General features: G+C 41.3%; 2 protein-coding genes across 4 annotated transcripts; both read right to left on the reverse strand.

Annotated features, from left to right (window-relative positions):
- Positions 1–1,362: 1,362 nt before the first annotated feature.
- On the reverse strand, positions 1,363–23,463 carry LOC132590899 (2-aminomuconic semialdehyde dehydrogenase-like). Of its 2 annotated transcripts, none has more exons than XM_060263824.1 (7): positions 23,298–23,463; positions 17,684–17,831; positions 16,820–16,975; positions 7,570–7,719; positions 5,698–5,954; positions 2,929–3,090; positions 1,363–1,917 (listed from the first exon to the last, which is right to left on the reverse strand). In XM_060263824.1, exons 1-7 carry the CDS (start codon positions 23,433–23,435, stop codon positions 1,465–1,467), a joined length of 1,464 nt encoding a protein of 487 aa, XP_060119807.1. In that variant the 5' UTR covers positions 23,436–23,463; the 3' UTR covers positions 1,363–1,464. The 2 variants fall into 2 exon arrangements, with proteins under 2 accessions (XP_060119807.1, XP_060119806.1); XM_060263823.1 differs by having other exon boundaries at positions 5,698–5,942; positions 23,298–23,439.
- Positions 23,464–26,052: 2,589 nt separating this feature from the next.
- Positions 26,053–117,899, reverse strand: LOC132590900 (HBS1-like protein). 2 transcript variants are annotated; one of them, XM_060263826.1, is made up of 19 exons: positions 117,564–117,899; positions 114,467–114,532; positions 113,530–113,658; positions 108,551–108,745; positions 107,391–107,898; positions 70,167–70,280; positions 57,381–57,640; positions 57,106–57,271; positions 52,531–52,648; positions 46,033–46,179; positions 43,467–43,541; positions 42,424–42,541; positions 42,217–42,285; positions 40,712–40,816; positions 37,505–37,595; positions 31,519–31,627; positions 30,978–31,078; positions 29,239–29,383; positions 26,053–26,675 (listed from the first exon to the last, which is right to left on the reverse strand). In XM_060263826.1, the coding sequence occupies exons 1-19, from the start codon at positions 117,604–117,606 to the stop codon at positions 26,664–26,666; spliced, it is 2,571 nt and encodes an 856-aa protein (XP_060119809.1). In that variant the 5' UTR covers positions 117,607–117,899; the 3' UTR covers positions 26,053–26,663. The 2 variants fall into 2 exon arrangements, with proteins under 2 accessions (XP_060119809.1, XP_060119808.1); XM_060263825.1 differs by lacking the exon at positions 107,391–107,898 and having other exon boundaries at positions 70,167–70,275.
- Positions 117,900–128,558: the final 10,659 nt, after the last annotated feature.

The following is a 128,558-nucleotide window of genomic DNA, read 5'->3' on the forward strand; positions in this document are numbered from 1 at the left end:
TGTGGAGTCAGTTTATTTTCTTCCATGGGTGCCTTCAACAATAAAGATATTCAAGGGAGGGTGCTGTTATCATTGGTGGCATCACAGCACCTATTCTTTTATTTTTTTGTGCATGCTTATATTCATAGATTGATATACTGATGGAAATGATAGGTCAAGCAGTTTCTCTGAATCCCCAGCTTCTCTAAAAAGTAACTATCCTTCTCCATCATGAAGATAAATCTTTTCCTTATAGCTCTGTGAGGGAAAGAACTAAAGACTTGTTTGTTTGCTTTTAAAATGAAATTTGGGGATTCACAGAACCTGTTCGACTTATCCGGGGGAGGGGGTTGGTAGAAAAAGCACAGCAGGAATTTATTAACATATTAGGCCACACACCCTGATGTCACCATTGTTCCACATAGGGCTTTTTAATAGAAAAAGCCCAGCAGGGATTCATTTGCATATTAGGCCATACCCCTTAACACCAAGCCAGCTGAAACTGTGTTCCTGTGCGTTCCTGCTCAAAAAAAGCCCTGGATGTATCATTATTGATATTTTGGCACTGTTTAAAAAATAGTAAAAGTAACTACTTTTCTTCAGTGGGGACTGATTTGAAGATGATGACAAAAAGTGGGCTGGAGGCACATGGCAGTGGGTGGGACAAAGAAATGAGTGAAACATTATGCACAAGGAAAAAGACATATCAAAAGTGGCTTTCAGGGGGGGAAGATCAGGTAAAAGAGGTCTCAAAAGAAACAGGGGAGTGGGGGGACAAAATACTGAAGTGAAAACTAAAGGCACAAAAATGTATGCAGAAATCAGGGAATAAACTGAAGCAGTATGGGGCCACAACCGACCCCCCCCCCCAAAAAAAACACACACACACACACACACAAGAAAAAGTTATATGGTAAGATGCTTTCATCCTAATATACAGAACAAGTAGACTTGGGCACCCCTTGTTTTCTGTGTTGTGTTTCTCATGCTCTTAACTTTCAAACACATTTCAAGGAGCAGACCAGCTATATGCACAATTCAGGGGAATAGAAGCTGAGAGGGAGAGCACAGTGGTGTGGGGAAGCAATTGAAATTGTCATTCACATCCCTGAGCATTAGGGATAGGATCCACTGCTGTTATCATGCAAGTTTCTCTTTTTCACAGGAAGGAAGACAGGCAACTAACTGGCCAAGACTCAGACAAGGGAATACCAGCTGCCATCAAGAGCTGAGCAAGATCCAGCTCCTCAGCCTCTCTCTCTCTTATGTGTGCAATTAAACTATCTGCTTGATTTGCAATGTAGCCACTTTTGTTAGTCACATTGAGGAGGGCTCTGACCACGAAAAGTGAAATATAAATTCTCCAAACAAATAAGCAATGTATTCCAAAAAACAAGGGCATTTAATAATGTCATATCTACAGATATGTTGCAGCACATCTAAATGCTTATCTGTGATGAGATAAAATGTTTCCATTGGTACATTTCAGTGTTTTATAGTAATTGTTTTTGATTCTGTGAAAAATTCATAGGAGTCCTTTGCCCCCTCTCTACCTATACCTGAGTCTTTTGTGCCACCAAAGGGCAAATTTAAATCCCTGATAAGCCAACAGTTGGTCCACACCAATCCACACTGGAGTCTCTTAGCAACACGATGTACGCGCCCCACGTTACTTGACCAGACAGTGGCTGCCAGGCCATATTTGACCCCATTAGCTCTCATAATTACTTCCTCTTCAGAGTCAAACACAGTGACACAGGTCACAGGACCAAAGATCTCATCTTGCATGCAACATGAGTTATCTTCAATTTCAGCAATGACTGTTGGAAGCATGAAATAACCATTCTGATTTCTAGGATGAAGAACCAAGAGATCCTTTCCCTCACCACACAGGATCTTAGCTCCTTCTTCCTGAGCTTTTTTGATATAATTCTTTACCTAAAAGGAACAAAAAGGTATTCTTTAGAAAGGCCCATTTCTGATTGTCATACCAGATATATAGGCATACATGGAACTATTGTCCAGTTACAGTATTTCTAGAGATTACAGATACTTAAAAAATCTTGAGAATGAATATTAATCACTGCAAGAAAAATCTTAGGCCCCTAAAAATGTGATGCTAGTAGTTGAGAACTTGAAATCTTTTTTCCTACTCAACTGACAATATATTTGAAAGGCAAGGTGAAAAACCAGCATTTCTAATTTAAGCTTCTTGTCACTTGTGCCAAATGTACATTGCAGTGCCCAGTTTTAACAGATACCACAGGGTTCAAATATGTTAAAGCATACTAGCATAGGATGCAATGTGAGGAAAATGCCTTGGCCCCTGTGTCCTACTTGTTTGGCCCAGGAAAACTGCTTGTTTACTGTGTGATCCAAGATGCTGGACTAGATGAACCACTGGTATGATCTAGCAGGTTCTACTTATGTTCTAATATTTCTGTTCTAACTTATGAAGTCCTATCCCTTATACCAGGCAAACTATGGCTGTAATTTGAAAAAACCTTCTGCCTATGTTCTAGGGGGTTTTTTTAACCTGCTGGCAAAGAGGCCCAATGATTAACAGCTCCGCATGATTTTTTAAAAGAGTTTTATGGCAGCATAATTATTAATAGATTTATTATGGCACAAGCTTTCAAGGAATTATTATGGCACATCATTTATTATAGCATGGCCAACTTCAGCACATTGCTGTACGGGCCCTATTTTTTTTAAAAAAAAAATTGTCACTCCCATGTATATATATTTCATGAATTGAGCATACATTGCATGTACCTGATGAAGTGGGTACTCTGTGGCATAAGAGTATACACCATAATAAATTCACTAGTCTTTAAGAAGTCAAAATACCTTTTTCATTAATTTTCAGCTGTTATAGACTAACAGAGCTACCGGTTTAGAATTGCTGTCCCATGTAATGGTATTTGAGCGCAAGTGGTTTGTTTTTACCTTTGCTAAATGTTCTTTACTTATCAGTGCTCCAACATCAGTTGTAGGATCCAAAGGGCTTCCAACCTTCCACTTTTTGACAGCCTCCACAAACCTTTTCAAAAACTCTGAGTAAATGGTCCGCTGAACAAAGATTCTGCTTGTGCACAGACATATTTCACCCTGAGAGAGTGAAAAAAAGAAGCAGAGATCACAGTGTTATGGATGATTATTACTGAAAATTGCCAGAACTATTCCTACCAACTCATGGAACACAGTAGTGTGAAAGCATAACTTGATTGAAAACTTTATTGATTCTCACAGAGAGAAGTATTTCTCTCAGATCTCACGAGCAGAAAGAAAGCAAGGGCAAGAACTAAGAGTTGGGGGAAAGTGAGCAAGTAATAGAGTTGGGATAAGGTAAGACATGGCTTTTTTATCAGGAATGTACAGAAACGATGTTCCAGCTGGCTTGGCATCAGGGGTGTGGCCTAATATGCAAATGAGTTCCTGCTGGGCTTTTTCTACGAAAAATCCCTTTGTGAAACAATGGTTATATCAGGAGGTGTGGCCTAATATGCAAATGAGTTCCTGCTGGGCTTCTTCTACTAAAAAAGCCCTGAGGTAAAATGTAAAATTACTCCATCAGATTCACATCTCAAATGCCTTACTGCCTGGTGCCAAACAAGGCTCTCCTTTTCTTTAAGTCATGTATAACCAATCTTTGTCGTTGACTCAAGGCAGATTACAGTATGTAGAAAAATAATTCAGGTAAGTGTGAATTCTCAATTCCCTTATTTGCTAAAGGAATGAGAAATCTGAGAAGGCATTTATGAGAAGAAGGGTAAGGAAGCAGAAGCACTTCACACTGCAAATACCCCTCCAGCATCCAAAGTAACAGTATGCACATGGCTTGGAAAATCCTAACAATTTCCTCATAAGATCTTAGGTTTTGCCTTAGTCTCCTCATTTATCTTACAAAGTTTCCTCTTCATCCCCCATCAACTGCTCCACACAAAGAAGTCCATCATGTGATGACTGCCATCTCACATGAAACAGGCACCACAGACCAAACATCCCATCACCATGAACAACGTTTTCAACAAGAACAGTTGAGGCAGTTGCTTGCAAGGCAATGAATGGGAAGTAATGGTGTATGAAGTGATGCAACACATGTTTGAAACATAACCCAAAGACAGAAAAGGTGTAACCCTACAGTGATGAGAAGGGACATTATTGGAGCGTGACAAATTGAAAGCTGTTGTGCTGGAACTCCAAAACAATGGCTGAATACTGAAGAGTTGTGACAATTGTTGTTCTTCAGAAACTGGGTATGATCACCCACTTGAGAATTGCATTTGCTGCATAACCAACTGAAGAGAGATGTCACCATTAGTCCGTTTGAAACTAGCACATAAAATTTGGCCAGTGAACTAATGAGTGCCATTACTACCCTTTAAGTTCTCTAAAGACTCATAATGCCTAACTTCTGCATATGCATGGCCTATATATCAGGAGGCCAGGTGGCTACAGGGAGCTGCTAGGCACAAGTAAAGAAGGGGTATCTACTCTTGTTGAAGGTTTCATAAAACATGAGCTGCACGAAATCACAATGTCATTTACAGAACACCTTGGTGACGTTTCCTGATCCAAAAATTGGATGACTGCTGCTTTCAGACAATTTACAAAAGCTTGCTCATGCAACTGAAATGAAGTAATCAGTTCTTCAGCCATGACAAATTCTAAAGCTTGTAACTTTGGATCCTTAATTACACATTCTAAAGCTTGTGTAACTTTGAGACCTTAATTTGGATCCTATGCCTTATTTTCATTTGTATTCTTCATGCATTACAGAGACAGTCCTCAGCTGCTAAAGTGCTTCCCTTGTTTGCACTTCTACTTATGGGCTTTTTTTGAGCAGGAACGCATGACCAATGTGCTCCAAGGAGCTGTTAAATGCCTAGCACTGGAGGAAATGTGCTCCAAAGAAGAGGACTGCTCCACCCTGGATAAAAAAGAACACAAACAGAAACAAAATTCAGGATCCAAGGCCCTATTTCATTTGCAGTTCAGAGTGCTTCTTCACTCATAGAGTAATTAAGTTGTGAGATTCAATATCTCTGGATGTAGTGATGGCCACTAGCATAGACTAGCTTGAAATGGGATATTAAGATGAATTAATGGAGGATAGCCAAGTTGTCTAAAGGGAATCTCTAGACACAGAGACAGTAAACCTCTAAATACCAGAGCAAGGAGACAAGATATGGGGAAGGGCTTTTATTTATTAAAATATTTCTGTCTCACCTTTCGTCACAGCAGGTCACAAAACACAATTTAAAATATGTAGAATAAATTAAACTCAAAATAACTCCCCCCTCCCTGCAAAAGATACCTGTGGTCTATATTACATTAAAAGCTCTGACAAATAAAATGGACTCCCAGTGCCTCATAAAAGTTACTAGAGGACTCAACAAGTATTTCAGATGCACAGTGCTAATATAGCAACTGAATCACAATATAGAAGATGTTGTATAACCATGCATAAGGCAATACTGGCACATATATAAGAGAGGTTGCCAGCACGCATATATTATGGACTGAGGAGAATTCTCTGAACACTGAGAAATCTCAGAAAGAACCAAACACCAAATCACTTACTAAACAGTATCCACATTAAGTCGACACCATGTTGGATGGACTTTGAGCCAATCCTGCCTTATAAAACTACCTTTCACATACTTCAGCTTCACAATCAAAGTCTTAAACTGGGAGTTGCCCATTGCCACATACCTGATTAGCAAAGCTAGATCTTACAGTGTCAAGAATGCATTCATCCAAACTGGCATCCTCAAATATGATGGCTGGATTCTTGCCTCCAAGCTCCAATGAGAGCTTCTTGCAAAATGGAGCACTCCTTTCAATGATGCGCTGACCAGTAAGTGTGCTTCCAGTGAAGGAAATCAGTGGCACCTTAGGATGGGAGACTAGAGCATCCCCAGCTTTGGAGCCATGCCCAAATATAATGTTCACAACACCTGGAGGGAATCCTTATAATCACAAATATAGAAAATGTTAAGGAAACAGCATCTGGTCCTAGGAAAGAAGGAGCAGTTTCATTCCCTGGCAGAGTAACCCGAAGGAAGAAGGCCCACCTCCTCAGAGTCTGACACCATTCCATTGTTGAGTGTTAAAGTCAATGTCCTAGATCTGGGGTAGGAAAGATTTATCTCATTACTGTCATGGAGTGATGAGGCAAATGGGGCAATCATGTTGGGAACTGATCAAGGATGACAGAAGCAGGTGGTGATGGGGGAAAGGTGTGATACAGACAGCTTTAAAGTAGAAAGATGTAAGCACTCTTAAGGTAACCTCTGCAATCTCTAAATAAGGCAACGTCTTCCTGTAAAGTAATACCAACTAACTAATAAGCACAGTTTGAGCTTTTGTGTGCAAGCACACTTTGTCAGATACATGAAAGCTTATATTGTGAATAAAACATTGTTGGTCTTAAAGGTGCCACTGGACTCAAACTTTGTTCTTCTGCTTTAGATCAACATGGCTACCCCACCTTAATAAACATTGGTTACATCTATATACTATTAGCCACCTGTGGCTGTCATCAGCAGATAGCTAAATATGCAGACTGGGGCTGTGTGGAGGCTATACAGATATTTCTGCAATCCAGGGAGTTCCTAGGCTTGCAGAAAAATCTGATTTAAAAAAAAAATACAAGGGAGTTTATAAGTAAAGTAGAAGTAACATGCTTACTTCTATTGCACGCATTGTCATCAGTAACAGGAAAAGAAATGTTGCCACCATAGTTGCTAATGGGGGGTGGGGGTGAGGTGGGATCCTTTAGGGGCCAGAAGCAGTGCAGGGTTCACCAGCATCATTACTGTGGGGAAGAAGCAACTGTGAACCTGGTGGCTGGGAGCCACATAGGCCTCACTGCCACCATTGACAGCAGGGAGGAAAAGCCTTAGCAAGCCTAGCAGATGGAAGCCACACGGGGCTCACTGCCATTGATTGGGAGGAACCTTATTAGTCTCAGTGAGCCAGAGCCATGCAGGGCTTCCCACCCTTTAAGGGGGAAAGAGCCTTAGAAGACCTGGGAGTTGTGCAACACTCTCCAGCATGGTCATTGGGGGGTGGGGACCTGGGCCCAGCAGCAACAATGGAGGGGAATAAAAGTTGGAGGCGTCAAGGATCTTCTTCCCTTGATTGTGATTGCACACAGCAGCAGTAGTGCTGGGGGGAGGAGAGAGGAAGCCAGGTCTATAAGCAAGAGTAGTTGTGTAGATGGGGGGAAGCCGCAGCAAGCTTGCAGTAGCTGCATTGATTGGTGGGGAAACTGACCCAGCAGCAGGTGCTAAAAGCTGTGATGGGGAAGTGGTGATGGGGGAGAGAAGCTGTGGTGGGGCAAAGCTGGGGGCTGCACTGGGCTGCCGGAGATCTTGGCAACAGTGGGGTGCCTTAATGGCCCTGGAGATGACAGCAGCTCCATTACTGGAGGCTGGGAGACACTCAGGGCCCAAGAAGGGTTGTGGTAATTTGCCAGCAGTTTAAATATTGTTCCATTGTCACATTTTAACAGATTGTTTTGCATTAAAATATACAATATCCCCATGCAAAGATTTGTCCGCCTTTTCATTTCAGGGTTACCTGCTTTGTCTAGAAGCTTGCACATCATCCAAGCAGTGACCGATGTCATTTCACTGGGCTTGGCGATGACAGTGTTTCCACACATGAGAGCTGGGGCAATTTTCCATGTCAGCAAGTAAAGTGGCAGATTCCAAGGACTAATTAAGCCAGCTGAAGAAGGAAGGAAATGAAGCAGGCCCAAAACGTTCAGCAAGTTTGTTCAGACAAGGAGTATTGGCCCAAAGTTCAGATTCCCCTGACATCCAGCCAAAAGAGATTCACACTTTCTGGAAGAAACACTTCTGTTGCTTTTCTTTACTCTGTATCCCAATGATAGCTACAGACAAGGAACCATACTAAACTGCTACCCTACCTCGGAAATATTCATTTATATAGACTTTCCATGCATATATACTTTTGTGAAATGGGCATAATTTATTTCCTTAATCACTTACAGCGTGGTTTATTATGATTAGCATTAAGATATTTCGTGTGAAAAAATCACTCTCAAAGGAGGAAGGAATTTTCTCTCTGGAGAGCTGCAACTTAGATGAAAGAATAAAATACATGTGCACTCCCCAAGACAATGTTCTACCAAAAAATTGGAGCCACCTGTGCCTCTAATTTTTAAAAGGGAAACAAAATAATCACAGACCTGTCTTACTGCATGAGGTTTGATCCTAACTGGGGGATCTGAACCCAATTCCAAGCCCAGCACTTTACCCTACAGATCCCACTATAACTGCCTTTTTTTGTTTTTTTTGCCATAAAGGCTCAGTTGATTCACAGGAATCAGATAGGGTTTTCAAGGCACAAGGCATTCAGAGGTGGTTTCCCATTGCCTTCCTCCATGCCAAGACCCTGGTATTCCTTGGAGGTCTCTCAACCAAATACCAGCCTTAGCTTCTGAGATCTGACGAGATTGGGCTAGCCTGGGCTATCCAGAAATAAGGCATTCCTTTACTCCACTTCTCCTCCCACCCCAATTCATTTTGTTAACAATGCAGGCAATAGTGATTGATTTAAAGTTTGCTTACAGACTTCTGGATCTTCTCTGCTGGGAATGTGGGACAACTGCAATTAAGAGGGCTTATAGCTGATTTTTGCTTGTAAAGCTTTACTCTAGTTTTGAACTTGTGTTGGAGGGTGTATATTCTGGATAAATTTCAGCTAGTACATTAGTAAAAACAACATGTCAAAAACTGGATTTTGCTTCCAATATTTGCATTATTAGAAATATAAACATGAAAATAATGAAACTGAGTCATTGTACATTATATTTTTCTGAATAAAACTGAAACAATATTTTTAAAAACCTATGAAAGTGCTAACTGGCTTCTCTTATGTTTTTATAAATATGGAGCAGAGGTCCATCAGTGGCTATTAGCCACAGTATTTGTGTGTGTGTGTGTGTGTGTATTTTGGCCACTGTGTGATACAGTGTTGGATGGGCCATTGGCCTGATCCAATATGGCTTCTCTTATGTTCTTAACTTCCTTGCTGATAGCCTGAAAGTCAAAGCGGCAAATGATATGGAAAAACAATGTATCTTCCAGAGGAGCAAGCTCTTCCCCTTGTGCCATTTGCCCGATAGATATGTCTTCCCCTCTAGAACAAATTTTGAGTCCAGTGGCACCTTTAAGATCAACAAAAGTTTATTCAAGGTATGAGCTTTCACGTGCAGGCACACTTCCTCGATTACATCCATTTTTCTGAGGTATGTATCTGAGGAAGTGGGCATGCACAAAAAAGCTCATACTTTAAACAAACTTTTGTTGGTCTTAAAGGTGCCACTGGACTCAAAATTTGTTCCGGCTGCCCACCTAGATCTATCTCCTCCCACAACAATTACCATTAGCAGCAGCAGGAAGCAAATGAAAATGCATGTAATGTACCCAGCTTCTTTCCCTTCTGTGGTTAACAAGAGGTTGCAGCCTCTAATTTCTAACAAGAAAATGGAAGGGAAGATAAAGGGTTATCCTTCCTCCCAGTGCCCCAGTCGAAGTGACTCTTCCTGTAGCTGTGTGTTCACATTAAAGGAAAAGTCAGACAATTCAGTAATGAATAATGTCACATATATTTTCCTCTTCTTTGATACTTCGACACGGATTTTTCTGAATCCTTAGGATTAAACTATGCAAGACCTTCTTAAAAAACAAGTTAGGTCCAGACCTGGCTCGCATGTCCACTGTGAGGAACATTACTTTAAAGTCTGTAGGGGCACAGTTCAACTAGGGCCTGTGGCACTTGAGAGAATTCGTGCCCCACCCATGCACTATTTACCCAAAAAAACTTGGAAAACAAGACCCAACTTGTTAAAAATGAACTTCTGCAGTTTGGCCTCTAGACAAGGTAAATTAGACTGAGAGTGAGTGGCCCCACATCATCTAGTATCCATCATGGCTAAGTGGGGATGTGAACCCTGATATCCCCAGTGCCAGTCCAACACTAACCACTACATCACTAATTGCTCTAACAATTATGTGAAAGATTGTTCTTTAGAGAGAAAAGTGGGGAAAATGGTGATTCTTGTAATAACCTCCTAGGATTAGTGGAACATTTAATTCTGTTTGGGAATAGTATATGAATTTTATATATAAAAGTCTATCAACTAAAATATTGTATTTATTTACTTCATTTAAACACAACTCTTTCCCCAATGGGAACCCAAAGCAATTTATATTGTTCTTCTCTCCTCCTCCATTTTATCCACACAGCAACCCTGTAAGAGACTTGTCCAAGGTCACCCAGCAAGTTTTCTTGGCAAGAGGGGAATTCGAACCTGATCATCCAGATCCTACTTTGAAGCAAACCACCACACCGTAGTGGCTTTCAAGTGGCACTAGAATGAATTCATAGCAATTTTACCTGAGGAAGTGAGATCAATAATACGCAGAGGCAGGCAATGACAAACCATCTCTGACCATCTCTTGCTTTGATAACCTTATGGGGTCACCATAAACAGGGATTGTTTTGTAGAAAAATAGGTGGTAGAGCTCATCCAGGAATTGTTATGCAGCTGTACCTACTATTCAAGGGATTGTTATGCAGCTGTACCTACTATTCAATGGACAAGGTGGGAAGAAGGAGGTAGAACTGTCAGAAAGATTCAGGAGCTGTGCTCCTGTGAGCTCCCGCTCAATCTGAGGTAGGGTTGCCAATCCCCAGGTGGGGGCAGGGGATTTCCCAGTTTAGAGGCCCTCCCCCCACTTCAGGGTTGTCAGAAAGCGGGGGGAAGGGAGGGAAATGTCTGCTGGGAACTCTTTTATTCCCTAGGGAGATTTATTCCCATAGAAAATAATGGAGAATTGATCTGCGGGTATCTGGGGCTCTGGGGGGGGGCTGTTTTTTGAGGTAGAGGCACCAAATTTTCAGTATAGCATCTAGTGCCTCTCCCCAAAATATCCCCCAAGTTTCAAAAAGATTGGACCAGGGGGTCCAATTCTATGAACCCCGAAAGAAGGTGCCCCTATCCTTCATTATTTCCTATGGAAGAAAGGCATTGAAAAGGTGTGCCCTCCCTTTAAATGTGATGGCCAGAACTCCCTTTGGAGTTCAATTATGCTTGTCACAGCCTTGCTCTTGGCTCCACCCCTAATGTCTCCTGGCTCCACCCCCAAAATCCCCAGATATTTCTTAAATTGGACTTGGCAACCCTAATCTGAGGCCTGACCATAAGTCAACTGTGACTTGATGGCGGGAAATAAATAATAAAATAAATCAACTCATGCTGTGCTTTGGTTCTGCAGATAACTTGAAAAGAAGAAGAAGAAGAAGAAGAAGAAGAAGAAGAAGAAGAAGAAGAAGAAGAAGAAGAAGAAGAAGAAGAAGAAGAAGAAGAAGAAGAAGAAGATGATGATGATGATGATGATATTGGATTTATATCCCGCCCTCCACTCCGAAGAGTCTCAGAGCGGCTCACAATCTCCTTTACCTTCGTCCCCCACAACAAACACCCTGTGAGGTGGGTGGGGCTGGAGAGGGCTCTCACAGCAGCTGCCCTTTCAAGGACAACGTCTGCCAGAGCTATGGCTGACCCAAGGCCATGCTAGCAGGTGCAAGTGGAGGAGTGGGGAATCAAACCCGGTTCTCCCAGATAAGAGTCCGCACACTTAACCACTACACCAAACTGGCTCATGTGGGATCTCTTCTTGATAGTTTTGTATTTTTGAAGATGATTTGTATTTTTGAAGATGTATCACAGCTTTTAAAGTTTTTCTCAATGATAATTGTATTGTTGGTAAATCATGAACAAGAAATGTGCAACTGCTTGTTAAGCAAAAGATCATAACAATGCATAGGAATACTCTAAAAATGGTAATTCAGTGTGGTTGAAGCAATCTCCTTAATACTATGATAGATCCTATCCTACCACTCCACTCAGCAAAGTTCATTTATTTATATATTCCTCGCCTTTTCTTTTGGCTCAAATTTAAAGCCTTTCTCAAGTTGAAGTAACTCTTCCATTGCAGGAAGCCTACTCAGGATTCACCCCCAAAACAGTTTGTGTATTTGCTATGGTATAGTGTTCAGCTAGAAATAGACAAATAATATGTTGGGGCCAAATAACAGATCTGACCTTTTGCTCTGTTTTCACTGAAATTCAGCTGCAGAGGAGAGGCTATCAAAGTCTTCAGAGCAACAGAGCCAGGACAAGCTGTTAACAGTTTTTTTCTGTGCCATTTTCCTGATCAGTTACCCACCTACCCACCTCTGCCATTGCTGTTTGCCCCAGGCCAGGGGAATAGAGAGAATGCAAAAACCTACATGAACTGCCAGGAGAGGTTCGACTGAAAACTATGAAGAAATAATAAAGAGAAAGCAGAAAAGATGCTGTGATGAAAAATCATGTGAAGCAGCAAGTAATGCTATCTGTAGAAGGTAAGTTCTGAGATGACTTTTTTCACTTGGACAGACAACCTTGTCAGTATATTGAATTACCATTTTAATTTGCTTTCAACAGTGGTAATTTTAGAAACCATGAGTGAGCAGAACATTTTCAAAAACATGTTAACTTTTCTTGCATGTACCAAATGATTGCAATATTACAGAATTTTAAAACATTTTATGAATTTTGTATGTCCAGAGGAAAAGAAGATATTTAGAGGCATTAAATATTGTGAACATAATTACCAAATATAATCAAACCCCTGCATCAGTGTCTCCTGTTAGTCAAATTCTAATAAGCTGCAATAAATAACATCTGTAAGGAGATCATATCATCTGGCTACCCTTGTCAATTGACAGTAGACTAAGGAAAAGTATTACTGGTGAATTTGCTGCTAAATCAGTCTGGAAAATTATCATAATATGAAAGTCTCTCCATGCATTCCAATGAACTCACATAGGGTGAGGAAAGAACTTGCCACCTTCACCCCTCTGCATAATCAGTGGGTGTACCTAGAATGCACTCTGAAAGGAACTCGACTATTACTGGATTCATTTTTGCTTATGAAAACTTTCAATACTTGACCTGTTTCTCAGTAAACTTACACATTGCTACTGACACCCCCCTTACTGGTTGTTCTAACTGGAGGGTGGGGGGGAGATCCAGTTGGATAGGTAGCTGGTAGTCTGAAGCAGCAAAATAAAACAGAATCAAGATTTGAAAAGAGCCAGTACAACTGGACCCAGGCAGGGAGTGTTCATGTAGAGAGGTCAAGTGCTTTATTGCTGGAATAAAACAGGGTTGCACTTACTGATGTTCATTTAGGGGTCTTTTGTGCAAGCATACATGGGATTGCATGATTGCAGGCCAACCATGGAGAGGACCTTCCAAGCTTTGCTGAAGAAGCTTCTAGGATCTGGAGTACTCCCCCCTCCCTTCTGGCTGTAGAGATCCCTTTTTCTGCCCAAAGAGTCACATGACAGATGCAGAGCAAGCACTCCCTCAGTTCACTTCACTGCCCACAGCAGGGAAAGGAGAGAGGGGTGTGTGCCTGCACAAAAGACCACTCAATGAACAGCAGTCACAGGTAAGTGAACCCTGTTTTCATCTTTGTGGCTTCTGTGTAGTCCTACATGGGAGAATAGCAAGCTCACCTGCCCTAGGAGGAGAGTGTGGGCTGATCACCAGAAAATTGCTTGCAACACTGCTTTTCCCACTGCAGTTTCACCTCTGGAGTCCATATCCATTGAATAGTGTTTGGTGAACACAGAAGGAATGGACCACATCACTGCCTTGCAGACATCCTCCAGGGCGAGTTTAGGACAGAAGGTTGCCAAAGATGCCTGGGCCTTTGTCAAGTGAGCTTTCAGGAGTACAGGACAAAGAGTCTTAGGGCGTTTTCGCACTGACCTTAATCGGCAGCGACGTCCCTCTTCACCGCGCAGGATCTGCGCGGATTTCGCACCAATTGCTGCGGAGCACCCGGAAGAGCCGCAAAGTCCCGTGGCTTTTGCGGCACAAATGGAAACTGGGTTTTGGCGGTTTCCATTTGCGCTGCAAAAGCCGCGGGACTTTGCCGCTCTTCTGCGCAGATCCTGCACGGTGAAGAGGGACGTCGCTACCGATTAAGGTCAGTGCGAAAACGCCCTCAGCCTACAAGAATATGCTGTTCTTATTGCAGAGACCACCCAGTGAGAGAGACTGTGATGATGCAGCTCTCCCTTTATTTGGTCCTCTGAAGCATATGAATATGTTTCTGTCTCTCCTGAACTCTTGTGTTTTGTTTTGTTTTTTAAAGAATGTCCTCCATGCATCTAGTGTGTATAGTGTTTGTTGTCATAATGACATTGGGGGTGGAAGTGTAATATCCTGATTGAGGTGGAATTGCAAGACCACTTTGAGAAAAAATGCTGCACTAGGTCTGAGAACTACCTTGACTAAGTGGAATTTAATAAAAGGAGGGTTGCAGAGCGGAACCTGTAGTTCACTCACCCTCCTAGCAGAAGTGATCACTACCAGAAAGGCAGTTTTGCACAAGACAAAAGACAAGTCAGCAACGGCCATGGGTTCAAAAGATTTATACATCACTTTTGCAAGGACTAAAATCTAAAGAAAAACTCCATTGTAGAACTGGAAGTATAATAGGTGGGAAAATATTAAATATCCCTTTGAGACATTTTTTGGACTCTGGGGCAGAGAAAAATTGAATACCCCTTGACCCCAGTCGCATGTGTACCTGCACAGAAGCCACAAAGATTAAACTACTGTTGTTAAAGATCATGAAGGTACCTTCTCAAACCTTGCATGACAAAGACTTGACTTTGTATTTTAAAGCACACCATGACACCTAGTGGTGCATTGTGGAATTCCCTAAACAGCAATTGAGTTTTATAGGTAAAGTATGTGATTGTTTATGGTGTGTCTAATTGACAGTAATTAAAAAAATAAGAAGGAAATTATATTCATTTCTGTGAGATGACCTGGATAACCCAGGCTAGCCTGATCTCTTCAGATTTTGGAAGCTAAGCAGGGTCTCTCTTGGATGGGAGACCACCAAGGAAGTCTAGGGTCACTACACAGAGGGAGGTGATTGCAAACCATCTCTGAATGTCTCTTGCCTTGAAAACTCTATGGCAGAGATGTCACTCATTTGTTATGAGGGCCGGATCTGACATAAATGAGACCTGGTCAGGCTGGGCCATGTTGGGTCCGGCCATGTGTGTACCTATTTAAGATTAGGTAGCAGAGACATAAACTTTATAAGGGACACAGACAAACGCAATTAAATACTTCTGTAAAAATGTAAAATAAAACATGCTTAAAACATTAGCAGTCATTGGTCTTAAAAGGTACTTTCTTTGTATTTCTCCTGTGGGATCCAGGGAACTGGCCAAAGGAAGCTCTAGCTCTTTCCCTCCCTCTCCAGGGGACCAGGAGGGAGGGAGCCTCAGCCAGAAGAAGGAAGAGAGGCTTGGCTCAGTAGCTCTTCTGTGTGATTGAGAGAGCCTGGCAAAGCAAGGTCTGCCCCCCCTTCCTCCCCAAGGGAGCAACCTCAGCCAATGGAGAAAATAGAGGCTTTTCTCTGTAGCTCCTGTGCAATTGAGCAAGCCTGGCCAAGCAAGCAGTTATGCAGAAGGAAGAGCAGAGACAGAAAAGAAAGCAGATGACAACCAGTTGCTTGGGGGCCTGATAGGAGCCCTCTGGGGGCCTAATTCAGCCCCCGGGTCACATGTTTGACATCCCTGTTCTATGGAGTCACCATAATTCAGCTATGACTTGTCAGCACTTTCTATCACTATTCTGTGAGATGACCAGCTATTAGGGTGGCCATAATGTCTGAAGGCCAGCCAGGGACACCTTTGGCCAGCCAGGGACACCTTTGGGAGGGGGAAGGCAGGCGCCGCCGGAAACAGGAAGTGACGTCACTTCCGCGGGCCTCTGGAAACAGGGAGCCTCTGGAAACAGCCGCGGGCCTCTGGAAACAGGCAAGGTCCCACAAGGCCCTAACCTCTTTTCTGGCAGTTGATTCCACCAGGATGGAGCTGCCACTGAAAAGACCTGATATGTATCGGAACGCTGTCTACTTGTTATTTTGTGAGCTTATCTGAAATATTTAGTGATGACTGGAATTGATGTTATTATAGTCATAGGCAAATTCTTCCTTAGGCAAAGGGAGTCTACTACTCTAGGGAGCAATTTGAGGGCATTATTGAAAGACTGCAAATGGACAGCTATTTAATTAAACACTTTAATAGCAGCTGAAGCATCATTGGATGTTGCATCTCAGATGCTGATATGTGGCTTGGCACCAGAACATAAACTAGTCACCAGTGCATAAACTTTCTGGACAGACAATGGAAATTTTGAATTGTGGCCTAGACAACAGTGATTTGAAAAACGATGAGATCTTGCAGCAATGGCCAAATTAAACATTTTCAATATTAGAAAGAAATCAAGGTCAATGAAAATTTTAGGCAAGCTTTTTAGTAACTTACAGCCATCACTGTAGGGTTATTGCTATTTTTCACTTCTCTAGCCTGGATAGCCCAGGCTAGCCTGATCTTGTCAGATCTCAGAAGCTAAGCAGGGTTGGCCTTGGCAAGTACTTGGATGGGAGACCTCCAAGGAATACCAGGAATGTGACACAGAGGCAGTGGCAAACCATCTCTGAACATCTCTTGCCTTGAAAACCCCATGGCTGCAACTTGATGGCAAAATAGTAGTAGTAGTCATAGTTCTGGAGTGCCTTACAATGCTAAACTGAAATTCAATTCAACTCAATAGCAATAAAAAGGAAACTTCAGTCTATCTAAATAAAATATCCTCCCAAGTAGATATTAATTCTGTCCCCTAATAAACTAAATGATCTTGGAAAGACCTTACCAATTCCCACTGGTGTTCTTGCAGTGTAATGCATGCAATCCATATAGTCCATCTGTGTACTCTCTGTTGTCTGGTGAAGAATGGAAGATGAAAAAAAACGGAAGTTGTATATTGCTCGGGGGATGTCCACCATTCTAGCAAATGTAATCGTTTTCCCTGAAACAGACATTTGGCAAGCATCACTGAACTCTTACAATGATTATTACAATACTTTGGGTAGGTACAAGTTATCAAAAATTCTAACTCTTGAATGACATTTTAAAGTTTTCTTACAAATGAACAAAGATAATGGCACAGTTCTTGCAGATATTACACAGAAAAGGGGGAGGGGGTGGTCTAAAATATTCAATAACTAGGTCAAAGAACAAACAGAAAGTAATAGCTGCCCAAGGTTATGGGTGTAGGAACTAGGGGCGCTGGGCACAAACATTTTAGTGCACTGGCATAAATCATTGCATGGTTTGTGCTTTGGTTACTGGCAACTGCTTACCTCTGTAACTTCCCATTCTTTAAAGCATCTCTAAGAAACACTTTAGACCCCTTAAAAAAACTTTGCCTGCCATTCCCTTCACTCACTTTGCCTGCCATTCCCTTCACTTACTTCATTCTATACTCCATCTACCCCCTCCAATCTACCTTAATGGCTGCCATACCAAGCCACATTTGTCTCCAGAGACATTGGTAGACCTCTAATCAGCTCTTAATCTGAGAAATCAAGATGAGCAATTGTTGTACTGAGCTTCAGTACTTCAACAATTTAGTCTGATTTCCTCACTTATTATGCATCCTAGGTCACACGGCCAATATCCAAGCCAAAGTGTTTAGTTCTGTTCACCACTGCCCAAGACAGTCTTTTGCCTTTACCTTGATCTTTTGATTCTGCTTGTGCAAAGGACTCCAGATCTTCTTCAATGAGGTCTGCCAACTTGCTCATTATTTTTGACCTGTCTTGAGGACTTTTGGCAGACCACCCTGGGAAGGCATTTTGGGCAGCTCTGACTGCAGCCTCCACCTTGAAAAGACAATTAACTAATACAGTTAATGTGGTGTTAAAGCACCACTTATTTAATTTATATGTAGAGTACATCACATGGAATGCTGGCCTGGATAAAGCACAAACTGGAATTAAGATTGCCGGGAAAAACATCAACAACCTCAGATATACAGATGACACCACTCTAATGGCAGAAAGTGAAGAAGACCTAAAGAATCTCTTGTTGAGGGTGAAAGAGGAGAGCACAAAAGTAGGCTTGAAACGCAACATCAAAAAAACTAAGATCATGGCATATGGCCCCATCACTCCTTGGCAAATAGAAGGGGAAGACATGGAAGTAGTGACAGACATCACATTCCTGCAGATGGTGACTGTAGCCATGAAATTAAAAGACGTTTGCTCATTGGGAGGACAGCTATGGCAAACCTAGGCAGTATAATAAAAAGAACATAAGAGAGGCCATGTTGGATCAGGGCAATGGCCCATCCAGTCCAACACTCTGTGTCACACAGTGGCCCCCCCCAAAAAAAGGAGGTTCACAAGTGGGGCTAGAAGCCCTTCCACTTTGCCCCCCCCCCCCAAACACCAAGAATACAGAGCATCACTGCCCCAGACAGTTCCAATAATATGCTGTGGCTAATAGCCACTGATGGACCTCTGCTCCATATTTTTATCCGAACCCCTCTTGAAGCTGGCTGTGCTTGTAGCCTCCACCATGTCCTGTGGCAGTGAATTCCACATGTTAATCACCCTTTGAGTGAAGAAGTACTTCCTTTTATCCATTCTAACCCTACTGCTCAGCAATTTCATTGAATGCCCACAAGTTCTTGTATTGTGAGAAAGGGAGAAAAGTACTTCTTTCTCTACTTTCTCCATCCCATGCATAATCTTGTAAACCTCTATCATGTCACCCCGCAGCCGATGTTTCTCCAAGCTAAAGAGCCCTGAGTGTCTTAACATTTCTTCATAGAGAAAGTGTTCCAAACCTTTAATCATCCCAGTTGCCCTTTTCTGGACTCTTTCCAATGCTATAATATCCTTTTTGAGGTGCGGTGACCAGAATTGTACACTGTATTCCAAATGAGACCACACCATCAATTTATACAGGGGTATTATGATACTGGCTGATTTGTTTTCAATTCCCTTCCTAATAATTCCCAGCATGACGTTGGCCTTTTTTATTGCAATCACACACTGTCTTGACATTTTCAGTGAGTTATCTACAACGACCCCAAGATCTCTCTCTTGGTCAGTCACTGCCAGTTCACGCCCCATCAACTTGTATTTGTGGCTAGGATTTTTGGCCCCAATGTGCATTACTTTGCACTTGGCCACATTGAACCTCATCTGCCACGTTGATGCCCACTCACTCAGCCTCAACAGATCCCTTTGGAGTGCCTCACAATCCTTTCTGGTTCTCACCAACACTAGATGGCAGTGTTGAGTTGCTATTCCCTCTTCCCCGCACAGGACTGTCAACTTTATTTTAATTATGACACCTTCAGAAGGATATTAAAAGGCATTTCTTTATTGCAGAATGTTAGGTTAAACATCAAGAAATAACTGGGCAAACCCTTTGGCAGTAAGACAACCAAAATATCATACAACATCTTAAGAGACTTCCGTTTTTCACATTCTGCTCAGGACAAGCTTCATTTCAGCACAAGTTTTATAATAATTTATAAGAATAGTTCAAAAGCCATCCTGAAAGGGAAATAACAAGATTCTTACTGGAGAGAAGCTTGTATGCCAGGACCAGCCTTATGTCAGGCACTAGTTAACACTTTGCAGAGGTCGCCACTTTACCACAGTAGGAAGTCAACGAGAAAGAAGCCCTGCCTTGGGGTGAGGCAACTGTTCCCCCTGTTAACATCCAAGACAAGACAAGAGACACTGATGCTAGAAAGCAGCAAAAAAATGATGGGAAAGAGGAGGCGGACCAATTAGATGTCCAGTGGCCTCAGATACAAGCCTATGAGAATGGAGAGCAAGAAACATTGGGAGAATGGAAGAAACCTGCTCAGAACCAGTACCGAGACCAGGGAGGCCTACTGATTTACAGACCATAGAGCAGTGGGGGGGGGGGGGGGAGTGCATGCACTGTCACTAGAAATACCTGGAATACAAATATCTAAGGGAAATAGCCTCATTTACATATTTCATTTTGCAGGATTAGTCCTCACTTCCAGACAGTGTTCCCGCTCAGCTGAGTTTGAGTGAGTTTGCTCACAGATTTTTAGCCTTCAGCTCACACATTTTTGTCTTAGCTCAGGAAGGATGATCCCAGAGCGCAATCATTTATGTAGTAGCTCATAGCTTTCATGCCAGTAGCTCACAGCTTTAATCCCAGTAGCTCACAAAGTAGAATTTTTGCTCAGAAAACTGCAGTTTAGAGGGAACATGGCTTCCAGAGGAAATTTTGTCTCTCCCTGTGGCAATGGCAGGTGAGTTACCCAGAGCAGGAATGAGCAAGAAACAAAGACATGGGTAGGATACTAAGTCCGGTTAGGGGTAAGGAACACAACTCTTTAGAAAGAGCAATCGCTCCCAAATGCCAGAATTTTTAAAAAGAAGTAGGCATATGTTACCAGTCACCTATAAAGCCTTTCCCCCCATGAAATAATTAGTCCTTCACTGCTGTAGGCAGGGGCTCTTCATGGCTTGTGATCCAGGAGCAGAGTGCTCAAGTGTTTCAATAGGAGGAGACTCTCCACCGGGACTTTTTTTGAGCAGGAATGCACAGGAACATGGTTCTGGCTGGCTTGGTGTCAGGGGGTGTGGCCTAACATGTAAATGAGTTCCTGCTTTTAAAAAAGCCCTGTGTGAAACAATGGTGATATCAGGGTGTGGCCTAATATGCAAATGAGTTCCTGCTGGGCTTTTTCTACAAAAAAAGCCCTGCTCTCCACATTAGGGTTACACATTCTTGCAACCAAACTTATTCAGCAAATAGACATACAACCAGAGGATAGGGCGGGGGGACTAGTCACTCTTTGTCTAGAAAAGATGTCCTTGATGTTTGTGAAAGTAAATCTTGTAGCAAATAACAAAAAGCACAGCTTCAAAAATCAGAAGCTGGCAGTCTCTGGGAAGCAACTCACAGATTCCCTGAAAACCTGAGAGATGTTTCTGGTAGCTCTGGAAAGCAACGGATAATGGGCTGCATAGACCTTGTTTAATTTTAACAGAAGTTGCAACAATGCACTTAGAACAACAATGATATAACTGATACATATACCAAAACAAAAATTTCTTTTTTCCCTGCAACTTAATATTTTCAATTGTAAGCTGCTTTGGACCAGAATCTTTTGAGAAAGCATGAATAGCTATAAATGGCATAGGGCTGGATCTAGATTTCCACTAGGGGAAGGGGAAGCAATTTAATTGACCCCCCCCCTTACACTGCAGACCTCCAGAGTCTCCTCATGCTTTCCTGAAGGGCCCTCATACCCCAGGGGCAGCATTTCTGGGACTCTCTCAGGCTACAGCAGGACAGGGGAGGTGAGAAAGCCCTGTTCTACTACCACAAATCCTTTCAGTCAGTGGAAATTACCAATGGATTCAACATATGATCATATTGACAAAAATCTTTGCAATTATACATTTAGCAACGATCATAGGAACCTACTGCTTATTGGGAAAGACCTGACAGACAAAAGTCAGCAAGTGTTGTGTGTGTGTGTGTGTTTGGCCTTTATGTTCTATTTGAAAAACAGTAGGTCAGGAGTGTCAAACTCATTTCTTTTAAGGGCCAAATCTGACATAAATGAGACCTTGTCGGGCCGGGCCTTATTGGACCGGGCCGTATGTGTACCTGTTTTAAGATTTGCTGTTCAGCTGCACAGTCGAGTCCAACTCTTTGCAACCCTGTGGACAAAGGCATGCTAGGCCCTCCTGTCTTCCACCATCCTCTGAAGTCTGCTCAAATTCGTGTTAGTTATATATTTAAGATTAGGTTTTAAAAAACCCTTAATACATGATTAAAACATTAGCACTCATTGGTCTTAAAGGTGCTTTCTTTGTATCTCTCCCATGGGATCCAGGGAACTGGGCAAAGAAAGCTCTTTCCTTTCTTCCCCAGGGGCCCAGGAAGCGGAGGAGCCTCAGCCAATAGAAGGAAGAGAGGCTTGGTTCAGTAGCTGTGCTGTGCGACTGAGAGAGCCTGGCAAAGCAAGCTCTCCCTCCCTCCTTACTGCCAAGGAAGGAGTCTCAGCCAATGGAGAAAATAGAGGTTTTGCTCTGTAGCTGCTGTGTGATTGAGCAAGCCTTGCAAAGCAAGCTGTTATGCAGAAGGAAGCAGATGACAGCCAATTTTGGGGGGGCCTGATAGGAGCCCTCTGAGGGCCTGATTCAGCCCCCGGGCCACATGTTTGACACCCCTGCAGTAGGTGGAGTAAAAGAAACTGCTATGCAATCTTAGTGATTTTTGTCCACCTGTCTCAATATTGTATAGTTATATACAGAATAACCTGTTTGCATTCATATCTGAGGAGGAGCAGGATCCTTTTCCTATGAAAACTTGCTATGGCTAGACTAATCATATGGCTCAATTGAATTGTAGTTAGACATCTTTCATTTTAAATATCTTTCACTTTCTCTACAAAAGGGAGGCCTTTGCACTTGTTTTTCTTGCGACGGATTCTGGACCTCTCAGGCTTCTCCTTCATCAAGTAGCTCAAAGACCTTTGTGCCTGTTGTTCCTCTGAAATGCAGGTTTCCCTAAAGATGTATGTATGTAGCGGCTAACCTTCAGGCAACAAGCACAACTTCAGTAGCACTAGTTATACTTCAACTATCACTTATCTATGCCTGGTAAATATTTGATCAACTAATGCTAAAGGTTACTGAGGAAGTTCCAAAAATTACGTGGCTAGTTTTTGAAACATCCTCACTTACGTTCAGATGATTTTAAATAGAAATTACTCTTGAATAGATGTTTTTTAAATAAAGAAATTAGGCACAAAATTGCCTCCAGTATATATGGAAATGCATGCCTTCTCATCTTGCTTTGATATGGGATTAAATACTAAATACTCTACTAGAATAGTAGATGCAGCTGCGATGCCCCTCTTGGGAACATATCGCTTGCCACCAATTCAGCTGGATGTTTCTAAAGATAATAAATACCTTGAATATCAAGAGCACGTCTATCCGGGGACTAGAGATCTCGGACATTACTGCAGATCCAGGGCTTTCCTTCACAAAGTTACAGGTAACTTTGGTTTCAGTATTTTAAGGCTTTAGACCAGGAGCCACAACAATTGCCACTATTTGCCATAAGAATTTTTCCAGACTAATACAAAACATAAAACCATTGAAATATTGTTTTTTAAAAAAAAAATGGTTAAAACATTTTAAGAGGAAACAGAATGCTAATCTTAGGTTTTCAAACAATAATTAACATGCTTTATGGCTATTTCCAAAACATTGTTGCCTTGTAATCGTGTTAACAGGCAGTAAAATTTAATCAGTGCAGCAACTCACCTCTTCTTTGCCACTATCTGGTACCTTACAATACACTTCTCCTATGGAGGGGTCATAGGAATCTAAAAAAGAAGCACAAGGAACAAACTGGCCATCTATATAGTTCTCCAAAACCAGATGAGCTTTTGAGCTGGCCATTGGAAGCAGTGTTACCCAAATGCTCTCGTGGAACCTTCTTGCAGACCTGTCTATTGACATGGGTAAGCTTGAACTCCTCCCTCCTCGTAAAACTTCATTAACTGGATCCAAGTGTGGGAGGTTTTCTAGTATTTGTGGCAAACAGGCTATGTAAAGGACCTTCAGTGAAGCTGATCATAGGAATTTTTATCTGCAATAAAAATGACAATTAGGACTGGCCTTTTTTATTGGAAAATATGTTGGTGCAAACTTCAGGTCTCCCAGGGGCTTCATTCCATGATTACGTCTGTTCTGTAACCCGCCCCCCCCTCCCCCTCCATGCCTTTTGGCAAAATGCTCTTGATTACACCAGATGGTATGTAGGGTAGCCATATTTTGTTGGGGGCTATATTGGATACAAGTTAGAAGCAGCTAAAAGACAATCAAATAAATGAAGCACCTGTACATTTGTGTATTCTAACACTACGTCTCATTATTTTACCAAAGTCACAAAATAATGGTTTTCAGTTTCTTGTCCAGAATTATTTCATAATTCCTATCCAGATAAAGTAGTTGGAATTTTTTTTTCATGTGCATCCCTAATGGATCACTTCTTGCACTCATTAACAGAAGGGACTATAAGATTTTCAAAAATGATCCAATACAATCTAAATTGGTGCAAAGTCCCTACGCCACATTTTTGTCATTTGAGCTCTCACAGCTGAATGCCTCTCTCCAACAAGCTATATAGAATTATTTCATTCACAAAGCAGTGTGTATACCAACAGAAAAATCTCTTAGAGTTTTACTATAGTCTCCAAAATTTGTCAGAGCTTTTAAGGGACAAATACCCTGCTTAAGGTCACACTGCAACTTACCAGCAAATAACTTGCTCAGACTACTTAATTCTAAAAAAGAAATTGATGGCTTGTAATGCAAAGCAGGACAGTCAGCACAGTGTAGTGGTTATAGCACTGAAGCAGGTTCTGGGAAACTCAGGTTCAAACCCCCTGTCAACGGTGACTTTGGGCCAGTCACACACACTCAGCCTAACCTACTTTGCAGGGTCGTTGTGAGGATAAAACAGGAAGGGAGAATATTATAAGACTTTTGAGTCTCCACTGGGGACAAAAGTAATGTGTAAATGTAAAAAATGGACTGTTTCAAGTAACTGAAAGATTTAGCAATAGGATATTTGGGAGCTCCAGTATATTGGACCATTAAATCTTAAAAATTCTTATTATACTTCTTGTCATTTGCTACACAGATATTTTACTGAGTGCATAATTGGCTATTTACTACTCCAAACACTATAAATGCCATCTGCAGAGTTACTGTTGCTGGCTGAAACACACTTGGGATCTTTTAAGGTCCAGCTCTCATAATCTACCACTGAGTGGTACTTGCATAACATGTCTGTATTTCCTTACACTGCAACTCTGAATGCTGCCACGCTTCTGCCATTTTTGTGGTGGTCTTGCTGGATTTCCAGGTATGCACATTGTCTTGTCAGTACAAGTATATGGATGTAGGCACTCAGGCTCCTAAGTGTCATCTCACCTTTTCTGTGGTTTCCTATCACTGTTAACAAGTACATGCAGATCTCCCAATGTTGCAGTGCGCTTTGCATTATATACTGCACCAAACCAACCACACATTACACAAATACTGCATAAAAACAAGAGGCTAACACTCAAAACTATACCAAAGGAACAAATCTTGATATCAATACCATGCAAAAACTATGCCCCATAGTGACAGGGGTTACATGTAATTCACAGTGTGCTTACCAAATGGAAGTAGCAAGCTAGAATTCTATCTTTGTAGAATATAGTACAAGAACATGAAGAAAACTGAATTAATCAACTAAAAAAAGTTGGGTATAAAAAACTCACACATAATTCTCTGAAAAATGTAAGGTCTATTATCCTGTATCTCCTCTCATGTTTCAAAATGAGGCATTAATGTCCCTTGTTGGTGAAGCATACATATAATTTTGCTCAAGTCCTTTGTTTAGAGGAACATAAAGGAAAAACTGAGTAACTGTCATTCTGTGGCAATAAGAATAAGCATGTGTTTCACAGGAAAAATGATCTTGAACAAGTTTTTGGAAAAGTATAGCCCTGTCCCCAGTTATGTATATTTTTAATTGGAGGGAGGGGCTACATTAACTCATCTAACAACTGCAAAATTTCAATAACATCCATGAAATGCAAGTGCTTGTTACCTAGCAAGGAATGCTCCACTTCCATATTTGACTTGAAAAGGTTTTTAAATTTCACTGGATAGTGACTATGGCTTCAATTGACAGGTCTACAATGGTTATATTTTTAAGGCTGTGAACTCCCTAAGAAATACCTGTATCTGAAGACAGGCATGTACATAAAGATATATACTTAACCTTTCAGAGATTATGCATATGTTATCTATAAGTAGCTCTAGAGTTCACAAGACTTCCACAACATGAAAAGTACAATAATTGCTTACAAATCTCCAGACACTGATGTTATATGCTGGTATGCACCTGAATATTTAAAGTTGGAAAAGTATCCTATGGTACACAACTCTTCTGAAGATGCCTGTTTAACTATTCTGATCATGGCTTTTTATTTATAAAATAATCACACAGAAACCAGTATTATGCTCAGACCAAGTAGTTTATTAGTCCTCTACAATTTAAAAAATAAGATTAGCCATTATTGGACAAACTACATCTACACAAATAAGTTTTTAAATAAAATTAGGAAAGGAATAAATTTATTTCTGGGTGCAGCATTATGTTCCATTTTCTGAAACAGAAGGAAACAAGATTCTTGGAAAGTGTTTTGTATAAAAACCCAAAATGTTTAGCCCAATTGAAGTAATTTATGAAAAAGTGTGCAGCAAATAAGCAGCTCAAAAAAATTGTAAACAAAATTTAAGGCCAGAAGTAACAAGCTTTTTTCATGATGAGTCACCATCCTCTAATACATTATTCTGATCAGCTTTTCATAAACAGTCCACCTGATGAGGTGAGGTTTCAGACTGGGAATATACTGGAAACCTGTGCAATGAAGTAGTGCAATTTTCATATCTCCCCTGTTGACATATTGTTTTGCAGCAATGACAGTCCCCAAATGCTTGCAGAATTCCCAATACTGTCTTCCCTCCTCTCAACAATGTTCCTTCAACTGGTAGAAGATTCTTCAAACACGGGTATTCAGTCAGATTCTTCCATTTGGTTGGATTACAGAAGTCCTGGTGCCACAATCATTCTTTAATCTAAACAAACCCAAGAATATTAAGTGAAAACTTCTGAAAAAAATATTAAAGACACTGCAAATGTATGATTTCATGTGTCAAAGTTTCAAGTGAAAATTTACCAATTTGAATCCAAAACTTCTGATTAGTGATGTACCATATACAGGAACAATCCTGAACTTTCTAAAAGGTATAAAGGCCATAATTTAAGTAGGAAAGCATCTGCTTTACATGAAGATCTCAAGAAAATTAATGGCTTCTCACTTAAAAAACCTTATGTAGCAGGCACGAAACCCTGGGGAGTGGCTGCCCATCAAAGTAGACTATATAGAACTGAATGAACCAGTACAGACTTGGTACAAAGCAACATTTCAGAACACATGTTAAGAACAACTCACATACAGATCAGTACATAGACTGTAACCTTGCGCTTACTCATGTTAGTTATGCACTTAATCACATCAGTGAGACTGAGTACAGAACTGCAAACAAAGTCCTTTGGAAATGACCTAGCCATTTCTTCCATCAGCTGGAATGAAAGTACAAAGTGGCAGAAATGTGATACTAAGATGCAGAAACTACATCTTAATTATTTTCATTCAAACCATTTTCTGCAAAAAGTTGACAATCATGACAGAAATTGGTGTACAATGACTAAGCTTCTTCTACACATTCAAGTCACTATCAAAGCATGTGCAATGCTAGCCAAGCAGTCTCCATCAAGGAAGAACTAGTGAATTACAGATTACCATAGGAAAATATAAATTCATGCAAACCAGATACGAAGCATGGTTTGCAGGACAAACTAAAACTACATCAAGTTTACCAGCTTGATGTAGCAGCAAAACTACCATTTGTTGCAAAACAGGAACTATGGCAGAAGAGGGTAGTGGTAGTGCATGAGCCCATAACTTTCCCCAGGCTCATTCTACGCAGAACAAGATGACTTAACTTCTACACAAAACCAGTGTGACCCAAGATTATAATTAAAAACTGTTTTAACATAATGTCCTTACACAAAGTAAAGTATATTTGCAGAGCAAATTGGTAGCATATAGGAATGGGCAAGGAATGCAAAAATGGTGATTCGTTTCATTTTGTGTTTCATTGGGTTGCCAGATCTTGTGGTTTTGGTTCATGTGGATTTTTTGTGAACTGAATTATTTTGGTTCATTCAGTTTGGGAAGGCACAGAACGGCCCCCTAGTGGGTAAGAGAGGTGAAACTTGTGGAAAACTTCAGTGGATTCTCTTCTACCTGCTCTCTGGTGCAAATTGGATTTTGGGTGGCCAAGCCACAGCTCCCTAAAGCAGGTACCCCAGTTATCTGCTCTCCAATGAATATGTCAAGCTGGGGAAAGAAAGGAAAGCTGGCCTGCAACTTCTGGTCCATTTCACCCCAGGAAGCTTGGAGGGGAGTGAAACGGATTAGAAACAGCAGATCCACCCTCCCCAGCTTTCTGCCTTCACTTTTCAGTGAAACTGACTAGAAGCTGCAAGGAGCTGGCAAAAGCAGAGCTGCAACTTCTAGTCAGTTTCACTGGAAACCGACGAGAAGACAGGGAGCTGGGGAAAGCAGAGCAGTAGCGTCTAGTCAGGGCTAGCCCTAGGGTGCACCATGCCCCAGGTCAACTCACCGCCTGCCACGGCGCTGCGCCCCGCTGTCCCCCTTCACGGTGCCTCCCTATCTTCCCCCCATTTCAATGTCCAGGAAGGGTGCTTCCCAGGCTATTTAAAGCCCCCCCCCCCCCCAGATCAGCAGGTAAAATGGCGCTGGAGGCTCATGATTCCCATGCCAGCCCTCCGGCACAATCACTATCAGTGCGGGGTTGGGGGGGCAGAAGCGGTGGGAAGGAGCCGCCGAAAGAGCAGCCACCGCTACTGCCTCCTCCCCTCTTCCTTCCTGAATCCCATGGGAAATACTGGGGAGGACCAAATTTGGTGCCAGCGCCCTGCCGGTGCCCTAGACAAATGCCTAATTTGCCTAGTGGGCAATCTAGTCCTGCATCTAGTTAGTTTAACCGGAAACTGACTAGAAGCCACAGGGGGTGGGGGAAAGCAGAGCTGTAATGTCAAGTTTCACTGGAAACTGACCAGAAGCACAGGGAGCTGGAGAATCATGCCAGGCTGTCCGGAAAAACAAACCAAATGACATGCCAAGAAAAAAGGCAGGCTCGTTTTTGTGTTCAGGTGCAGTGAGATCAGATGAACCAGTTTGGAACAAACTATGAATCAGCCATTTTTAGCACAAATTACAATTCATGGTTTGGTTCATGCCCATCCGTATTCTCAAGTATTCACATATACCAGAAGCCAGGCTTCAGATTCAGTGGGAGCTCACAGAAGCGCAGTTCTTGCACCTTTCTGAGAGTTCCACCTCCTTCTGAGAGTTCCACCTCCTTGTCCATTGAACAGTCCAGCTGCATAATAATCCCTGGATGAGTCCCACCACCTATTTTTCTACAAAACGATCCCTGCAGTAGCCTGTGTCTTTTAAAAATAGTGGTTAGAACACCACTAATTTTATAATTACCACTAATAAAATAATTGATAAACTGATAAAATAATTTATAAATTGTACTATACCTCTGTGACAACTCCTGCTGCTATGGTAGATCCACTGTATCGTAACATAAATCTTCCAAGTTCTTTAAAGTCTTTATAAAGTTCTAAAGCTACAGGTCTTTGTGTCTGCAATTCTATTAGAGCATTCTGTCCTTTAGCCAGACACCTACAAAGAAAAATATAATTTTCTCTTCAGTTGTATTACTGCAGAAAAGAGTGCATTTCCAGCTTCTTGGCTGAAGTTAACTTTAAATTAATTCAATTTCCAGCTCAAATGCAGAGAAATTTTCTTTTCTAAAACAATGTAATGTCAAGGAAACTGCTCTCTTAACAGCCATACATTTTTTGCATGAATGCAATGAAATTTAGTTTTAAATGTTCCTTTCTACTTTCCATGTACTTCTGCCAGGAAAAGGAATTCATCAAAGCAGCATTGGCAGCGTCTTTTTGCATGCCATAAAATAATCTGGTACATAATATTAAAGAAATGGAAGGAACCAAAGGACTGTTACATCCAAACTGCATCAAATGTCATTTGGATGTTTATGCCACAAGCAAACACCACACACAGCCCCATAAGGCACTTATACAGTGGACACTTTCCAACTCTGCTTGAATAATATCTACACTGTATGTTGAAGAGGAAGAAAACAACTTCTTGCCTCCAAATCTGGGGCAAGCCTCCAGTGCAACAGACAGTCATTATCTGATCATGAACAAAATTCATTCTCTAAAACTTCCCAAAGAGAACTATATTGAAGTACAGTTAGTTACTCGAACTATATTGAAGTACAGTTAGTCACTCTAAAACTTCCCAAAGAGAACTATATTGAAGTACAGTTAGTCATGCGAAATCTCAGCCCTAACTGAAGTAGTCTCTTATCCCTGCAAGATGAGTCCTATGATCTTAGGGAGGTGAACATCTGGGACAGTGATTTTTTTTTTCTATAAATACCCTAATCACTCTCAATTTCATTAGGTAAGATCAGGGCTTTTTTTTTAGTAGGAATGCACAGGAACACAGTTCCGGCTGGTTTGGTGTCAGGGAGTGTGGCCTCATATGCAAATTAATTCCTGCTTGGCTTTTTCTACAAAAAGCCCTATGTGAAACGATGGTGACATCAGGGGGTGTGGCCTAATATGCAAATGAGTTCCTGCTAGACTTGTGTGTTTTTTTTAACCAAAAAAGCTCTGGGTAAGATATTCCAAAATTCTGTTCACACAATAGTTAAAAGTCTCCTATTTTCTGTTTTCCCGAGGCAAACAAATAACCTCCCCCCCCCCCGCCCTGAAATGGATTCCTGGATATATAGATAGAAATGCGCTAGATTTCCCTCCTCTTTTGAGAATACACTGTCCTTCCCTATTCTCAGCTTCTTTAGTTCTAGACTGCTCCAGAGAAGGGGAGGAAATTCTTGGTAACTTATTGACAGGTCATTCCTGCCTCACCCTATCTAGCATTCAATCATATGCGTATCTTCTCAGAAGTTAAGTGTCAAGGAGGCTTGCTCTCAATCAAGTGAATACAGGACTGCAGCCATAAAAGATCAAGTTATATGACTGTATACATGCTGCTGAAACTCACTGTACTTCAACAGGATAAGAACATCTGTTTCACAGTATTTTAGGAACTACACAGAAGATCATTTGCATCACAATATACTTATTATAATGTGAATCGGTCTCTAACTATACACATTCAAGCAAGACTTATATTACACAACATTCAGAATTAACAAATTACCTCATAAAATACTTACTTAGGGTTTTTCTTTGTGACTTCACCTGTATTCTTGTGAAGCACACTCAATAACCTTCTAATAGTGGCAGGCTCACTTACAGTTTGATAATATAAAAGCACCTAAAACAATAGTTTTGTTTTAATTGATAATGCTCCTGAAGCTTATTCAGCAGCTGAAACATAAATCCAGAAAAATCACCCCTCTTGATGCATTTCCCAAAATACAAGATGAGATTTTGCTTTCTGCAGGAAACCCACCCATTATTACATTGCTCAATGCTCTCATTTCATCATACAACCCATCTGACACGACAACAGCTTCTCTTGTCTGAAGTGTTTGTCTACTCTCTTGTCCAATACCTTGATCCAAGACTGAGACTTCCAAGGATTACTGAATAAAGTCATCTTGTCAAGCACAATATCAAAATGTAGACTGTACATTATACTCAGGATGATAAGCATCAGTGTGCAATACTGCACTGATAGGATGAGCATGATTTAGTTTTTAGTGTTTTAAAAACTTGTAAGACCTTCTGAAACAACTCAGTGCTCAGACTCACAGGGAATCCTTTGGTGATGGGGATCTCAATATTGAAGATGAGAAGTCGCGCTCTGAAGCGTGTACAGACTTTAATAGGTTCCTTTGGACAACAAAATATACAGCCAACCCTGCAAAAGAGGTAATGTGGAAATCAATCAGACTGTATACAGACAATAGTTTTTCTCATTTTTTAATTCAATTAGATGTAACAATAAAATGTAGCTTATTTAAATCACAATTGTTGAACAAACTCTGGTTAGTCTACCGAATATACATAGGAAATAGCAAGCCTTTATTGGAATAAAACAGATTTAGCAGTAAAATAGCAATGTAAATAATATAAATTCCTAGATTATAAAGTACATAGGGAGCTAAAATATATACAATAAGTAAAATATATATGAGTCGAGTTTAGCCAAATTAAATAATTAAAAGATAAAATGTGGTCATTCTAGAACCATTCTCTGTCGTATTTCCATGGCCTGTTGGAGAAATCTAGCCACCATTAAAGTTACCTCAGCGCAAGTGTCATTTAAAAGTTTGTGGACTTTGCCTGAATCAGCACAGCCCAGCATATCTGCTAAGATATCTTTCAAGTATATACAACGAATATCTTCATAAAGAGGACAGTTCAGTAGTACATGGGAAATAGTTTCAATACACTTGGAATTACAAAGACAGTGTCGGCTGCGTTTGACACGGTCGACCATCAGCTACTGACGTGCCGCCTCGCCGACGCGGGGATTCAGGGGTTGGCCTTACAGTGGCTTTCCTCTTTCCTGGAAGGTCGGGGACAAAGAGTCGCAATTGGGGGGGAGCTATCCCGGAGGTGCACACTCGATTGTGGTGTGCCCCAAGGGGCGGTTCTCTCCCCGATGTTATTTAACATCTACATGCGGCCTCCTGCCCAGATTGCCCGAAGGTACGGGCTAGGGTGTCACCAGTACGCTGATGACACCCAGCTCTATCTACTGATGGACGGCCAGCCGGTCTGCGCCCCGGAAAATCTTGATTGGGCACTACAGGCCGTGGCTGAGTGGCTCAGACTGAGTGGGCTGAGGCTAAATCCTGCGAAGACAGAGGTCCTTTGCTTGGGTCGCCGCAGGCCGGGAAGGGGAATCCCCCTACCAGTTTTTGACGGTGCGCCGCTGACAGCGGCGGACAGGGTCAGGAGTTTGGGGGTGGTATTGGAGCCTTCCCTAAAGATGGAGGCTCAGATAGCAGCTGCTGCCAAGTCTGCGTTTTTTCACCTTAGGCAGGCAAGGCAGTTGGCCCCCTTCCTGGAGCGCGACGACCTAGCAACAGTGATCCATGCTACGGTCACCTCGAGGTTGGACTACTGCAATGCCCTCTACATGGGGCTGCCCCTGTCCCGAACTCGGAAATTGCAGCTGGTGCCGAATGCCGCGGCCCGGCTGTTATTGGGTCTCCCAAAGTGGGGACACATTCGGCCGGGTCTTCGGACCCTGCACTGGCTTCCAGTGATATACCGAGTCCGGTACAAGGTGCTGGTTATTACCTTTAAAGCACTATATGGCCTGGGACCTGCCTACCTGAAGGACCGTCTCTCCCCACATGTTCCCCAGAGAGTACTGAGGTCGGGAACACAAAATCTCCTCACTATCCCTGGGCCAAAAGAAGTCCGCTTGAAATCCACCAGAGAAAGGGCTTTCTCCATTATGGCCCCTACATGGTGGAATCAGCTGCCAGAGGAGGTGAGGGCCCTGCGGGACCTTGTCCAGTTCCGCAGGGCCTGTAAGACAACCCTCTTCCGGCCAGCCTACACCTAGCTAAGATGAGAACTCAATGTAGCTTGCCAGGCTTCTGTTTTATATGTTTTATATGTATTTGGAACGTTTACTGGTTTTTAAGGTTTTAACGGTTTTAAATGTTTAATGGTTTATATATTTAAATATTGTTTAATTTTTATGTTGATCAATTGGTGGAAGCCGCCCTGAGCCACTTGTGGGAAGGGCGGGATATAAGTCATAGATAAATATTAGAGTACTCAATGCTGTTAAATCTACCAAATAGGATAGCAGATGGTAATGCATTACATCTCATTAACAAGAATGCACGCCGTTGCTGTGGAGCTTGCAGAGAGGAGAAATACGACACTAATTTCCCTACTGAAAGAAGAAGTTCAAAATTCAGCGGGGAGCAGGACTTGTCGGCCAGGCTATATAACGTTTGCACTTCAATATCTAGAATTCTGAGCTTAAGTTTCAAAAAAGCTTCTTTTAAGGATAGCATAAGTAGTGAATCTAAATCAATGCCCATAGATTTTATTTTCCTCTCAATAAATACTAGCCAATTTGACAAATTAGATTCTGAGAGCAGTTGATATAAAAGGCTCTCTGAGTCAGAGTGGAAATGTAGCCGAAGCCAGTATTTAAGTGACATTAGCCATGCTTGTGTTTCCACAAGATTCGTCCCTGTTTCTAAACACAAAACTGCATATGGTACGCACTTTGGGAATCCCAGAATTTTCCGTAGGAATTTTGATTGGACACCTTCTTAGTTCACTAAATATTAAACCGAATATACATAAAAAGGCCACAATTTGTATATCCAAGTTAGTCTGTTGCTTGCTTCCTTTCCTTCTTCCAAGCACAATCCCCACCAATAACCTGAGCTGCTTGCTGGTAAAGCTGCACTATTTACAAAGCCTGGTTGTTATTGGTCAGCTGCAATAAATGGAAAAGGAAAGCCTCCTCCTAAGTTTTGGCTAAGGAGTGCTAGTTCTCTGCCTCATTCCTATCCAGCTGGTATTGTTGGCTCTTCCAGACTCAAAAGACAGGAAGGAACACTGCACTGGAAATCGTTCCATTATATATCTTGGGACACCCACTACTGACCAAACTTGCTTAATGTAAGAGCCACATAGAAGAAATGTCAGATGTTTGAGACCTGCAAGACAGGAATGTCAGATGTTAAAGGGAGGGAGGGATTAAGGAAAGAAAATAGATAGGGGAGGGAGGACAAAGAGAGAGGTGGAAAGAAAACAACTTTAAGTGCATTCTCCAAGCTGCTATCTGGCTTGGCTAGAAGAAGTGATTAAAAGAGAGAAATGCCTTCTCTAAGCTGGCCAATGGGGTGGTGGGGGCTTTGTCACTAGAATGTAAGACCAAATTTTCTTGTATAAAATCACACTCCAGATACATTGAGCAACAAGACAAATGATGTCAGCAAGACTCTTTGCACAATGCTTGGTATCCACGACTTGTGTTTCACAGGCAACTTCCAAATCATATCACCACCATCCCATTACAGGAGTATACCTAATTTATGGCTCTGTTCAGACATAAAGCAAAAACATGGTTTTAACTGATTAAATTTGTGAAACCAGCTGACAGCTCACAGACAAGAACTGAAATCATAGTTTGCTATGACAGAAAATGATTTCACTTCCCTCTTCTGCTTGGGAGGCCACTTCCAGAAGACAAGCCAGGATTTAACCAAGATATCTACATTCAGATATCACACAAAATCATAGTTCAGACTAGCTGTGGTTAATAAAGCAACTTCAGATTCTTGCTTGAATGATCATACTTACCCACTTAGTGTTACAGCTTGCATTCAGACCACCACACTAACCATGGTTTAACTGATGTATAGCTTTTGTATGATGTCCAAATAGAGCCGGTGACAGATTTTCCAGTTTTTGTTTTTCATGCAGCTCAGTTAACCAAAGACAGAATTATATATGGATGACAAACTTATCCCCGTTCCATTAACACATCACCTACTGTATTATTACTCATTTTTATATTTTGTAGAATTTCAATGAGAATCTTCAAAAGCTGTTCTACATGTGAAGCACAAACACTGTTTTTCCCCCTCACACACACACAGACAATTCACGCAGAAGGGAATCCCAGTGCTCTGATGTGATCCTGGCAAGTCAACTGAGGCAGTGGCCAAAAAAAGCTGCCTCCACATTTAAATACAGACATAGTGAAACCAAGCACACCAGTAAATGGGGTGCAAATTACAGGCAGAAAGCTCTTCACAAATCTAAAACTGGCTCCTGTTAGAAACTCTTCTTCTATTGTGTCCTTCTGAGCTCCTGTTAGAAACTCGAGAGGCTAATCCTGAACAGAATCAGTGACAGAAGTAACAAATGTGCCCCTATAGGATTTAGACTCTGTTGTGGTTGGGAAGACCGGGTTCTCAGCTTATCGACTTTCACTAAGGCAGGGTATCACAAGTGTCTTAAGACATAAGCAGTTTTCATTAATCTGACTGCAGTTTATGACACAGTCTGAATGGCCTACTGTACAAGTTTTTTCAGGTTGTCCCCTGCAGAACATTATTTCAACTGCTAAATAACTTGCCGAGTGATAGAACTTTCAAAGTAATCATGGGTCAAGTCAATCAGCAAAGCAGAAGAACTGAATAATGGTCTATCCCAGAGCTCAGCCTCTCACAGTTCTTTTCAATCTATACGTTGCTAATGTTCTCAAGATGAAATCCAGGAAGTTTGGTTATGTCAATGACATGACCATTGCAATAAGGCACAAATCCATTGAAAGGAATGAGGAAATACTGACTAAAGAGTACTACTATTGTAAATGGCACCTTATCCCAAGTTCACACAAAACAGAATGCTCCTTTTTCCATATCAATAACAATCTTGTCCACCGTGAACTGAATATCTACCTTAATGGCACCCAACTTACAAACAACCATACACCTAAGTACCTTGGTATTATTCAGGACTGGACCATAAGCTATAAACACCATCTTGTATGTAGCACTGAAAATACACATGCAAAACAACATTCTCCAAAAATTATGGGGTACAACTTGGGGTGCATCTACTACAACACATAGATGTGCAGCTTTGGGGTTGGTGTACAGTACTGAGGAATATAGTGCTTCAGAGTGACTTAACAGCCCCCATGTCCACAAACTTCATGTCCAGTTCAACACAACAAGAACTATCAGAGGAATGTATTAAACCCACTCTGACCTACTACCTGAGCCACCCTGAGCCTGCTTCGGCAGGGAGGGCAGGATATAAATGTGAAGAATACATAAATATATAAATAAATAAATACCCACATTGTGCCACATTGCTCCCCTGCATCTCCAAAGAAAAGATACTCTTCTTTGTGAATATAGAAAGATCATCAAAAACAGAGCGTTGCCCATCTACAAAGCCATGGCTGAGCAGGCCTATCCAGACTAAGATCCTGACACCCAGCAACAAGAGCTGCACAAATCCAGCAATTACAAAATTTCAATCTAGGGAATGAATGGTTGCATTCTCCAAGAGCCAATCCTCCAAGAGCTTACAGGGCTCTTAGTACAGGGCCTACTGTAAACTCCAGGAGGATTGGCTACAGTGTAGCCTAATATGCAAAGGAGTTCCTGCTACAAAAAAAAGCTCTGCTCCTTCCCTCTTAACACTACCCTAAAGTAGGAGTAAAGCTCAGAGTGTCATGTGCATGGAAAAACAAGGATCCCTTGTAAACCAGAAATGAGTTTTGAAGTGGGTTCGTAACCCAAGGATACAAGCAAACTTGCTCTCTATGAGTAACACAAAACTACAGTTAAGTTGAGAGAGAGATGGGGAAGATATCCATTTCAGCAAGGGGAGTACAGAACTACATATTCCCAAGGCTGCAAATTGTTCCAGTGGGTCTTTGTGAAACAAACCTCAGTGGCTAGAACTGGGTCTTTACCAAATGAGTGCTCATTTGGGCTTTAGTGTAACTTTCAAAAAACAGAACTATGCATGTCAGAGACTATACTTTGCAAGCAACTCAATGTAGCATCTAAATTTTGACAAAACTGCTTGATTAAGGTCAAAATACTGAGCTTTTCATTGCCTATGGCCTGCTTCACTCTTGCTTGAAAGTTTCAGGTGGCCAAGTTCTCTCCCACCCCCATCCCCCCCCCAAAAAAAACTGGTAAACCACTGGTTATCCAGCACAACGGTTACAAAGTTTCTTGGTAAACAAACCGTTGCTTAGAATACAACCCTTTTCTGCACTCACTTGATTTTGATGATATCCATGCCAGTCAAAGTGAGACTAACGTGATCTCCTGCTGCAGCCCAATCCACTGGTTCATCATGAAGAGCAATTCCTAGAAATGAGTAAAATCAGAACTGAACAGTAAACTACCTTGGTTTAACAGCTACAAGCATTTGTTTGTGCCAATTCTGCTGCACAAATCATTGCTCATCAGTTTTCAGTATGAATTAGTTGATAGTAAAAGCTGTTGACTAAAACCTCAGAGAAACGTTTTTGTTTTCTGGAACCACCATTATCTCAGGTTACTTTGGATATTCAGAAAGTTCTCAGCAAGTCACAACTTTGAGCTGTAAGTACGTCACCCTGTACAGATATCACAATTGTGAAAGTATGAGTGCACAAGAATTTGACAAGCCTCTCATCTTCCGCTCTTTATGTACAGGCACACTGCCCACAGCATTTTAGCTGTTTTAAATATTTTGGTGGTACCTGCTTTCATTTTTCACCAAATGAGTTTATGCTTGTTTTCTACGTAATGGTGAAACAAACGAATGTGCTATGCGGCATACTAAAATCTGTACTAGAAATCATCAATATCTTATACAAAGTTTACAGAAGAAATCCTATAATAAATGTAACTGTATACATACACAAAGACTCTAAAGCATTTATGCTTGCTGGAATCAATAACAGGAGATGATATATAGAAAAAATTAGCAAGTATTAAATCTAAAAAATACTAATACTGCTTGACTGTAGAATAATTTTATGTGTTATAGTGCAACACTGACAAGTGAATATAATTTCAAGTTTTTATATTTATATTATATTAAATTTCAAGTCAATATAAGTTTCAAGTCTTTCTTCCTGTTTGGAATATAAACAAAGCGTATTTCAAACTCAAGACTGTCATGTCAGAATGACAAGCCTTGTTCATTAAAACAGTACTGGTATTACAGTCATGTATAAAGTAAACTATTCAGTTATTAATTAGAATAATGACGTAGAAGAATGAAATGCTGTCTGCAAAGCCATCCAGTTGATTTTAATGGAGATTAAACATGTTTAGTTTGCTTTGTAATATCAAAATTGTCAAGAACAGTTCTCCTGTAAAATGAAAAAAAAGAGAAAAAAACCCACCACTATTTGGTATCCTTGAATCCAAATTCCAAGGTGTTGCCTTCTTGAGAATTTCAAATCATCCCCTCCCCTAATATGGATGTTTTTAAAAAAAAAAAACTTCTGAGATCTTTTTTCCTTTAGTTAAGTCTTCAAGGCTCAACAGGGTCTTTTGATTTGTAGAAGCACACATAAAAATTTATGCATGTAACTAATCAGTTACAGCCCTCCACTGAGCCTGTCTACTTTAGTTCACAATGGTCCTGCTTCGAGAGCATTTTGGTATCCAACAACTGTACCAAAGAGTCAGATGGTTCTCAAATTGAAAGGACCACCTCACTATGAAAAGTGAAATGCTTGTCCTTCCATAGCCAAGGTTCTATATGTCCTTTGAAGTGGATCAGAAGAATGACACAGATGACTATACTTCTCTCCTCTAATCATCTTTATCATTTTTATTTGTGTGTATCTTAAAATTCCCTCCCAATATAAGGGATGCCTAGCAAATCTGTCAATAAGCTTGATAATGATACAATAACACAGAGACATAAACGAATCCTTCATCAGCAAGCTCTTCCCCTGTCAACATTAAACTCTGCACATGCAGATCAGTAACATTAGAATGAAGGGGACTGGAACCAGTTACAGTCACTGAGGGGATCAAAGGATGTGAGTACTACTAGTCTTAATGCAGGAGCTCCTTTGCTCACATAGCAGTCCTGAAGTGCACATGGAACTTTTGCACACAAATCGTATGAGCAGCATTTTCTCATTTACTTCAGTGTTCCAAGACACTGTATGCACAAAGATTATCTTTATTAGCTTGGGTCTATAATAGTTTTCTCTTAATTATTATACTGAGATGTCTTTAAGCATTTGTTGATTATGTTGATTATGATTTTCACCAAAGTGAATCCCTTAGCAAGGCAATCTGCACTATCCTCTTCTCCTCCTGCAATTACCAGGAAGAACTCCAGATTGCTGCCAGTTTCAAGAAGTATTTAGTATAAATCAAAACAAATCTACTATATTGAAATAAGTTTTTTTTTTCCTTCTGTAAGCTACATTAGTTCCCTCATATTTCTGGTGAAGTATTTGGCCAACAAATTTTACTACTGCTTCTGTCAGAAATGCTCTTATGGGCAATAATTATCTACCTATAAAAACTGTTAAAAACTCTAGATGGGGGGGGGGGGGTGTTACACTGTTCTAAAGCTTTGGTTTTCTTGTTAAACTAACTCAGGGTTGTCAAACACTCAGTTTAGGGGCCAAGTCAGGCCCCCGGAGGGCTCCTATCAGGCCCCCAAATAACTGGTTGTCATCTGCTTCCTTCTCCCTATATCTTGCTTTCTTCTGCATCACAGCTTGCTTTGCAAGGTTTACTCAATTGCACAGGATCTACAGAGCAAAGCCTATATTTTCTACATTGACTGAGACTCCTCCCTTGGGGAGGAAGGGGGGAGGGATAGCTTCATTTGCCAGGCTCTCTCAATTGCACAGCAGAGCTACTGAGCCAAGCCTCTCTTCCTTCTATTGGCTGAGGATCCTCCCTCCAGTCCCCTGGGGAAGGAAGGAAAGAGCCAGAGCTACCTTTGCCCAGTTCCCTGGATCCCATGGGAGAAATGCAAATAAATAATCTTTAAGACCAATGAGTGGTAACGTTTTAAGCATGTTTTGTTTTTTTAAAATATATATATATATATATATATATATATATATATATATATATATATATATATTTGTGTTGTCTGTGTTATTTATAAATTTTGTATCTTTGCTATCTAATCTTAAATAGGTACACACATGCCCCAGCCCAACATTGCTCGGCCGAACTCAACATGGTCCAGCCCAACAAGGTCCCATTTATGTCAGATCCGGCCCTCATAGCAAATGAGTTCAACACCCCTAAATTAACTATTAATGAATACTGAACACCATAATAATTCCTATTTTACAATTATTCAATCATTCTAATAAAGCATATATATGAAGTAATGTCAGCTCAATGCAGAGGCTGAAGGTTCATTTCATATCTCACATATAGTTAGATTGAAACTCATTCCAGTATACACACTCAAGACTACTGAATACACTGCACACTGTCTGTACCTTTGACGGTGCATGTTTCATTAGGAGGCATTGCTAGCAGTCGATCTCCAATCTGGACATAGCCTGCTTCTATTTTACCAGTCACACAAAATCCTGTTCCTTGATCTAGAATAAACAGGATGAGTTTGAGAGAGTGCCATCATTTATGCAGATATTTATCAAGATAAAGGTCAACAGTTGTGAAAGTCACAATGAAAACTGAACACAGATTTCAAAACTTTGCAGCATGATTTTTACTAGGAAATGAGATGTAGATAAATCAAAATCCAAGCAGCAAGTGAGAGATCGCTATACTGTATGCAGTGTCCCTACACATACTTGTATAATTTCTGTCTCCTAATATGTGTACATAATATGTGTTGGATATTTTAACTGTCCTCCACCCCCACAAGCAGGTTGTCAATGAATTCAAAACAGTGACTACTGACTGGACATGATGGTCACTTAATCTAGGAGATGGGAACAGAGGAGAGAGGGGCTGAGGTCAATGGAAGAGCATCTGCTTGGTATGTAGAATGTTCTCAGATTCAGTCCCAGGCATCTCTAGCTAAGGATCAGGTAGCAGCCATTATGAAAGACCTCCACCTGAAACCCTGGAGAGCTGATAACGAGTGTGAGTAGACAGTACTGATTCTGATGGACCAGTGGTTGGATTCAGTATAAGACAGCTTCATTTATGCTATACCTTTGCTGTAACTACAATTTCCAAGACACCCAGAGATGCATATACGGAAGACTGCTTCCTTATGTACACAGCCCTTGTTGGATTGAGGCTCTTGGAAGCAAGTTTACTAGGATTCTTTTGTTTTTCTCCTTTGGCAAACACTGAAAGTATCTAGCAAAAAACCTCCTGGAATCAAAATTCAGGTGGCTGGATTTCAAAGACTATAGGAGAAAGCACTGAGACACGCTGGCACACATTTAGCAACATGCTGATACACATAGCATATATTAAATGCTGCACCAAGGCAACATCACAAACTATGGAATGTCCCAGTCATATCACTTCTATATGCAGAGTCAGTGCCAGGAAACAGACTAATTGTAATGGTTTCCGTAAAACCAACTGCCAGTAGAAGGCACTAGTGGACATGAATTTGCTCTGCACTCTCCTCCCCTCTGGGGCAGTTCCTGAAAGATTATTCCACCAGGGGCTGAGAGGCTGAAAAGCCAAAGGGCCATGGATAAAGTCTGTCACTTTCCTCTGTCCCCTTTCCCTCATAACTATTTGTCCAGGCAGGTCTTTCCACTCCAAGTACAGTCTTCCTTCTGGTTGAAAAGAATTTGAGAAAAACTGTATTTCTAAGCCCCTCCGCCCAGCAGTTGGCTGAATCTCAGCCATTATCATTGGATGTTGAACATTTTTAATAACAAGGATGCATTAAAAATTTTTAATATAACCCTTAACCCAAATCATTCATATTTTAATTTTTAAATTTCATGAATATGAATTGAAATATGAAACAAATTTCATTTTAAAATATTTAACAGACTTTACTACTAACCTTTAAAAACATCTGATACACATAATCTGAACGGTTTATCCACTGATCTTTGAGGTGGCTTGAAAGAATCTGCAAATAACCCAACACAGCTTGTTAAGAGTCCTGTATTTAACGGAAAGCAATTATAAGATTTCACTTATTTACCTCTGCTGTGATCCCTGGCTATAATTTTAAATTACTAATAAATCTTAGCAGTGTGATACTCACCAATCTGTTCTAGCAGGCATCTTCCTTCATACCATTTGGTCAGCTCACCTGACTGACTTCTTGTGACTAGATTTTCACCACCAAGCCCACTGGTTGGGATGTAAGCTACATCTGACTCCTAGTTGACAGAGAAGTTCGATTTATGGGGAAAAATGGCACACAACGTTTTAATAGCATAATACATTTCTCAGCTTTTGAAAATGCAAGTCAAGATCCCCTGCCTTCTTAAGTAAGAAAAGACTAAAGCTATTGAAGCAGTTACTGGAGATTACTGGTGAGTTCTGTCATGAATGAGATGAAGCTTTGGAAAAATTCTATAAATAAGTACTTGCAGTTCTCCTATCATTTTCCCTCACTGCTCAGAGCATTCTACACACATTATTTATTTATTTTGTATTTTTGTGTGTGTACGTACACACCTGAAGTCATAGGACTTCTGGTGACTGACCCCTACTGGGGGCCTGGAGGATATTCAGAGAGATGGCTGAATAAAGCCCCCTCCCCAACTTCTGGTATTCCAAGGAGGTCTCCCATACTTGGCCCTGCTTAGCTTCCAAGAACTGATGAACTTGGGCTTGCCTGGGCTATCCAAGTCAGGGCCTACACACATTTTTTTTAAAGGGCAAAGCTGTCTACCACTATCTCCCTCCAGACTCTTTTAATGTTGCTAAAAATATTTACAGATAATGGATAAGATAAATGCTCTTCAAAGAAACAACTCGCATATGTTGAAGAGCATGTTAATGCCACTGTATGAATGCAGATCAGAAAATATTTGAGAGTTTTGGTGATCACTGGGCCTTGATCCTGTGCAGAGGTGGAAGCAATCTTCATAACTGCTAGATGACTTCATATTTTTTAGAGTCACCAAACTTCTAGATTTTGTTCTGCTGAGGGGTGGGGAGATGCTCAGATATCCATTGCAGTTTCAGAACACAATTAAAATGAAGTACATGCAAAAACTCCTGAACTTTAAGCAGAGAATATTGTCATGGCATCCAAAGCCAGTTAAATCAATCATATGAATTTTATATTATTTGTACCTTAAAGCCAGCTTGCTTAAGGAACTGCCCGAGTTTAACAACAATTTCCAGAAATCTCTCGTGTTTCCAGTTCACCTGTAATAACATATTTCAGTAAAAAAAGAATTATTTGGACATTACTCTCAATAAACACTTCACTCATGTAAAACAAATACTAGCATCAGCACTACATTCTATTGTTATGAATTGTAGACAGAAGTCACAGATTGATTATATTTTTTGCTGAATATCCTGAGCTCCTATGCCCTGTCCACAATTAGGTGACCTTCCTAGACAACTGGAACAAGCTCTCTTGCCGTCTGACTCCCAGCCATGTGTTAATCTCTGCCAATCAGGATTAAGTACTAATTCTTCTCTTCCTAACTGAAATCCCCCAGGTAAAATTTAAGCCTCAATATTGACTCCTTACCAACCAGATGCACATATTTCATGCATATTTCTGTAAATGGTTCAGGAGCAATGGACCGCTGGCCACAGAAATCATGCCCTCGTGGAAAATATGAGCCAAATTGGCTGAATAGAACAAGTGAAGCAGGAATCAATACTTGACCCAGAGCCTTCTCTAGCTAAAAGATAAAAGGAAGTACTTCTTCACCCGAAGAGTGATTAACACATGGAATTCACTGCCACAGGAGGTGGTGGCAGCTGTAAGCATAGATGGCTTCAAGAGGAGACTGGATAAACATATGGAGCAGACGTCCATCAGTGGCTATTAGCCACAAGGTATATATGGAACTCTCTGTCTAGGGCAGGGGTGTCAAACATCTGGTCTGGGGGCCAAATCAGGCCCCCGAGCAACTGGCTGTCATCTGCTTCCTTCTCCCTCTCTCTTGCTTCCTTCTGCATAACAGCTTGCTTTGCCAGGCTTGCTCAATCACACAGGAGCTACAGAGCAAAACCCCTATTTTCTCCATTGGCTGAGGCTCCTCCTCTTTAATTGTGATTGTCTGTGTCCTTTATAAAGTTTCTATCTCTGCTGCCTAATGGGAACACACACAGCCTGGCCCGATCTAACATGGCCCGGCCCTCCAAGGTCTCATTTATGTCAGATCCGACCCTCATAACAAATGAGTTTGACACCCCTGGTCTAGGGCAAGTGATGCTCTGTATTCTTGGTACTGGGGGGGGGGGGGGGCAACAGTGGGAGGGCTACCCAATTTTTTGGCCACTGTGTGACAGAGTGTTGGGCTAGATGGGCCACTGGCCTGATCCAACATGGCTTCTCTTATGTTATTATTTTATTATTATTATTAGTTTATTTATATTCCACCCATCCCCCCCATAGGGGCTCAGAGCAGAGTACATCATAAATAATAAAATCACAAAAACATCACAACAGCATCACAATAAAAACCAATTACAATATTCAGTACAACAGGATGGTCCAGCAACATGGTGTAATAAGATGGTATAGCAGGGCAGTACAGCAGATCAGCGCAGTAGGATAGTACAGTAGGGGAGGCCAACCAATCTTATCGTTACATCTGAATGCATCTTATGTTGAGACTTAATGCTGCTCTGGTTCCAAGGAAGAAAGGTAGATCACCCCCAGCCTGAAGGATATCCAGCTTGCCTTGACCAGGGCCAGGGTTTTTTGGTCCTGGCCCCGACCTGGTGGAATCAGCTCCATATGGAAATCCAGGCCCTACCAGATTTACTACATTTTGTAGGGCCTGTACAGGCTTTTGGTTGAGGCAAACGGGTGTCCTTACATCATTGCATATTCCATCTGTTTGGTCTCCCCTACAGTTTCTCTTACAGTAATTTATTATTTTACCATCTGATTGTTACATCTCGGGCTGACGCATATGTTTTAATCTGTAAAATGTGCCTGCATTGCCTATGTTATATTTTACTATTGCTTCCAATTTTGATTGTTCTATTATTATTTTATTGTTGTCTTTTAATTGCTATTTATTTTTGCTTGTAATCCGCCCTGAGCCCACCTATGGGAAAGGGCAGAATATAAATCTGCGAGCTAATTAAATAAATAAATAAATAAAATATGCAATAAACTTACAAGAACAACAGTACAATCCTAAATATATCCATAGGACAAAAACACTGTGAAAACAGTCAATCTTGCTTCTGAATAGGAGCAAGATGTGATATTTTTATATTCCATTTTTGTAGAGTACAACTTGCTTGAGTGCCAAGGACTTTTATGAAGAATGCTCTGTCTCAAAAAATTGTACAGAAATACAGGTGTTCTAAGAGAACATGTGCAGCAACAGAACATATACTGTATAGAACTTCAGATTGTAAATTAATAAAAAACACTCCTGTGTTTATTAAGACAGAAGAAAAACCCTAAAGAAGTTTCTGTGGAACTTAAATGGTTCAGAAAGTACTGCATTGTGCTGAATTAATAAAACTGATAAAATGAATAAAAATACCTGAAGGAAGAGTAAAGAATCATTTCCAGAAGGAATGTACTTTAATAAGTTTTAAAATATCCATTCAGCTCAAGACACCAAAGTTAAACATTTGCTTTCAAGTTGATAACGTTCATAAACTGTGTTATATTCTCTGTAAGAGGAAATACTTAATGCAAAAAATAAAATACCTGATCCATTTTATTGACTGCAACTGCCAGCTGTGTTACCCCAAGTGATCGAACTAATAGCCCATGTTCTCGTGTCTGTCCACCAGTTTCAAACCCTGCTTCAAACTCTCCTCTACTGGCATCCACAACTAGTACAGCCACATCAGCCTAAGAAAATAAAAGAGTCACAAAGTCAATGTGGCATCAGAGGTTCATGAGCAGGTGCAAGATTCCAATTATCTCAGAGTTGCTAGGGGGATAAAGATAAGGGAAGTCATGTATGCAACCCTAAGCTCAGTTGGAAAAGGGTGGGATTGAAAAAATAGATATTGTAGTTACTAGTATCAGGAGTGGTTTGAAGCTGCTTATCTTCATCTTAAAATGTATCTAATTTTAGTGGTTAAACAATTTTATTTGGTAATATATGGTAATTATATCCAATACGAATAAAATGTTAATAAACACTTACTACCTTCCCCATACATTACACTTTCCCCTCCTCCCCTCCCCCCAAATCTTGACTTCCGCCAGTGCAAATTACCTAAAATTCTGATATCAAAAGGTATCTTTAACTTTAAAAGAATCTTAATTAAAAAAATATATACATATATCATTTTGCAGAGAAATAAAAAAACACATTTCTTATACTTTATAAAGTCCCACCCAGTTATTATAGTTCATCTTCTTTCTTCTACTAAAAACCTAAGTGGTATTCTCAAAAATTACCCAATGTCCTTTTACTTTCCATTCTTTTTCTATATATCTTCTGAATTTATCCCAATCCATTTTAAATCCCTCTAAATCATAGTCTTTCAAGATTCTTGTAACTTTATCCATTTCACTCCATGACATAACTTTTACAATCCAATCCCATTTTTCTGGTATTTTATCTTGCTTCCATAACTACGCCTATAATGTCCTAGCAGCTGAAAGCAAGTACCAAATTACAGTTCTATCTTTTGGAAATTTCTCCATTTGTAATCCCAATAGAAAAGTCTCTGGAGTTCTCTTAAGTTCATATCCCAAGATTCTAGAAATTTCTTGTTGAATCATTTGCCAAAACCGTTTCACTTTTTCACAAGTCCACCACATATGGTAGAAAGAACCTTCATGCTTTTTACATTTCCAACATTTATCTGGCATCTTATTGTTCATTTTTGCTAACTTTTTAGGAGTCATATACCACCTGTACATCATTGTATAACAGTTTTCTTTGATACTATAACATGTCGAAATTTTCATAGAGTTCTTCCACACGTATTCCCATGTTTCCATCTGTATTTCTTTATTAACATTAATTGCCCATTTTATCATTTGAGATTTTACTACTTCATCTTCAGTAGACCATTTCAGTAATAGTTTATATAGTTTTGAAATCAACTTTTCATTATTTCCAAGCAGAACATTTTCTAGTTCAAAGATTTCAAATTTTCACGGCTGGTAACATCATTAGGGTTTGTAGAGTTGTAGAGTCTTTCCTTATCACTACCCTTCCAGGAAGCCCCACCAAACAATGGGCACATCCACAAACCAATTGTCCTTTTATCACACCCCCTCCAGCCTAGAAATAGCAGCTCTCCAGCAGCCCTGGCCCCACTCAATGCACAGCAGCCAAGAAGGTCTGAGCGCCTGCTCCGGCTGCAACGCCACTGAGGATGTTCTCCGCAGCTGAGAACGAAACGTCTGGAAGGAAAACTTTCTCCAGTAGAACACGGCACTTGATCCCGAAAGACTCTACAAACCCTAATTTTCTAGTTCAGTTTGCACTTTCCTTATTCCTTCATTTTTAACTCATTTTCCACCAAGCTCATTATTTGTTGCATTTGGAACCAATCATACTTATTATTCAATTCTTCAGCTGTTTTCAACTCTAACTTGCCACCTTGTATTTTTAATAATTGATTACATGACAACCATCTTGCTTCACCCATCTCCGCTGATATTTTAATTACTTCTGCTGGCACTATCCACAATGGCTTCCTTTCATCTTCCTTTCATTTCCTTTCTGTATTTCATCCACGTATTCAACAAATTATTTCTTATATAGTAATGAGAGAAAAAACCATCCATCTTTTTCTTCCCATAGGACATATAAGCGTGCCAACCAAATTTATTTCCATGACCTTCCAATACTAAAAGTTTTCTATTCAACAACGTCACCCACTCTTTTATCCATACTAGACATACTGCTTCGTAGTATAACTTTAAATCTGGTAGTTGAAATCTTCCTCTTTCTTTTGCATCTGTTAAAATTTTCATTTTAATTCTTGGTTTCTTTCCCGCCCATACAAACTCTGAAATTTTTCTTTGCCATTTATTGAATTGTTTACTGTCTTTCACTATCGGAATAGTTTGGAACAAATACATGATTCTTGGTAACATATTCATTTTTATTGCAGCTATTCTTCCAAGCAATGACAAGTTAAGTTTATTCCATTTTACCATATCTTCATTCATTTTATGCCATAGCTTTTCATAGTTGTTTTTATATAAATCAATATTTTTCATTGTAATCTCCATACCCAGATATTTTACTTTAGAGGTAACTTCGCATCCCGTCAGCTCCTGCAATTCTTTTTGTTTACTCCTTGCATATTTTTGCATAAAATTTTTGACTTCTCTTTATTGATGTAAAATCCTGCCATTTCTCCATATTCTTGTATCTTACCTAGTAATAATGGTGTATAGGATTTTCATTTATAAATATTACAGCATCTGCAAATGCTCTGTATTTATAAGTAAAGCCTTTTAGTTTCAAACCTTCTATTTCTTTATCTTCTTGAATTTGCGTCAACAAAACTTCAAGAGTCATTATAAACAACAATGGAGAAAGAGGGCAACCTTGTCTTGTTCCCTTACTAATTTTCATATCCTCTGTAAGATCCGCATTTATGCAAAGTTTTGCATACTGTTCAGTATATATTACTTTCACCATTCGTATAAAGCTTTCTCCCAATCCCATTTTTTCCATCACTGCAAACATAAAGTCCCAGTTTAAATTATCAAAAGCTTTCTCTGCGTCCACAAAAAATAAAGCAACTTCTTTTTCTGGATGTCTTTCATAATATTCTACAATATTTACAACAGTCCTTAAATTGTCCCTAATTTTTCTATTGGGAAGAAATCCTGCTTGTTCCTCCTTAATAAAGTTCATCAAATATTGTTTAAATCATTCTGCTAAGATTCTTGTATATATTTTACAGTCATTATTTAACAATGGAATTGGTCTGTAGTTTTTTACATTCATGACATCTCTATCCTCTTTTGGAATCAGCGAAATTACTGCTTCCTTCCATGTATTTGGTATTTCCCCTGAAGTCTTATATCAGTTTTTGAAGCTTCGGTGTTAACTCCTCTTTAAGGGTTTTAATTTTTTTTTTTTGCTGTATATCCATCTGGACCAGGTGCTTTTCCCGTTTTCATTGAATTAATTGCCGCTTCAATTTCTATTTTTTCAATTGGTTCATTCAAAACTTTTTTCCATATTTTCTATTAAGGGAGCTATTTTAATTTTTGCAAATATATTTCCATCTTCTTTTATAATATTCTACAATATTTACTGCAGTCCTTCATTTAACCTCCATCTTCTCACCTTTTTGGTCGACTTAGTTGACCACAATAATGGATTATGATCTGCTCCTACTTTAGGTAAGATCTCTATTTTTTTTGTAATAAGACCTAAGTCTTTTGTACCCCAAAACATGTCAATTCTTGAAAAGGTATTATGTCTTGCTGAAAAAAAGGTATCATCCCGCACTTCAGGGTTGAACTTCCTCCATATATCTTCCAGATTTTCTTGTTTAACTAATTAAAAAAAAAAAGACTTTGGCAATTTCCCTTCTTTATTTTTTTTCCCCAGATCTATCCAATGCAGTCTTAATTGTTCTATTAAAGTCCCCCATTATCATAATTTGTTCATATGTCACATTATCCAATTGTTGTGTAATGTCTTTAAAAAATATATCTTTTGCTCCATTTGGTGCATACAGTCCCAAGAGCAACTTTTTTCCCATTTATTATTATTTCCACCGCTACATATCTCCCATTACTGTCCTTAAAAATCAGTTTTGAGTCCAATTCTTGTTTAATATAGAAAATCACTCCTCTTTTCTTCTGCTCAGCCAGTGAAAAAAATTCAAGCTCCAATTGTTAATTCCATAAAAATGTATAATCCTTTTGTTTAATGTGTATTTCTTGCAAACAAATTATATTATAATTTTGCTTTTTAATCCAATGAAACGTTGTCTTTCTTTTTTGTGGTGAATTTAGTCCATTTATATTCCAAGATAATAATTTGTAATCAATCATGGTTCAAATTCTTTATGTTCTTCATAAAACCTACGCAGTTCTTGTGTATTTGTGATTGTGATCCTTTTCCCTTGAAGTTTAAAACTCACACCTTCTGGTAGTATCCACCTATACCTTATTTCATTGTCTCATAATTTTTCTGTCAGTTTCTTGCATATCCGTCTGTCAGTTAACACTTGTCTTGGCAACTCCTTCATGATTCTTACTCTGCTGCCTTCAACTGTTAGTGTTTTCCCGAAATTTTTATTTATGATCTTTCCCACCATTTCTTTTGCCATAAATTTTATAACCACATCTCTTGGTAGATTATTCTTTTTGGCATAGTATGAGTTAACTCTGTACACATAGCCATATATGTTCCAAGTACTTTCTAGATCTTCCTCCAGGAATTCCGCAATAATTTTTATTATATATTCCTTCAAGTCAGTTTGTTCGTCTTCAGATACTCCTCTCAGACACATCTGAGTTTCCATCAGTTTGCAGTCATGTATTACCACTTTTTCTTGTATTTTTTCCAAGGTGGAATCATGTGCTTTCACTTTCCCCTCCACTTCTTGCACTTTCTTAGATGTTACCACAGTTTCATTTCTGAGATCCTCTATATCTTTTTTCCAATCTTCAATGTCCTTTCTAATTTCCTTTCTGGAGGCAGTTATTAATTCTTTCATCCCTTTCATCATCCTTGCATCCAATTGCTCCTGTATCTTCTCCAGTGAAGCAGCCCTTGTGCATATTGGCTTATAGTCTGACATGTAAAAATGCTGAAAAAGTTGACCTCATCAAATTAAAATCCAACTACCAGGTTTTAAAGAATAAATTTTGCTGTTTTCAATAAGCCCAAAATCGCCATCCCTGGAGCCTCCTAAGCTCAGATATAAATTTTTAAAGTTTATATTTTTTCCAAAATGGTGGTCGCGACTTTTATGTCCCTTTTAAATTTTTTTCCACTTTTTTCTGGAGGCTTCCAAAATAGTTTTAACAATAATGTCCAATAACATTTACCTTACAATGTTCAAATTCACCGGTCCCACTAATTTTCGATGTCTCAAATCCTTTTAAATAACTTTTAAATTTTGACCTTCTTGTAATGGCCGCTGAAGTTTTTCTATCGATTTCTCAGTCCTAGAGTAGGCTGGCTGATTCCCAATTTTCCCTTCTTCACTGAATACTTCCTGCTTTACTTGCCACCAAATCCCGTTCTCGCTGGTAGAAAGATCTCGCGATGCTTGTAATGTACTTCCTGCTTTTCTTGCCACCAAATCCCGTTCTCGCTGGTAGAGAGATCTCGCGATGCTTGTGACGTACTTCCTGTGTCGTCTGTTAAAACTGCAGCTCTATGACGATGGGGCTTTCCAACCGCAACCGCAAGTATTCAAAACAATTATTTTCTTTTCTCTTTTTGACACTGTCTTTTAGTATTTTACAGTCCCAATTTCGCCCCTTCTCCCCTTCTTCTTCAATAGCTTCTATATTCAATCTTCCACCTTTTAAATTTTAATTTTTACAGTTCTTTTTAGTCCCGGAATGAAAGATAACGATTTGTACCTTTTGCTGTGGTTATCCAAAACGGCTCTGGTCTTGCATAAATTTAGATGTTCAGTAGAATCAAAGAAGGTTTGGATCTTGATGAGCTTAAGTCAATTGAATGACTCTGGAAACTTCTGTAGATGCTGGAATGCAACTCGTCTCCGGAGACCCTTCAAAGCCTCAAAGGAGCACCCCCCGGGACTCCCTTTAAGCCAAAGTAAATCTCCTCAGAATTTTCTGAGCATGTCTTGGACTAATCTCTGACTGAGAAAAGTAGGCAGTAGGCATTGGATTGCCTTTTTCTACCCCAAACAGAAGTTCCAGTCTGCTCCCCTACAGAGAAGCAGTTCAGCTCACCATTCTCCAACCCCTGGAAGTCCAAAATGTATCTAATTTTACATCATTCCAAACAAATGTTTTTTATAAAAATCTATGTCCAGAGAACACGCTGGAGAAAGCATTAACTCCACTCCATCAATCATACTGGAAGAAGTTTCCGAATAAAAGGCTCAGCTGCAGTCCCAAAAAAGGGGTCACAGTAGCATTTTTTTCTCAGGATAACAAAAAATTATACCTGACTGTACTCGAAGACAGAAGAAAAAACATTAACAGCTGAAATACTCCAAAACTCAATTTAGTATTGCACCACATATTCAAAAGGTGCCAAGAACAGAGTCTGTTTACCTGTGCAGCTCCTGTGATCATATTTGGAATGAAGTCTTTATGGCCAGGAGCATCCATCAGTGTGATTACTTTTGTTTGTGTCTCAAATTTGGTCATACCAACATCCATTGTCACCCCCCTTGAAATAAAATGAAATGAATAATTTTCAGCAGTTTCTAAAATTTATCATGATTACATGCAATTGTTAATTATACTATTTTTATATCAATGCTAAAAATCATCAGCAAATTCTTTGGGATAAGCAGGAGATTGGACAAAAAATAGTTTTTCTTCTATGCCTGTTGTAGGTGCATGTTGGTTGAGTTACTTTGAATTAAAAGTGGGATACAGATACCTTAATACAGGTATACAGTAATATTCTCCTCCTAAAATGTCATGACCATTTTTTATTTATTTATTTATTTATATTAAGATTTATACCCCGCCCTTCTCACCTAAGTGTCTCAGGGCGGCTTACAACATAATAATTAAAACAACTTCAGTTTAAAACATTTAAAAATACAATTAAACCATAAATTAGTAAAAAACAAGATAGAATAAAACCGGCGGCCTATAGATACATTTTGTTCCATCCAAGATGTTTTACATTGTCAGCTAATGTCATAGGCCTGCCGGAAGAGGACTGTCTTGCAGGCCCTGCGGAATTGCCCTAGATCCCGCAGGGCCCGCACCTCTTCCGGCAGCTGGTTCCACCAATAAGGTGCCGTTATTGAGTAGGCCCGATCCCTGGTGGATTTTAGACGGGCCTCCTTTGGCCCGGGGACTACCAACAGGTTTTGTGAACCTGAGCGTAGTACTCTCTGGGGAACGTGTGGGGAGAGACGGTCCCTAAGGTAGGCAGGTCCTAGGCCATATACTGGCAGCCAGTGCAGACCCTGGAGCCCCGGCTGAATGTGCTCCCATCTTGGGAGCCCTAATAACAGCCGGGCAGCAGCGTTCTGCACTAACTGCAGTTTCCGGGTCCGGCACAAGGGTAGCCCCATGTAGAGGGCATTACAGTAGTCCAGCCTCGAGGTGACCGTAGCATGAATCACTGTTGCCAGGTCGTCACGTTCCAGGAAGGGGGCCAACTGCCTCGCCCGCCTAAGATGAAAAAAAGCGGACTTGGCAGTGGCTGCTATCTGAGCCTCCATCGTCAATGAAGGCTCCAACAGCACCCCCAGGCTCTTAACCCTGCCCGACGCTGTTAATGGAGCGCCGTCAAAAACTGGCAGGGGGAGTTCCCTTCCCGGGCCGCAGCGACCCAAGCAAAGGACCTTTGTCTTCGCCGGGTTCAGCTTCAGCCCACTCAGCCTAAGCCACCTAGCCACTGCCTGTAACGCCCGGTCCAGATTTTCTGGGGCGCAGGCGGGCCGGCCGTCCATAAGCAGATAGAGCTGGGTGTCATCAGCATATTGATGGCAACCCAGCCCATACCCTCGGGCCATCTGGGCAAGGGGGCGCATATAGATGTTAAATAACATCGGGGAAAGCACCGCCCCTTGAGGCACCCCACAATCAAGCGTGTGTCTCCGGGACAGTTCCTCCCCAATCGCCACCCTTTGTCCCCGACCGTCAAGGAAAGAGGAAAGCCATTGCAAGGCCAACCCCTGAATCCCTGCGTCGGCAAGGCAGCACGCCAGAAGCCGATGGTCGACCATATCGAACGCTGCCGATAGGTCCAGCAACATCAGCACCGCCGAGCCGCCTTGATCCAGATGTCGCCGAAGGTCATCTACCAGGGCGACCAGCACCGTCTCTGTCCCGTGGCCCGGGCGGAAACCAGACTGGTAGGGGTCAAGGACAGAAGCATCCTCCAGGAAGCTCTGTAGCTGCAACGCCGCTACCCTCTCTATAAGTTTGCCCAAAAAGGGCAAATTCGATACCGGCCGATAGTGTGCCAATTCGGTCGGATCTAACGTTGTTTTCTTCAAGAGGGGACGGACCACCGCCTCTTTAAGCGCTGATGGAAAATGTCCCTCCAATAGGGATCTATTTATGATATCCCGTATAGGATATCTTAGCTCCCTCTGGCAGGTCTTAATAAGCCAGGAGGGGCATGGGTCCAATTTACAAGTTGTTGGGCGTGCAGATAGGAGGATCCTGTCAACTTCTTCCAGGCTGAGCGCGCCGAAGCCGTCCAGAACACAATCCGAAGACAGGCACGAAGCCTCAGGTTCACTAGCTGTATCTAATGTGGCAGGGAAGTCGGAACGGAGCGATGCGATTTTATCCACAAAAAAATCCGCAAAAGCCTCACAGCCAATTTCCAATTCATTAAAATTTGGTCTGCCCTGTGGCAGCGTTGTAAGGGTCCGAATTGTATTGAACAGTTGTGCCGGGCGCGAAATTGCGGACGCAATCTCTGCCGCAAAGTAAGTTTTCTTTGCGGCCTTGACTGCCATCTCATAGGACTTCATAACCTCTCTATAAGATGTTCGAGTCGCTTCATCTCGGGTACGCCGCCATTGCCTCTCTAGTCGTCTGAGTCCTCGTTTCAACCGCCGCAACCCCTGGTTATACCAGGGTGTCGGCCTTGAACGAGGGCGCAGAGGACGCCTAGGCGCGATCTCATCGATGGCCCCGGTGAGCCTACTATTCCAAGACTCCACCAGGTCATCGAGGGAATCGCCAGGGGGCCAGGGATCCCGCAGAGCCGTCAGAAACCGTTCCGGGTCCATCAGGCTCCGCGGGCGAGCTAAAATAAGCTCGCTGCCCAAACGGGGTTGGGGTGGGACGTCCACACGAGCCTTGAGGGCATAGTGATCCGACCATGGCACTGCTATGGAAGCAAGATCGTTCACTAAAACTCCCGACGCGAAGATCAAGTCTAACATGTGACCGGCCTGGTGAGTGGGTGTCGTAACTACTTGGGAGAGTCCTAGTGTCGCCATGGAAGACACTAGGTCCATTGCCTGATTGGAGGTCACGTCATCGGCATGAACATTGAAGTCACCCAGAATTAAAAGCCTCGGGTGCTCCAATGCCCATCCTGCTGCGGCCTCCATCAGTGATAGTAAGGCGCTGGCCGGTGCGTTAGGCGGTCGGTACACCAGCCAGATCGCCAACCCCTCCCCAACATCCCACGCCAGGCCGGCACATTCAATGCCCTTGATCTCCGGAGCCGGGAGGGCCCGGAAGGAGTAAACCTCTCGAATGAACAGGGCCACCCCTCCCCCCCGCCCGCTAGTCCGTGACTGGTGAAAGACCGAGTATCCCGGGGGCGCCATCTGGGAGAGAGCTACGGTCTCCCCATCGCGGACCCAGGTCTCGGTCACGCATGCCAGGTCCATATCCTGCTCAAGCAGGAATTCCCGGAGGATAGAGGTCTTATTATTAATGGACCTGGCATTACATAACACCAGTGACGGAGGCGAGTAATTTCGCCTTGCCCCACTACCTGTCACCATCGGGATGGGACGCAGGCTGGAAGGTGGTCGAGCACTATCTTGTCTCGATCTCCTTCCCTTCCATTTCTGCCTGTTCCCACCGTCATACCTTCCCCTCCCCAGGAGTACCGGAATTTTACATCAGTCACATCACAAACATACCATAATTCTGGTGCATTAACTGTCCTGGGTAAGATCTGGCTTACTTTGATAAGCCCTTACTATATTTAAGTGTTACATCATAGCACGTTAGAGCAATTTCAAGACTGTTCATCCATCATCCACCAAACAACTATTCTCACAACAGCTTAATTAAGTAGAACTAGGTATATAATTTAGTCTTCATTTTGATACGTATAGCAGAATATACACTCATCTGAAACACAATTACTAGCACACTTCTGGTATTGATGCCAACAGCCTACAACAGGATTTTGTTAAACTATGTCCAGAACACCCTGAAGTTTCTAAGAAGCTTTTCAGGGAGTTTCTCAGTGAGTTCAGCTATCACTGAAAGGAAGCTTCCCAACTACAGTCAGTCTTCTCCTGCACTATGCTACAGGACAGTGATGATTATCTGCTAGAACAGTGGTCCTCGGCATACCTGTATCTTCCCACAAATCACTCTTTTAAAGAACCGGGATCCCACTGTGATAGAAATAAAGAGTCCACCTATTTCAAGGAGGATATGTATAAGTTCACAGACATTCTGTTACTACTATTAGCATGCCAACAGGGTCAGCAACAGACAACATGTCACTCTGGCAAGTAGACACGGGGACAGAGGGAGAGCAAATTCTAAGTAATCGTTATGAAAATCCTGTATCATACCTAGACTATTTCTGCATCCCACCAGTGAGAACGACTGTTATAGAACACTCTTAACTCGCAGTGAGCTGAAGAAGCCCAACAAGTTATCAGTTCACATGAGGTAATCAGTGTGAATCCTACATAAACAAAATGAAACTGCATGGATATAACATTTCTTAGTCCTATAACATTTCTTAGTCTGCCACCTGAAATATCAAGTTCTATAGCAAAGGCAGTCAAGACAGAGAAAACTGCCCTACAATGACTTAGATCACTACTAAGTATAGAAATCATTAGAAATTGTTGTCTTATTTACCACAATGAAGAAATAAGTCACACATAGCTATCCTAACTTTATATTTCAAAAAACTCAAAATAAAATGGGAATATTGCTCACCTCTCTCTTTCTTCCCCTGTCTCATCTAAAACCCAAGCATAAGCAAATGATGCCTTTCCAGCTTTCTTGGATTCCTGCTCATATTTGTGCATAGTTCGCTTGTTGATGTTGCCCAGAAGATAGAGTAAGTGACCCATTAAAGTACTTTTTCCTGCATCAACATGTCCTGAGAAGAGGAAAACTGTGAATTATCACTGATGCATGCATGTCTGAAGCCATATTACATTTGAGAAACCTATATGTATTAATTTCCCTTTTGCCCCTAAAGACAGTACCTATTACCACCAGGTTAAGCAGCTGCTTTCCTCCTTGTCTCTTTTCCAACTCGGCTTTCACATCTATTTGTTGCTTTGCTTTTCCAGACTTTTTCATTGGAGTCGGAGCTGCAGTCTGTTCTTCTAATGCTTGAACAGTTTGAGATGAAAGTGCTGGTTTGGACGGAACCTCAGTTATCCCCAAACTGACATTGCCATCTCCAGCTGAGATTCCTTTTTGTGGAGTAAGAGCATTATGCCCATTCTCCTCAGCATTCACACTACAAAAGTCAGAAATAGGATTTAAGAGAACAAAGTTAATAGAACAAATGAAATGTGCTACTGACACATTCCTTGTACTTCATCCTCTATTTTGAAGTTACAAACTAAGGGACAGCCAAAGAATTCAGCTGAATACATTTATTTATTTTCAGTTTAAAACCCACCCTTCCCTTAACGGACTCAGGGCAAGTAACAACAATCAACTGAACCTGAACTGTACAGAAAACACATGCATTTATAAGACCTATATTGTACTGTGGAAGAGCATTCAAACTGGCCTTTTAGTTCACTGACTTTTGTTTATCTGAACTGGTTTCTAATCCAAAACTACTTCATAATCTGACTGCTTATTGCACTTTCAAGTAGCTCTCACTTTGTGTATTTAAGCACACATAAATAGTATGTGTCTACATATACATACATATACTCAAATGGGCCAATACAAAATGATAACTTATCTCAGAGTTACATTGTCTACATAACATTTGAGAAACCTATATGTATTAATTTCCCTTTTGCCCCTAAAGACAGTCCCAAGAAAATAGAGCTTAAGGGAGAAAAAAATATTGGGTTGAGTCAAAATGTACTCTTCCACTGGAATAAGTAACTTCTGCCTATGTGTGTGGAGGGGCATTTTTTCCAAATTCCCACACACATAGTGAGCAGCCCACAGAGCTCCATAAAAAGCTCCTGTGAGTGACAACACACCTGAAAAACAGTGCTGGAAACCTGCAGTGGGCCAGAGAAATCAGTGAAAATTGCTCCCCTCCCTGCTTCTGCTGCTGGAAAATCACCATTGATTTCAATCCACTGTCATTTTTATTTCTTCTCCTTCTAGAACATCATACCCCAATCTAGATAAAGAGAGTATTTGACAGAAACTATTCAAGCTGTTCACTGTAGAACCTAGGAACAGGCAGAACATTCATCATGTACTTAACGATTAAGGAACTGCACACCCAATGCCTTAAAGAGAGAGCCAAAGGGCAGCTCATTTGTCATTCTTACTGCTGCAACCACTTGACAGTATCAATTGCCTATAGCTGAAGGAAGTGCCAGTCTTCAGGTTTCTATCTGGCATCGATGCAACTTTGATTTTTTGCAAGGGACCTTGAGAATATTAATGAAAAAGGGGGTCCAAAAATTAACTGATGAAAATAAAGCAAATTGGGGGGGGGGGGCTTGCATGTGCCTAATATTTTTCTTTCTGAAAATTTATGATATAACAAAGTTTATTATTTCACCTACTGCAGAGTCCCCCTGGCATGGAATAGAAATGCTTCATTAAATGCTTCTAAGTCTGAAGGGCGAAAAACAAAACAGCTAACTTGCAATTACAACTGTCCCTGAAACTTTCTATGTACTCAGCATTAATAATTACCTAAACCAGGCATGTCCAACTTTGAACAGGTCGTGATCTATTTTTCCGGATAAAAGTGCTGGTGATCTACCACCATGAAAATTAAGTTTCAGATTAGTTTCGAATTAGATTTTAATCCACCAAAGTTGGGTTCCACCGCCGCCCCGCCCCCCCCCCCCCATTTACAATGCACCTTCTATCATTTACTGGTAAGCAAAATAAGCAAAAACGAAACAGAGAGACGAAGATCCAGAAAAAACTGCTAACAGTTTTTCTTAAATTTTTATTGTTATAACTTTCTTTAACAGTCTTAATAACTTTCTTTAACTTTTACTGAGTGATTTGTGTTAAATATAGGTTAAATTGATCCAGGCTGATCTTATACAATCTTTAAAACTTCGCTCTTGCTAATTAGTAAGATGTCTGAGCCTGCATTTCATCCACCAGCTTTTTGAAGTTGGGTGAATATTGCGTGAGGGCCAGTCGCAGGGAATCCTGGAGATGTTCATCTGTCATCTTGGAACGCTGTGTACTCTGTCATTTTCAGATGGGAAAATGCAGATTCACACAAATAAGTTGAATCAAAACAGGCGTGTACAGCTTCACTGCATCTTCTCAAGTTGGGAAATTTGTCTCTAGGCACTAGCTTCCAAAAAGATTCTTACTCAGTATGAGAAAAATGTCATTTTTAAGGGTTACTATTTCATTTTCAAGAGATGCCTTGTTCAATGAGTAATTTTTACTGATAGCAGCTGCAGTTTCCTGAATGTCCATATCTGCTCTGAATGGGTATGACAAGTACTCCACAACTTTTTCAATTCTTTGGAAGTCACAGAATCTTTTTTCAAATTCTTGGATAACAGAGCAGATTTCTGTCACATACTTCTCATTCTGAAAACAAAATTTGGATATTGTCCCAGATGGTCCTGCGTATTAGGAAAATGATCAAAAGTGTTGTTTGCAACGTCAGTCATCATTAGCTCAAATTTGCTCTTGTAGGATGAAACTATACTCATCATCTCGCCAATGCATTTGTTTTTACCTTGTAGTTCAATGTTCATATCACTTAGTTTGCCTGTAAAGTCAGCGAGAGATGCCAGATCACATAACCACTCCTCATCTTTCAACTCTGCTTTGTCATCTCCCCTCTCCTTCAAAAACCTTATTTCATTCAGCAGATCACAAAATCTTTGCAGAAATTTGTGCCTATTTAGCCACCTTACATCTGTGTGCAAAATGATTTCCGCTGCCCCTTAATCAAGAGTAAGATTGAAAAGCCATCTTTGAAGTGATTTTCCATGAACTAAATTTACAATTTTGAAAGTAATGTCCATGACAGTCTTTGTATTGAGTCTCTTGCTTGCCAAAACTTGGTGGTGAATGATGCAGTGGTAAGAAAGGAAATCCGGAAAGTCATCATGCTATCTACAGAGGCCTATGAAACTGTTAACCTCACCTGTCACTGCTCTTGCTCCATCAGTAGTGATGGAAACAAGTTTATGCAATGGAAGATTACACTTTGTCACAAAAGAATGGAAAGAGCTAAATATTTCCTGACCAGTAGCTCTCCCTTTTGAAGAAATCACTCCAAGTAGTTCTTCTTTAACACTGAAGTCTTCAAAAACCTTCCGGATAAAGACTAGTAACTGGGCTATGTCTCTTATGTCTGTAGATTCATCCAGTTGGAGTGAGAAAGCAACACAAACTGAAACATCTTCCAACAATTGTTCAGTTGTGTCTCCACTGACCTTGAAGGATGCCATGGTTGCATTGACCAAATGTGGCCTTGGCTTCGCCATCAACTGTTGCTGTGCAGCCAATTTAGATTTAAGTTCTTTGAGCTTCAGTTTACGAATTTCACTTTTGCATTGACCAAATGTGGCCTTGGCTTCGCCATCAACTGTTGCTGTGCAGCCAATTTAGATTTAAGTTCTTTGAGCTTCAGTTTACGAATTTCACTTTTGGGTGGAAAATCAGCATCAAACTTATTGCTATGCAGAGCCTTATAATGACGCTCCAGATTACCCTTTTTGGGCAAGGATACAGCAGTGTTACAAAGTAGACAACAACACTTGTCTTTCACCATGATGAAGTAGTCCATTTCCCATTCATCATGAATGTGGTAGGTTTCGCTCTTCTTTGGAACACTCATCTTCGTTATACTGGGGTGGCTGGGGTGCTAAGTTAACACTGGCTGAATCTGGTCCAAAACTGTCACTGTCCCAAAGTATTAAAGATCAACAGGAACTGAAGACCTCTGGATGACGTCAAAACTACACATGCAGTTCTAAAAGTAAAAATAAGAATTTATCATACTGGCACCAATAATCAAATACCACCACATCAAACAATTATCAAAAAAACCCAAACACCTGTCCAGCAAACCATGAGACCAAGTGGGGCTGGTGATCTACCTATGACCCCTCTGCTATCTACTAGTAGATCACAATCTACCTGTTGGACATACCTGACCTAAGCCATATATAGAAAAGACAGGTTGTTTACCTGTAACTGTAGATCTTCGAGTGGGCATCTGTGCATTCACACTCGTGGGATAGAGCACCTGTGCCGATCCCCGAATCAGTACCTGAAAATCCCGGGATTTTTCCGCGCCTGGTGCCAATGGGCATGCGCAGGCATCCCAGTACGCATGCTCACCGGCACCAGCAAGGGGATCCCGCCAGTTCCTTCCTGACCACTGGAATCCCCTACTGGAGGAAGACCGTCAGCAGTGGGGAAGGAGGGCGGGTAGTGTGAATGCACAGATGACCACTCGAAGATCTACAGTTACAGGTAAGCAACCTGTCTATCTTCTTCGTGGTCTCTGTGCTTCACACTCATGGGAGACTAGCAAGCAAGACATACCTGGAGGCGGGAAGACAGTCAACCAGAAGAAACAGCTTGCAACACCGCAGTTCCCAACTGAGTCCTCTGCTGAGCATGCACGTCCAGCGCATAGTGCTTCATGAAGGCATGCGGAGAAGACCAGGTGGCAGCCTTGCAGACATCAGAAAGGGACACGCCTCTCAGGAACGCCACCAACGTGGCCATCGCTCTTGTGGAGTGTCCACGAACAGGTCCAGGTAACGGCTTCTTTGCCAACAAATTAACAGAGTTTAATCGTCTCAGTGAGCCATTTTGAGAGCCTCTGAGACGAAATCTTGGAACCTATCTTGGGAGCAGCATACGAAACAAAAAGCTGCTTGTCCTTACGAAAACCCTTTGAACGGTTCAAATAAAACAGTAAAGCACGCTTAACGTCCAGAGCATGCAACTTACGTTCCTCGTCCAAGGAAGGGCTAGGGTAAAAAGTGGGCAACCAAACTTCTAAATTGAGGTGGAACTGAGAAACCACCTTTGGAAGAAAACTAATGTCCGGAGCCAGGAAAACCCCAGCCTCTCAAAAAACAAGATAAGGATAATCACAACACATCGCCGTGAGCTCCCCAACACAACGTGCTGATGTGATGGCAACCAAAAATGCAGTCTTCCATGACAAGAGCTGCAAAGAGCACATGGCCATTGGCTCGAAGGGGCGATGAGTTAGTTTGTCCAGCACTAAAGTCAAGTCCCACAACTGTGGGGGTGATCTTGATGGTGGGTGCAGCCTAAACAATCCCTTCAAAAAATTTTGGACTGAGGGTGTGCGAAAACAGAGTACCCCTCCACCAGATCATGGAAGGCAGATATTGCCGCCAAATAAACTTTGATGGAGGAGAAAACCAGGCCCGCATCCACTAGGGACAACAAAAAGTCAAAAATTGCCGACAATCCCACCCTGCTAGGTGAGACCGAAGGGTCAACCAAAAACTTAGTGAATCTCCACCACTTCCTGACATAGGAAGCGAGAGTGGATAGTTTTCTGCTGTTCATAAGGACTTGCTGGACCCTGTCAGAGAACCCTACTGGTTGATGAACCACGCTGTCAGCTTCAGATAGGGCACGTTGTGATGGAATACATGCCCGCCCTGAGCTGACAGAAGGTTCGGTTCTGCCGGGAACTGGTAGAAGACCCCCCTCGACAGTTGGAGCAGGATCGAGAACCAGTTCTGGTGAGGCCACCAGGGAGTCACCAGGATGCAGCATGGTCTTTCCCTTGCTATTTTGTTGACCACCTTCGTCAACAACGGCAGAGGCGGGAACATGTAGAGGACCTGGCCCTCCCAAGGAAGCAGGAGCCAGTCTCCCAGAGAGTCTGGATCCGCTCCCCCTCTGGAACAGAACATGGGGCATTTCTTGTTCTCGGCCGTGGCGAAGACATCCAGCTGCGGGTACCCCCAAAGCTGGAATACAGACTTCAGAAAACGCCACTGCAGTTCCCACTCGTGTGGGGAAGCCCCACCCCTGCTGAGGGAGTCTGCCTGAATGTTGAGGAACCCCGGAAGGTGTGCTGCCTTCACAAAGATGTCATATTGGAGACACTCCAACCAGAGATCCATCGCCAATGCGCAGAGCCGACGAGACACTGTCCCTCCCTGCCTGTTGATGTAGCACAGGGCAGTGGTATTGTCCGTAAGCAGCGCTACAGTCTTCCCCGCCACTAACGGGTGGAAAGAGCGTAGGGCAAAGTGGACTGCCAGCAGTTCTAGGTAGTTTATGTGGAACTGAGTCAGTTTTGGTGGCCACTGGCCCCCCACACACAGGCCTTCCATGTGGGCCCCCCAACTCCACAAGGAAGCATCTGTGGTGATAGTCACAGTAGGAGTTGGAAGATGGAAGGGAGCTCCCTGGCAGATGTTGTTCTCTGACTCCCACCACTGTAGAGTCTGAAGAGTCCCGGATGGGATGGTGAATCTCTTTCGAGTTGAGTCTCTGAGTGGGTGAAACTGGCAAAGAAATCACAACTGTAGGCCTCTCATTCTCAGTTTTGCGAAAAGTAGCACGCTTGTCGTCGCCATCAGCCCCAGCATTCGCTAAAGCTGTTGTGCTGTGCCCCACTTTCGCCTCTGAAGCAGTTGTACCAGACCGACAATGTCCTTTGCCCTCTGCGAAGGGAGGTATGCACGATGCTGGTCCATATCCAGCAAAGCCCCTATGAACTGCACTGTCCTTGACGGAGTAAGGTGAGATTTCTCCAAATTGACCTGCAACCCCAAGGTGCCGAGAAGACGTAGAGTGATGGCAATGTGCGTTGACAAACTTTCCCTCGACTTCGCCACAAGGAGCCAGTTGTCGGTGTATGGAAAAACGACAACTCCCTGGAGACGGAGATCAGCAGCCACAACGCTCATCATCTTCGTAAACACCCGAGGTGCAGTGGACAGGCCGAACGGAAGGGCTTTGAACTGGAAGTGCTGGGAACCTACTGCAAACCTGAGGAAACGCCTGAACGCCGGATGGATGCTGACATGGAAGTAGGCATCCTTGAGGTCCAGGGTCGCCATCCAGTCCCCCTGATTGATGAAGGGCAGGATTGTTTGCAGCATGGACATTCTGAACTTCTGGTACAGAATAAATTCGTTCAGATTCCGAAGATCCATAATTGGTCTTAACCCCCCCGTCCCTCTTGGGGATCAGGAAGTAGCGAGAGTAAAAACCTCCTGTCCTGGCCTCCGTCAGAACTCTCTCTATGGCTTGTTTCTGTAGGAGGTTGTTCGCCTCCGCCAGCAGAGGTAGGGAAGGGGGAGTAGTGATCACCACGGATTGGTTCGGAATCTGAGCAAACTCTATTTTGTAGCCCTCTTGTATAATGGACAACGCCCACCTGTCTGTAGAGATCAACTCCCAGGCAGGTAGGAAAGGGCGGAGGTGGATAGATGTTGAACCAGTGGGGGCGATGACGCATGCCACAAGAAAGTCAAAGGCCCTGCTTTTGAGGGCGAGCACCCTTGGATTTGCCAGTGGCCTGAGAACCATAGCGATTCCTGTTGTTGCCTGAGTACGATGGTCTATCAGGCTGGGTGGAGCGAGGTCACCATTGCTGTTCGGGCGAAAACGTTTGGTAAGGCTTCTTGGCCCACGGTTTGTGCCACTGCTTCACCTTAGGAGCCCTGGAGGTGGCCTGCACACCCAGGTTCCTGGAGGTCTTCAGGCTCTTATCTATTTCCTGCAGTGCACTATCTGTGGTAGTGCTAAACAGGCCATCCCCCTCAAAGGGCAAGTCCTCAACAAAAGCCCTAGTGTCCTGCTGCAGGGCTGTTGATCGTAGCCAGGAGTGCCGATGAATGCACACAGTGGACGTGATGGCCTTTGCCGACACGTCCACCATGTGCTTTACTGCAGCCAATTGTTGCTTGACCACAGCAAAGCCTTCTTTCTGCGGCTTCCTTGCAGCAGCCTTTTTGTCCTCGCTCAGGGAAGAGAGGAGAGAGGTGAGTTGTTCCCGTACAGAGTACTGGTATCTAGCCATGCAAGCTGCATAGTTAGATACCTTTACTCCTAGGGCCCCTGCAGAGTATACCTTTCTTCCCATATTGTCCAGCTTTTTTCCCTCCTTGTCAGGTGGGGATGAGTGGCCCTTCCGTGCTCAGAGAGGATCGGCGTCGATACCCGGATTGGCGAGCAGATCGACGTCGATGGTCGCCAACGAGTCTCAGCCGCTGAGGTAGTGCGCCTCTCCGGAGGGATCGATGCCGATGGTCTTCGGGAATGGTGCAACAGCCTCGACATGCAGGATGCCTCTGACTGTTGATCCCATTCCGCAAACGGCCTCGGTGGATACCATTGGTAAGGAGGGTAAGGATACGGATAGGTGGGTGGCCACTGATGCTGCTCCCACGATGGTAGCGGTGGGAAACGGCGTGGTGCCATGGAGGGCTCTAGCTCCCGTCTGCCTCTGGGTACCATCGGGGGAGACGGATCCATCGGCGCCAAGCCTCCACGTCTGAGATTGACCCGCTCCTACTACGACGCCGCCACCCAGATGACGAGGATCGCTGGGTGAAGTCGATCTCCTGCTCAGACATCGAGAGACGGTGTTGTTGAGTACTGCCTCTCGATGCCGATGGGCTGTGGCACGGGGACGCCAGGATCTTCCTCGGCAGAGCAGTCGGTGCCGAAAAGTCGCGTGAGGGCGATGGAGTGCAGGGCCTCTTCCGCTTCTCCTTGGCCTTCTTCGAGGCGGATGCTCGGGTCCCCGAGTCATCCCGACGCTTCTTAGTGGGCGTTTCCACTGATCCATCATGGGATCGTTTTGTGGAGGAGCCTCGCTCGATCGGCATTTCAGTCACGATTGGGGTCACATCAGCCGATGTGACCGCTGGGGCCAGAGTGTCTGCCATGGTCGATGCCGATGGGCCCGATGCCGATTTCTGAGGGCGGAGTGCCGATTCGGTTAGAGCAGCCGAAAGCCGCGCCGCCCGGTTCTTCCTCGTTTGCTTGGAGAAGCGGAGGCAATGTGGGCAGGACTGCACACGGTGCGCTTCACCCAAGCAGAGAAGACACAGAGAACGGCCGTCGGGGGGGGGCAATCTTCTTCCCACAGGAGCGGCAGCATTTGAAAAACCCACAGCGACTTTCCATAGACTCCAGTCGCCAAAAACCCACTCAGAGTCATCTGAGGGGGAAAAAACTTTGGGAGAAAACAAACGGGGGGAAAGGCCCTGAAGGGCAGTCCGACAGACACACACACAAACTTTTTTTTCTATCTAAACTGACTAACTAACTAATTATCTATGCTAAGAGAAAACAACAAACGGGCTATTTACAACGATAAAGGCAAAAATCTCACCGACCGGGGACACGAAAGGCAAACCTCTCCGTGCAGCGGTCAGAAAGGAACTGGCGAGATCCCCGCGCTGGTGCCGGTGAGCATGCGTACTGGGACGCCTGCGCATGCCCATTGGCGCCGAGTGTGGAAAAATCCCGGGCTTTTCAGATACCGATTCGGGGATCGGCGCAGGGGCTCTATCCCATGAGTGTGAACCACAGAGACCACGAAGATGATCAGAAAAACCTTGCTATCACATGTGGAAAATGTGTGTGTGTGTGTGTACAGTAGAAGTATCATATAGGATGAAGGTCAAGAATCCCACCCACTGGCTCCAGAACAGCTTGCTCCACTCTAGAAGGACACATGTGCTTAAACCTCTTCCTGTAGTCAGCCTCTTCTCTTCCCCTCCAGCCATCACATGATAATGAGCAATAACCCTGAAACCATCAAGGATGGACAGAACCAAAGGAGCCTGGCAAAAGGGCAACAGAGGTGTCAACAAAGAACTCCAGTATTCAGGAAGAACAGGGCACACTCACATTTCGGAGAGTAGAGGGGAAGGATTTAAAAGGTGAAGAAAGAATAGAGAAGGACCAGGGTCATCAGTCCTACAAAGAGTGCAGCAAAGACAGGCCAGGGCGGGGCTTTATCATCAAGGGAGCTCTAATAGCCCTGGGTACCTCATCATCAGGTCTAGACAACCTAACATCAGGTGATTGTAATGTGAGGATGCAAAACTGTTTTCAACAAACCTTTATTTCACCTAAAGGATCCTTGCCTGGGACTCCAGCTGTTCACTCCTGGATATAAACCCCACAGACTCTGGGGTCTGATAGCCCTGGAGTACCAGGTCAAGAGACCAAAGTTTAATTTTGTACCTGACATTTAGTGTCAGAGTGGGATTCTCAGGAGAACAGACTTCCTCAGAGCACCCTTTTGGGGCTGAAACCAGGAGGTCTGGATGTTGGGAATTTTCAAGTAGCCTGCAATAGCTTAGGAATGCAGGCAGTCAATTAGGAACCAGTGCTAGACATGGAATCTGTCTGAAATGCAGACTGAGGGCAGGGAGGGAAGAATAATAGTCTCCTGGGGCTAGGTCAAAAATACCCACAATTATTACATATAATTTCCCTGAGGCTTGGTCTTCCATAGACTGGATCTCTCTGAAGTGGCTGCCAGCCCATTACTAACAGCACTTTCAAATCCATGTATTGGATGTCCAACAGAAAAAGAATAGCTACTCCAACTACCTGCTAGCAACAACTGGGAGGTGCAACCAACATAATAACTCCAGGTTAGTCTGACCTGTAAGTTCTTACACCTCCTGAAGGTCGCTGTCATAAGCATCACACAGAGATCCTCCCTCCCCCACTTATACCCCCCACACACACACACATTCAGCCTGGAAAATTATAGCCCAACACTGTAGCTCACCTTGGTTTATGAATATTAGAAAGCTAAGCTCCTAGTAAAATTAGGTTAAAACGCTTTAATTATTAGGTTAAAACTTTTCTTCCCTTGGTATGTTATAATGTAACATGAAACAAAAGGCAGATCAAAAAGCCGTTCAGTACTTATTTTGTGGTCTGTTTTCACACTGCAGTTTCCCAAGAGGCTAGGGGAAGCTCATAGTTCCCTCCATCTTCCAACCTCACAAAAACCTATTTATTAAGACATTTATATTTCACCTTTCTTTACCTAAGTTGTGGCGGCTCAGGAAGGGAAATCTCCTTGCTGGCTTTTGATGGAGCGTTACTGACAAAAGTCAAGAGACTGGGAGTGCTCCTGGAGTCTTTAACTATGGAGGCCACTGCCAAATCTGCCTTTTTCCATCTTCGGTGGATATGGCAGTTGGTCCTTTACCTTGAGTGCAGTGACTTAGTGAGGGTGATCCATGCCACGGTCACCTGGAAAATAGACTACAACAGGAGCACATTCAATCTGTGCTGAAAGTGATGCACTGGCTGCCTGCTGCATTCTGAATCCAGTTCAACATGTTGGTGATGACATTTAAAGCCCTATATGGCCTGGGACCTGTCCTTCTGCGGGACCACCTTTCCTGACACATTCCCTAGAGTGTACTGTGTTTGGAAACCCAAAACCTCCTCTCAATCTCTGGCCAATGGAGGCCAGGCTAAGTTCTACCAGGGCCTGGGCCTTCTCCGTCGAAGTGCCAGCATTATGGAACACCCTCCCGGAGGCTATTAGGGCCCTGTGGGACCTCTCCCAGTTCCATAGGGCCTGCAAAACTGAATTGTTCCATCTAGCATATAACATCTAATGATGGGAGAGGGCTGACAACCTGCCAAATTTGACAGCTGACCATCCGCTGACCCGCTTGGATTTGACTACTGCCTACCAGTGACCTCTAAGAGTTGTAACATCACCTCTAAGAGTTACTGACAATTACTGCGAAAAGCTGATAAGATCGTTAGGAATCTGCTCAAATTATTCTGATGTACAGCATCACAATGTTTTATGGTTTTAATGTTTTTAACGTTGTACTTGTCTTTTAGTTGCCACTTGGCTTGTTAGCCACCCTGAGTCTGCTTGCGGAAATGGCAGGATACAAATAGGATGTAATAAATAAATAAGAAAATAAGAAAACCAAAACAGAACAGCAAACCCCAAATCTCTCCCCCCCAAAAAAGACACTTGCCTTTCAACCCCCCCACAAAAGCCCAGGCAAACAAGTGGCCTTGCAGGGTTTCCTGAAGATCTCCATGGAGGGAAGGCCCCCCCCCCCTCTTCAGGGAGTTCATTTCACAGAGCTGGCACCACAATGGCCTGGGCTCTGGTCAATGCCAGACAGGCTACCCTAAATCATGCAATAGCCAACAAATGGCTGCCTGATGACCACAGCTGGTGCCCAGTGAAATATAGAAGAAATAATAATATGCAATACAGAGAGAAATAAATCAACTAACAGCTTTATTTCTCTCTGGTAATTCATTTTCTATTTCTAAAGACAGTTGGTTCCAAAGAGTTTTGCGCATAATCGACTGTCTCACATTGTGATCCTTCATGGTTGAACAGCTGCCATTTTAAAGCAAAGTCTCCACAATAATTGTCTGGCACCTTAATTGCTACACCAAACCTGCTCTCACCTGAGGAGACATACCAATAATCAACAGTGGACACCACAGCACCCTTGAGCCTATAGAGTAATTCCAAACACATTTTCTTCCTTTAATTGATTATGTTTCAAACAATTTATCTTGCTGTATTTTAAGCTAATATCCAGAAATTTAAATGTAAAATCTGAAGCAGATGGTTTTAAAGTAAGTCTTATAGCTCTCTCTCTGTGCTACTCAGAATGAAAGGATTTTTTAAACTTGTAATGCAAAAATGCTTTCTTCTGAAAGTAATTATGAGTCAAACAAGAAGCCATGCTGCTCAGTTTTGTGGCATACAATACTAACTTTCTGTAAAAATAGAAAAAAGAAACCTTGATACAGGTGCATCATAGTCAAGTAAGATCTAGAAGTGAGCTTGGAGAGGAATCAAGGCTTACCCTGGAACTTCAAAGCCAGTAGATTGTTTCTTTCCAGACACAGTCATTTTGGTAACTTTTGGCACAACGTCAGATTCAATTCTGGTTGTCTGGGAATCTCTGGTTTTTCCTGGGGTGGGGAAGGAGCACAAGTACATATTGTAGCAGAAGAAGAGACTAATCAGGGTGCATTTCCAGTGCAGTATTCCATATTACATCAACAAAAACAGAAAGTCTGATCATAAATCACATCACTTATGTAACTAATTGTACAAGGCTCTATTTCTGTAATGTAGGTTGTACCTTTGAAAACTCATTTCCAAATCATTTGGTACAGATAAGAATAGAATTTTAAAAACTAAATTTTAAAAAACGTATTCTTTTGGAGTGAAAAAAACTGTCAGAATCGAATTCCCACTATGAAATTTATTATCCAATGCTTTTCATTTTTTAAAAAGGCTGCAATGATTTTGAAAGTGTCTTCCACCTCTGCAGACAGGAGATGCTACCGTCAAAAACTTTGTGTCTCTGAATTATGAAAACTACACAGATGCTGGAGATGACATCTTTTCACTTAACCTCATTTTGCCCTCTCTGCCAAAATGAATGCACTGTGTTCTATCATTTGAATTGTTTAAAACTTGGTATGAAAGCATACACAGAATTACTTGCTTGGTTAGGCTATATGTAATCTCCAGAAATAGGCCCCAACTTTCCACAAAGTTCTTTTCTACCATTATCTTACTTTGTGAGTTTTTGATGTGGTGTTGCAATTCTCTTGCAGCTACTGTAAGTGTTTGGACATGCATGTTTTCTTAATACTGGTTAATATTTTTAAATACAAATAGTCCTATCCACAGAACCTTGGAAACATATTACTATTTGGCCAAATTTGTTTCCTTGTGCCTAACTCATATTTTCTGAATTCTTTTCTACTGTCAATACATGTCAAATGTTCATGCTCTTCTGAGCTCCAATTTGCTCAGGACTTGAAAATACAGTTCGTTTAAAAAATACTGCATTCTAGAAATCATATTAAAAACAGTATTCGTCTCATTTGCATAGTTTATTCCAACTGCAGATATTCAGTCTCCTTAGTTCAGATTTTACTTGGCATGGGTATAACCGCCTTGATAATATTTAATATCCCACCTTTCCCCAACACACACACATATAGAAAAGAGCAAAACTCTAATAGCACGTTAAAGACTAACAAAATCTGTGGCAGTGTATGAGCTGTCATGAGTCACTGCACATTTCTTCAGACTCAAAAAAGGTCATGCCCTGCCACAAATTTTGTTAGTCAAGGTGCTACCGGACTCTTGCTCTTTTCTATTAGTACTGACAGACTAACACAGCTACCCATCTTGATATACATACATTTATAGTGTTGCGCATGGTCCCCCTACTTAAACTGGGCTATACAAATGTTACATTTCATAATTACCAAAGGAATAAAATGTTAAAAGTATGCATAGAACAGCAAGAAATTTCCTTTCCTTCCCATCAATGTTGCTGTAGATCAGGGGTGTCAAACATGCAGTCCAGGGGCCGAATTAGGCCCCCAAGCAACTGGCTGTCATCTGCTTCTTTCTCCCTATATCTTGCTTCCTTCTGCATCACAGCTTGCTTTGCAAGGCTTGCTCAATTTCACAGGAGCTACAGAGCAAAACCTCTATTTTCTCCATCAGCTGGGGCCCCTCCCTTGGGGAGGAATAGCTTGCTTTGTCAGGCTCTCTCAATTGCACAGCAGAGCTACTGAGCTAAGCCTCTCTTCCTTCTATTGGCTGAGGCTCCTACCCCCCCCCCCAGTCCCCTGGGGAAGGAAGGAAAGAGCCAGAGCTTCCTTTGCCCAGTTCCCTGGTTCCCATGGGGAAAAAACAAAGAAAGCATCTGTAAGACCAATCAGTGCTAACGTTTTAAGCATGTTTTAAGTTTTTTAAAATATATATTTATGTTTGTCTGTGTTTTTTATAAAAATTTATATATCTGCTACCTAATCTTAAATAGGTACACACGTGGCCCGGCCTGACATGGCTCGACCCAACAAGGTTTCATTTATGTCAGATCCGGCCCTCATAACAAATGTGTTCGACATCCCTGTAAGATTTTCTTGCTCAGTGAACCAAAAATAATTACTCCTGTACCTAACTAGATGTGGACTTATTCAAGGTTATATTATTCGTGTAGCAGATTAAGTTATTTGCACATTGTTTTAAGTTACCTAAGTAAGAACAATATTTAGAAAAAGGTTATTTCCAAAACAAAAATTACCCAAGGGGTCTTTCAAGTAAAGTCCATGTTGCATTCAACAACGATATATTCATAAAACTGAATGGCCACTTCCCACACTATAATTTCTTGTCAACATGAGCTGCATACTATAAGAACTAAGCATTAAAGCTACAGATTGCAATGATTTCCATGTTCACTCAATATATAATAATCATGACCAAATGGGATGCATATATTTGTCATGCAAAGGCCTACTCTAGTACAGTAAGTGTAACCAAAGGATTGCTATGTATGGATTTAAGAGTACTCTGGAAGGCAAGGAAGTGTGTTGGCTTTAAAATGTTTTAAAGCAGACCACCACCAATCAAGAAAATTGTTCTAGCTTTTCTTGAGGTACACTAAGGAGAGTTAAGCTAGATCAGTTTCTGTGGACAGCCCAGGTAAAACAAATAAAATGAAAACACTTTCAGAAGTACTCCAGTGTTCTCTAAGAACAAGTATTTTGATACTACTTTTCTCACTTGTACTAATACAGTAGCTGCTTAGCAGTACAGATGCTGAACTACCTGCAAGTTCAGTTCAGCTCATACTTGTTTGCCAGCAGCAGACACCTGATGTTTTTGGAACTCCGTTCAATAGTTCATCAACCCGTTCATGGGTGTTCAACAGGTTGTTTCACTGTATTCCATCCTACTGGCTTTTAACACATGCATGTTCTCAGCCCAACTGAGGTCTGCTACCTCCCCATCGTTGCATAAATGCTCTGCTAAGCACTCAACTAGATCATTTTCACACAAGTAGACAATTAGATCACTCACAGATCATAGCGATCAGTCACCATTAAATGCTGTGTGTCAATAAAATACTATCTTTCAGTGTTTGAAACCACAGCATCTGTTTAGCATTTTGCACAGAGATCAATAAAATACGGCAATGGCATGCTCAACTATACCAGTCTGAAAATACATTTTTTCCCATTTAAAGAAAAAAGCCATACAAAGATCAGATACACTGCTGCCTGTATAGAATCATAGAGTTGGAAGGGACCCTCCAGGGTCATCTAATCCAACCCCCTGCACAATGCAGGAAACTCACAAACACCTTCCCCTAAATTCACAGGATCCACAATGCTGTCAGATGGCCATCTAGCCTCTGTTTAAAAACCTCCAAGGAAGGAGAGCCCACCACCTCCTGAGGGAGCCTCTTCCACTGTGGAACCACTCTGTCAGGAAGTTCTTCCTAATGTTGAGTCAGAAACTCTTCTGATTTAATTTCAACCCACTGGTACTGGTCCTACCTTCAGGGGCCACAGAAAACAATTCCACACCATCCTCTATATGACAGCCCTTCAAGTACTTGAAGATGGTGATCCTATCACCTCTCAGCCACTTCCTCTCCAGGCTAAACATGCCCAGCATCTTTAACCTTTCCTCACAGGACTTGGGTCTCCAGACCCCTTACCATCTTCGTCGCCCTCCTCTGGACCCGTTCCAGCTTGCCTACAACCTTCTTAAAATGTGGTGCCCAAAACTGAACACAATACTCCAGATTAGGTCTTACAAAGCAGAGTAAAGCAATACCATCACATTACATGATTTGGACACTATACTTCTGTTGATATAGCCCAAAATGGCATTTGCCTTTTTAGCCACCGCATCACACTGTTGACTCATGCTCAGCGTATGATCCACTAAGACCCCTAGATCCTTTTTGCACATACTACTGCTAAGACAAGTCTCCCCCATCCTATAACCATGCACTGTATTTTTCCTACCTAAATGTAGAAGTTTCCATTTATCCCTGTTAAAATTCATTTTATTGGTTTCAGCCCAGTTTTCCAGCCTCTCAAGATCATCCTGTATCCTGTTTTTGTCTTCTACTGTATTTGTAACCTCTCCCAATTTAGTATCATCTGCATTCCCTCTATTCCTTCATCCAAATCATTTATAAATATATTGAACAAAACAGGTCCCAGGACAGATCCTTGAGGCACTCCACTTGTCGCTCCTCTCCCAAGAGAATGAGGAACCATTCACAAGCACACTTTGGGTGTGATCTGTCAACAAGTTATAGATCCACCTAACGGTAACAGGATCCAAACCCATTTTACCAACTTGTCAACAAGGATAGTATGTGGAACCTTATAAAAACCTTACTGAAATCAAGATAAACTATGTCTACAGCAATCCCGTGATCCAGCAAGGTAGTAACTTTCTCAAAAAAGATAAGGTTGGTCTGACATTACTTGTTCTTCAGAAACCCATGCTGGCTCTTAGTAATCACAGCCATCCTTTTTAAATGTTCCAGGACTGACTGATGGTTTGTTCTAAAATGTTTCAAGGTATAAAAATAAAACTTTTCCAGGTATCAAGTTGACAGGTCAGTAGTTACCTGGATTCTCCTTTTCCTTCTTGAAGATGGGGACATTTGCCCACCTTCAATCTTTCCGCACCTTACCTGTTCTCCAAGAATTTTCTAAAATAATGGCCACAGGCTCAGAAATTACATCCGCAAGCTCTTTTACTACCCTTGGATGCAGTTCATCTGGCCCTGAGAACTTGGTTTCATTTAAAGGAACTACTACCCCTATGCTGATCCTAGGCTGGAACTCCATGCCCTCATTATATGTTCTGTTTTTGACATGCTGAGCACTGTTTCCCTCAGAAGAGAAGACTGAGGAAAAGTAGGAACTGCGCACTTCTGCCTTCTGTTCAGCACCCGTTACAATTTCATTTTCCTGCACTTGCAACAGGCCTACCATGTCCTTGCTCTTTGAACATGAGAAAAGAATGTTTTTTGTTTTTAGCATCTTTGGCTAGCCTAAGCTCATATTGAGCTTTAGCCTTCCTAACTCTTTCTCAACAAGCACTGGTGATTTGTTTATAGTCATCTTGCTTTACTATATGAATGCATCATTATAATTTATAACTATGAAACAGGACATTTTGCCCTGTTGTAAAAATGTAAAAAAAAATTAATGTAAAAAAATGAAAAACAACCCCCTCACAAAATACTTGGAATCAGGGAAAAGATAGCATAGCTACTGGAGAAGCAGAAGAGTTGCATACTGTAAGAACCAAAGTACATACGTAGCAAAATGCAAACTGAGGAATGGGAATCAAAGATGTATAGCAGTGTAGGCTGGAATATGCTGCAGTTGGTACACACAGTAGAAAAGAGCAAGAGTCTAATAGTACCTTAAAGACTAACACAATTTGTGGTAGGGTATGAGCTTTCATGAGTCACTGCTCATTTCTTCAAATTCTTTAAATACTCACAAAAGCTCATACCCTGCCACAAATTGTGTTAGTCTTTAAGGTGCTACTAGAATCTTGCTCTTTTGTAACTGCTACAGATAGACTAACATGGCTACCCATCTTGATCTGTGTATACACAATCTAATATGCTCAATCCAATTCACTCGCAAACTGTTGACTTCAAATTCTTTAAAGCAACTGTTAGAAACCATTTGTTCAAAGATGTTTTTGTGTTTGATATGGTTCTGCAGGAGGTTTCTTCTCATTTGATTCTCACCTTCTGCGATAACCACCAACTGTGTTTGGGATGTTCTATCATTCAAAGTAACTCGCTAAATGACTCCAACGTGTGTTTCATTGACAATGAGGGAAAATGTTCCGTGATGATACAGTACCTTTTATGACCATAAATAGGCATGCAAAAAGCATAGTCAGCACTAACTGTGAGATAGCCCTAACAACATTTCTCCCTTAACCAGTTAACCTAAACTGAAAGTTTATGAAGTCTGAAGTAACGTTCAACACAATTAATAGAATTTCTGTTGAGGACATGGCTCGTTATGAGTATGTAAAACTGAAAGTACAACATGCAACAAGTAGGTACTTTTACAGCAATTCAGTCATGTTTCCAGAAACGAAGCAGTGATGTTAGGTTTGCCACCTGATAGTGTACCAGAGGGTGGTGCTATTTACTGGCCAGTCACCACTATGTTTTAGAAATCAATTATATATGTATTATACACACTGAATTAAACTATACAATCTGAAGTCACCATTACATCCTCCTAGAATTAATAGAAGAATCACCGTGGTATCATGCTTAAGAGTTGTTAAGACTGGTACCCAAAAGACCCATTCTGTTCAAATTCCCACTCTGCCATGAAGTTTACGGGTGACTTTAGGCCTGTCTTTATTATGAGATTGCTGAACTACTGGGAGGGCATGATGACAGATATTAAATAAACAAGATAAAATGGGGGTTATAGGCAACTCTGACCTCCTTGTAAAAAATTATTAGCTAGAATTCTAATAATGAGCATCTGCAACTATTCTTCAGACAGGCTCATATAAAGAGGAATAAAATTATATCAAAAGGATTCACTATGGAGGTTACTTTTATTTATTTCTTTAAAATAAACTACTAATGATAATGTGTTAATGATACTGCAAAAACTACTTAAAATGCTATTCTTGGTGTTGAATTGTTACAGTTGAGTCAGAGCACACCAATTATATAGGAAACATGAGACAGATGCCAAAAATGAAAGCACATGCTGAGTTTCCATCTGTAACATGTCAGTCCAACTTACCATGGTTTGACACCATTATGATGAACATTTTTATGCACTCCATAATCTGCGATGGTCATGGAAATGTGAAGATAGATGTGCCACATATTGTGCTACATATCACCAAAAAAAAAGTTGTGCTACATATTACTATAGAAGGGAAACTGCTTTGGGCTGCCACACCTGGCAGCAGCCCATTCGTCTCATAACGTGCACTTCCTTTTTCAGACTCTTTCCAAACACAGTGAATTTGCATACCAACAGCATGTACCTGTGAAATACAGTCCACCTTTCCCTCTTTGGCAAGCTACAGATACTCTGTAAGGAAGCAATCATGAAAATGTTCTGTGAAAGCCTTGTGAAAGCATATGAAAAGAAATCTGGGACCAAGCTCAAAGTAACCAGCTCTAAATCTCTGCAGCAGCATCCCAGACTCTTCATATTATATTATGGTTTGAATCTACCAGTAATTTCTGCAGACAGAAAGGATCACCATCCAACAAACACAACTTTCTCCCCTCCCCTCTCCTGTTGCAGCCCAAATTCTCCTTAAAGTGGGGGGGGGGGGGGGTGGTCAGAGGTTTGCCACAGCAAAAGGTAACTGGCAAAAATTGCCCCTCCTTGTATTTGGAAATTCTCTGAAAGGTCCAACCAGGTGTTTTGCACAACTGAACGGTACAAGTTAAATGCAGTTTTTCAGTTCTTAAATAAAGTACCCATTCTTGGGTAAGACATTTGCTTCAAATTTTCTATTTTATTTACCTCATAGTAAGACTAATTTAAGTTTAATTGGCAAACACAATACCATTTTGTATAAAGCTATCACACTGGATGCTGATTAAAAAACACGCAAAGCTCATGGGAAATTAAAGGAAATTAAGAACATATTGCTCTCCTTTGCACATGTAAATGAGATAAAGTTAAAAATTTCACACAGATCTGCTCAAAACAAAATCTGCTGAGAATACACACACCTTTTAACTGTACAAAAAAGGCACCCATAGACTTGCAGACAACAAAACTTAAAATAGTGAACTAGTTATTTTATAAAATCACTTTAGCCCCATGCTTGAATTGGCTTAAAGAGCACATACAGAGAAGTAAGCCAGCATTTTAAAAATTTCAACCTATTTATAAGCCTTGCTAATATCTGGATCAAATGACAGGAGCAACTATTTTTGCAGACACTGTAAAGGTTTCTCACTAAAGTTAAGAGTTTTCCTTCATTATCAGATATGAAAAACCATACTATACAGTGCTACTGTCTTGGTGATGTTGCCTTCCATGAACTAAAATCATATACACTAACTGCCTTAACTAATCCTTGAAAGAACTGGAAGTTAGTAAGGTAATCCTGACTAGGTGTTAGAGGCCACAGCTAAGTGGCTCAAGCAGAACAAGTTGAAACTCAATTCACTGAAAGCGGTGTTCCTGTGTCTGAACCAGGGCTGTGCTGGTTTGGGAATCAGACTCCAGACCTCTACAAGGAGTCTCAGGATGATCCTGGATGACTCACTTTCCATGGAGGCACAGGTCAGCGCAGTTGCCAGGTCTGCCTTTTATCATCTACAGACTGGTTCCTTACCTCTCTGCCCAGGATCTCGCCACAGTGATCCATCCAATGGTCACTTCCAGGCTAGATTACTGTAACTCACACTATGCAAGCTTGCCCTTGAACCTGACCCGGAAACTCCAACTGGAACAAAATGCAGCAGCATATCTGCTGACTACAATGCCTATGTGGGCACAGCTAGTTGCTCAGCTAGTTGCACTGACTACCAATTAAATACTGGCTCCACTTCAAGTTGGTGGTATTAACCTATAAAGCTCTACGTGATCTGGGACCAACATATCTAAAGGACTGCCACTCCCTATATACCCTCTGGAGAGCTTTGTGCTCTGCTGAGCAACATCTTCTGGCTATCCCTGGCCCAAAGGATGTCCACTTACCCTCAACCAGTTGGATACATGCCCCCACCAGAGATCAGGGCCCTGTGGAGCTGTTCCACCGGCTTGCAAAATGGAGCTGTTCCACCAAGCTTTTGGCTGAGGCAGTGGACAAATATCCATCTGGCCTCCCTGCCAACATTGCCCATCCATTTGCCCATATGGAGCACTGACAATAAGTAATTTCATTTGACTCCATTCATCTGTCCAGTTTATGGGCTTATATTTTGGCTGTATTTATACCCCACCATCTTTTACTTGTTTTCAAATTGTATAATTGTTTTAATGTTCTGACTGGTTTTTAAATATTTGTGTTGTTACTTGCCCTGAGCCTGCTTGCAGGGATGGTGGAATAGAAATCCAAAATAATAAATAATCATTCTTGTGGCAGGAATTTTAAAATATCCCATTAAACAATGGTTAAAGGACACACATAAATCTTGTCAAATTTTTTGTCAAAAATATTACAGTAACCCAGCAAAATGGGTTTGATAATAGTAGTGGTATTATATTATTCCAAAACAAGTTTAAGTATGCACTGTGATTTAAATACAATCAATCAGTCATAGAATCATAGAGTTGGAAGGGACCCTCCAGGGTCATCTAATCCAACCCCCTGCAGGAAACTCACAAACACCTCCCTCTACATTCACAGGATCTTCATTGCTGTCAGATGGCCATCCAGCCTCTGTTTAAAAACCTCCAAGGAAAGAGAGCCCACCACCTCCCGAGGAAGCCTGTTCCACTGAAGAATCACTCTAACGGTCACAAAGTTCTTCCTAATGTTGAGCAGGAAACTCTTTTGATTTAATTTCAACCCACTGGTTCTGGTCCTATCTTCTGGGGCCACAGAAAACAATTCAACACCATCTTCTATATGACAATACCTGAAGATGATGATCATATCACCTCTCAGCCACCTCCTTTCCAGGCTAAACATCCCCAGCTCCTTCAACCTTTCCTCATAGTACTTGGTCTCCAGACCCCTCACCATCTTCGTCGCCCTCCTTTGGACCCGTTCCAGCTTGTCTATATCCTTCTTAAAATGTGGTGCCCAATACTGAACACAGTATTCTAGGTGAGGTCTTACCAGAGCAGAGCAAAGCGATACCATCACATCACATGATCTGGACAGTATACTTCTGTTGATACAGCCCAAAATGGCATTTGCCTTTTTAGCCACTGCATCACACTGTTGACTCACGTCCAGCGTATGATCCACTAAGACCCCTAGATCCTTTTCGCACATACTACTGCTAAGACAAGTCTCCCCCATCCTATAACCATGCATTGGATTTTTCCTACCTAAATGCAGAACTTTACATTTATCCCAGTTAAAATCCATTTTATTGATTTTAGCCGTTTTCCAGCCTGTCAAGGTCATCCCGTATCCTGTTTCTGTCTTCTACTGTATTTGCAACCCTGCCCAATTTAGTATCATCGGCAAATTTAATAAGCATTCCCTCTATTCCTTCATCCAAATCGTTTATAAAAATGTTGAACAAAACAGTCTGACTGGAGATTACAAGTATGACAGCTGTCTCCCAAAATATTTAACTTATGATGATGCAATGAGTTCTCCCAACTACAAGGCCCTTACTTGTTTGCCCCTGATGCAGGGATTGTCATGTTAGAGAATTCATTCAAAGCCACCTCTGGAGGCTCACTTACCTTGCCTTCCTTGTCAGGGTTATATCATTCTAGATCACAAGCTACAAAACACATCTTGGCCAATGTTATCAAATCCCACAGGGATCTCCATGCTCTTATATCAAGAGCATCTATTCACAAAACAGTCTTTCCTGAAATCTCAGTTGGGTGGTCTCAAAGGTCTAAAACCCTTCCCTGTTCGTTAGAGGTGGAACAGAATGTTCATAAGGGTGATATGAGGCCACTGTAAGCCAATCCCAGACTGGCCAGAAATTACTACCATTTTTCTGGGGAAAGGTCCCCAAGGTCACCACCCCTAGGCTTTGTATAGACTTGTAGACTGAAAATTCCACACACAGAGACAGGCAGATATATAGTGATATAGCCGGGAGTAGGAAACAGGATATTTGGGAAGGTTTGGGATGCCTGATTAAGTGGTGTATCCATACGCATCTACAAATGCCACTTTCTTCTTCCATTAAAGTGCCAAAGATTCTGCCAACAGAACTTGTCTTGTTAAGAAGTGCAAGTGGTATGTTAGAAAATAAGACAAGTCTGCTGAATAAGACCAGTGATCCATCTAGTTCAGTACACTGTTTCACACAAAGGCCAAACAGTTGCAGGAGGGGTTGGGGCACAAACAGGCATAAAGGTCAAGGCCCTCCTCTACTGCTGCCTCCCAGCACTGGTGTTCAGAGGTTTGCTGCCTGTGTAAGACAGAGACTCCCTTCAATCACCATACCTAGTAGGCACTGATGGCTCTCTTCTCCATGAAACTAACCATCTCTCAAAATTATTTATGTTCATGGCCATCATTATCTCCAGTGGCAGTGAATTACACAACATTCTATTTAATCTAATACACGTATGGTGTGCAGTAGTATGCTTGGAACTATTTATCCTGAAATATTTTAAATGTGCAGGTTAAAGCTGAGCTGCAAAAACATGAGGTTGATTTTTCCAAATGACAAAAGGGATATGCAAAATATAATAGAACCTTAGATAAGAAGAAGCACAAGATCAAAAGTTGGATCCAATGTTTCTCTGTTATTTTTTGGTGATTCTCACCTTCCATTATACGTCCCCACATCATGCCCAGAATTGTCCGTGGTCCCCTGAATCAAAGTAACTGCTGTTGGGTGGCTGCTATGGACTGTAGTGGGAAGGTGGAAACATTCCATTCCACAAGAAGTGGGAAAGTTTCATTGTGTACGTGGATACAAATCTCAAATTTATTAGGCCACAGGGAACATGTATGAACAATAAAAAAATGCTTATTCAAGTAGATTAAGATTCAAAACCTGACTGGCTTGCTTTTTGGGGGTGTGGGGTAGGGTTAAAATTTTCAGCAGGAAAAAGAATTTTCAGCAGATAGATGTTTCTTATTTTCCAGCAATAAAGATACATTTAAAAACACGCTTCAGGGAAATTTTATTTATTTTCTTACTGCATTCCAGAGGTAGACAGCCTGCTACCCAGTTTGCAGTTCTCTACTGTGTGCCTAAATTTATATGCAAAAAAATCATTAACAACAGTGCTGAGTTAGAGGACATTAAAAATACTGAATAGATGCTTTTGTATTCTTTGCTATCTAAATGTGTTAGTACTGACACGTTTACAGAAAAGAACCTTTGAAATCAGAGTGTGAAATCGCTAAAGTTGCTTTGAATCTAATTTGCAAAACATAATACTATCAATGCAGTAGTCTTATTAAGCGCACAGAGCTTATCAGCACTCAACAACCTTTGCAGTATTAAGCATTAGCAGCAATTTAATGCACAATGAGAAAAGTTTGCATACCTCATTACTATGCCTAATTGGGCATAGCACATTATTATATATTTTGTGCATTATACATATCAAGCTACTTAGATACTTGACTAAGTGCAACAAAACCAATATAACAAATATTACAGCTAGGTATTAGATCACAAAATTTACTCAGGACTATGGATAGCACAGATGAATATTTACTGGTATCTCAAGATATGTGCAATGAGCATCATTATATTTTGTGATAAAAAAATACAGCCCAAAACATTTTCAATTTTTCTCTTGCTATCAGCACACAAGAGAGAAAACAGAAAGTTTTAAATCCACTTGAACCAGGCTTCTGAGACTGATGGACATATAGAAAGAGTTGTTTACAATTCATCTCAACCTTACTACAGTGCACATGTGGTTTCTAGGACCCGGAGGTTGCAGCTGGTGCAGAACGCGGCAGCCAGGCTGCTGCTGGGACTCCTTGATCAGTTCCGCAGGGCCTGCAAGACTGCCCTCTTTAAACGAGCATATATCAACTGCTGAATTGTTGTTAATTAAGGACCCGCCAATATGGTCCTGTTCCAAGGACCTATGTCATCATGGAACTATTCAAACTGGCAGAAACTAGCATCAGAACGCCACCATCGCTGCCAGATCAATTCAAATTATGAATTTTAAATATATTAACTGGTTTTTAAATGATGTTTAAGTTTCCATTGTTAAATTTAAAGTTTTTACATTTATTACTGTATATGTATGAAATGTTGTTAGCCGCCCTGAGCCTGCCTAGGCGGGGAGGGCGGGATACAAATAAAATTTTACTTACTTACTTACTAGTCACGGTGTCACAGTAGTTTCTAGGTAGCTAGTTAAAAATGCAAAGGAAGCATAGTCATTAAATTCCACAGAAATCAGTGGGACTCAGCACTAAGTAAATATTCATAGGACTGGGCAGTCTGAACATTCTGGAAACTGAAATGGCCTCATGGGCCCCTACAGCTGATTGCAGTCAGTTAGTGATGCTTGGGGACTACACTCCAGTCACAGTCCTCCCGGCCAGCACCTGAGAAAATACAAGATCACCCTGTGCTAAGTGAATTGAACTGAAAGCATTTGACTCACACTTGACAGTAGTGTGTTCTCTAATTGTCTTTTTACTAGGAGCAGGCCCTATTTTGTAGAAACTGTCACAGTATAATTCTGTCTCTGTTTTTTCCTTCTGGGGATCCCTTGCGTTAATGGGAGTTATCAGTCTTCAGACACTTCTTCCCAAGTGTCTAAAACAGTGATCCTCAACATAGCACCTCTTAATGTGTTTCCTGGTACCTACCCTACTTGCTACCTCATTTCCTTATCCCAAACTGCTTTCTTATCCCCTTTTTAGGTCCCCTTCTTGTTTCCTTCACCCTATTCACACTTCCTGTTTCCTATGAGTTTTCACATTCCTTTGCTCACCTTTCTATACCCTTCCCTCTCCCATGAGACTGTCCTTCATTCCTATCTCACCTTGCTTCACCAGCTGCTTTTCAAATCATTCTACAAGCAACAGAAGGATGGACATATTTCAGTGGTGGTAACGGAACTGGCAGGATAGGGAGCAAAAAATACACCAGACTCAAGCAGCCTCCTGTGAAGTCTGGCACCAGCACTCTTAAAGCGTAACAGGCACCTAATAGACTGGCTCCACTTGTTATCATCAGGGGCATGCATTTGACAGAAACTACTTCACCACAGCAGCAGTTGTGTGTGCTAAGCATGGCCCTATTTTCTCACTGGTGAAATGTTGGAGGGCTTGCGTTCAGTATGGTAAAGTATGCCAGAATGGAAATATATAAAATTGTCCAAAATTATATACATCTATAAGCTAATCTCTGCCTCCACCTACACATCCACAGACTAGTATCAAAAGACAACTCCATACCTGTTCTCACATTACAAAATCTAAAAATTTTGATGCCTAGATCATAAATAAGGAGCCATTTGTAGTGAGTTAGGCCACTGACCCCCTTCTTCTGACTGGCATCAGTTTCCTAAATGACTCAGGCAGGTGTTTCTTCTTGCCTTGTCCTTGGTGACCCTGTAACCAGAGACTGAAAAACAGACCTTTTGCATTCAAAACGTATGCTTACTGAGCTATGGCATCTGTCTGTAGCATCCCTCTTCCCCCTGCCAATGAAACATCAAATTGATGTGACTAGAGATAAAGCTCTAAACCAAATGGGGAAATTAAAAACTAACAAGTCTCCAGGTCCACAAAGCATACACCCAAGAGTTCTTAGGAACTCAGATGTGGGATAGTTGATCTACTAATCCATATATGTAACCTATCATTAAATTCAACTGGTATGCCGAAAGACTGGAGAGCAACAAATGTTACACCAGTTTTTCCAAAAGGGATCCAGAGTGGAACCAGGAAATTACAGGCCAGTCAGCCCAAAGTCTGTCCCAAGGAGATTAGTACAAACTGTTATCAATAGAATTGCTAGGCACATAGAAGGACAAAGCCTGCTGAGGGAAAATCAGAAAGCCTTCTGCAAAGAGAAGTCCTGCCTCAACAACCTTTTGGAGTCCTCTGAAAAAGTAAACAAGCAGGTAGACAATAATACCCCAGTAGACATTATATACCTGGACTTCAAAAGGCATCTGAAAAGGTACCTCACCAAAAGACTCCTCAGTTAAACTAAGCAGTCATGAGATAAGAGGGCAGGTTGCCTTTTGGATTAAAAACTGGTTACATGACAGGAAGCAAAGAGTAGGAATAAATTTATAGTTCTCACAAAGGAGAGTACTAAGCAGTGGGGACCCACAAGGATCAGTCTTTGGGCCAGTACCATTTAATTTATTCATAAATGATCTGAAAGTAGGGCTGAGTAGTGTAGTGGCCAAGGCTGACTGTGAAGAGTTCCAAGAGGACCTTCACAAACTTGGTGAGTGGGTAACAATGTGGCAAATGACAAAAAAAATTCCAACTTCCAGTATAGGCTACCGAAGTCTGAATTTGATGAGACTGAAAGGGGAAAAGATCTTGGGGTCATAGTAGATACCTTAAAGAAAGTGTCAACCCAGTGTGCTGCTGCAGTGATATCAGGCAAACACTATGTTAGGGATTATTAGGAAAAGGACTGAGAATTAAATGGTCAATATTGTAATGCCTCTGCAGAGATTGATGGTACAGCCTTATCTGGAATTCTCTTAACCCCAGAGCCAGGATGCAACATCAGGGGAAAGTCTCTGTCTCTATCCACTGTTGTTGGCTGTCCAGAGGAACTGTTTGGCCACTGTGTGAGATAGGATACTGGACTAGATGGACTACTGGTCTGATACACCAGGGCTCTCCTTGAGACCCAGTTTGGTGCAGTGGCTAAATGCACAGACTCTTATCTTGGAGAACTGGATTTGATTCACCCACTTCTCCACCTGCTGGAATGACCTTCAGTCAGTCATAATTTCCTCAGCTGTTCTGCTCAAGAGCAGTTCTTGAAGGACTTCCGGGGGAGGAAAATGTCAAGCTGAGCTGCTTCCCACAATGGGAGCAGGCTGGAACTTCTGTTCTGGGTAGTGGAAGGCAAATTAATGCCTACTGTTTACTTTTCTCAGTTAGAGATTAGTCCAAGATATGCACAGGAAACTTTGAGATTTACCTTGACTAAAAGGGAGTTCCGGGGGGGGGGGGGCTCCTTTGAGAGGTCTTCGGAGAAGAGTTGCATTTTCATCATCTGCAGAAGTTCTCAGAGTCATTTATTTGACATAAGCTTGACAGAATCCTAACCTTCTTGGACTTTGTTAAACATCTAAAGCTATGCAAGAACGGTGTGACTCTGGATAACCGGTAGAGAAGGTACAGATGATTATCTTTCATTCCGCGATTATTTGCAGTTAAACAGAATAAACTCAAAAGGTGGGAAATGGAAATCTAGTAAGCTTGGAAGAAGGGAGGAAGAGGTGAAATTTGGACTTTGTAAATTTAAAGGACAGTGCTAAAAAGTGGAAAGGAATTTATTGTTTGGTCTACTTGCGGTTTTGAAAAAAGAGCGCCATTGTCACAGACCTGCAGCATATGCAATCAACACAGGAAGTACGTCAAGCATCGTGAGATCTCCTTACCAGTGGAAACGGGATTTGGTGGCAAGTAAAGCAGGAAGCAGAGGAAGAAAAGCCTACTCTAGGATTATAACTCCATCAAGAAACATTGGCAGCCATTGCTTGGAGGTTAAAATTAAAATAATGTTTTAAAAGTATCTGGGACATTAAAAATTGTTGGAATTGATTGAGATAAGAAGAGGATAAATATTATTGGACATATTGTTTGTAATGGACTTTAGAAACCTTTAAAAGAAAAATGGAAAAAAGTTGCAGAGAGCAGTAAAAAGTCGCGATCGCCATTTTGAAGGATTTAAAAACTTTAAAAAATAATATTTTGGTCTGGGAAGCTCTGAGGACGGCGAAATTAGGCTTGTTGTAAAAAGCAAGCTCTAATCTTTTGAACTGGATAGTTAAAGTTAAAGTTGGTGAGATCAAAATTTTCGGTGTTTTTAAATGTCAGAACACAAGCAAGGCCGTACAAAGGCCACTTCACTGGAGAAAATGCAGGACCAATTAGAGGCAATGGAGGCTAGAATGATGAAAGGCATGAAAGAGATTATAACTGCATCAAAAAAAGAAATTATAGAAGAAATTAAAAAAAATATGGAAGATCTCAGGAAGGAGACAGAGGAAACATCTAAAAAAGTGCAGGAGGTAGAAGAGGGAATGAAAATACATGACTCCACCTTGTTGAAAATACAAGAAAAAGTGACAATCCATGACTGCAAATTGATGGAGACTCAGATGCGTCTGAGAGGAGTACCTGAAAAGGAAGATGGTGACTTGAAAGAGTATATAATAAAAATAATTGCAGAATTTTTAGAGGAAGATCCTGAAGAGACTAAAAATATGCATGACTATATGTATAGAGTGAACTCACTCTATGCCAGGGGTCCTCAACCTACGGCCCGCGGGCCAGATTCGGCCCGCTGAGGACGTTTATGCGGCCCGCCGGGTTATGGCAAAATCAGACCGGAAGTGACGTTCGACCTAAACTTGCGTTAGCAACGCACACTTCCGGCACTGGGCTGAGGTGGCGGAGACAGAGTGTGAGGTGATACCGAGGTGAGGTGAGTTCCCAGGCCAAGGTGTGTGGTGTGGGGAAGGGAGAGAGATGCAGAAGACGGAGAACTGATGGCCCGCGGCCTTGTACAGTAACGGCAGTCTGGCCCTCCAACAGTCTGAGGGACAGTGAACTGGCCCCCTATTTAAAAAGGTTGAGGACCCCTGCTCTATGCCAAGAAAAATAATCTACCAAGAGATGTTGTTATAAGATACATGACAAAAGAAATGGTGGGAAAGATCATGAGTAAAAACTTTGAAAAGACATTGATAGTGGGAGGCAGCAGAATAAGAATCATGAAGGAGTTGCCAAGGCAAGTGATAAATGATAGAAGAATATATAAAAAACTGACAGAAAAACTACGGGACAATGAAATGAGGTTTAGGTGGATAATACCTGAAGGTTTGAGCTTTGAACTTCAGGGGAAAAGAATCACAATCACAAATGCACAGGAACTGCATAGTTTTTATGAAGAAAATAAAGAATTTGCACCATGATGGATTACAAATTATTGTCTTGGAATGTAAATGGACTAAATTCACCACAAAAAAGAAGGGCAACATTTCATTGGATTAAAAAACAAAATTGTAATATAGTTTGTTTACAAGAAGTGCATATTAAACAAAAAGATTACAAATTTTTATGGAATAAACAATTGGGGTTAGAATTTTTTTCACTGGCTGAACAGAAGAAAAGGTGAGTAATTTTTTTATATCAAACAAGAACTGGAACCAAAATTAGTGTTCAAAGACAAAGTTGGAAGATTTGTAGCAGTAGAAATAATATTAAATGCAAAGAAAACGTTGTTATTGGGATTGTATGCGCCTAATGGTGCAAAGGATTTTTTTTAAAGACATTACGCAACAACTTGATGAACTGACATATGACCAAGTTTTGATAATGGGAGATTTTAATGGAACAAGTAAGAACTCTTTGGATAGATCGGGGGGGGGGGGGGTGTGGAAATGATAACAAAGAAGGAAAATTGTCAAAGTCCTTTTTTGAACTGGTCAAACAAGAAAATTTGGAGGATATATGGAGGAAATTTAACCCTGAGGTGCGGGGGTTATACCTTTTTTTCAGCAAGACAAAACTTTTTCCAGAATTAACATGTTGTGTGGCACTAAAGATTTAGGTCTTATACCAAGGAAAACAGAGATTTTACCCAAAATTGGGGCTGATCACAACCCAATAATGTGGATTACAAAATTGTCTAAGAAGTTGAGAAGATGAAGATTGAATGAAGATTTACTACAGAATAAAGAAATAGTGGCATACCTAGAAAATGAAACTAAAGCTTTCTTTCAAGTGACTGATAAAGAGGATATAGAATTTCAGACGGTTTGGGATGCCTATAAAGCAGTAATGAGAGGATTATTGATTACCTTGAATAATAAAGATAAGAGAGAAAAAGAAAAACAGCTGTTGGACATTCAGAATGAAATTTAAAAAAGGGGGAGTTGAGGAACAGGCCTGGGTAAAAGAAAATTATAAGGGAAATTACAATATTACAAACGCAAATGAGACATTTGTTAAATAAAGAATTGGAATGGAATTTGAAAAGACTGCAGCAGAAATCTTTTGAGGGAGCAAATAAACCTGGAAAGTATTTGGCTTGGCAGCTGAAGAAAAAAAGAGAAAATAAAATTATTAATAAAATTGTGGTAGATGGAAGAAAGGTGGTTAGTCAGGAGGGAATAAAAAGAGAATTTTTTAAGTATTACGCCAAGTTGTTTAAAGGTGTTAAAATACAGAAAGAAAAGATGGATGAGTATTTACAAAAGATAAAAATAGAACCCTTAACAGAAAACATGCAAAAGGTTTTAAATGATCCAACTGAAAAAATTGAAATTGAGGCTGCAATTAATGCAATGAAAAATGAAAAGGCACCTGGGCCGGATGGATATACAGCTAAATATTTTAAAACCTTTAAAGATGAGTTAACACTGAAATTGCAGAAGTTGATGAACATGGTAAGAGTAAAAGGGAAAATACCAAACACATGGAAGGAAGCTGTCATTTTGTTGATACCAAAGGAAGATAAGAGATGTCACGAATGTAAAAAATTATAGACCAATTTCGTTATTAAATAATGACTATAAAATATATACAAGAATCTTGGCAGAATGGCTTAAACAATATTTGATAAATTTTATAAAGGAGGATCAAGCAGGGTTTCTTCCCAAAAGGCAAATAAGAGACAATATTAGAACTGTTGTAAATATTGTAGAATATTATGAAAGACATCCAGAAAAGGAAGTAGCATTATTCTTTGCGGATGCAGAGAAAGCATTTGACAATTAAACTGGGACTTTATGTTTGCAGTAATGGAGAAGATGGAGTTGGGAGAAAGCTTTATTAGAATGATAAAAGCAATATACACTGAACAACGTGCAAGGCTATGCATAAACGCAGATCTTACAGAAGATATGATAATTAGTAAAGGCACAAGACAAGGTTGTTCGCTTTCCCCATTGTTGTTTATAATGACTCTTGAAATATTACTGATGCAGATTAAAGAAGACAAAGAAATAGAAGGATTAAAAATAAAAGGATTTATTTACAAATATAGAGCATTTGCAGATGATATAATGTTTATAAATGAAAACCCCATACAAGTTACACCCTTGTTGTTAGCTAAAATACAAGAATATGGGGAGTTGGCAGGACTTTGTATTAATAAAGAAAAATCAAAATTTCTATGCAAAAATATGCAATTAAATAAGAAACAAGAATTACAGAGATTAACGGGCTGTGAAGTTACCTCCAAGGTAAAATATTTGGGTGTTGAGATAACAATGAAGAATATTGATCTACTCAAAAAACAATTCTGAGAAGCTATGGCGTAAAATGGATGAAGATATATTAAAATGGAACAAACTTAATTTGTCATTGCTGGGTAGAATTGCTGCAATTAAAATGAATATCCTACCAAGAATAATGTATTTGTTTCAAACTCTTCCCATTGTGAAAGAAAGTAAACAATTTGATAAATGGCAAAGGAAAATTTCAGAATTTGTGTGGGCTGGGAAGAAACCAAGGATTAAAATGAAAGTTCTGACAGATGCAAAAGAGAGAGGTGGATTTCAACTACCGAATTTAAAATTATATCAGGAAGGAGTTTGTTTAGTGTGGATAAAATAATGGATAACGCTGTTAAACAAAAAGCTCTTAGTGTTGGAAGGTCACGGAAATAAATTTGGCTGGCACGCGTATTTGTATTATGGAAAAAAGAAGATGGATGTTTTTTTCTCTCACCATTATGTAAGAAATAACTTGTTAAATACATGGATGAAGTACAAGAAATATGGGGATGAGAGAAAATCGTTATGGATAGTGCCGGCTTAAGTAATAAAAATAACAGCTGAAATAGGTGAAGAAAGGTGGTTGTCATATAATCAATTATTAAAAATACAAAGTGGCAAAGTAGAATTGAAAACTGTTGAAGAGTTGAACAATAAATATGATTGGTTCCAAATGCAACAAATAAAGAGCTTGACGGATAATGATATCAAAACTGAAGGGATAAGAAAAGAACAAACAGAAATGGAAATAGTTCTGCTTGGAGATAATGAAAAATTAATTTCAAAAATATATAAATTATTGTTAAAATGGTCTACAGAAGATGAAGTAGTGAAATCTCAAATGATTAAGTGGGCAATTAATGTAAATAAAGAAATACAGATGAAAACTTGGGAATACTTGTGGAAAAATTCTATGAAGCTTTTGACGTGTAATAGTATTAAAGAGAACTGTTTTAAAATGATGTACAGATGGTACATGACTCCTAAAAAATTGGCAAAGATGAATAATAAGATGCCAGATAGATGTTGGAAATGTAAAAAACATGAAGGATCTTTCTACCATATGTGGTGGCCTTGTGAAAGGGCAAAAAAGCACTGGCAGATGATTCAGCAAGAAATTACTAAAATTTTGGGATATGAATTTAAGAAAGTTGCAGAGACTTTTCTGCTGGGATTACAAATGGAAAAATTTCCAAAAGAAGATAGGACTGTAATTTGGTACTTGCTTTCAGCTGCTAGGACATTATATGCGCAGTTGTGGAAGCAAGAAAAAATACTAGAGAAATGGGATTGGATTATAAAAGTTATGACATGGAGTGAAATGGACAAATTAACAAGAACATTAAAAGACTATGATTTAAAAGTTTTTAAGAAGGAATGGAAAAAGTTCAGAAGATATGTAGAAAAAGAGTGGAAAGTAAAAGGACATTGGACAATTTTTGATAATGATTAAGTTTCAGAAGAAGAAGAATATAAGTTTTTGTTTTAATAGTTAAGGGTGCCTTTAAATATTAGCATTTTAAGTAAATAACACCAGCGGGGGTCAAGTAACGGGGCGGAGTGGTGGGTAGAAAGTAATATATGGGGTAGATAAAAAAAGTTATTAAGATTTAAGAAATAATTTTGTTACCATGTTGCTAATAAAATTGTTTTAAAGCCAAGAGCAGTTCTTGAAGAGCTTTCTCAGCCCCACCTACCTCACAGGGTGTCTCTTGTGGGAACAGGAAGGAAAAGAAGACTGTAAGACACTCTGAGATTCCTTTGGGTAGTGAAGGGTGGGGTATAAATCCAAAATTCAATTCCTCCTCCTTCTATCCTTCTAACTGCTAAATGGCCAGCTGCATACACTGAGCTGATTCCAATGTGTATTTCTTTTGCTCAAGAATTATGATTGAAAGATCTCCACTGGATCTCTATTTTACATACACAAATATGCTTTAGGATTAATAATGGCTTGATATAAAATGTGAGACCAGTGGGATTCAGTGGTTAGTGTCAGGCTAGGACAGAAGACCCAGGCTCAAATCTCTCCCCTCTGCCATAGTATCTTACTAGAGGGGATTAGGCCAATCAGGCTCTCTCTCAGCATAACCTGATTATTGCTAGGATAAAACAGAGGAGGAAAAGAATGATGTTGCATGCAGCTTTTGGTATTCACTGGGGAGAAAAGTAAAGTATAAATATCTCAATAGAACCAAATAGCATTTTTTTAAAACCTTGCTAAGTCTGAACTAGTTTTTGAATACTAAGATCACTAGAACGAATTTTTTCCAAATTTAAAATGAAACTAAAAACTGGGAAAGATGACCACAGATGTTTCAGATAAATTTTATCAGAATGCATTAGAAATACACTGTCTTAGATCTGCCTTACATTGCACCTAGTAGTAACACACATTTTGAATTTACTGGATACCTGAAAGTTCCAGGGCTTTTTTTGTAGAAAAAGCCCAGCAGGAACTCATTTGTATATTGTCACACCCCCTGACACCAAGCCAGCAGGAACTGCATTCCTGCTCAAAAAAAGCCCTGTCTGAAACTATGTAGTTTGAAAGGTCTAAATGAGTATCAGATGCTCACTTGGTACAAAATGAGAATATTTATGCCCTACAAAGATCTTGAAATACTGTTAGTGAACAGAACAACAGGTGTCAATTCATTTCTAATCAACCTTCAATTTACATATCACAGTGGCTGGAGTAATAATGGCAGCAAGATTCATAAAACTGGCAATTGATAGACTAAGAAAAATCCAATGAGCAAAGAATCACCTGATAAAAGTGCTTGGCAATACTTGAATTAACACAGAAGTGTTCTGAATGCTTGAGTTTGAACTGTTAATAATGTAAAGCAGGGGGGTCAAATATGCGAATCAGGCCCCCAGAGTGCTTCTATCAGACCCCCAAGCAACTGGCTGTCATCTGCTTCCTTTTCCCTCTCTCTTGCTTCCTTCAGCATCACAGCTTGTTTGCTAGGCTTGCTGAATTGCACAGGCACTACAGAGCAAAACCTCTATTTTCTCCATTGGCTGAGGCTCCTCCCTTGCGGAGGAAGAGGGAAGGAATAGCTTGATATATCAGGTTCTTTCACTTGCACAGCAGAGCTACTGAACCAAGCCTCTCTTCCTTCTATTGGCTGAGGCTACTCCCCCTCCTGGTCCACTGGAGAAGGAAAGATCCGGAGCTTCCTTTGCCCATTTTTCTGGATAACACAGGAGAGATACAAGGAAAGCACCTTTAAAACCAATGAGTGCTAATGTTTTGAGCATGTTATTTTAAGCTTTAAAAACATCTTTGTGTTTGTCTGTGTCCTTTATAAAGCTTATATCTCTTGCTACCTGGCATTACATTTTATGACACACACGGCCTGGCCCGACAAGGTATCATTTATATGTCAGATCTGTCCCTCATAACAAATGAGTTTAACACCCGTGATTAAAGGGTTTGTTTTTGAGCACCTGAACATTCTTATAAGAGTTTAAAACAGGGGTGTCAAACTCATTTGTTATAAGGGACAGATGAGACTCTGCTGGGCCAAGCCATGTCAGGCCATATGTGTCCCTATTTAAGATTAGGTACCAGGGATATAAACTTTATAAATGACACAAACACAGATTTTTTTAAAAAAACAAACAACTTAGAATAAAACATTAGCACTTGTTGATCTGAAAGGTGCTTTCTTTGTATCTCTCCCATGAGATCCAGGGAACTGGGCAAAGGAAGCTCCAGCTCTTTCCTTCCCCAGGGGCCATGAGGAGCCTCAGCCACTAGAAGGAAGAGAGGCTTGGCTCACTAGCTCCGCTGTGCAATTGAGAGAGCCTGACAAAGCAAACTCTCCCTCTCCTTCCTTCCCAAGGGAGGCGTCTCAGCCAATGGAGAAAACAAACTTTGCTCTGTAGCTCCTGTGCGATTGAGCAAGCTGTTATGCAGAAGGAAGCAAGAGAGAAGGAGAAGGAAGCAGACGACAGCTGATTACTCAGGCCCCTGATAGGAGCCCTCCAAGGGCCTGATTCGGCCCCCAGGCTGCATTTTTGACAACCCTGGTTTAAAAAATGATTTTGTTTGTTTCATTCAGAAAACAGAAAAATTAATGACGTAACAACCTACACCAATCCAGTATTTGTATCAAATGACAGCAGTAAGGTAAAAGTAAGAATTTTCAAAACATCAAGACTACTGCACATAGAAGCAGAACATAATCCTGTGATTACTGAATGAAATTGCATACCAATATAACTCAAATTCTACCACCTGAATAAAGTATGCAAATTAAGGATGGACTATAATAACAAAGAGCCCCATGGTGCAGAGTGATAAAGCTGCAGTACTGCAGTGCAAACTCTCTGTTCACGGCCTGAATTCGATCCTGGCGGAAGCTGGGTTCGACTCAAGGTTGACTCAGCCTTCCATCCTTCCAAGGTTGGTAAAATGAGTACCTAGCTTGCTGGTGGGGAAGTGTAGATAGATGACTGGGGAAGGCAATGGCAAACCACCCCATAAAGTCTGCCATGAAAAAGTCATGACGTGACATCTCCCCAGAGTTGGAAATGACTGGTGTTTGCACAGGGGACTACCTTTCTTATATAATAACATATAACATGTAGGAAGCATATGCTAAAATCCTTCTTAAACTGTGAATCTCACTGGTAAAGCCTTCAGGCAAGTCACCAACCTTCTGTTTTCACCTAAATATTGAGCTACTATGAGGATAAACTATTCTCATGGAAACTACAAGATGTGATAAATAAACCTGAAGTTTAGTGACACCTCAAACAAATCAAACTTATTCCAGCATAACCTTTCATGACTCAGCCCTCACTTAAGCAGATAGATGCACATGGGGGGCAAATTTTACAGTCACCTTCATAATCAAATTATTGGAGGGTTGGGTGGAGAAGAGGTGGAGTTACAGCAGAGGGAGACATATAAACCATTCTGGTAAGAAGCCTCTGAGAAAGGGACTGGAACAGATGCGGCTGTTGTTCACAATTAATGATGAAAGGGAACAGAGGCAATAAGTCTGGGGGGGGGAGGGGACAGAAAATTTGAGGTTTTTTTCCTCTCATTTTTGAATGTAAAATTGGGGAAGTGGAACACTGAGAAAAGCATCCATAAATATTTTCTCTTTGGGAAAGAGTGAGATGCTACTAAGATACTCAAGAGATTTTTATAAAAGACAATCTGTAACATTAGAGAATGGCAATTCTGTCTGTAGACATACAAACCTACTTCCAAACATATATTTATGGCTTGATTGTAATCTACAATATGCTGTACTGTGTATCTTATATTTTAATAATCAATTTGGCCCAATCTACAGACACTTAAACCACTCATCAGGACCCAGTGGGAAGAATGAAGATTTCCTCCAAACTTGGGGAACCCTCCTCCCAAGTTTGCAGAAAAATCTGAAACCTTTTTAAAAAAACAGGGGGGGGGGGTGAAAACCTCAAAACACAATGTGCTTCCAATGCCAGCATCCCTGCTCCTCCACCATGAGGCTCCTTCCATTGCCAGTTCATGGCTTCCTCCATAGCTGGTGTGGCCTCCCCATAGACAGCACAGTTAGGCCTTACACAACCATGCCCAGAACAGCTTCCTCCATCGGTTGGTAGGTGGAACAGCTTCCTCCATCAGTCAGGTTGGTAGGTGGGCACATGGGGGAAGGACACCAAGAACTACTACGTCTCCCCTCCACACATCAAAGAGCCAAGAAGGGCAGGGAGAGGATGGATGAGCAGTGAGAAGGGACCGAGACACCACTGGAACCCTCTCACCCACCTGTCCCACTGTCATGGGCCGACCAGCTACTACCTCCTTGGAAGAGGAGGAATCTGAAGAATCAGGCCCTATACTGATGGAATCCCCACCTGAGATGGATCCCACAGCAGACCCAATAGGTGAAGCATCAGGAGGCAAGAATACTTCCCTGTCATTTCCGGGCTGCTTGGTCTTCCAGAAGAAAGACACAGAGGCAAGCTCCCCTGGCAGCCTCTCCTGAGCCAGCAGACTGTTGAAGAGGAAAGCACTTGGTGACTCAGGAGAAATATGGGAGCACTCGGCTGCTTAGCAATGGTCAGCATTAGTTCTTGGAGTGGAGTCCTTGCAGGACTATGACCGACAGGCTGATAGGAAAGCAGTAAAAAACAATCTGACCCTTGCAATGTGTTTCCCAGCTGGCATTCGTAATTACCATCGGGTAAGGAGACTGAAAGGAACTGGCTCCTCTTGTCAGACTTGGTCATAAAGACCACTAGCATAGTAACTTCTGGTGGCAGGGCAGGATCTTGAATTATTTGTGGCAGGGCAGGATCTTGAATTATTCTGGTGGCAGGGCAGGATCTTGAATTATTTGTGCTCCTTATTTGTGTATTTTGTTGTATTCTTCTGATAAGGAAGATAAGTCCACTGACCACTGTAAAGGCTTGGCATGCAAGCGGGCCCATGGAATCAGATCTATGGACCATGATGAGCCCCAGTACTCTCAACCAATGCATGAGGGCCACTGACATCTACTGATCCAACAATTTTACCTGCTGCTTTGCAGGTAGAAACTTTGGCCACCCTTGTCTGAATCCTAGCCCCTAAGTGCACTGTATCTCTGGAGGGTGTGAGATGGCTTTTAAAAACACACACACACTGATCAGGCACCCATGTGTCTGAAGGAAATGCACAGTGGACTTGGTGTCCTAGCTTACTTCCTCTACCTCCTTGGTTCTGCACAGGATATCATCAAGAAGATAAGGATAAAGGTGGATTCCTTGCTTAGGTAGGCTATTAGAACTACTAGGACCTTGGTAAACACCCTCAGATTATGCCAGTCCAAACAGTAAGTCCATGTATTGGAAATGCTGACCTTGAAAATAAAAAATAGATCTTTAAAAAAAATGGATCTTTTAAAAACAATTGATTAAAAAAAAAAGAAGAATGAATCTTTTAAGTGTCAAGGTGTCAGTGTCTGGCTTGTGAAGGTTATCAGCCCAAACCTGATGACCCTGGTGAAATCTGAGAACATGGCAAGAGCCCAGATTGTCAAGACAGGCTGCTTCAGGGCCCTAGGGCCATGTTGTTATTATTCACTGAATCCTTATGTGTGCTGGTCACATCCTTAGGCAAAATTCACTGTCACAGGAGGTGGCAGCGGCCACAAACATAGAAAGCTTCAAGAATGGATTGGATAAACATATGGAGCAGAGGTTCATCACTAGCTATTACCCACATAATATCGTTGGAACTCTCTGTCTGGGACAGTGATGCTCTATATTCTTGGTGCTTGGGGAGCAACAGTGGGAGGACTTCTAATGTCCTGGCCCCATTGATGGGCCTCCTTATGGCACCTGGGTTTTTTGGCCACTGCGTGACACAAAGTGTTGGACTGGATGGGCCACTGACCTGATCCAATATGACTTCTCTTATGTTCTTATGTTCCTCTTGCCTGCTGGAAGGGCAAAGACCTTTTTCCTATGCGTGCAAGAACATGCTGTTGCCTGGAACTGCCCATTCTGCCTTTATCGCATAAACAATGAATTCAGAGAACTGAACCTCTAGTATCTAAATAAGTTGAAACCAATGAACTGGGTTTTCTGTTTTATCCAACTGATAGTTAAGGGAAGGAAAAACACTTTTTAAAATATCTGGAAACATTCTGGCTGGAAAGGCCTAGAAGAATTTCCCCTCTTTATCAGAGCTTGTTGTCATACATTCTATAGCTGAAAGGAGCTCCTCCACCCCCGAAACCAAGCCTGAGTCGAGTGGTGACAAAAAAAGGAACACTGCTTTTGACTAGCTATCAAAAGCTCATGTTGCCAGTGCTAGTGTCCTAGCCACGGAAAGACCAACATGATTCCCAGTTGCGTGTGTGCAGTTGGGGGAGGCCCAGGTCAGACTAAAGGCCTGCATCCTTCAATTTGCAGAGGGAGTGTGGAAAAATGCAAGGGAAACCTGAGCAGTCACCATATTGGAATTTTCCTGAACTGCCAAATCCACTGGGAAAGACTTCAGAGAGGGGGAACTGCTCTGCTGCCCCTGCTTGGATTGGCCCTTTGTTTGTGTTGTTTGCTTGGAGGTGGGGGGGGGGGGGTTTCCCTCACTTTCAGCTCCAATCCTCTCACTTTCTGTAGGCCCAGAAGCCTCCAAGTCTGTATGGGGTAGGTCACCCACTGCAATCTCCTCATGGTTGTTTGGACCCAACAGAGCTCTGCTGGGCTTTTCCAGTGCAGTCAGCGGCTGGCTGCAGAACAACTCAAAGCCTTGGGTCTGCCAGAACTAACAGAGGCCCATGACTGTCTCCAGTGCAGGAGAGGCCTGTCACAACAGTCTCCCCCTTCTTTCTAAGACTGCAATGGGGCCCTCCTCAAAGCATTTCCATCTTCCATGCCAACAAGGTAAGAGACTCCAAGAGAGTGAGTCTAGGCTCAGACTCAGTAGATCTCTGCTAGGCTTTTCCTTTGCAGTCAGGAGGCCAGCTGTGGAACAAACTGAAGCTTTGGGTCTGCAACAATGATGGCAGCTTGTGCAGTTATAGAGGTATCTGCCGTTGGCCAGTCTCCAGTACCTGGAACTTCAGGCGGGAGAAGTTTGTCTTATTCTAATAGACTGAATACCATCACCTTGTCTTAACGGCCTTTTTCTGTTAAAGATCAGCAATGGGGCCTTCCTTCAAGGTTTTTCCATCTTCCATACTAATGACAAGAATTTCCAAAAAAGCAAAGCTAGGCTCCAGCGTTCTGCTGGACTGACAGGACTATTGAAACTGGAGGATCAGCCTCACTCTGAGCCAATACAGTTTACAGCTCTGTATAGCCCTGCCTAGAACAAGAGGAGATGTGTTCTAACCAGTCTGGATGAGCTCCCCCAATGAAGGAGAACATGAAGAGTAGCTTCTGAAATGCACTTTAATGAACTGGCAGACTTACATGAAAGCAGGTGTTCCTTCAGATTCCCAGGCCCCAGACAGCACTATGAATTGCACTAGCAATACCTGGCATGACCAGCTGTATGTACTTTGCTCCCCTAAGAGGCCATGCCCAACTCCTCTTCTCCGAAACTTGGGAGGTCAAGCAGGAATGGACACATCTACCATGTCACTTTTGCTAGCTTGAAGAAAGGACCCAGTTGGCAGAAGTGCACTTTGCCATTTTCTCTACTACTATAATTAGAAAATACCATCTCCAACACCTTCAGCCAAACTCAGCAGAGCTTTATTCAGGATTCAGCCAGAAAAAGTTTGCTGAAACAGAACTGCTTTAAAGGTTTACCTATTTTTTACTATCTATCTGTATGAAATACTAATAACACTAATAAATATGTAGCATTGTGTTTGGTAAGTGCAGGAAAATGGTTAGATAATGCTACACTGGACAGAAATAATCTGAATAGAATACCATTACCTTGCACAGAAAATCCAGTTTGTTTTAAATTCATACTTTAAACATGTATTTAGGTTTAACGTCCCTCAGAGCATAGTCTTAGTCTCATTCAAGGTAGAATTTCTAGTTATAGTTCTGACCCAAATACAGACTGCAAGAAGATATTAACCTGCACCACGAGTGGAGAGTTTTGTGCTACCACCAGACACTTCACAAAACCACATTTTACCAACTTGTACTACTTTATATTTTATTTATTTCACATGAATAATGCAATCACCTGTGCTTCACTAGTCCCCACTCTTTTTACTTTTAAAACAAAGTGACTACTAGGAGATGATTAATTGGAATGAATAGGAAAAGCAAGTATTATATACATAAGCTCCTGGGGTTAAAACATCAAAGTGTGATTTACTCTATATCCTTTACACAGCAGTTAACCACTGCATAATGTGAAGTTTTAGCTTGAAAGACAATGTTGGGGGAAAAGATAACACATTCAACTGAAGGGGTCATTTCAATCCATTCTGCTAGATACTAACATGGCTAAGCTATTGAATGTGTGAAACGATATGCACAAAGAATTAAGTTTCAATTGGATCTTGCAAGGTGTTAACTACTGTTGAAACCTTCAAATGCTCTCAAGTAAACTTACCAAAAGACATTCCATACCCACATCAATGGCATGTTTAGAACTAATGTACAGCTAAATGGAAGCTTATTTCTCTTCTGCTTGCAAATGTCTTGAAAACTGAGCAGAAGTTACCTTGAAAGACTTAAATGTGTGGGATAATATTTATACCAAGTAAACAACCAAGGCACACAGTACCAAAGAGAGTCAACTGAGAACAAACTTCTGTGTACAGTCAAACCATCTAACACTAGATGCGAAATATATAGCATATTAACATTCTCCAAAGGATATATGCTATATATCAGAATTCTATGTTCATACATAAGTATTCCCTTAAAGCTAAAGGTCCTGAATCACAGAGTTCCACAAACATCCAGTTAGCAATAGTCCATATTGCAAATTCCAAAGATGATAATCCACAGAAGGGGGCAAGGCAGTTGGCCCCCTTCCTAGAGCGTCGGGACCTAGCAACAGTGATTCATGCAATGGTCACCTCGAGATTGGATTACTGTAATGCCCTCTACATGGGGCTGCCTCTGTGCCGAACCTGGAAGCTGCAGTTGGTGCAGAACGCGGCGGCTAGGCTGCTACTGGGGCTCCCAAAGTGGGAGCACATACAGCCAGAGCTGCGCGGACTGCACTGGTTGCCAGTTACATACCGGATTCGTTACAAAGTGCTGGTTATTACCTTTAAAGCCCTATACGGTCGAGGACCTGCCTACCTGAGGGACCGTCTTTCCCCATATGAACCCCAAAGAGCACTGAGGTCAGCAGGGAAGAACCAACTGATCATCCCTGGGCCGAAGGAGGCAAAACTGCAGAGTACTCATATGCGGGCCTTCTCTATCGTAGCTCCACACCTATGAAACCAGCTCCCGGAAGAAGTGCGGGCCCTGCAGAACCTTGAACAGTTCCGCAGGGCCTGCAAGACTATCCTTTTTGGGATGGCCTTTACCGATTAAATGACAGAGGGACTCGCCTAAGTGATTTTCGCCATCATGCTTATTGGAAATAGCACCAGAATGTTAATTTTAAATTTTTAAATTAGATTGTTTTAAAACTAGATACTGTTTTTAAATACTTATTGCATAATCTATTGTATTTGATGTTGTTAGCCGCCCTGAGCCTGCTTTGGCGGGGAAGGCGGGATATAAATAAAATGTTGATTGTTGAGTTCCAAACAAGATCTCAGTAGTGTTTCTTGTTTCATTGTCAAACTTTCCCAATAGAAAATCATTGCTGTACATTAGGCATAAACTGGACTTCCAAAGCCAAACACTGGCATCATTTAACATGGAGGACTGATAAATCTTTCTCACTCTTTCATCGGCTAATCAGCCTTCTGATAATGAGTGAAAGTCCCCCTTTTCCCCAAAAAAAAATTCAGCCTAAAAGCACAACCAGATCATGGTTGCCAGACTAGATGTGTTCCAGAAGGATACCATGTTTAATGACATCACTGCCACAAAGAGATACATGCTAGATTCTACCCATCCCTTCTTCATATAACTGTTCACCACAGCCTTTTTAATGTCAAATCCAGGCCTGAAACCAGAAAAAAATGGATCCAGTCTCATCCAGAAGTTCTTAAGAATCATGCCATCATTATAATCTGCCAAATTGGGAGAGCTGTGAATAGCTAATAGCTCAAATTTCCCCTTTACCCTGTTCTGTTTAGAAGCCGTCTAATGACCCATTTCTTTCAAGATAGTCAAAGCTACCTGTCTTTCAAGAAGGCATTCATAACTACCAGGACCCAGCTCATCACTCCTCTCCAGACAGAAATAATCAGCCAAGAAAGGGAAGCACAAAGCAGATGAGTGGTAGGTCAGACTTCTTCAAACAATCTCTCTTCACTCATGTTTCATAAATGAGATTTATCCAAGCAAACATGACAGCTAAGAGCTCTGGTAACATATGAATTGTTAACTTTCAGTATTGGTGTCAAGTTTAGAGCAGATAAAAATAATTTAATACGCAAAGTGCTATGTAAACATGTCACAACAGTTCAGGGCTCCAAAAACTGTTAAAACAAATCTGCATCCAGCAGGCCATTTCTTTGAAGGAGTTCCACCAGATGGCTACAAGCAGATACAATGACATCAGAAAAGTAATTTTTCCTCTGCTGCCATCTGAGATAAAGAATACATTTTAGTTACATTTGGTTTACTTTCTTCCAATGCTATAGCCATCCTTGCTGCTTTATCACCCCGAGCTTCTCTGTATAATTGGGGAGCTAAATGAGCTCTATTCAGTGATAAGAGTACCTATGAATAATTGTATCTACTGCTTAAGTCTCCCTATTCCAGAGATCATATAGGACTGACTGAACTACCAATCGTGTAATATAGTTTACAAAAGATCGGATACACACACGGAACTAAGATTCACTAGGTAGTAAAGTGGACATGATAAAGGAATAATAGACACATTATCACACCAGCATATCAACACTGACCAGCATAGGACATAAAATCAAGCGCATGACCTGTTTTATATATCTCAGCGCAGAATATTTTAAGAATTGAACTATTACCTAAGGAAACATCTTTCTCCTATTCAGCCACATGCAGCAGCACATTTTTGTTTATACGCACATACAGGAAGTCAGTCCTACCTTTTTTTTCTAAACAGTGTTTGAAAGTACCCTATGCTATCTTCAAAACAGAACATCACAGGGAAATAGTATCAGGAGTGTAATTTTTTCCAGTGTAGGTGTATACAAAGAATCTCAAAAACTAATGTTTCTCACTGTTTTTCATATAAGCCACTTCCTTTCTAAAGCCCACACATAGCTATATCACAGAGAATCTTTGAATCTTGCCAAATGTTTCTCAAGAGAGAGTCTTATACAAAATACTACTCTCCATTATTACTGCCCAAAGAAATTTAGTTATAGTGCTTGGTTCCATTTTGTTGGGAAAGTTCCATGTTATGAATATTTCAAATAAAAATGATTTTACATCTGTAGGTTCATCTACAGTAGATAAGCAGATGAATGGAACTTATGTACATTGCCCTCTGAAGTCTTAGAATAATGTTCTGAGTGGTTTGTTTGTTTTTCAACTTTTTATTGAATTCCACTGAACCTCTCTGTGGCCCAAGAAATGGTAACAAAAGCATAATGATTTGATAATGGTTTAAATGCATTTCCAATAAAAATCAACTTAATGAGACATTATTCTCACATTACTTCTCATTACTAGAACTGAGCACAGATTCAGTTCTCTATCAAAAATAATTCTGCCTTCAACGTATGTTTAAAAATATAACTGCCAATAAATCATGGCTAAGGCCAAAGGTTCTGTCACACCAAATGTGAAAGGAAATTAGAACTATTTTAGAACTTTTACCACTGAAGGCACACAATTCTATTTCCCAAATGTCTATTATATCACAACTCTTGTTGTCGATGGAGTGCCTATTAGAGCAAGGCCTCAAAGCAAGAAGTTAATGCAATGATATGCTATAATTAATCAATTTGGAATTTTATTAACAATATATGTTTTTTAAAAATTAAAAGAGTTTTATTGTCAAAATGCTTAATTCTAAATTGCAAACAAAATCAATTCAGCATGTTGACAACACAATAATCTGAATGCTCAGCATTTTGATTATTTTTCCACTTATGTAACAAGTCAACCAAATGTGATTCAGAGTTCTTTTTAAAAACTCTGAATCACATTTGGTTGACTTGTTAAATACAGGCTGGCTTTAGTGTAATAAAACAAGTATCAGTAACTATAAAGATATAATCCACTTCTGGTCCCAGCAAGGGAAAATTTCCTCCCCTCCTGGGCAGTCCTTGATGTCCACACTCAGTTCAGTTTGCTGGTCATTATCTATAATGCAATTCATCTGACCTGCTCTTCCACAGAATCTTGGCATGCAACTTATTACAGCTCTAAGCAGGATCTATTTTGCAGACAGGTGCTCTGAGGAAAAGAGGAGAAAATAAAAGGGCCACACCAGTCACTAGGAGATAAAAAAAAATAAAGCTAAGGCCAATGGTGCAAAATAAGGTATAGTTTATTATTCAGTTAAAATTCCCTAAACACATAAGGAAGTCTGGGGATTTTAACAGAGTAATCAAATATATTTTAATGATAACCATCAGCTTTGGCCTTATTTTTTATCTTCTGTACAAGAGAGGGACAGGTGAATCTCTATATGCAAACCATTTCTCTGCCTCCAGCACTAACCAACAGCCAGCATGTTGCAATCTGGCACTGCACAAAGCCAAGGGCTGGCCAGAAAGAAGCTGGATCCTTGAAGCACAGCACCACCTGCAGAAAAACTGGATCAAGCTCCAAGTATTTAAAGAATATTTATCACCAAACAGTAAATTTGCAACCCAAACAGCTCACAACAATTCCAGAAATGAAAAATACAAAAACAAATTTAAGAAAATGAAGTTTTATCTTTGGTCAAACATTATTCTTATGGTCAATATGTATACCTGCATTAAGAATTACAGTATCACACCAGTATTGAACTGCACAGTGCATTTACATGTATTCAATAACCTTTTCAGGATCTGAACAGACATGCCACATTAAATACACCATATATTAAAGGTATGGTCAAACAAGTGATTAATGAAATCCCTATATCCTCAAATCTTCTTAAATCACACTATTATGGATCACCATGGTCTCTTTCCCACTTACATCAAAACAGAATCTTCCCTTTATTGTGTTCATAACCCATAGAGCTGCAGCCAACCTGAGATCTACGCCAGAAAAAAAAAGTGGGGGACTGGAATCCTACACAGGATGACTGTAAGAAAATGTATCAGAAGTTACAACAAAAAGATGTAGCAAACATTTAGAAATAGAAGTAGTGAACAAATCCCCTGAATGTTGACAGTGTCAAACTACCAAAAATGACAAAATAAAGCATACTCTCAAATGTCTTATTTTCATTTATATATCAAAATGACTACATTTTGACATAGCATTAAAGTGCATTAAGACTACTCATTCTCAGATGCATAGCAGCTGCTTGGATTAATTAACATAAAGTTAAGTTAGGGTTTTACTGAAGATATTGCAATGCATGTTATCCATTCAGAATACTGATACCATAATAGACAATGAAAGTCTAAACAGTTGTTTATAAGAACGGAAGTATGGACAACACCAGAAAGTTACATAACAAAAATATGAAAATGCATTACCTAAGGAATGTGCTCAAGATAAGAATATTCCACAGCATATAGCAAATGATAAAGAAAAAGGTACTTTCATTACTGATTTAATGTTTCAACATTTGGACAGAAATTCTCTTTAGCCAATAAAGAAAAGGTGTTTCATTGGCGTAACATCTTTGTGACTTATTCACACATTATATTTTTGAGGTTCATGTAAAAATTAATGCATCTATAAAAACAAACTGTGCATTCAACAAACATGTTTCTGATATGGCTACTATATGTATCTATCAGTGTGTCAAACTGGCATGAGGCAAACACACAACCTGTTACTTAACATGTCCTGTGACTATAAGAGGAATGAAAAGTCATCCTAAATAATGGCAACAAGTTATTCATATTATGTTTCCAGATAAGTAAAATACTGATCACCTAAGTTTAAAAATGGCTTGCCAGTGTAGTCATCATTCACTTGCTTGTGTCACAGGAGTTTTAATTTGTGAAGAAAAAAATATATTTACAAGCTATCAATGTTCCTTGAATGGGATAAATTTAAAAAAAGTTGTATGATACCACAGCATAGCAATATCTAACACAATGGAACCATTATCTATAGCAAATCAATGCAAAGCAATACAATTGTAAAGATTTGTTCCCCAATACAGCTGTTTGAAAGCTGCCCTAAATCATAATTTTTAATTACAGCTAATCCATTTCTTCTTGAAAATATATTTCAATTATTTGATAAAGATCTGACACCCTTACATCTTATTCCAACAAAGATATTCCAACAAAGATATTAAATTAATATTTACTTCAACTAATCAAAGAGTAAAAAAATAAAATCTGAAATCCAGTGTATTGGTTTAAATTTTTTACTATAAAAGTTCTAACCCAATACAAAGACTGGTGCTTGTATTTCAGAAACCAATTCTAATTTCAAATACATAAACATATAAAATATTTAAAAATGTAAAAATAAAGATTTGCACAGGTTCTTAATAGAATCATCTGGTGAAGGCTCTCTTTTGACCTGCTTTTACAATGTCATCATGAGATGGTGATTTAAAGTCAAATGGAGTGATTTCTGATAAGGGACCAATTTCATTAATTTTTACTTCCTGGATCTGCCTGCTGTACAAGAAAGCTTTATGAAGACTAACAATTTGATGCTTGCATCTCTTCTTTGGAGGGTAATGAAGACACAAAGTTAATGCAAAGGCTGATGGTCTTGCAGAGAGCACCTTTGTCCATGAACCAGCACCTCCTAAAAGGCATGATCTGAACCTTGCTTTCCTTTTCTTGTTTCCTTTAGGTACAATCAGTTGCTGCCCTTTGTTGGAAAATGAAACTTCAGTTTTGGGAAATGGGGTATCCGATTGTACTTTTATGGGTTCTGGAGATAATGATGATTTTCTAATAAGAACACTTAGATCAATATCTGAATTTACAACTGCAGGTGGCATTGTTCTAGCTACATGCAACTTAAAAGGGCTGGCTGCTGCATGATGCTTATCCAATTCAACAGATTTTGCAATTAAATCTGAAAGTGATAGGCTCTCAAGCTCTTTGACTGGAGAAGCCCTCAAGAAAGTCAGAGAAGATAAAGATCCTGACAGTTCGATCATCCCAGATGAAATCTGAGGTTGGCTGCTTAGTTGTTGTGAAGGTTGTAAATCTGTATCAGTGAAGCAAGGTAATGACTCATTACAAAGATCAGATAAAGAGTAAGTTTTATCTGAGGTATTCCCTTGGTGTTCCTGCAGGAGATCAGCCAGCGATGGACTTTCAAAAACTGAAAATGTTGAGCCACCAGCCCTCGAAGGACAGCTACCACACTCTTGTGAACTACCCTTTTCCCCAAAAAAGGATGGACTACTTCTGAAACTATCAGTCTTTTTACTGAGCTGATGACTTATCTTATTGTCTAGCATCAAATTCCCAAAATCACTTATTAAGACAGAAGGATTACCAAACCTATCTTCACTATCAAGGTCTGATTTTTTTTGGAGGACAACTAGTCCAGTATTTTGGACATCTGATGAGTCACCTGTTTCTTTACTTCTCATCAAGGCTTTCAAATCCTTAACACCTTTCAATTCAGCCTGATCCCAAGCAGACTTTCCCAATGAATTATTTTCCAGGAATTTAATTCCAGAACTAAAGCAAGCATCACATTTATTACAAAATCTCTGGCTTGAATTTATACTGTCAACCAGCGGGAGGCTGGTCTGCTTGTTAACTGATTCATAAAGTGATCTGTCATTAAGAATGTCACTAAGTGGGACAGGAAGAGATCCCAAAGACTTACAAGAACATGTTAAGGTTTTCTTTCTGACTGAAGGTATATTGACTTTTTTAGGTCTGAGGAAAGTTTCGTTACTTGAAGAATTAGAAGGATTTTCCAATCTGACTATGGGATCACTAAGACCAAAACTAGCAAAGTGTGAAGTTTCTTGCAGCAAATTAGTCAAGTTAACTTCAGAGAACATTTCTGAGCAGAATAAGCCTTACCTTACATGAGCCAACAATTCCAAGACAGGTGCAGGGTCACAGTAAACACAGTTCAATTTGTGACAAGGCAGGAAGGACAACAGCAAAATCAAGAAAAAGAAACATGAAAAGGCATTTAATTAACAAACATTATTTACAATATTTTTTGTTGTACACATACTCTGGATGCCTAAAGTCACAGGCTCACAAATCCAATTTAATTACACTAAATTTATCACAGTTTTCCTGCAGTAGAAGCTTAGAAATACTAAGCGAGAAATATTACATTCCACAGGAATGATTGCTATTATCCCCACAACAGAATTAGAAGTGACTCATTTAAAACTTCACATTATCTAACATTTTACTTACAGGCAACTTAATACTGGTAATTATATTTACAGAAATATCCTTTCAAAATGAAGGCTTATCTACCTGGTACCTGCCTAAAGTCCTCCAAGATGAAGGCTTAACTGCATATTAATCCATTTTATAGGTGTTTTCTATATATGCCATTTAGCCTTTCAATTTAGATACAGAGAAAAGTAAAATGTTTAAGCTGCCTTTAGTCATTTTGTTTCAACTATTCATATATTACTCATACACAGCCTGCCCCCTGCTGAGAAGAGCCACACACTAGCTCCCATGCAATTTAAACACAAGCATACCTTTTGTTGCCTTTCCTGAAACTACAGTATCTTCATTCTTGATCTTCACATCTTGCTTGTTAACTTGTGCAAGCACAGAATCCAAAGCCTGCTGCACATCAAATTTGCTATTCAGCACTGCTTCCATCATCACCTTCTCTGGCACAGACTCCCCAAGTATTTCCCTCATGTGGTCGAGGCATGAATCAAGCTGAGCTAAAACAAAATAATATTAAGTTGTGCAGGACAAGGACTTTCATGCAATGACATGAAATATATTCAGAGCTTACAAATGAAGATACCAGCTCTAGTTTCTCTTAGCCAAACCACTGCCATATTCTTTCAGGAACAAGGCTTATTATCCCTTCTCTCTCTTTATTCCACCAAACAGTATAATAATTTTACCACCTTTTTGGAGTTTGTAAAAGGCTGAATATTTACCAATGTAGATATTAGTGACAAGAACGGCATTTAATTCAAAGAGATAATGCAGATATATTCAGGCCTAAATTATTCAACGTAATTGATAAGTCAATGTACCATCATTTAACAGTCCATTTTAAGCATTAACAGATACTGTAATTAACTTTTAAGATAAACAGTAGCTTTTCAAGCTTCAGGACTAAGCAGATGGATACCCTAACTGCAAGCACTGAAACTGAAGTGTTAATAAAAATCTGCTAAGTAAGCCTTTATATTCTCTTCATCGTGAATGGCTTACTGAATCTTAAATCTACATCCTTTTAGAAGGCATTCCATTAACTACATTAGAGAAATACAGAAACTTCTACAAATCCACCCAGTGGAAAAAATAAGATTAACTATACATTAGCCTTAGACAGAGAAATAAGGTAGATTCATTTTTTTAAAAAATGCTGAAGGCCATGTTGGGATTGATGTCTTTGTCACTGATAGACATGGCAAAATAGGAATGAATGCCTAGAAGTATAACCTAAACAGAGAACACAAAGTGTTCTAATAAGCCAAATGTATTATTAGGATTGGCACAGGAGTGCCAAGATAGTGATGCCAGCATCATAAATACACACTAGTTGGCACAATGTTTGCAAGTGCTGTTGCCATCCCAAGTCACAAATTCTGTATGGTACCACTACTGATACAGAACAAAGCTGTTTGGAAGTACTTACATATATAATTTTAAAAAACCCAAAAACATAATTCATCAACACTATGTTACTCTTAACAAATATAAGTATCTAAAGGTTACAAGATATAGAGGACCTGAGAAAGCGAGTCTCAAATTCCAAACAATCCATAATTTTCCCAACCCTGATGTGTTAACTAGATTACAGCTCAAAGACCAGGACAGAAAAATGCTTTAAAAATATTTTAAAGCTGTTTGTTATAATGAAATTTTAAACCCTTGGATAAGAAACAAATGCTGACTGAGATAAAGACACACTAGCATCAACTGGAGGCTTTTGTGCAAGCTTCCATAGGCAGATAGCACATGGATCCTGCAGAAACAAACAGGGAGAGCAAAGGATCTGAAGCTTTTCTTTCCCTCTTGGGGCTCTGTAGTTCAGGAATTCCCCAGTGGGTGCCATGGAACCTGTCAACTGTTTTAGGAAGTGGATGGAACCAAGTAAAGCTTTTGCCTAGCAAGGTTTCTGATAAAAAATGTTGCTTTGGCAGCAGCTGCCTCCACAGCACAAGAATCTGCACTATGTCAATGAAGTTAAGCTGTGGCAATTAGTTTGTGGCTGCCTCAGCCTTCTGTGGGAGCCATTCTGTGGCAATCATTTTGTTGTTGTCACACATACCATGCCATGTCAGAATTCCAAATGTGCCTGTAGACTCAAAAAGGCTGGGGACTCCTGCTATAGCTGCTACCACAAAAATTCTTTTCAGGCCAAGAATTTTTCAGCTTGAACATAGATATTGCAGCAACAGTGCAAACATGCAGCCCACTGAGATAGCTGATAGAGAGACCTGCTATCATATTTAACCCTATTTAATCTGTGGAGTTCCAGGCCTGAGTGAAGCTGACCTGACAATAAAGAAATCTGGTAACTTTTAAGAAAAACACATTTTTAAAGAAAAAAAAAACTAACCAGCCTGACAAGGACCAAACATTCTAACAGCCAAGGGCAGCTAGAAGTCAAACAAAAGAAAGACTCAAGGAGAAATAGTTAGTCTACTACAAGGTATGCATCCTTCAATCCTAAACTCACCCCAAGTTCTAGATATTATGAGGTTATGAGTTCTGATGGTAATAACCTGTAATAACCTGATCCTCCTTCAGAACCTTTCTTCCTCTCCTCATTAAAGAGTATTCAAAAAGCAGCGGGTGGGTGGGGGAGAGAGCACCCACTGCAGGAGCCAGTTCAAGCTAGCTATCTGTAGCCAAGTCAAGAGTTCTGGTCTATGCATTGACCATGAAGACTTTTTAAAAAACACACATCTGGTATCTCTAAAAGGAAAAAAGTCTTGATAAATGTGGCCTTGTACCTACATAAAATCCAGAGACCAGGGCCATGGATAAACAAGACAGACTATTCTACATAGCTAAAAAAATATCCAAGGTTTGCAGAAGAACCTAAAATTTTAAAAGAATACTAATAATAAAATGGGGGAGTTAATCCCCCCATCGAAATGATAAGAGGGATATCTGTAGCTTTAAGAGACAGATGCTTGCAGGGGCAACCACAACAGTATTATCAGCCTTGGCAGTACTCCCTGTCAGTAAAAGGCAATGAGGAACGGAGAAAGCCCTTTCCAGGACTGTTCTGGATTCTGAGGAAAGACTCATTGCAGCCACACTTGGCAGCAACCACCAGGTGACTTGCTACCACCCAATTTGTATGACTCACCCAGGACTTCCTGCTTGCTATGGTTGGACAACAGCCACTCCACAAAAGTTAGTGTGGGATACTGGCTAGGGTTTCAGACTAGGTTCTACAAGAGTTACATTCAAATTCCCACTCTTTTTTTGGAATCTCACTGAGTGACATTAGGCCAATCACACATTCTTAGCCTAGCCTACTTCACAAGGTTGTTGCAAGGACAAAATGGAGGAAAGGAGAATTGCGTAAGTCCCCATCATGGAGAAAGACAAGGTATAAATGAAATAAATAAATAATAAATATACTTGAAGATGGGAGACAAATAAAAGGTACATTGGTTGGTGGGTGCAAAGGAGAGAAGGACGCAGGGAAAGGTGAGGGCTGCCAGGAGGAGCAAAAGAGAAAAGAGTCTGGAGATGAGATACAAGAGAAAGTGAGGTACCTTGTGCAAATCCTTCCAAGTTCCCCACTGTGGAACAGAGCCCAGATCAGGCAGCACCAAGTAACTACACCATATTTTTCCCCTGGAGAGAGGCTACCAAGGAAGGAGAAAGCTGAAGAATACTGATGCAGTAGGATGGGTGGTTGGTGGGAAGGAAGCAGTAAAGAGGAAGAGGGTATGAGGTCTGCCAAGGAAGAGAAAGAGGAAACTGTAGAAGAGGGAGAATGAGATGCCCCCTCCAAGTCCTTGCAGGTCTCCCTGTTGCACCTATAGATCAGCTTTGCAAGCCATCCTCTTTTACTGAAATAAAATCTCCATTCACTAGAGCACAAGAGCACTGGAAAATATTATTTATCACTAAAATTTCTTGAAGGCTGGAGCACACAGCACCCACTTTTTCCAAGTGGATGCTGGTGGCTCCCACCTTGCAAGAGGCAATTTTGCCTCTCGCAGGGCTGAAGCACGCAGTGCCCACTTCCACCCTGTTTCCCTTTAAAAGATTGGGGGAAAGCAGGGGGTTAGGGGAGCTGCGTCTCAGGATGCATTGACATCACTCTGAGTGACATCATCACATCAAGGAGAGCCTCTCCTGGAATGCCCCCTCAAATCCCCCTACTGGGGACAAAATTGAACCTGGCAACCCTACTACAAGGGGTTATACAACTAAGAAAAAAATAAAAGCATAGGACTAATTTGCAGAGTCACTGGTGTTACCTTGGCATTCTCTTCCAGAGAAGAGATACAAGCCCACTGCAACTTTGAATACAGAGGATTGCCAAGATGCACCTCATTCCATTCCCTCCCAGACTTTTCCCCACTTTCTCTCAGTGTATCAGACCCTCCAACCTTTCATAATCAAGCTGGGAAGGCTTTAATTTGTCCCATCCTGAAACCGGGTTTAAGTTCCCATATGTGATGCTTCACATTTTTTCTCCAATCATATCCAGGCACACATTCCCCAGACTTTTATGCCCAACTCAGGATAACCAAATAACCATCTATCTTGTTCCTTCCTGGCAGCTGAACAAAGGGTCATCTTCATCCTGCCTATTTGTCTCCATAAAGAAAAAACATTCTCCTCTCAACTTGGAATATAAGGAGTCTATTGCTCAGGAAATAATGTTTTGTCTGAGATAAGGGCATCTTTGAGTGTTAATGAAAGGTAGCCTACATTTCTCTATCACAACACTGATCACTTCTAAGCTAAGACAAATTGGAGAGAGACCATGTTCATCAGGAACAAAAGCACTCTCCTACACTCTCCAAGGGCTTTGTTAAACTACACAGAACATCTAAAAGCTTATACCATCCTCAAACAAGGAAGAATAATCAGGGTTGCAGAATGCATTCACAACCCCAATTCACTCTCCCACGAACTACCATACAGCACGGAAGAGAAATAACAAATATGACCACCACTACATACTGCACTATTCAGATTCAGGACTAGATGAACAGCTTCTTGCTTGACAGTCAATACAGAGAAACTGAAAAACAGCATTAAGCTTCCAAAGTCCAGGGCTTTGTCAGAAGAAAGTTACCTTCTGAAACAAAAAGTAGTTCCTTGTTATTGTGGAATAATAGGAGAATTGTCACCCCCTTGAACTCATCACAGACTAAGACACATACATATACACACACGGTAAATAATCATTAATCAAATTTACATTCTTTGGACAAGTCATTTAAAAGATACATGAAAATAAAATTCAAGAATTGATCTTCAGTATTAATTATTTGTTTATAGGTACCTTTTTCAATCCCTGTTAGCTGATGACTAGAGACACTGTAATTGCTATGTTCGGTATCTTTGTAGCCATATTCTTCTGTTTCAGCAAATGATGAAGGATTATCTCGTCTTGAATAGATAAACTGAGCAGCTGTAACACAAACCAACAGTATAGTTTCATTCGTGTTCAGTAGTTGTTCTATTGACTGCTTGTGTACTTGATCACGTGTGTACTTTGTATTCACAGATCTTATACCATTTAAAAGAGTGCTAAATAAAAATGTTAAATGCTTGTGCTGCTGAAAACTATCATCACAACAACTTGAAAGTTTTTTTCTGCAAATTCAGTTCATCTTCTTATAGCATCTTATGGTTGAACATTAAAATTTCAGTTATAAACACCCAAAAGGTAGATTTAAGGACTTTACTTAAATATCATTATTAAGACAACTTGTTTTTCATATAGCCATATCACCATAACTTTATAAAGGAGTTTAGATGATTGATACTAATAGGAATTTACACAGAACTTTTCTTTAGAAAGAAAGACCATTGTTGAAATAGAATTTAATCACGATTCCATCTTTGAAAATGAATTTGGGTAACATTTTAATTATTTGGGCCTATATTCCCTTCTCACTGGTTTTACACCTCAGGATTTATCATTTATTATTAGAATCTAAGTAAAGTGCTTTTCCACAGCTGGAGCTCTTAAAGTACTGCCAAGAGGACAACATCCATCTCACATGATGCAGGGAGTATCATCTGCACTAGTGATGGGGAGGGGACACCAGCATATAAATACCCACTATTCCATCAAACTCACAGTCTAGTTTACCTTTCAAGTTTGTTGTCAGGATAAAATGAAGGATAGGGGAGCCATGTATGTTGCCTTGAGCTCATCAAAAGGACAAGATAAAAATGCAGTAACTAAATACTGTTGGAGAATTAAAACTAACCTGTTGAAGGTGAAATACAATAATCATCCTCTACAGACTGTCCATAGAGATCATCTTCTTCAAAGTCTAAGGAACAAACACAAAATTAACTTTCTTATAATTGGTGTGGAGAAACACCATTTTAGGCCTGTGCTTGTCTGGGAGTTGGCTGGAGGAGTCTTAAACTTTGTACTTAGGTGAGACACTTAGGTGAGAAGGGCGGGATATAAATCCTAATATAAATAAATAAATAAATATAAATAAACTCTAGGCAAGGCTTTGGCCTAGTCTATTCCTCCTTCCCCCTCCCCTCCGGTCTGGAAGCAGCACTTCTGAGGAGGCCTCCTAGAGAGACAAGAAGTCTTTCAGGCTGGCCTCCCAGAAGGCTGCAGGAGGCAGAGGACCTTGAGGCCGGGCCTCAGAACTGGCAGGAAGGAGGATTGGGAGTCCTGTTCCTCTCGGTCAGGAACCCCTAAATTGAACAGGTGGTGGCAGCGTGCCCTAGTGGTGGGAAGAAGATAAGCTCCCTTCAGGAGCTGGCAATTCAAAAGGCAGTTGATGGGACAGGGTCTGAAGGCAGAATCGGGCCGGTTCCATCACAATTGGTTAAATAATTTATTACAATTGGTTACATAAATAAGTTTCCATAATTCAGTGAATATAATTTTATACGGAGAAATCTGAGCCAACACTCAACCATTAAAAATGATACATACTTGCATAACCTGATTTATTAGTATAAAACTTGGCACTACAGAATTTCAATTTGGGGGAGGAAGGAGGTGAGCTTTAACACCAGAGCTGGCTATCAAAAGCTTTCGGTGCTCTAAGTCAGCCGTTATAAGGTCTATATCTTCAGAAGAAACAAAACCATGAACCATATTTTGAAAAGATTTGCTAGAATTAGCCTATTTGGGATTTTTCATGAATCCTTCCATTTTCTTCAAAAGCCTACACAAATAAAAATTCAATGCATGGGCACTGGCTATAGAAACTTTATAGCGTCTTTTTAAAGTAGCTGTAGTTTGTTTCACACAACACCCTGAAGTATCAAGCAAAACTCTTAAATCAATTCCCCACTAGCCTTGTCCCAGTCTCACGCTCCTCTTCTCCATGAGGCTTCCTTCCAATTTTGCACAAGCTGCCCTCGGGCTGCAACTAGCTCCACCTCTTTCAGAGCAAGATCCTCTAAAAACCGGTTTCTGCTTGCAAGAGGCAGAGTGAGTTGCAGCCCTGGGGCAGCTTGTGGATCAGATGGAAGCTTCATAGAGAAGAGGAGTGTGAGACCGGGACAAGGCTAGTGGGGAATCGGTCTTAGTCACTAAAAGAACAATACTAGCAGGGAATGATGATACAAGGACAGTGATTCTACCAAAACTTTTAAAGAAGAGGTGGAGTACACAAGGCTTTTTTTGTAGGAGGAACTCCTTTGTATATTAGGCCACACACTCCTGATGCAGCCAATCCTCCTGGAGCTTACAGTAGGCCCTGTGAGCTCTTGGAGGACTGGCTACATCAGGGGTATGTGGCCTAATATGCAAAGGAGTTCCTGCTACAAAAAAAGCCCTGCGTAACAGTAATATTTTAACATGATTATATGTAGCTAATTCAATAACTAATCTATTACAGTTATGTCCAGAGTTTTCTACCTTCTCATGATTGAGAATAAAATAAGCAAAATGTAAAACGATGCCTGTAGGGAACTAAAGGCTGAAGCAGCATTTAGAAGAATGGAATTTAAATTTAGTATATTAAAAATTAAATACCTGAATATGCTGGCAATAGCAACATAAATAAGATGCACACCACTAGCAAAAACAAATGCATTTAAGAGCTTTTCTGGGGGGATTAAACAATTAAGAAACCTCTTGTTTCTTAGATTTTTATGTATACAATTATACACACAATAATCAGTAATGGATAATTTTTTTCTGAATCCATAAAAATGGTATCAGCTACAGCATATTCCAAACTGCAATTACTAACTGAAAGTGAAGAAGTCTATTTTTACAAATATATCATTGACCATCTTTGGCACCTGAAGCAATCAAATAGTTTAGCAAGGTCAATGTCAATACTGCTAAAATTCTAATTAAAAATTTCATATTTATCTTCACTGGCTGCTAGGCCTACATAAACCATGCCATCCAAATAAGCCACTCATTTCCAAAGCTACTGTACAACAAATTCAGATTCAATGTAATGATCTAAATTTATATTTTAGGTTCCTCTTCCAAGCTTAGTACTTGTACTTATTAGAGAGCATTGTCACACAAAGAATCATTTATTCTTCTACTCATTAAGTACTGTACTTAGAAGCTAAACAGAGAATTATACACACTACATTATATATAATTAAAAGGCATTATTTTATTAAAAAAAACAAACTGGGAGGAACATAATCCAACCACAACAGCTAACTTAAAACTTGTCAGGCTTTAAGTAGTTAAACTTCAATCACCATCTTTAAATTCCTTCATCATATGAAATATTTAACACAAGCAGTGTGCAATGTACTTTCTACACTCTAGTGAAGGCTTTGGTGCAAAACAAACCGGAGCGAAACCCTTTTCAACAGAGGCCACTGGAAAGGTTACAAGCAACAGGGCATGAAAGAATAGCCACACCCCATTTGTTCTCAACACACTCTAACCAGGGTTAGAGTTACACTTATTGTGGTTATTATCCTTGGACAGGCCTATCTAGTTTGGGTTTGCTTCTTCAAATCCCTATTATTTTAAAAACACACACTGCGGGAATGAACTTCATTAATCTGAACGAAGACACCATCTACTACCGTACGTTCAAAATAAATACAGTCCTGTCAAGCCCAGCTGGACTTCAAAATGACTTTCTTTGGTAGCCGCTTGACGGAACGCAAGAAATGGACCACTCGGATATATATAGGAGCGGGGGATTAAGAGAAGGGGGTCGGAAACTTCCACACCTAACAGCCACCCCGCACTAGCCCAGCCCCCTCCCGCGCCGCCTGCAGGCTTAGAGCGCCCAGGAGTAATGACGTCACTAACACTATGCTCCCCTCCCCCACAGGCCCAGGTTGTCGAGGCGCCTTCTTGGGACAGATGTTCGTCTAGTTTAAGCCTCAGCAACTCTCTACCTTCATCGTAGTTATAGCCGCGCACGTTCCTATGCCGGGCCATGGTGAACGCAGCACTGTAGACAGGCGGTATCGGGGAGAGGGAGGGCCTCTTACGCCCTTTGGAGTGGGCACCTATTGCGTCTTCCAGTCACCATGTTATTCATCAGGGCCAAACTCCACCCGCCTTTCAGACGGCGGTATTGCGCGTGCGCCAGTCCACCCGATGGGCTCGTTTTTCGGAAGTACGCATGCGTTCTTCCACAGTACGTCCTAACAGCAAACGGCGCGCGCGTCAGATCGTGGAGGCGGAGGAAGAGACAAAAGTGCACTGCCCTCGCTCGGTCTGGTGCGTCCTTGTTTGTTGGAACCTGTCTGACTTGCGTCAGACCGTGAACGTTCGCCTGGCATCAAGCGACCAATCAGGCTCCTATTCTTGCTCGAAGACCGCCTCCCGCACCGCGCTTAAAATAGTCCGTTTGTCGTTTGGATGCTGTGATAGCTCGAATGAGTGAATGTTCAGTACCTAATAAAATAAAGCCCTGCTTCTGAGTTAGAAGTTATAAATGTACTTGAAGCAGCTTTCATTGTAAACCAACAGCTCTGAAACGAATTTACAAAATTCCAGCCCAGTCAGAAACTGTACATAGCAGCAGGGTCAGCAGAATACTCTCCAGAATCCAGCACTGACCAAATCAGCTGGCAAATGATCATGGAAACAACAGTTTTGTGCGTTCTGTAAAATCTAATCAGAAGATGCATAACACCATTCCCCTGAGTTAAGGTTGGCAGCTCTGTGTTGTGAAATTCCTGGAGATTCTGGAGGCACAGCCTGGGAAGGGGAATATAATGAACAGAATCCCTTTTACAAAGTTGCTATTTTCCAAAGCATCAGTTTTTTCCAGGGGGACTGGAGACTGGAGATGAACTGTAATACCAGGAGATCTCAGGTCCCATTCTCATTCACAGTTCAATCTATATGATTTTCAACATCTTCAAAAAGGTGCTGATACCTTCTCATATACTTCATAAATTGAATGACGTTTTAAAGTGGCCATGCCTGTCCTATGAAATTCAATAAAAGTGCTCTCAAAAACCTTGTGTATGATTCCATATTTCCTTATTCATTTCCAGGCTTAGCATATGGTATGGATGTACTGAACAGCCTCTAACATAACTGACACATAAAGCTATTTCCCAAAGAGGCAGCCTAGAATCCATTTCTACAAATACAAATTCACATATAAATACATATAGAAACCATAACTTTAATATTACACAAAGCACAATTCAAACACATTAAACATTTACAAAGGCACCACCTTCATACCATATGGATGTTTACCAGCAGAATTTTTGGAAAAGTTTCTCATCCATACCAGTCAGCATTATGCCTATAAACACTTAATCAGCAACAGCTGTATGAATTCTTAAAGGTACAAAATTAAAAGCATGTATTGTATTTGTATAAATCAGACATACCATATAGGGTTGCCAAGTCCAATTCAAGAAATATATGGGGACTTTGGGGTTGGAGCCAGGAGACTTCGGGGGTGGATCCAGAAGCAGGGTTGTGACCAGCATAACTGAACTCCAAAGGGAGTTCTGGCCATCACATTTAAAGAAACCACACATCTTTTAAATGCCTTCCCTCCATTGGAAATAATGAAAGATAGGGGCACCTTCTTTGGGGGCTCATAGAAGAAGAAGACTACAGATTTATACCCCACCCTTCTCTCTGAATGAGAGACTCAAAGTGGCTTACAATCTTCTATATCTTCTCTAGGCTTCCCAATCCCCAGGTCCCGGCAGGGGATCCCCCGGTTTTACAGGCTTCCCCCCTCCCCCAGCCAGCTGGCCAGCTGGGGAAGCCCCTCCCCCACAGCTATTATGCACCTCCAGGAACAATTCCCATAGGGAATGATGTGGAATTGATCTGCGAAGATCCGGGGCTCGGGGGGGCTGTTTTTTGAGGTAGAGGTGCCAAATTTTCAGTATAGCATCTAGTGCCTCTCCCCAAAATACCCCCCAAGTTTCAAAAGGATTGGACCAGGGGGTCCAATTCTACGAGCCCCAAAAGAAGGTGCCCCTATCTTTCATTATTTTCTAGGGAAGGAAGGCATTTTAAAATGTCCCTTTAAATGTGATGGCCAGAACTCCCTTGGAGTTCAATTCTGCTTATCACACCCTTGCTCCTGGCTCCGCCCCCAATGTCTCCTGGCTCCACCCCCAAAGTATCCTGGCTCCACCCCCAAAGTCCCCAGATATTTCTTGAATTGGACTTGGCAACCCTAATCTTCTCCCCCCACAACAGACACTCTGTGAGATGGGTGGGGCTGAGAGGGCTCTCACAGCAGCTGCCCTTTCAAGGACAGCTCCTGCGACAGGCTATGGCTAACCCAAGGCCATTCCAGCAGGTGTAGGTGGAGGAGTGGTGAATCAAACCCGGTTCTTCCATATAAAAGTCCGCACACTTAACCACTACACCAAACTGGCTCTCCAAACTGATGCAATCTTTTTGAAACTTGGAGGATATTTTGGGGAAAGGCACCAGATGCTATGCCTACTCTCTCTTGCAAATTAAGCCATCATTTCAGAATTAATCAGTGATAGATGGGTGTGTGCAAGAGATAGTCTGTATGGTATTATAAGTTATATTTATTCAGCTTTTGAAAAAGCTGTATTCAGCAAAACATGACATTTCAAGCTGGCGATCACGTGAAGGCAAACTTCCCTTTGGAGCCGAGTTTTGCAGATAGACATGTTGGAAATTTATTTGGAATTTTCTACAACCTATCAAGGACTGAGAACTCTTCCACAGTCACGCAGTGAAATTGGCTTGTTCTTTACAGGACTCTGTGCTTTTAAAGTTTTGTAACTGTATTGCGGATATACTGATGCTTGTGTGCTTTTTAAAAGGTTGTGATTGTTTCTACTTTAAAGAAGTGTTAAGTATATGTCTCAGGCACAGTTATTTTATATTCTGCTTTTTACTGTGCCGTCACTGTTCTACTTGCTTCCCACCTGGGGATTGGCAACCCTACATACCAGCTATGTTTTTCTTTTAACAAAAATAGTCAATTTGTGAATTTAAGCCTGCCAGCATTAGGGAATTGAGTCACTGCTCTAAGATAAGACTGCAAAATTGGAAAGCACTACTGACAGAACATTTCCTTACCCACCACCATACAGAGGTTGACATGCAGTTCTGTGTACTCTTTAAATATCAAGGGTCTTCAGGTCTTTATAATGATGTTCATAAAATACTGCTGAAAGAAGAGACATATTGGACACATCAATTCAGTTCCCTAGTGCCAGGAGACTTAAATTCACAAATTGACCATTCATATTATCTGTAAAAAACAAATGGTGCCATAGAGTTTTATCTGAAATGCTAGGCCAGCGATAGCTCTCCAGATGTTAAGAACATAAGAGAAGCCATGTTGGATCAGGCCAATGGCCCATCCAGTCCAACACTCTGTGTCACACAGTGGCCAAAAAAAAAAAAATCGCGTGGGGGATGCTCTAGCACAGGGGTGGTTAACAGTAGCTCTCCAGTTGTTTTTTGCCTACAACTCCCATCAGCCCCGGCCATTGGCCATGCTGGCTGGGGCTGATGGAAGTTGTAGGCAAAAAACATCTGGTGAGCTACTGTTGGCCACCCCTGTGCTAGAGCATCCCCCACGCGATGTGCCTGGCGTGTTTATATCACTTCCAAGTCAGTGGGTTGGGGGCCTCAAAACCAGGGAATATAAGAACGTAAGAGAAGCCATGTTAGATCAGGCCAATGGCCCATCCAGTCCAACACTCTGTGTCACACAGTGGCAAAAAAAATTATATACACACACACACACGCACGCTGTGGCTAATAGCCACTGATGGACCTCTGCTCCATATTTTTATCTAAACCCCTCTTGAAGGTGGCTATGCTTGTGGCAGTGATTTCCACATGTTAATCACCCTTTGGGTGAAGAAGTACTTCCTTTTATCCATTTTAATCTGTCTTCTCAGCAATTTCATCGAGTGACCACGAGTTCTTGTATTGTGAGAAAGGGAGAAAAGTACTTCTTTCTCTACTTTCTCCATCCCATGCATTATCTTGTAAACCTCTATCATGTCACCCCACAGTCGACGTTTCTCCAAGCTAAAGAGTCCCAAGCGTTTCAACCTTTCTTCATAGGGAAAGTGTTCCAGCCCTTTAATCATTCTAGTTGCCCTTTTCTGGACTTTCTCCAATGCTATAATATCCTTTTTGAGGTGCGGCGACCAGAACTGCACACAGTACTCCAAATGAGACTGCACCATCGATTTATACAGGGACATAATGATACTGGCTGATTTGTTTTCAATTCCCTTCCTAATAATTCCCAGCATGGCGTTGGCCTTTTTTATTGCAAACGCACACTGTCTTGACATTTTCAGTGAGTTATCTACCATGACTCCAAGATCTCTCTCTTGGTCAGTCTCTGCCAGTTCACACCCCATCAACTTGTATTTGTAGCTGTGATTCTTGGGCCCAATGTGCATTACTTTGCACTTGGCCACATTGAACCGCATCTGCCACGTTGACGCCCACTCACCCAGCCTCAACAGATCCCTTTGGAGTTCCTCACAATCCTCTCTGGTTCTCACCACCCTGAACAATTTAGTGTCATCCCCAAACTTGGCCACTTCACTGCTCACTCCCAACTCTAAATCATTTATGAACAAGTTAAAGAGCATGGGACCCAGTACCGAGCCCTGCGGCACCCCACTGCGAAGACTGCCCATTTATACTCACTCTCTGCTTCCTATTACTCAGCCAGTTTTTGATCCACAAGCGGACCTGTCCTTTTACTCCATGACTCTCAAGCTTTCTAAGGAGCCTTTGATGAGGAACTTTATCAAAAGCTTTCTGGAAGTCAAGGTAAACAACATCTATCAGGTCTCCTTTGTCCACATGTTTGTGCACCCCCTCAAAGAAATGTAACAGGTTAGTGAGGCAAGATCTTCCCTTACAGAACCCGTGTTGAGTCTTTCTCAATAACCCGTGTTCATCAATGTGCCTACTCATTCTGTCTGATAATGCTTTCTACCAACTTTCCCAGTATTGAAATCAGACTGACTAGCCTGTAATTTCCCAGATCTCCTCTGGAACTCTTTTTAAAGATGGGGGTGACATTTGTTACCTTCCAGTCCTCAGGAATGGAGGCAGATTTTCATGAAAGATTACAGATTTTTGTTAGAAGAACCACAAGTTCAACTTTGAGTTCTTTCAGAATTCTTGGATGTATGCCATCCAGACCCGGTGAGTTATTAGTTTTTAATTTGTCTATCAGTTGTAGGACCTCCTCTTTTGTCACCTCAATCTGACTCAGGTCTTTCAACACTCCTTCCAAAATTAGTGGTTCTGGGGCGGGCAAAAAGTTCTCATCTTCCACAGTGAAGACGGAGGCAAAAAGTTCATTCAGCTTCTCAGCCATTTCCCTATCCTCCTTCAGTAATCCTTTTACCCCATTGTCATCCAAGGGCCCCACTGCCTCCCTGGCTAGTTTCCTACCTCTAATATATTTGAAGAAATTTTTATTGTTGGTCTCTATGTTTTTTGCAATATGCTCCTCATAGCCCCTTTTTGCCTGCCTGATCACAGTCTTGCATTTGATTTGCCACAGCCAGTATTCCCTTTTACTAATCTCCCTTGGACTGGTTTTCCACCACTTAAAAGAGTCCTTCTTACCTTTTACAGCTTCATTACTTTGTTTGTTAACCATGCAGGCCTTTTCTTATGCCTGTTTGTGCCTTTCCTAACTTGTGGTATGTATTTTATCTGAGCTTCTAGGATTATAGTTTTAAATAGTCTCCAAGCTTCCCCAAGGGTTTTGACCGTATTTACCTTTCCTTTCAGTTTCCTCCTCACATGCCTCCTCATCTCAGTGTATTTACCCCTTTTAAAGTTAAACGTGGTTGTGGCAGTCTTTTTGGGCAACTCCCTATTTATACAAACGGTGAAATCAATAACATTATGGTCACTGCTCCCAAGTGGTGCAATCACTTTTACAGAGGGAAGCCTCTGCCCCCAGCAGGGGGCTGGGAACCCTGCTTGTGACAGGCTAGGTTCTGTCTTTCTACAAAACCAACCCAAGAGAGTGGACTGAATGTTGAGAGAAGATTTGAAAAACAGGAGTTGAAAAATGATTTAAGGAGTTAGCAGCAGAGAGAAGCTGACAGCTTAAGAAATGAGTTGAAAAGGGTTTTTCTGACTGAGGGAAACTGTATAGAACAGCTGCTTGTAAAAGGCTGAAAACAGTAAATTTGTAACTAAAGTATCCCAGTTGTAGTTATAGGACCTCAGTTCAAAAGTTCAATGGAAGTGAAACGTTGTTTCTTAACTATACTTTCTTCTGTTTTGCTAGAAGTTTCTTTTTTTATTAACCCTATGGACTGCATGTCTAAGGGAAACAAGCACACACACACACACAATTTAATATCTCAGTCTATACATATATATTATCGACTGTGAACAAGTGATGGCAGCAAGTGATTGGAACAGTGAGCTCCAGTCCCAATAGTTCTGTGTGAGTGAGGGCTGATTATTAAAAGGGGTTGTGCTACCCTGTCTGTGGATGTTACTGGGAGTGAAAGAGAGGAGCTGAGGCATAAAGTGCACATGACTCTCTGTAGATTTGAAGAGACAAGAACCTTTTTCACACACAGCTTACCTCGCAGTCACAATCCTGTTCCCTCCGCAGCGACTGTCGGATTTCCCACCATCTGCGCCAGAGTTACAGGAAGTGCCACGGCTTTTGCATAGCAAACATAAACTGGGTTTTAGCGGTTTATGTTTGCTACACAAAAGCTGCGGCACTTCCTTTAACTTCGGCGCAGATTGTGGGAAATCCGACCAGACGCTGTGGAGGGAACAGGATTGTGACTGCGAGGTGAGCTGTGTGCTAAAACGGTCAAGAAGAGTGGCAAATGTGACATCATGACCTTTGTATAACCTGTACCTTGAATAAAAGAGCTTGTAGAGGATGGTAGGCACCCTGTGTGAGTGGAAAAGGGGTGTCACCCCCTCTTTTATGGTATCCCTTTTATGGGGAATCTAGTCTTGCATGTGATTAAATATATTTATTGGGGCTTTTGTGGGTTCCCCAGTAAATAAGTTGCTTTTAGTCCACAATACATATTCACAATATATTTGGGTTTTGTTTTGATTACTTCTCCAACTTTTTTGAATCTTACCCATCCAGAATGTTTTCACTCTGCTTTTCCTTCAAGGAACTCAAGTGGCATGTGTGGTTCTCCCATCCTTCATTCTGTCCTTCTTATTATGGGGGACAGTGGGTGAACAAAGTGAGGACATACCAACTTGGAGCTTAGCAGTGTTAATAATAATAATAATTTTTAATTTATATCCCACCCTTCCCACCAAACCAGGCTCAGGGCGGCTTACATGGCATAAAATGCAGACATTACAATAATACAATAATAAAAAAACACTAATTACATAGCAATTATATATTACTCAATTAAATGTACTGTTACATTAAAACCATCTAATTAAAACCATCAAATTAATTCGGTGCTACATTCTCAATGTTACTCATCTTGACACAATTTTACATGACGACGGTACAATAAATTCCACATTAAGAAAAAGCCAGCTGAAAGAGGGTAGTCTTGCAGGCCCTGCGAAACTGGTTAAGGCTCCGCAAGGCCGCACCTCTTCTGGTAATTGGTTCCACCAGTGGAGAGCTGTGATAAACACAAAGGCCCTTTCTCTCATAACTTTCAGTTTGGCCTCCTTCATCTCAAGGATTGTCAATAGGTTTTGCGAGCCAGATCTCAGTAACCTCTGGGGAACATATGGGGAGAGACGGTCCCTAAGGTAGGCAGGTCCTCGGCCATAGAGGGCTTTAAAGGTAATAACCAGCACCTTGTAATGAATCTGGTACACAATTGGCAGCCAGTGCAGTTCCCGTAGCCTCGGCTGTATGTGCTCCCACTTAGGGAGTCCCAATAACAGTCTGGCTGTCACGTTCTGCACTAGCTGCAGTTTCCAGGTTTGGCACAGAGGCAGCCCCATGTAGAAGGCATTACAGTAGTCTAACCTCAAGGTGACCATTGCATGGATCACTGTTGCCAGGTCGTCACGCTCCAGGAAGGGAGCCAACTGCCTCGCCCGCCTAAGATGAAAAAAGGCGGATTTAGCAGTGGCTGCTATCTGGGCCTCCATTGACAAGGAAGGCTCCAGTAGCACCCCCAAGCTCTTGACCTTGCACGCCATTTCCAATGGCACACCATCAAAAACTGATAGGGGGATTTCCCTTCCCAGGCCACCGCGATTCAGGCAAAGGACCTCTGTCTTTGCTGGATTCAACTTCAACCTACTCAGCCTGAGCCAACCTGCCATGGTTTGCAGCGCTAGGTCCAGATTTTCTGAGACACCACCAGGCCGGCCATCCATCAGTAGATAGAGCTGGGTGTCATCAGCATACTGGTGACAACCCAGTCCATACCTCCGGGCAATCTGGGCAAGGGGGCGCATGTAGATGTTGAACAGCATCAGGGAGAGGACCACCCCCTGAGGCACCCCACAATTAAGTGGACACCTCTGGAACAGTTCTCCCCCAATCGCCACCCTTTGTCCCCGACCATCGAGGAAAGAGGAAAGCCATTGTAAGGCCAGCCCCTGAATCCCTGCATCAGTGAGGCGGCGGGTCAGTAACTGATGGTCGACCGTATCGTACGCAGCCGATAGGTCTAACAACATCAGCACTGCCGAACCGCCTCGATCCAGATGCCACTGGAGATCATCCACCAGGGCGACCAGCACTGTCTCCATCCCATGGCCCGGGTAGAAGCCGGACTGATGGGGATCTAGGATGAAAGTGTCATCCAGGAAACTCTGCAATTGTAACGCCACTGCCCTCTCAACAATTTTGCCCAAAAAGGGCAAATCTGAGACCGGCTAGTAATGTGCCAATTCAGTCGGATCTGATGTAACCTTTTTCAGGAGGGGCAGACCACAGCCTCTTTAAGAGGTGCTGGAAAAAGTCCCTTCGAGAGGGATCTATTTACGATGTCTTATATAGGAACCTAAGCTCCCTCTGACAAGCTTTAATTAGCCAGGAGGGGCACGGGTCCAGATCACAAGTTGTTGGGCGTACAGTAGAGAAGATTCTGTCAACTTCCTCCAAGCTGAGTGTGTCAAAGCGATCCAGGACTGAACCAGAAGACAGGCACGGGGCCTCGAGTTCTGTATCCAATGTGGCGGAGAGGTCGTGGCAGAGTAACGTGACTTTGCAAAAAAATTCGCAAAATCCTCACAGCCTATCTCTAATTCCTTAGCATTTAGCCTGCCTTGCCGCAGTGTTGTGAGATTCTGAATCGTCCTAAACAATCGCGCCAGGTGCGAATTTGCAGACACAATCTTGGCAGCAAAGTAAGTCTTCTTTGTGGCTTTGACTGCCATCTCATAGGACCTCATAAACTCTCTATAAGATATTCTAGTCGCTTCATCTCGAGTATGCCGCCATTGCCTCTCTAACCGTCTGAGTTCTCGTTTCAGCTGTCGCAGCTCCAAGATATACCATGGGGCCAGCTTAACACAAGGGCTCAGAGGGCGTCGAGGTGCAATCTCTTCAATGACTCTGGAGAGCCGGCCATGCCAGGACTCAACCAGATCATCGAGGGAATCGCCAGGGGGCAGGGATTCCGTACAGCCATTTGGAATAAACTCGCCACCCAAACAGGCTTGGAGTGGAGCATTCACACGAGCCTTAAGGGCAAAGTGGTCCAACCATGGCACCGCCTCTGCAATTATATCGTCCACCATAACCCCGGCTGCAAAGATCAAATCTAACATGTGTCCTGCCTGGTGAGTGGGCGATGTAACAGATTGGGAGAGTCCCAGTGTCACCATGGATGACACTAGGTCCATCGCCTGACTGAAGGCCACGTCGTCAGCATGAACATTGAAGTCACCCAGGATCACAAGCCTTGGGTACTCCAATGCCCTGCCTGCTACGGCCTCGATCAGGGATGGTAAGGTGCTGGCTGGTGCGTTAGGCGGATGGTACACCAGCCAAATCACCAACCCCTCCCCAACGTCCCATGCCAGACCAGCACATTAAATACCATTGATCTCCGGGGCCAGGAGAGCCCTAAAAGGAGTAAGCCTCTCATATGAATAGAGCCACCCCTCCCCCCCCCCGCCCACTAGCCCGTGATTGGTGAAAGGCTGAGTAACCCGGGGGAACCGTTTGGGAGAGGTCCACCATGTCTCCCTCTCATACCCAGGTCTCAGTCATGCAAGCCAGGTCCACGTCTTGCTTGAGCAGAAACTCTCGGAGGACAGAGGTCTTATTATTATGGACCTGGCATTGCATAACACCAATGACAGAGGTGAGTAATTCAACCTGACTTCACTACCTGTCACCAACGGGATGGGACAAAGACCGGAAGGTGGTCAAGCACTACCTTGTCTCGGTCTCCTTCCCTTATATCGTTGTCTGTTCCCAACGTCATATCTTCCCCTCCCCAGGAGTACTGGAATCCCCAGGCCTGTCATCTCCCACTGGTTTCTACTTCAGCCAGCACCAATGCGGAAAGCACAACTCACACCTGCAATTAATTAACTCCCCAATCCTCTCCGTCCTTGCCAGTCAATTCCCTTAATTTACCAACCTGCCCTTGTACTTACTGAATCCAAACAAACTTCCCCAAATGAGAGAAATTCAAAGGGCTCTGTTTGGGCCAAGAGGAATCAGCAAGCAGGTATATATATTTATTTTGTAGCCAAACAGCAAGCTAGAAAAAAGTCAGGTAGTAAACCAACTAATTAGTACAATAATAGGACTATCTTAAACATAGTTCTACCCCCATGTTTCTACTCCAAAAAAAGAATACTTCATTGCTACATTGCTACAAGTATTGAAATATAAAATTCCATACACATGCCATTTTAAAAAAAAATTATAACCATGGACTTTTGGGACTAGGGCTGCCAGTCCCTAGTTGGGGGCAGGGGATCCC

This window comes from Heteronotia binoei, unplaced genomic scaffold (assembly GCF_032191835.1).
Source record: "Heteronotia binoei isolate CCM8104 ecotype False Entrance Well unplaced genomic scaffold, APGP_CSIRO_Hbin_v1 ptg001011l, whole genome shotgun sequence".
NCBI classification, from domain to species: Eukaryota; Metazoa; Chordata; class Lepidosauria; order Squamata; family Gekkonidae; genus Heteronotia; species Heteronotia binoei.

Excerpts from the sequence above, each read along its gene's own strand:
- LOC132590900 (XM_060263826.1), bottom strand. The coding sequence starts at position 117,606 with ATGGCCCGGCATAGGAACGTGCGCGGCTATAACTACGATGAAG. Across the intron at positions 114,533-117,563 it reads CGGCTATAACTACGATGAAG|ACTTTGAAGAAGATGATCTC; the intron begins GTAGAGAGTTGC and ends TTTGTTCCTTAG. Across the intron at positions 57,272-57,380 it reads GCTTAACCTGGTGGTAATAG|GACATGTTGATGCAGGAAAA; the intron begins GTACTGTCTTTA and ends TCCTCTTCTCAG.
- LOC132590899 (XM_060263824.1), bottom strand. The coding sequence starts at position 23,435 with ATGGCCAGCTCAAAAGCTCATCTGGTTTTGGAGAACTATATAGATGGC. Across the intron at positions 17,832-23,297 it reads CAGATAGTGGCAAAGAAGAG|GTGGAGGCTGCAGTCAGAGC; the intron begins GTGAGTTGCTGC and ends TGTCTTTTCAAG. Across the intron at positions 1,918-2,928 it reads GTAAAGAACATTTAGCAAAG|GTAAAGAATTATATCAAAAA; the intron begins GTAAAAACAAAC and ends TGTTCCTTTTAG.